General features: G+C 39.6%; 2 long non-coding RNA genes across 2 annotated transcripts; both read left to right on the top strand.

Annotated features, from left to right (window-relative positions):
* Positions 1-27,478: 27,478 nt before the first annotated feature.
* LOC144365911 (uncharacterized) lies at positions 27,479-103,866 on the top strand. The gene is made up of 3 exons (XR_013424634.1): positions 27,479-27,780; positions 29,206-29,261; positions 103,572-103,866. It is a non-coding gene; the product is annotated as an uncharacterized LOC144365911 (long non-coding RNA).
* Positions 38,350-41,074, top strand: LOC144366349 (uncharacterized). Its single transcript, XR_013425412.1, has 2 exons — positions 38,350-38,547; positions 40,669-41,074. It is a non-coding gene; the product is annotated as an uncharacterized LOC144366349 (long non-coding RNA).
* Positions 103,867-144,179: the final 40,313 nt, after the last annotated feature.

Raw genomic sequence — 144,179 nt, forward strand, 5'->3', positions numbered from 1 at the left:
TGTATTTTTAGAATCAGTATGTGCCAAATATTGCATGGGCTATACTAATACTCAAAGGTTATTCATTGTTCACTTGAAATTCGGATTTAACTGAATGGCCTCAGTTTTTATTCTCTAAACCTGAAACCTACTTGGAAATCATAGCAAAGTATCAGAAAACTGTGGGACTTCAACAACAGAAATTTCTCTTACAGATCTGGAGGCTGGAAGCCTGACATTACGGTCTCGGCAAAGTTGGTTCCTACTCATAGTTTTGCTCATTCACCTGGATTCCAGATTCTTCCTGGTGTCTACTGGAGCTGGCAAAAACAGAGAAGTAGGAATACTTTTATGAGACTTCTGTCTCAGTGAGGTTCCTTTCTGGCTGTATCTGAGGTTAAGCTAGTTCTGCAGCCAACTAGCTATAAGACGTTGAGCAAATGATCTGACATATCTGGGCCTCAGTCTTTTCATTTGTTAAATGAAAGTGCAGAAATACATGCTTTCAAAGGTTCCTTGCAGCTCTTTATGTCCATCATCCGAGGGAATGTTTCTCAAAAGAACATTTTAAAAAGCCTTGCTTATCAAAGCATCAGAAAGTACTTAGCTATTTTTTTTTTTTTATGGTTCGGATCAAGAATATAAGCTATCACTTCTCAGAAAGCTTTATTACTTCGACTTCCGAGCAAAGGCTGAAGTTTAATGTCTTTATGGTACCCCTTAATGAGGATTCCCTAATTTAGGAGTGTGCTCATGATGATGATCACTTAGATCGCTGACTTGAGAAATGGTTCAAGCCTTAGTGGGTGTCGAGAATGAAGGCTGAGTGATGACTTCTTCCCTGGGCTGGTGGCACTGATGTTTGCTCTGCTAATTGTACTTAATTTACTGTGAAGTCGCCCCTCCCCTCCCCCCCCCCAACTCCTGAGTGATGGTGCTACTGGGAAATCATTGAACTTGGGGAATTGATGAGTCAGACGCCACATGAGACTTCAGAGGGAAGGGGTCCTGAGATCATTTTTAGGTAACTTATCAGAGGGAATGCACAGGAATCCACTAGGTAGGGCCACATCCTCCATCCACATGGCTTCTTGGACATGTAAATAAGTTTACCCACCCCTGTGTGAGAATCAAGGAGTTGGTCACAGTGCCAGGGGTTCTGAAGAGCAAAGCCAGACCTCTACGCCTCTGGATGGTTCTAGAGTTTTCTTTTGAGAGCTTCTCGTGCTGAGAGTCAGTGGGAAGTTGGGATGGGTGGAAAGGTACGGGTCAGGAACTGAAGAGAAAGGAAAGAAAATCATGCTTATGAGAAAGCTGGGAGGCCCCTTGCTGTGGATGAGAGGTTGGTAGAGATCTTGTGCCTCCAGGGCTTAGGCACAGGCCCAGGGAAGAGGACCAGCCTTGTTCTTTATTTGTAGTCTCTCCCCCGCACCCCCCAGAACTTGGGATCAAAGCCGGGGTCTCACTTGGGAGTAAGGATCACGAGGAGGCTGGTGGCATGATTCTGAGTTAAAGATCTTCTTTCAAAACCAGACTCACACCTGGAGTCACTCACAAACCCAGTCAATTCAAATTCTTGCCATACCATATCAAGATATTTATGAGGTTATATTTACACCCGTGAGTCCCGTTGTCTTATTTCATCTATGAACTTTATAAGGAAGTTCCCATATCCCCAAATGAAAAGTATTAGAAGCCCTTGTTAGTTACTTATCTAATATCAATTTCCCCCCTTCTTTCTGGCTAATGGGGCCCTGGTTTTGTTTGGATTGGCAATAAGTCCAATTTCAGGGGATAGATGGTGATTGGCTCAAGCAATTATAATCATCTTCCTTTCTAAATTTCAAGTTTCCTTTGCATTTATGTAAAGGAATTTGGCCGTGGGTCCTAATTATGGCCAATAAGACAACAGGAAGTCTATGGTAAGTAAGAAGAAGACATGGGGGCAGACACCACCTGTGGGGGTTAATTTTATGTGTCTACTTGACTGGTTCGTGGTGCACTCATACTAAACATTTCTGGGTGTGTCCGTGAGAGTGTTTCTGGCTGAGGTTAGCATTTGAATTGGTGAACTCATTCAAGTTGACTGTCCTCCCCAGTGTGGGTGGGCATCACCTAATTCGTGGAGGGCCTGAACAGAACAAAAGATGGCTAAAGCTACAACTTGCCCCTTTTTTCCTTCCCCAGGGCTCATCTTAGATCCAAATGAATAACATGGACTCTCCTAGTTCTGGGTTCTTTGTGATGCTTTTAAGGGATGCCATCTTGTAGACAGCAGGCAGAACCTGGGACTTCTCAGCACCCATTATCATGTGAGCCAGGAGGAAGGAAATGCCAACGCGTGTTTTGCACACGCAGTATGCATCGCCATATACAAGTCCCTCTAGGGATCTGTCGTTGTGTCTCTGGAGAGCCCCCACTAGTACACCACGCCTTCCTGTTCTGCCCTTCCCTTCTCCCTGGGAGATTATGTCCAAAACGGCATGAGGTTACACGTCAGCAGGATGACAGGGAGGAAAGATAGGCGTCTGTCTTGATCCTTCCCCATCATTGACCTACAAATTATGGTGTGAACATCCAACTTCTGAACATGGTGTTATATCAGGTCCTCCTTAGTTTTTGACTTTGAGCTGCATCATCAAAGGGACTATGTCTTCTCCCCCAGTTAATCCCATTATTGAAGCAGAAAAGGGGCTGACTTACATACACAGAGAAAGGCACGTCACCTGTGGGAACACACCAGCGCTGTCTGGTGTTGCCTTGATTTGCAGTGTTTCTCAATCAGTCAGTCATGTCTGTGCCCCGAGGGCTTTATTTTCTGTTTAATTTCTACCCATCACATAAGGGTATATAAAGAATCAGGCAGAGTAAGTTCTATCAAATATAATGAAAACTATGGGAGCGATTCCACCTAGGCATTCTGTTCACATTAACAATCACTTACCACTTTACCTCCTAAGACCACAACCGCCTTCGTTTCACTGAGAAAAGCTACACCACAATTCAGCATTTGGACTCATAATTTAAGTTGTACTTTTCCTCCAAAGATGGAATGAGGATTGAGAAACAGGACGATTCATTTAACTAAACCTAGGCAAGTCATGGAGATCTGAAAGCCAGGTGTTTCTGGCTCTTCTGCTAAGATTGATTGCCCTGGGTGGGAGCCAGCCCAGGCTGAGCATTCCTGAGTAATTAGGATTCACTTCATTGGCAGACGAGTTTTGACCTCACCTTGCAAAGTCGTCTCAAGCATCTGAGCGGAGAATCTAGCCCTCCCCAGCTCAGCTTTGTAGCAATATCTCCGGCAGACACTTCATGACACGTTGCCGTGACACGAAGCTCGCATGAACTGCATTACACTGCCCTGAGCCCCAGGCTACTGGGGAAAATGGTAAGTGTTCGAAGTTTAAGCTAAATAATATGCTTTTAATGAGATCTGGCACATTGCAGATCAAAAGCATCACCAAAAGGTAAAAAGTTCAAAAAGCCCTTTACATGCACCGTGAGTTTGACCAAAGTGGCTTTCATGATCGTTCCGATAGAATTTTAAAAAGCATTTGCAAGTTTTTGATCCTAAATGTTACACTTCAGCAGGTTTTCCCGTGCCTTTCATCACACAGAAGAAACAGGAGCCATTGGTGGTAGGGTGGATTTATTAGTGGGAAATAACAATGCCTTGTGATCCATGGGCCGAACACGTGGGGTCTGGAAGCACTCAGGGCTGTTCTCCACATGGAGGGCCATCTGACAGGCGATTGTCCCCTTAAGATGTTGGGGGAACCCACAAAACCTTGGCTTAGCAGAATGCAAACTCTGCTCTGTTCTGCACCTATACTTCCCGGGACTTGTCTAGAAATCTCAGACTTAATGGGAGGGACGGAAAAAGAAATCAAGGTAGCTGAGGACCTATTAAATAATAATGGGAACTTTGTTTTCATTTCACCTTCAAAATCTCCCTGTGAGGTAACTACGGGGAGTGAACTGTGCTTTACTCAACTTGATTTTAATCCTGATCATCCTCACAGGGAAGTTACTTTTCTAAACATCTGTCTTCACCTTTTGGATCTGGGAGGTAAGAGCAGATGCTGTCCCCTTTATGGATCACTCCTTTAATCTTGTAAACACTCGGAGAGTTTGGCATTGTTCTGTGCCTATTAAAGATGATGAAATTGCCCAAGAGAAAGGATAGTTTGCTTAAAATCAGCCAGGCAGTAAGTGGCAAAGCTGAATTCGAACTCAGGTTGATGAGTCTTAAGTCCACGTTTCATTTCCCTCTTTATGGTATGATGCTCCTGATCTTCATGTTGCCCCCGATAATGAGCATTGCTGCGTTAGTGCCGCTGGACGTTTGCCTTGTGAGTGATCCTTCCAGGCTCTGATCAACACACTTTGCCAGCACGGTTTCAGCTTGCTCCTCACTCCCTGACATGCTAAGTGGGGCTCACATTGCCTGGGAACCTGGTAAAATAAAAGCATTGCATGCATGTATGCTTTTGTCAAAATGAACCCAACTATTATGCATAGCTATCATGCTCTAATAAAAGCCCCCAAACTATTTGATAGATCTATATTCAATGTAACGAACATAAACAAATGACCGATTTAAAAAATAAAAACATAAAACAGGAAGCATCAAGAAAAAAAAATTTTAAATGATACATTTCTGGAGTCCCCCCAAATTACCTCCTGCAGACTTGCTGAACTGGGGAGAGACCCAGATTTTTTTTTTAAATTTATGAATTTTTCCAGGTGATTTTTATGCATGCTTGAATTCAGAAAGCAATGGTCTTCCTGTGTCCAGTCATGAATCATTCACTCTCCCCTTCATAGAACTGCTGGTGATTTTTAAAAACACGTTAGGCACTGTGGTTATCTGGTGTATACTCTTTAGTGAGGCACTGGACCCTCTGCATGCACCTATTCAGGCACCTGTGACATTTTATTGGGGGGGTCTGCTTCAAAGGCTGTTACTTCCATTGACCACGAGAACTCTGAAGGGTTGGTCTTATTTGTCTGCAAAGGCCTTGTGTCTAGCACTGTGCAATTGTTTATTGAACAAATTAAGTGAACTGCTAAGTCACACTTCATTTTCTTGTGGCAAGAGGGGACTGTAAAATCTATTAATCAATCTGACATGTTTAGAAGGATGAATCTAATTCCCTTTTCTCAGTTTCTTGATGATTTTTTTTTCTCCAATTAAAAAATATATGTAGAACTAGTTGGGGGACAGTGACCAAAGTCGAGCCCATGGTTAAAAGTAGTGAGTCATAATAACCTCCACTTTAGTGAAAGAAGCTATGAAATGGTTTATGAGGATTGCCTAAGCAGCCAACACTTTGCAAGGAAGCAATTTTGCGAGCAAAGTGCTCCTTCTGCTACTAAGAAAGATTAAGATGGTTTGTCCTCTTGCCCCTGACATTTTATCAAGTGTTCCCAATTTGAATTTTTTTCATCATCAGGTATAGTGTCTTTCCTTCTTTCTCCTTAGAGAGTTCAGAATGAAGGGTTGCCTTCAAGGTGGGCACTCGACAGATGCAATTTTAGATGAAGATTCCATTTTAGAGATGAACAAACTGAGGCTTAAAGGGTTTCAGCAACTTATCTGGAGTTCCACTGTTGGTAAGTAGTGGGTAGGGAGGGACTGGGGTCTGCCTGGTGTAAGAGACAGCACCATCTCTGCACACTGGCATCCTGTGGAGGGCTCCCCAAGGCTGCAGTCTCAGGAACTTAGAAACACACCAGATCCCACCGTAGTCCTCATAAATCAGAATCTTAGCGGTAAAGACAGATAAATTGTATTTTAAAAGCATATTTGGAAACCTGTTAGTTTATTTTTAAAGTTCTAATGCTCAGACCCATTTGGAAATAAAGAAACAGGCAAACCATCTTATCTAGAATGATCTGAACCTGCTTCAGGCAACCTAGGGGGCACCTGCCACTAATACAGTGGTTCTTTCAAAGTGTGTTCGCCACACAGTAGCAGCTACATCGCTTGGGCATTTATTTTTAAAAATGCAAATAGGAGCCAGGTGCAATGGCGCCCTCCTGTAAACTTAGTTAACTAGGAGGATCACAGAGTCAAAGCCAGCCTTAGCAATTTAGCGAGGCCCTGAGCAACTTAGTGAGAGCCTGTTGCAAAATAAAAAATAAAGAGTGCTGAGATGTGGCTCAGTGGTAAAGTGCCCTTAAGTTTAATTTCTGGTACCAAAAAAAAAAAAAAAAAGCAAATAGGAGAGCTTCATTCAGAGTGGAAGTTTTGATCAATGTACACAATACTAGCCATTTCATACCATCTCATCACTCTTCCCCTACCCTGTCCCCAAAGTCACCAAGTCACCATGATATTGCCTCCTACAAACAAATACTCTGCCTCACTCAAACTTCCTTCACTGTTGAACAGGAACTACCTTAAGAAAATCTCAGCAATCTGGGTTCTGATAGTCTTCCAGATAAAATTTGAGAAACGTCTAATCTAGTCGATTATTGTAAAAACGTACAAGAGGAACAAATTTCTAAACTATTGTAGCTGAAGTGCATGCCCTGTGCTGGCAGGTGGGGTGAGAGAGTGGCAGAGAGTTCCAGAGAGAGGTGAAAGGGGACCTGTGGACCAGGGCAGTGAAGCAGGTAACCAACAATTTCCCTGGCCCCCCAATATTGCCTCAGGCTAGTCCTGCCTACTTTAGCTCCTGCCTTTCTTCCAAGAAGTAAATGTCAAAAGTGGTTTTCTTTGAAGGTGACATAGGTATTTAACACCTCAAACACCTAGAATCTTACTAGACAGTTTTATGATGTGATAATTTACCTCTTACAGGTAAGTACACTTTGCCCAGGTAGAAACTGACTAGTTAAATTTAGGTTTCAGCAAGGAATTCCACTGAAACAGCATCTTCCTTTTTGAAGGCAAATCTGATTAACTTTTTTTTTCTTCTAACTGGAAAATTATGTTCCTCTGGGGTCATTGCATTGCTAAAATAATGGACCAGTGGTTGGTCAAACTCCAGAATATCAGGGATTCCTGTGATTTAAAAAACATTAAATGAAGGTTTTAAGTCTTACTTTTCTTAGTGTAACATAAACATGTTTTTTTTTCCTTTATTTAAAAATGTTTGCATAAAATATCCCTTTGCTTGTCTTTTAGAAAGTCAAAACATGCAGGTGCTATTCACTGTGTATTAATGATGTACTAGCACTACATTAGGTGTTGGGGACACAGGGAGGAGTAAGACAGAAATTTCTCCCCAACCAGCCCAGTGAGACGCTTGCAGTCATTATTAACATGCACATATTCCACAGCAGAAATAATTTTGACCAGTCTAGGTCTGGTAATCGTTATGTCATAATTGCCCATACAATTAGCCCATACCATAAGCATATCAAGCACATACCTTCAGGGAATAATGATCACACTGGGAATTTCCAACAGAGGGAATTTAAGATAGGGGATTGGTGACATAGGTGATTGAAGAACTGACATGATAGGACAGTAAGACACTGAGAGATTAGCAACCTGAGGACGAGCAAGAGGGACATAGGGAAAGATGGTGTTATCAGACCCCCATCGCTGGCTTCTTGGATGATTCTAGAACCACAATGGGTGCCATTTGGTAGAAGCTGCATCCTGGACAGATGTGGTTGCTACTAGTGATGCCCATCAAAGTAGAGTGAGAAGGAGCAAAGCTTTGGTTCCCCATCCTCTCGTGCTCCCATCTCTTGCCACAGTCTCCCTGTTGGAGTGGGGAATTGAGGAAGACAGGAGGGCTGGGCTCTTCTGGAAACCACCATTCATTCCTGTGGTCCAGAGTCACGCAGGGAAGGGTGGAGAACACATCTGAGACAGAGTCCAGCTGTCCTCCCAAGGAATTTCTGGTCAACTGCATCAGCATAAGAAAGCTTTTTTGAGATTAGGACCTGTCCCTCTGAGGATCTCTGGGAGATGCGATGTCACAGAAGGCAGCTGGGGTACGTTGGTCAAAGCTACGTGGCAGGCACAAGATCCTTTCAGAACCAAGATTTGTGGATTTCCCCATCAAGCCCCACGCTCAATTCAATTTTTAAGAAACTTGTTCCTCTTGTGATGCTCGGCATCTTCTTTCTTTCTCAGAGAAAAGAAGTCAAACAGTGAATCCACATTGGTATCCATATGCCTGCATTGATAGGTCTCTCAGAGACTCCGGGACAGATTGTCCAAGTCCAAGAAATAATTTGCAAGCATCGTGGCACTTAAGGCAAACATATTTGGGGCAGAAAGTCCCCATTGGGATTCCTCCTTTGTATAGAAGTTTGATCTGTCACAGTTTTGCATGTCCACTAACAGATATCATGATGTAAACTTGGGACGGTCTTTCTCAAGGCTAAAAGTGTTAAAACCATCCCAATTCATTGTGGACCCATATTTCTGTCAAATCTATTGAGAAAAAGAATTACTATAACATTTCAATAGAAAAAGACATGTAAAATACAGGTCCAAGTTTCCTTTCCTTCCTTCCTTCCTTCTTCCTTCCTTCCTTCCTTCCTTCCTTCCTTCCTTCCTTCCTTCCTTCCTTCCTTCCTCCCTCCCTCCCTCCCTCCCTCCCTCCCTCCCTCCCTCTCTCTCTCTCTCTCTCTCTCTCTCTCTCTCTTTCTTTCTTTCTTTCTTTCTTTCTTATTAGATTCAACAGGCATACAGTGATTCCTTTCTATTGCAGTGGAAGCTTCTAAGTTCTTATTTTCTCTTCTGCTTGTATCTCCTTGGAGACCAGCCAGACAGTCTCTGCACAGAGAACAGACCACTGTCCAGGGTCCTCAGGACTACAGGAGACTACTCTGTTGAAAGGTGACTTTCCCCATTCCTGTCCCCTGTGACCTGTGAGTTTCAGGAAGTCATGCTCAAGATTTAACAAAGGGTAGCATCTGCGGATTTTAAAGAACCGGGTGCACAGGGCTCGGAGGGGGACACTTGGCATAGACGGAGAAGGTTCTCGCTCAGGCTTTCTCAGGCTCCTGAGTGCCTGTGGCTTAGTGCAGCGGGGTCTGCGTCTCTTCCAACCGCCTCATTTTTATGTTCTTTCGAGGCTGACAACTTGGAAAAGGCAGCAGACATATCTAAAAATGACAGTTATCTTCAGGGAAAGGAAAATGGCAAATATTAGACAAAAAAAGTATGAAGTAAATTTTTCACCCTGAAGGGCCAAAGAAATCATTAGAGTTATCTGACAGCCTCAGTCTCCAGGCACATGACTCGCCCCCTGGCTATCTCATTGCTATTTATATGAGCCGGGATGTCTATCTAGTGGCCAGGGCTGAAATCACGTGGGATCTATAAGAACTTAGATGTGGCCCAGAGTGAAAGAAACTGGGAAGCCCTCCTATCCATCTCTTTAAAGTCTGGATTCCAAATTATCCATCTGTAGTTTATAATTAGTTATTCTTCTCCCAACACACACACACACACACACACACACACACACACACACATTTTTATTCTTCTTCCCTCCAAAACATCACATCAAACAAATTGCAAATTAAAACATTAGGAGTTAAATACTATGTCTCTTCACCCCAATATTATTATCGTTATGCCCTGAGTATTGAAATCACCGTGGCTGCTCTTTTACCAGGGCAAAAATATTCAAATAAATCATGGGATAGGAAATCCAAAAGCCTTCTCTTGCCTATTCTTTATTTAAATCTACCAAATTTTATGTTTAAAAAAAGTGGCCTTGAATGACAAGCTATTACGGTTATAGAACGGAAGTTTAATACATTCCTATGGAGCTTATTGTCAAATGCAATCACATAGGGTGCGGGATCTCTTTCTGGTTGAGAAATTGGTTCTCTCTAATGCCCTTTATTAAAGTTTAAAGGAAGTGTTGGCTTCGAGATGGAGGAAGGGTAGTGAATGAGCTTTCTCACAGCTGACCTTTAGGGGCCCTGGTGCTTGTCTGCAGCACTGTCTGTCTGTGAAAGAATGTTAAAAAGTATCCCCAATACCTCATCTCCACACAATCCCCCAAATCCATCTCCCAAGTTCACTCTGTGTTTTGACACATCTGTGTGCATGCGTTCTGAAAGAGAGTTTGATCATCCTTCCACCGGCAGCTACAATCCTAAGCCATATGTCAGTGCGTTTATCAAAGAAAAGCTCCACTGTGTTTTCTTCACATTGTTTCAGCAATGGATTCTAATCACCAGAACTTAAGAATCTGTTCCCACAATCTTTTGACAAAAGTGAAGCCTTCAGCATGATTAAAAAAAACAAAAACAAAAACAAAAAAAACCTCTGTATGTATTGCAATTCTTACTGCAGCAGAGAGTATCTGCTTTCTCTCTGAAGATCACATCTTCTTTTTGACTAGGTTGTGCATTTAAGACCTGGAAACGGTGACCCCCGTTGCCTAGCAACCGAGAAACTCAGGCCTCAGCCCTGGTGGGCGAGATGGAAAAAGGTCAATTAATGTGGCAGGCCTGTCCTTATCAATATGCTACTGTGGCAGCTACTTTTATTTCTGTATAGTAATATATCATAATAAGTTTTGTAGGTCTTTACACTGCGGTTCTCCCTTTTGAATAAAAGCATAACTAAGACTTGAGGGGATGTCTGATATAACAGAAAATGTAACCATAAAAAAAAAACCTAGAATAGAAATCATCTGACTGCTGAGTACCCTGCCGGGCTGCCTGAGGCAGATACACATTTCCATTGAGTTATTTTATGATCAGGCCAGTATGTTATTGAAATATTATCTCTTTAGCCTTTCTCATTCTGATAAGAAATGACAGGCTCTCAGAGCAGTAATACATACAGTACAAAATGTGGTGCTGCGAACAAAATTCACCCAGGTAAAGAACCTTGGCTTTGGAGAACTTCCATTAAAACGGATTGTCCCTGGGTTGTATTTTCAAAGAAGGCACAGTTCACATCCTAATGGCCGCTTTAATTGTGGTGAGAATTTGCAGCTTCTGTTGAGGATTACACTTAGACCCATTATTGATAAACATTCAAGAAAAAGTCTTCAGTGATTTTACATCCTCATTTGTAAGTTGCGATTTCTTCAGCAAGGGATGAAATGCTTTGGTGTTTTAGATGCACAGATAAGAGTTACAGTGAAGAAAGATAGAAAAGAAGAGGAAAGCCAAACAATCATGAATCCCATAAGTTCACAGAGACTGGGTTGAACAGAGGAAAATGCTCACTTCAAGAAGGTCAATTTCTAGTGACTAGGGAGGCTGAGGCAGGAGGATCACAAGTTCAAGGTCAGCCTGGGCAACTTAGCAAGTCTCTCAGCAGCTTTGGCAAGATGCTTTCTCAAAATAAAAATCAAAAGGGTTGGGGAAGCAGTTCAGTGTTCAGTGGTAAAGCACCCCTAGGTACAATCCCCAGTACCAAAAGAAAGGAGAGAGAGAGAGAAAGAGAGAGAGAGAGAGAGAGAGAGAGAGAGAGAGAGAGAGAGAGAGAGAGAGAGAGTTATAGTCAGGATTCAAAGGGTCATTCTTAAAATGAAGAGGAGACAAAATTGAGAATATAAAATTTCAAGTTAAATATTTGGAAGGTGGTCTGATTGGGAACTATTCTGGAAACAATATATACAATATAGACAGCTTTGTTTTTTTAGCTTATAAACTTTCCACAGGAGGATTTTGACCTTACCACTGTGCATTTATTGATTCTTATTGTCATTTAATATGTAAGCCATTTCATAGTGACAAAATCGATACCTGTGTTTTTAGATAGGTGCAAGATAGGCTCATGGTCACTCTATGTGGATGTTGGGAGATCTGGGTTTTATTCTCTGACCTGCTGCTGATTAGCAGTGTGACCTTGGGCAAGCTGGACCATCTCCAGATCTCAGCATTGCCTTCTACACCAAAGAAGGTGAGCTACATCATTTCCAGTGTTCTCCTGTGATTGTTCCTCACTTTCTCTTCTGCTCTCTTTCCTGTCATCTCGATTCACATAATCACATTTTTCATTATGCAAAACATGATATCTGTATGACTTTGTATAATCAACCACTTTGTGTATTTTAAGACATTTTCACCTTTTGACATATGACATTCATGGGGACGTAAATTTAGGCATCCCCAATAACCAGCATGATTTGAGGGTTGTGGAAATTGATCTTCTTGAAGTGAGCATTTTCCTCTGTTCAACCCAGTCTCTGTGAACTTACGGGATTCATGATTGTTTTGATTTTCTCTTCTATCTTTCTTTCCTCTCTCTCTCTCTCTCTTTTTTATAGCACTAATGTAGAAGCAGATGTTGTCTCTCTCCTCACAAATGCTTCACAGTGAATCATCTTAGCCTCTCTGTAAAATTTTAACTTAATGGAGTCCTGGCATTTCTGATGAGACGAGGAACTTAATTTTATAGAACAACCTATTGAACAAGCTGTTCTCGGACATTCCCATCTCAACTAAATGTTAAAAGTATTAAAATTCACATTAGCACCAGAGGAAATTTTGCATGGGTAATCCTTTAATACAGTGTTTTATGGCTCTATTAGCTGCACAGCAGCTGGTGACATGATGAATTTAATCCATTAAAAAATTCAGTAAGAGGTTTAAAAGTCAGCTTTTTAAAACATTATCTTGCTGCAAGGAAAGAGAACTTTTCCTCGGGGCCAGAAGTGGAGTGGCTTCACACTGCGGCAGGTATAGGGAACAAGCCTGCATGACGGACTTCCTCACGCTCAGAGATTCACACCTGGAGATGGGTGAGAACCATGCTGCATGAGAACATCCCTCACTCCATTTTTCTCTTCTTCCTTGCTTTCTGAGAAGGTGTATAATAATGACTTTTTTTTTTTTTTTTTTTGGTACAGGGATTGAACCTGGGATGCTTAACCACTGAGCCACATTCCCAGCTTTTTAAATTTTTTTTTTTTTATTTTGAGACAGGGTCTCTCTAAGTTGCTTAGGGCCTTGCTAAGTTGCTGAGTCTGGTTTTGAACTTGCCATCCTCCTGCCTCAACCTCCTGAGCAGCTGGGATTACAGGCATGTGCCATTGCACCCAGGTGATTGCACTTTTGAAACTGTTTAACATTTCCATTTGTGTTGGTGTATGTATTTGTATAAAGTCAGAATTGCTCTGAGCTTTTATTTAGTGATGTAGTTATCTCATAAGGACTTCAGGAAAAAAAACAGCATTTCTCATTTTTAATATAAATAAGTTTCCATGCAGTAACCCGAGAAAGCTTTGGCTTGAGAGACTGAAGATCTAACCTTGCAGAAACACCCCTAGTTTGTCCTAGGGGGCATTGGGATGGATTAGGGACACAGGGCAGGGAAGTCACATCTTGAAGTGAGGAGCTTCCCAGGACTGCCTCATGGTTTTAACCACTAGATTCTGAGTCCTTCACTAATCTTTCCAAATGGTGAGTTATTTTCTCAGAAACAACAACAAAACTACATTGTCTATCCTCAACTGATTTCACAAGCTACTAGATAAAATTATCGTCCTCAAAGTCAGCAGTTTGTTAAAAGGAGAATTCATTTGTAACAAATATGTCTCTCTGAGCAAAAAGCAGTACCAGGTCACCTTGTATCAAATTGCCCAGCATCTGCAAATGCGTTTGCTGTGTTCAACCCTTGTGAATTCAAAAATAGGTAGCTTAACTTAGCAGCGGTTTTCACCTCAACAACTCATTTATACAATTCCCTTGTTCGTGTAAAGTCACTCATGTTATATCCTCACTTAGCATAACTCCATGTAGAAGGGTATTGCCATTTCTCGTGGTGCAGCTATTATGGATCATAAGAGCAAAAAATGTAATCCAGTTCCTGTGCCTGGCAGGAGATCTCTAATGGTCCCTAAAGTGTAAACAAACCACCAGGTTGAAAAGGAAACAGCTATTGTATTCTCGAGCACTAAAAATTGGTTTATTTTTCTTCCAACATGAAAGGCTCCATCTTTCTCCGAGTGCACGGGGCACCTGGATGGCAAAGCTCCTTCCTTCCGTCTGATGGGAACACTCTGAGATGGTCGTTTTCCATACAAAAAAAGAATGCTGCCGATCATCGGCCTTTTAATGGAAAGTTCAGTATATTTTAGAAAATAGCTGAATATGTGGGTTGATGGCGAGTTGAACTAAATCTGTTTTGATAATATCTGATCCTGTGTTTGAAGCTGATTGATCTAGATGGAGCCCCCTCTGCCCCCCCTGTGCCTCCACAAAGGAGCCTTTTACGGGTGTGCAGTAGCCTGTTTCTTTTTCTAATCTACATGGTTCCTTGTCACTGAGCTCGTGGTAAGAAGGGTTATGCAGTTTGAGCATTCGACTAATGACACTGCCCCAAAGCGTGCGCGTGCACACACACACACACACACACACACACACACACACACACACACACTCCACTAAAATGACTTTCTTGTTGGAAAAAAAAAAAAGCATAACTGAAATCCGGTCCACAGTGTCACAGTGTCATCTGAGTCACACACATGAACCACTTTCAGGTACTACATGATTTTCATGTGCAGAGAGATTTGGGTCGACATTTCAGATTTTATAGTGGAGGATAAAGCCAAAGTAAATGAATCTTATGTCTTTGACGAGCCTAGTGACTTTTCCATAGAATCGAGCCTGGTACTTCCATTCCTAAGGACATTTTATTTGTGTACTTTTTGGGGTGGTCCTGGGCTTGGAACCCACAGGAAAGTGTTTTACCACTGAGCTTCAGCCCCTGAAGAAGTTTTAAATGAGATCAGTCTGTGTTTCTGGGTGGGTTGATAGATTTGGGGGATTTGTGAGTTGCTGCTACAGGATAGCACAAATTAGGCCCACGTGGGTGACTCCATGGGATATGACTATTCCTAGTGTCTGAGAAAAAACCTCTCCATCTCCTTCACCTCTCCTGATTCTTCCGCCCTCAGGGGCATGTTCTGCAGTTTCACATCCCCGCCCTGCACCAGGCCTTATATAAATGAGCTCTTGCTGGCCTCTGTGTTTAGGGCTCTACATTGTTTATTTTTTGACTGTGGGTTGAGACCCTTTTGCTCAAAAGCCCACCAGTGCCAAATTCAAATTTTTACGCATCAATTATTTTTTTTTTAAAAAAAGTTCAAACAAAATTCTAAGTCATTTGGAGACTACTTGCATCACATACCCCAGAGAACCTCCCCAGAGCTGTCACTCATCTCTAAGGCAGGGTCATAGGGTACCAGCTGGTGCTGTTCCCCAGAGGGGCCCTTCTGAGCTGCACCCCCCTGCAGGGGGCACACCGTGATGCAAGAGCCTTCCCTTCAGCTGGGGGTTCCTTTGCCCTTCTCCCCTTCTGGGCAGTGGCTTCCGCTCTGCAGCCTCTGAACAGACTTCCACTGGAGGAAACCCAACCCTCCCTCCTCTTCTTTTCTTCCTTTCCTTAATTTCATTTATTTATTTATTGGTACCAGGGATTGAAACCAGGGTCACTCAATCACGGAGCCACATCTCCAGGTCATTTTATATTTTATTTAGAGATGGGGTCTTGCTAAGTTGCTCAGGGTCTTGCTAAGTCGCTCATCTGGCTTTGAACTTGCAATGCTCCTGCCTCAGCCTCCTGAGCTGCTGGGATTACAGGCGTGTGTCACTGTGCCCGGCTTTCTCCTTTTCTTTCTTGTGAGTGAAGCAACCTTGACTTCTTTGGGCCCAGAAGAGGTGAAAGATGGGTTTGGAGCTGTGGAAAAGGTCACCAGAATATACACAGCCTTGACTCTGTGGATGAACAGATGGATCACTGTTCCCTTGCAGAGCGGCTACCTGGAGAACCCCCTCCTGAGTGAGCCACTGGCCTCATGCTCTGGGGCTGTGGCCTCTCTGAGGGACAGAGAAGATGCACCTGGAGAGAGCACAGATGCTTTTCCCTGGGACCTGTGCTCCCATAACTCACAAGCTAGTTTCCTCCTCTGCTCCCTGGCTATGGTCTTCATTCGTCTATCCTTTCATTCTGTGGCTTTGACCGAGTCCCTCCCATCCTCCTGGCACAGGGATCATTGTGGGCACAGGGATACAATAGAGAAGGAAGCAACGTATCAATGAGATGATGATGTAGAGGAAATTCCAACCAGATAGGAAAGAGCGAAGAGAAATGTCGGCTTCTCCAAGGCCCAGAAGATTGTGGGGAGGGGCAGAAGAGGGAGTGAGAACAACATGAGGGTGGGGGAGGAGGTTTCATTTTGCTCATCTCAGGCCTGGGATCTGAGGTGGGAAATTGGTAGAACCCTGAGGTTCTCTTGGGAGATTGTTGAACATGCGGGGCATGGAGGGGGAAGGCTGTGTCTCCCTAAGATCATTCCTACCTCCTGGGTCCCAAACTGAATTCCCAGTAAACCCAGGGAAGTGCTCAGGGTGTGGACAGGACACCCTGACAAACGTGTTTGGAGAATGCCCTTCTCCCCTCTGAGCAGAGGCCTTTCTTCTGCAGCCTCAGAACAGACTTCATCCTACAAGTTCTTTAAGACCATGTGTCTCCAGGGTGATGCTCATGTGGATTATCCAGGGGGTGATGATGGTGGTCTACTGGGTCCACGTGGAGCCTTCCAGTCTGTGTTTCTGACCAGCATCCAAATGATGTGATGCGGCTGGTCCATAAACCACATTTTGAATAACCAGGCTTTCTAGGTTCTTTCTGTCCTGGAGTCTATTAAAGGCATTGAAAAATCTATTGAGAAATCTTCTACTAAGTAATGTGGTTTTATTTGTTGGACAGTCTTCTAAAAGCTAACTACGGCACTACTTTGGAAATTTGGGGGGATTATTGCGATGTTAGCCTCAGGGTGTTTCACTGCATTATCAACTAATGATCAAATATCATTATCAACCATTATCAAGAGTGGGGGAGTGTGTCTGGACTGGAGTGTGTCCCAGAAGTCCAGGGGGTGGATGGTGCGTGGTAACAATATCTCCCACAGTTGTCCATATCAAAGAGGAAACGTATGGAGTCCTCATGGAGAGGTGGGGTCTCTTTCCTCCCCTTGAACCTGTGCTGATGTGGCAGTCTGGACTAGCAGAGCCCAGAGGAAGTGTGATTTGTGAGGTGAGGTCCTAGAGGTGATGGGTTTCTAACTGCTCTTTCTCCAAACAATGGCTCTCGGCTCTCACCCACCATGTGAGAAGTCAGGAGAGAAAGTGTGTGTGGACAGGAGAAAGAGAGAGGGAGAAAAAAGAGGAGGAGGAGGAGGAAGAGGAGGAAGAGGAGGAGGAGGAGGAGGAGAGGGAGGCATCCAGTAAAATCCAGCTGGGGTTCTGGTCTTTCTGGTCTTTTCAGACCCATGCTAAAAAGAGGAAAAAAGTTTCCAATACAGCTGCAACTGTGTTAAAGAAAAACCCCCAAAGAGAACCGCAGAGCTGAGGCTAGTGAGCTCCCAGATTTGTAAGCAAAATAAATGACCGTTGCTATTTTAAACCACCATTTTGAGGTGGTTTTTAGGTAGCAATTGGTGTCCAGGAGACACCAATCCCAACAGTAAGAATTATTCAAATTGTTGACTTGCTTTTTTAATTTTCATTTAGGGTCAAAGAAAGACTTGGTGTGTCTTTGTTTGAGTGGACATAAACAATAATAGGTTGCTCTTAGAATTTTCTAATGGGTGGAGTTCTCATTGTCTGTAGTTTCCAAAGTGTAGACTGACTCTCTCTCTCTCTCCTTGTCTCTCTTCTTCCCTCCCTCTCTCTCTTCATGCCTTTCCAAGGACAAGGCTGTGTTCCATAAAGCCAGATGACACAATTTGATAAACAAGCAGACAGCCATTAAAATGAGTGACTGTCAAAAATTTTCCGTGCTTATTTGTTATTAACGACTCAGAATCCGAAGGTGCAATTCAAATTGTTTATTATTGTTATAGGTTTGTAGCAATATATTACAGTTTACGCCTTGGCTTGGAAGTTGATTACAAGTTTTATGAGACTGAGTGCCTGTTATTGGCAATCTTGATGTTTTCTTTTTCCCTGTAACATGTCACAGACAATTGATTTATATGTAGTCAGTGATTTTTTTTTATATCATATCATTTCAGTTAAAAAAAGTAAAGAAGAAAGTGTAGATTATGGAATAGAAAGAGGATAATGAAAGCTACGTGAGTCACATGGAGGGACTTTAAAGGATATTATTAATTCACACATATTCCCTAGAATCCATCCGGAGAACATTTTATATTCTTTGTGAGACACAGAACAACAAGTCATCAGAGACTTTTTATAAACACAGGTGGTGCTTATTAACTGAGAAATAAAAATTTTACACTCCTGATGATTAGCCTAGGCAAGTTTTCATGTGCTTCTGCACTTTTGGGAAATGGTTTTTATTTTCTTTCCTATTTTTTTTCCCCTCTCTCAATTCTGATTACTTTCATTCTATATGAACAGCTTGAGTTAGTGGTGCAGTGATACCTAAAATATCTCTGACAGATTTTGGGGGAGAAAGATATCAGCAGTCTATTTTACAACAATCATTGTAATAAAATATGACACTCTACAAATTTTAACAGACGTGGCCATGCAGGCTCAATGCAAATAAAGACTTTATATGTGAACCGAGAATAAAGATTTCTATCCACAAATAATTGGCTAAAACAGGGAAAATTCAATTTGCCTGTTTTATCTGTGTTTGCTGTACATTGCTTATATGATTTTTCTTTATAATTACCAGAGTTGCCTAGTTATTTTATAACAGTTTTGGTATGGGTAAGAAATAGTACCAAAACAGTAGCAGAAACCAACCAACCATCAATAACAACAAAAAGAAAGAAGGAAAGAAGGAGAATCAGGAGGATACTGTGCATTGAGGAGAAGAAAGTACAGAAACAAGGAAGTCATTCCTGTGCACGGTGGTGTACGCCTGTAATCCCAGCAGTTTGGGAGATTGAAGCAAGAAGATCATGAGTTCAAAGCCAGCCTCAGCAAAATCGAGGTGCTAAGCAACTCAGTGAGGCCCTATCTCTAAATAAAATACAAAATAGGGCTGGGGATGTGGCTCTGTGATTGAGTGCTCCTGAGTTCAATCCCTGGTACATTTCATTTGAGGGTAAACACGGAGGTGGTTTAATTATAGTATATGTATTCTGAAGGAGAAAGAGATTGCAGAGAAAATGTTTGAAAGAGGAGACCTTAGAAATCTTTGAAATCTTTGAAAGAGAAGGTTTATAGCGTGAGGAGTTGTGAATTTAAACCTGGAGGGTAGGAGAGTTGAGATGTCCATATGGATGTTTAGAGTAGGTTTGGAGACACCAGAGGACATCAGCAAGCTTTGGATCAGAGGCTGAACAGAGGATTTCGAATCCAAGGCATGCTGTAGAGATGGTTTATAGGACCATTTGCAGATGTGGGAGCCCTTTTTCTATGAACCAGAATAACTTTTCACAACCTTCTATCATTTCAATTTCTATTCAGTGTACTCTATACAGAAATATTTTAGATATACACAAATCCATGTGTATGATAATTAGCAAGGGCAAATCTCTGTAGGTGAATATACATATATCTGTGCATCTATTTAAAATATTTCTCCAGTTGAATATTTGTGCATTTATTTATTATCTATTATCATCCTATCACTTCAGTATCTGTCTATCCATCCCTCTGTCTTCCTGCCAGCTGTAATTCATTAAAAATTTACTTAAGATAATGGCAGGAAAGATGGTACTCTAAAACCATTCAGTATTCAGAAATGGGAAAGTATCTAGAGAAAATGCATTATATGGATTATAAAGGAAGTAAAATGTACACAACAAAGCAGGGGACCCAGAAAGCAGATAATCAAGAGGCAGGGGGCTGGATTGTTGGTCCTGGCTGTAATATATATATATTATAGATAGAAGTTTTTCTATAAGTGTCCCCTTCATATTTTTGATACCCTTAGGTAGTTTACAAGGTGTCCACAGGCAAAAGGAGTGATACAAGGGAAAAGCAATGAAAATATTTTACTCATGAATATTACTCAAATGTGAAAAATTTTGACCAACACAGAAATCATATGATGTTTTATAACTGCTACAGTATTGAAGTCAGCATGTGCTCTACTGGGGCTATGCTCTTTGGTTGTCTTGGCTAATATTCATGTAAAAGAAAGCTGTTTTTATTCAGGGTATATATTTTCATGATACTTGGGTTTCTTTTTTTTAACTTTATAAAATTTTTATTTGTTTTGTTATACATGACAGTAGAATGCACTTATGTACTCTGATATATCATACATAAATGGGTTATAATTTCTCATTTGATAATACTTGGGTTTTTGTCTTCAGTTTGTAAAATGCTCACTTTCATGGTGACCATTGGGTTGTATCGTGTCCTCAATTTACAAAAACCGCAATGACTATAACCTTGGAACCAAATATTTAAAAACAAAAATCAACTACTTGAATCACTGAAGAACAGGCAAACACTAAAGGGGCGTTGGAAACCAGACCAAGGGAGTGGAACTGAGGTTCATGTTTCTTAAGACTTTCAGCTTGGAGGAAAATACCAGTCGGTACCCATGTGGGACTGTAAGACGTGGATTGAAACTTAAGAAACGACAGTCAAAGATGAGTGGAAACTCCAAATCTGAGTAACAGCTTTGTCCAAATCTCTGAGTAACTCCTGAACACATTTGAAGGACAGAATCAAGCAGCCTAACCGAAGCCAAAAGAAGTAAACTGAGGTTTCACGTTGGCACTTGAGTTTAACCAGTTAACTGCTTGCTTACAAAAATACATTTGAGAGAAATGAATAGAATTCATAGTTTCTGCAAGATAGTTTTCCTAATGTTCAGAATACAACCGACAACTTGAAGACACATGAAGAAAAATGAAAATGTGATTCATATTCGAGAAAGAAAGAAATCAATGGAGATTGGTCTCAAAATGACCCAGATGTTGGTATTAGCAAACAAGGCTTTTAAAGCACCTATTATAATTATTGCTTCCCGGAAAAAATATGCCTAAAATGAATGAAGATATAGGAAATATCTGCAGAGAATTATAAACTATTACAAAACAAAGAGAATTATATGATTGAAATATATAATATCTAAAATGTATGTATGTGACAGCATACTGGATATGATAGAAGAAAGAGTAATTGACTTAAAATTTTGCAGTCTATAGGATAAAGAGTCAAAAATATCTACATCAACAAAAAACTCATAAATCCCCACAAAACCATGGAAAATATCAAAGTGTTGGGTATAGGTATAATTTGAGACTCAGAAACCAAAAACATAAGAATGGGAAGAAAAGGTATTTGAAGTAGACCCCATATGAGAATAAAATATGTTAACCAGGGAAAGACATTTTACATACATGGGAACAACGTTTCAAATAATCACTGATTTCTCATCAGAAAGCCTGGAAAACTGGAAAGGAATGGAATAGTTTCCTTAAAGTTCTGAAGGAAAAACAAAAACTATCAACCCCCAATTGTAGGTTCATGGAAAATATCCCTTAAAAATGAAGGCAAAGGAAAAGCATTTTCAAATTAAAAGCAATCAAAAGAATCTGTCAACAGGCGACCAGTTTGAGAAACACAAAGTTCTTCTGACTGAAGGTAAATAATACCAGATGGAAATTTATATTTTCAGGAAGAAATGAAAACCATCAGAGATGGTAAACATCCAGGTAAATATAAAATAAGTTTTTCCTCTTTTGTTTTCTTTTAGAAAATATAATTCTATTTAAAGCAATAATTATACACTTTCATTTTTGGGTGGTGTGTATTACATGTAGATGTAATACATATGTCAACTATAGCATAGGAGATAGGAAAAAGTACAGTTTTGATTAAAAAATTCTGAAATATTAAGGGTAAATATTGTACTCCTTATAAAATCCATTTAAAATATGCAAAGCAGTGATGATGTTCAACAGCCAATAGATAATTAAAATGGAACTTAAGAAATATTCCATACAAACAGAGATATGAAAACTGTGGCATATACATGTAATAAGAATTGTAATGCATTCTGCTGTTATTTCTTTTTAAATCAATAAAAAATATTCAAAGAATCTAAAATAAGAGGAAAAGAGGAACTGGGGTTCAAAAATAAAGAAGGACCAATATCAAAAAACAGTAAAATATTGTGTTGTTCTAATTCTAATTGCATTGTCCGTACACTAAATATTAGTAGACAAAATATGTCAATCAAAAGGCAGAAATAATCTGATTGGATGAAAAGTAAAACCTAACCATGCATTATCTACAAAACTTGTTTTAAATACAAAGACATAGATGGGACAAAAATAAATAGATAGAAAACGAAAAATAGTAAACACAAGATGAGTAGAGTGGATTTAATATTAGAAACAGCAGACTTTAAGACAGAGAGGATTAGTAAAGAAAGGACATTTCATGATGAAAAAAAAATAGTTTGTCAGGAAGTGATAATAATCATACACGTGTTTAAGTGTGATGACAAGGTTTCTAAATTAAATGGAGAACTAGTCAATAGCATAAAAACTTGAAGGTATAACATGCCTCTCTTAGCACTCAATCAATAGAACATTTATACAAAAAATTAATTAAGTCATAGGGTATCAGAACAACTTTGTTATATCAACCATGTTGACTAATTGATATTTACAGAATACTATGCCCAACCAATCCAGAATTCATATAATTTCAAATTTATATGATATGATCAACAATGTCATAAAAGTTAGCACATGCTATGTGGTATAAATTTCCATAAATTTAAAAATTATTTGAAATCATACAATTCTCTAGCGAAATTACACTAAGAATAATTATAAAACTCTACATATTTGGAAATCAATCAATGTTCTCCTAAGTAATCACAAGGTCAAAAAGAAATCATAGGGACATTAGAAAATATTTTTAATTGCACATAATGAACATACAATATATTGAAATTTGTTAGATACAGCTTAGAAGGAAATTTAATATCTATTTGATAGATTGTTGATCCTTTGCTTTTTTCTAGCAGTTACAGTGTTTCTGGTCTAATCCCTAGGTCTTTGATCCACTTTGAGTTGATTTTAGGTTGAGAGACAGAGATCTAGTTTCATTCTTCCAAATATGGATATTCAGTTTTCCCAGCACCATTTGTTAAAAAAAGCTGTCCTTTCTCAGCATATGTTTTTGGCACCATCATCAAGGATCAAATGACTGTATCTATGTGGATTTTACTCCATGTATTTTTTTCCCTACTTAATCAGTCTTTATGTCTGTTTTTATGCCAGTATTATGCAGTTTTTGTTACTGTAACTCTGTTGTATAATTTGAGATCAGGATTACTCAGGATTTCTTTGGCTATTCCGGGTCTTTTATTCTTCCTTACAAATTTTAGGACTGTTTTTTCCCTAGTTCCGTGAAGAATGTCATTGGGTCCAAGTCAGGCACTGACTTCCTGAAATAAAACCAAGCACTGATAAATAGGATGGCATAAAAATGAAAAGGCTTCTGTACAGCAAAGGAAACAACAGAGCTTTCAGAATGAGAGAAAAATCTTTGCCAGCCAATCTTCCAAAAAATGGGGTTAATATCCAGAATATGTAAAAAAAACTCAAAGAACTAAACACCAGTAAATAAATAAATAAATAAATAAATAAATAAATAACTCAATCAAGAAGTGGAAAAAAGATCTAAACAGATATTTGTCAAAAGAAGAAAAACAAATGACCAATAAATATATGAAAATGTGCTCCACATCCTTAACAATCAGAGAAATGCAACATAACTACATTGAGATTTTATCTCACTCCATGGAGAATGGAATCATCAAGAATACAAATAACAATAATTGCTAGAGAGGACGTGGGAAGAAAGGTACACTTATACATTGTTGGGACTGCAAATTGGAACAACCACTTGGGAACAAAGTATGAAGTTTGCTCAAAAGACTAGGAGTGAGCTAGCATAGGACCCAACTTTTCCACTCCTTGGCATTTATCCAAAAGAACTCACATCAGCACACCATAATGATTATATGCATACCAATATTTGCTGCACCCCAATAGCCAAGTCATGGAACCAGTCCAGGTGCCTGTCAGCAAACAATCCAGTAAAGACAATGCAGTATATATACACACTGAAGTTTTATTCAGTCATAAAAAAGAATGAAATTAAGTCATTTGCTGGTAAATGGATGGGAATGGACAACATTGTGCTAAGTGAAGTAAGCCAGATCCAGAATGTCAAAGGGCTGAATGTTTTCTCTTATGTTGAAGCTAGAAGGAAAAAAAATTTTTTTTAAAGTTCTCATGAAAATAGAAGGAGAGCAAAAAAGTAGAGGAAGGGGATCCAGAGGGAGGGAGGCGGGTGGGTCTAGAGATATACTGGGGAATGAAATCTACCAAATTATGCTATATCCACTTAGGAACATACCATGATGAAGGCTGATTTGGTATAGAATTATAATGCCATAATCAACACATTGATAACAATAGAAGGGAGGTCCATAGAGAAGAACTCATGGATCAGGGGAAGAAGGAGGGAAGGAAAGGGAAGATACTGGGGAAGGAGACTGATCAAATTATGTTATGTGCATGTATAAAGACGGCACAATGAGTTGCACTATGATGTATAATTATAATGCATCGATGAAACTTTTACATATCAAAGAAAATAAAAGGAAAAGACAATTTTTAAAAAAGAATAGCAAACTTGAATGACTTATAATTTCTGGCCTTCAGACTTAACATGTAGCTCTGATTATCAAGACAGCATGCTGAACACCAAAGGATAGACAGATAGGTCAAGGGAAAAGAAGAGAGAAAAAGACCCATGTTCATTCCAGGTGAAGTTTGTTGAGTAGTTCTCTCTCTTATTCTTCCAGTTTTTCTGTAAGAGTGAGATTATGTCAAAATAAAAAAAATTAAGAAGGGATTATAAAAATATTAAATGATCTGATCAATAACACCAGGGTAGATTCTAATTCAATGCTAATTAAATTGGCAGAAGAAATTCATCAATCACTTGTACTAAAACAACATCATCATCAACAACCACCACCACAACAACAAAACAAACTACGCTTATTATTCTGAAATGTACAACTTCCTAAAGGTTATTCTACTTTCTTCCATTTACAACTTTTATATTACAGCTCTGTGCATATTTTAAGGTGTTATGAATGATTCTATTAAAATGTAAAAGCATATACATTTCAAAAATTAAGGCTTAGCAAGCTACTTGGGGACATTTTATTTATAAAAATGAAAGCGAATCTCTGACTACACCTTGAAGCCATGCTTGGCTGCCCATCCTAGCCCCTCAGCCTTGTCCAAGTTCACTTGTCACTGAGATGAACAGCATCCATGGGTGGTGATGGTTTTCTGCCTCAAACCACTATGGCTTCATGTTTTCTCCGTTTTCAGGATTCCCCAGAGTGCACAGCTCACAGGCATGGCTGCCTGGAATTGCTGAGGGGTAAGCACCCTGGGGAGTTTTACAGATACATATCCCTGCTTCCCCTTTCCTCAATGGGACATTTCCAGGACATGTTCCAAACAATTTCTCAGATGGAATCCAGTTGCCTGTAGTATCAAACCACTTGATAGCTCACTCCTGGTTGGTTTTCCCCCTGCCCAGTACCATAACCCATCTGCTTACTTATACTGCCCAGGTCACATCACAGATAACTTTCTACACCCTAATCCATGCTCAATGTTTGCTTTCAGGGAAACTCAAACTACAACACACCATTATCTTAAAATAAAGAAGGGCATATGCCTGTAGTCCCAGCAACTCAGGAAGTTGCAGGAGATTCCAAGTTCGAGGCCCAGCTCAGCAACTTGATGAGGCTCTAAGGACTTAGTGAGACCCTGTCTCAAAATTACAAAAAACAAAAACAAGCATAAAAAGTGGACTGGTGGGTTGGGGTTGTGGCTCAGTGGCAGAGCGCTTGCCTGGCATGTGTGAGGCACTGGGTTCGAGCCTCAGCACCACATACAAATATAAAAATAAATATATTGTGTCCATCCACAATTACAAAAGAATAAACTGGGGATGTGGCTCTTGGTTAAGTGACCCTGAGTTCACCACCGATGCCGAACACAAAACAAAACAAAACCAAAAATAGAAACTTATAGGATGTGAATAATATAGTCTGAAGCAAATCTGTAGCATTAAAAGTTTTCATTATTAAGAAACAAAGAACGTGGATGTGTAACCGATGTGATTCTGCAATCTGTATACGGGGAAAAATGGGAGTTCATAATCCACTTGAATCAAATGTATGAAATATAATATATCAAGAGCTTTGTAATGTTTTGAACAACTAATAAAAAAAAAAGAAAAAAAACAAAGAAAAATGTAAGCATTAATCTATTCATTAAAAATTTAGAAACAAATATACCCAATAAAAGTAGAAGAAAAGTATACAGATAAGCACACACAAAATAAATATTAGAAAACAAAAATAAAATATATTATTAAATCCAAAAGCATGCCCTTTGAAAAAAAATTAAGAATCTACCAATTTCTGAAAATTCTGATATACAACAGCAAAATGAAAACAAGTGAAGATAAAGAAACAAAATATGTGGTACTTTGATCAAAAGTGAGAAAAATCAAATAATTTAAAAATAATGTGACATATCATATAGTCTCTAATGACTTGAATGCTTTGGCAAAATGAATGAAGAGAATATGAATTATCACAAGTAATCCAAGAAATAGATATAACTGAATATAATCATGGATGAGGTTTAAAAAGCTTTTGAAATGTTATTTAAAGATTCTCTAAAAGAATAAATAAAGTACTAAAATGCTAGATTCTTTTAACAAAACTTCTGTCATATTTTCAAATCATAGTTCGTTCCCAGGCTTCACAGTCTCTAAGCATAGATGAAAAGCTTTCAGGTTCCTTTCACAAAAGTTAATAACCTTGATACTGAAGTTTGAAAAAGATAAGTCAAAAACAGGAAAAACCACTGAATAATTTTTCTGAATATGCTTACGGTGGATAAAAAATATCTATAACCAAAAGCAATGGTATATGAGGCAGTTAAAAGAGGTTTTGCCATTTATAATTAAGAATAAAACATGAATGTTTTTGCCATTTTCAGTTTGTATTGTCCTGAAAGTCCCAACTATTAAAGGAAGGAAAACAAAGACACTAAGAGGTAGTATGTTTGTTATTGTGGGGAAAAAAATTTATTGATAGTCCAAAAATTGCAAGAGATCAATTTAAGTGCTGTTAAAACTAATTAGATTAGTTGATTAATTGACTGATTAATGATTTTTTTTTACAAGGGGACCCTGAATATAATAGATAAATAAAATAGAAATTTATTTTTATTTCTCACAACAGTCCAGAGGTTAGTGGTTAAGAATTCTAGAACTGCTCTGCTCTATATGGGGAAACAAAGACACTTTGTTTCAGCTTTCTGTCCAATAGTTCTTCAGAACAGACATAAACAGAGTTGATGTCATGGTTCAGAAAGTAAATATGTAAATATTTTAGGCTTTCCAATGCACAGTCTGTGCAATATTTTCTTTCATATTTTCTCCCTCCCTCTCTTCCTTCTTTCTTCCTTCTCCTCTCTTTGATTCTTTCTATCTTTTCACAACCAATTAAAAGAATAAAACCATTTTTAGTGCAAGGGACATACAAAAAAAAAAAAAATCAAGCTACAGGTCAGATTTGGCCCATGGGCCATTTTTGCTAACTCTTGCTTGAGACTGTTTATTTCTTTCTCTGTGGATAAAGGGGATTCCTCTGAAGTCTGCGTTTCAGGAGAAAAACACAAACATTTTGAAGATGTCTCAGAAGTTGCATATACCAAGTCTATTTCATGTCCCATCAGCAGAATGGTGTTACCTGCCTAGACATCCCTGCAAAGTGGGCTGGGCTGGTGTTGGACAGGCTGAAGATGGCTGGATATAGCTCCCTCTCCAAGGACTCTGGTGAGCTCTTTTTTTTTTTTTTTAAGTATATAGTCAAAGTCATGTATGTACTCAAGGTCATAAAACATTTGCTTGTGAGCTTAGGTTCACCTATGTAACCTGTTGGCCTTTCTTGTCTGGCCTGCATATGAAAAAGGCCTATTGAAGTATGCAGAGGGAAAAGGGGCCTGAATGCTGGGGGCCATAGGCTGTTGCTGCCTCCAAATAAAGTAGATCTACTCTCCCCATTGTGCCTCCCATCTTCTTCTACCTGACAGGCTCCTGAATATGTTTCCCAGGGTCTGAACCTCAGCCCCAAAGCTGGGAAATCTGGGTAGTCATGTGACCAAGAAAAGGGGAAGAATATACTGGATGGGACAACTATAAATTTGGCTTTCAGGTTAAAACTTTTTAAAGAAATTAGCATTGATACTTTCCTGAGTATTGGTAGTTATCAGTTAGAAAATCTAATGGAAAATGAAAACTTTACAATAGTAAAGTATCTCCAGTAACTTCCTAGAAAATTTTGAACCAGAAATGTTCAGGCTCTACCTAAAGAAAATTTAAAAACATATAATAAGGTAAGTAAAGTTGACAAAAGAAAGAAAAAGTTGTTGGGTGGTAACTGAGAGCTTAGGATACCTATGTTAAATTTTCTTTAATTTATAGGCTTAATACAATTTTAATTTAAAAATGCAAGTTTACTCTGTGGATTTGACAACAAAACTTTGAAATGTGTCTGAAAAACGAGGAGGGAGAGAAGTCTCAGAAGGACATTTAGAGAGAAGTGAAATGAGAGGGAACTTGTATGAAACTGTAGATGCCATCAGTCAAAAGGGGCTTAGAAGAGCACAATAGGGAGAAGAAAAAGCCCATTGACCCTTCTAACAAGATTTTGACAAACAGAAGGTCCTAGTTAACCATTTTTCTGTGTGACCTTAGGCAAGTTATTTGATCAATTCAATCATACATCTAAACCAGTAATACAAACTTAAAAAAAAAATTTAAGGATTATCATTTTTTTTTTACCATCTCTCTATCCTTCTGTAATCTCTAGGAATGAAAAGTGTCATCTAACTAAAATAATATTAAATCCCATGTTCCTAGTGTATTCACATCACCTGGGATTGCAATTCATGCCTGTGATTATGGATGATAATGATGTTGAAGAGGAGGAGGAGGAGGAAAAGAACTGATAAATAAATAAGACCTCCTCTTGATATGCTACGGAATTTTTTACAACTATTTATCAAAGAAGCAGTCATTGGTTTGGATAAAGAATTCTTTCCTGAATTTAAGTTCTATTCTAGCCACATATTATTGGGAATATTAACTTATCTGTGGCTCTATTTTCTCATTGGTAAAATTCAAATGGTAACTCGTTCATAGACGGGGATGTTAACACAGCAGCAACGCACCATTTATTGATGACTTACTCTGTTTCAGGCATAAGATGCTGATAATGGATCAAGCCATTTACTTCTTCACACAAATCCAAAGAGGTAGGTATTACCACCACCATTATCATCATCATCATTGTGGGTATTATTTGCATTTGGCAGATGAAGAAACAGAGATAAGGAGTTTTCTATAATGAACCAAAAGTCACACAGCTATTTATTGCTGATATGAAGACCAGAACTGGTACAGCTCTTTGCAATTAGCATACTAATTGTGTAAACGCCCATCAATGGGTTCTTAATGGGAAAAGATAATAAATGACAGCACAGGTGATAGATAATAAATAAATAACTGTTGCATCTGGATTAGAATAGATGGGGAGGAATCTGGGGCCCCTATTACACGGGCAGTCAATAGAAGCTGCATATTGTGTTCTAGCTGGTCTCTCCTGTTGCCTAATCTTTATTCTAAGAAAGGGCAATTTAAAGGCTCAGTGAGATTTTGTGGCTAGGGACTGGTTTGCTTGCAAAACACTGAGGACAGGGCTTGTCATGTGATAAGCATTCAATAAATGGGGCTATCAATGTTATGGTTGACCTTGTGACCAAAAGGTCTAGCCAAGTCCCTACCTTGTCATAAGCCGCTCAGTAGTGTTTATGGATCGAATGAATGCTTTCGTATATTTCTGAATCTCACATTTATGATATTTCTAAATTTTCCTGGAGTCATGATTTTAAGGTACTCTGCTGTATCAAGAAAGTATCTTAATATAATCTGCTGTGGAAAGTCTCATAGTCTTAAATCAAATTTTGTTCACAACACCATCTTTCCTGTTCAAGTTTGGATTAGAACTCCTGAATTTGTCAGGAAAAGATAATAGCCTGCAATAAAGAAGATAACAATAATTCACATTGAATCAACAAATGTTGCTTAAATAGTTAGGAGAAGTAACTGATTACTTCCCAGAATTCTGGTTGACACACTTTGTCATAGACAGGCATTGTAATCCAGTTTCACAAAATCCAGTGAAATAAATTCCAGAAAAATTGATAGATTTCAAAAGAAACATATACTTGCAGCATTCCCAATATGATTGGTTTCAATTGTAAATTAAATATTTAAATTGAGACAATGAAGAGAGCGAACTGTTTTACGTGAGTTTTATGGGTTCACTAATGTTCATTTATTTCAATCCTCTTTATATATTTTGGCTAGAAATCTCTTTATGATAGTGCTGCTTAACAAGTAAAAATGTCCCAGAAAAACATTATTTTATTGGGGGTGGGATTTTGCTGGGGAAAAATAAAACCACCGGAGACAACAGGTAAGTGTAAGAATCGTGCCTTATTTGGAATTTCACTTGCTAGCGCAGATGGTGCCTGTATTCAGAAAATTGGGGTTTTGATTTGAAGAACTTTCTTGTGCTATTTTAGACTTCTTTATCTACAGCCTGTAATCTAGTTTACACATCATTTGCAATTGGGGCATCCACGAAAGAGGAGAGAGAGACCCTATTTTGTGAACTCTCGGAGAGAGGAATTCTTAAAAATATGAGAGTGGAGAGGGAGAGGAGGGCTGAAAAAAATAATCCTTCCCTTTCTGTATTAGTTTCCGATAACATTTCCAAATAGCTGTTGAGACCTCAATTTATTGAGCCTAACGGAGACAGATGAAATGGCTGATAATGATTAGAATGCGCAGCTTCACAGAGACCATGTGGGCGTGGCCAATTCCTTTCTGAAGGGATGGAGGAGAGGTGAGCGCAGGCAATTCAGCCTCTGGGCTTTCCCGCTAACTGGGAACTGTTGGTAAAGAAGGTCCCTGCTTCCATCAAGGGCATTTCTTCCATTTAGTGAGCACGCAGGAAGCAGACATTGCCCAAGTACAAGGGTTCAGTTTGCAGCAAGCCACAAATCACATTTCATTTATCAGGCCCTACAGATGACAGGATATCATGGAATCCCCGGAGAGCCATATTCATTAAAAAGAAATCTTAAGTAATTACAACAATTAATTGACTTGAAACGGTTTCTGGTGGATAAGGTTTACATAATTCATTTGCCAGACAAAACAAGCTGATCAAATCTGGGAACATGTTATTTAGGAGCATCCTTCCATCAGACATTTACCTTCATGGAAATTTGTTCAGCCACCAGAGCCTATTTTTCCCCTTAAAAGAAGACAGTCATTTATAAAGTGAGAAATGAGGACCTGAAAAGGTCGGTTACCGACTCTCTTTTGAGTCTATAAAATGGTGCTGCAGCCCCTCTGTATTTACCATTTACTAAGGTTGATGGATGAAAATGAAAATGGATTGCTAATTGAGAACCCTCTCAAATTGGGTTTGTGGTTTTGATCAGGTATAGGTGGGTCCAAGAGCTAAACAATTGTTTAGCACAAGATCAAGGTCCAGTCCAAAGACTCCAGTATCCCTCAAATAATGCATGCATGTTCAAATTAATATTTTACCAGCATTTAAAAAATTAGTTATAGACGAACACAACACTTTTATTTTTTTAAAATTTATTTTTATGTGCTGCTGAAGATCCAACCTAGTGTCTCATACGTGGTAGGCAAGCATTCTACCACTGACTATAGACTATAGCTGCAGTCCCAATATTTTGCATGCATTTTTAGCTGTTAGTCGTGAACATTCTAAGTTGTTAAAATATGGGGCTTATGATTAAATTTGGAGAGAAATATCACCGAAGAGTATAGGAAATAATAATTTCAATGTGCTACGAAATATGTTTTACTAGTCACCTTGTTCAACGTAATATAGCCATATTATTAGGCTTCTGCTATTTCAGAACCTATTATTTTAAAGAAATGATTTGGAGAAGTCCACAGCACAGGTAACTGTCCTCTGATGTGCCTTACAAAAAAGCATATGCTATATAAGTTTTGAGATTGCCATATCTTTTTTGGTTCATATATTTAACACATTTATTGATTGGTTTTCCCTCATTAGGCCTTTCTTTGCTCCCCTTTCCTTTTTGAAAAATTTAAATTCATTTTTTTTAGCTGATACATAAAAACTATCCATGTCCACGGGGTAATGTGATGTTTGGAGACATGGATACATAATGCAATATTTCAGTCAGATTAAACACATCTCAAAGGTCTATCATTTTTTTTAGTAGGAAAACTTTCAAAGTCTTTAATTCCAGCTTTTGAGGTATAGAGTACAGTGTTGTGATGACCCCAGTGAGGGTCACTAATGCATCTTGCTTTTAGAACTCAAAGGGGTGGCTTTGTTCAAAGGACCAAAGATGAGACTCCCATCCACAAATGATGGAATTCTCCAGTTTGGTTCTCCCACCTCAAGCCACAGAATGGCTTCCTCCATTTCCCTGCGGACACTTGCTGAACACATGAGCTCAGGGCCCAAGGGAGACACACCAAACCAGAACCAGCGGGTGTGGGCTTGGTCTCTGCGGTTGTGACAGGTATCTCACCCAAACCATGATGACCATCGGTGAGGTTCAGAATCCTTGAAAAATGTGTAGAGAGAATTTCTGTTCATTGGTGCTTTAGAAGTTACTCCATTTCTACTGTAAAGGTTTCCCTTATCTTCATGTATACCACTCGTTGGAGTGTTGTACAATATTGGAATCTAGAATTCCAGAGAAAAGTTGAAGTATTTGGGTTCTATTCATCTAGAAAGCTTGGTTGGGCACTGGAAGCTGGAGCTACAAAATGCATCATGAAAAATGAAAATGGAGGGGGGCATTTTTTCTTGGATATCTGGCAGCTAGATAGATGTTAGTGTTCATTCTATTTTTAGGGTCTATAATTTCCATTTGGTTTGACAAAAGTAACTTCCATCTCTTTGCTGAGATTTTCTGATTCTTTGTTTTAAGAGAATCTGTAAAATCTATCACTGAAGTGATTTTATGACAGTTGCTTTAAAATCCTTTCAAATGATACCAACATTGAATTCATTGGATGTTGTTGTGAGTCGAGCATTTTGGCTTTTATCTTAAGGGGCTCAAAGGTCTCATTTAATTCTTCTTCTTCTTCTTTTTATACTGTGGATTGAACACAGGGGCACTTAATTCCTGAGCCACAACCGCAGCCCTTTTTAGTTTGTATTTTGAGACAGGGTCTTGCTTAGTTGCTTAGCACCTTGCTAAGTTGTTGAGGCTGGCCTTGAACTTGATCTCCTCCTGCCTCAGCTTCCTGAGCCACTAGGATTATAGGTGTGCACCATGACACCCAGCCTGATTGAAATTTTTTACTTCTGTAGGTCATCACCCAGTATAGGTTAGTTCCTAGCACCTTGTCTAATTTGATTGCAGTGGTCATCTAATTTTCTGAGTCTTTACTGAGTTAATATCTACTTGGTTACATGCTGCCAGCAAGACCCTTACTGGTGCCTGCTGGGGCCAGCCCCAGAGCTGAGCAACTTCCCCAGGTGAGCCTCCTCCATGATAGACCTTGGGAGGAATGGGAGTTTCCAGTGTGGGGTGGAGAGGGAGCTTCTGTGGGCAGGGACTTGTTGTAGGGCAGCTGTGGTATCTCTCTATGGAGAAGATGAGACTAAGGCCATGCAGAACAGAAGAGCATCCCTCCTGGTGGCTTATCATTAGTGGGTCTCTGGGATCCAATCCCTTTGTGGTGGTGGTGGATGGTGGCTATCACTCCAGTTGTTGGAGTGACTTCTGCTCATCCTTGTGGGGGAGTGGGGCTGTGCTAGCTGCCTTCTGTTGCTAGGCTGGAGTTGGGACCCAGCCTGGGTCTGGATTGCCTTCTTGTATCTGATGGGACTTCAGATGTCCTGCCCCTGAGATGTTCCTCCAGTTCTGGGCCCCAAACCATATGACTTTCATCTTTCCATTTTTTCATAATTCTTTCTTGGTTGTCTCTTGTGCTATTTCTAGAATTTATAGTTATCTTCGATGAGGAAAAGCAGCAAGAAATGGTTCTTATACTAGGGACAGATTTCAAAAGAGAATTTCCCCATCGAAAATCCCAAAGGTGGATTTTTAACAATAACTTCAAAGCAATGTTTTTTTTTTTTGTTGAGATGTAAGAACATCTAGCCCCAAATGTTTTTAAAATGACTTTTTTTTCCTGTGATGCTACTTAAATGAGATAAGATGTGTTACTAAATTGTTTGCCTACTTATGTTTCTGTTTGAAATTACACATTAAAAATACCATGAGGCTTGAGAAACTCTATAATCTGGGGCAATGAACCAAAAAAGAAATATTCTGATTTCATTTTCTGGTTATATATCAAAGAAAATTTCTGTTCTCATTTGGCATTTCCTCCCCCCCCCCCCCCCCCGTCATCTTTGAATGGATAATTGATTATTTGAGATAGAGGGAGTTTCTGGAATTCAACGCCAAAAGTTTTTCCTAAACTTTGGGCTAGTGGTGCATCAAAGCTGCTTGATTGACAGAACTGCCAAGACAACTTTAAAAAGTCCCAACCTCTCGGGTCTCACCCTCTAAAAATTCCTTGACCAATTATAAGGATTGGCCACATCCTGGTAACTATATTTAACCAAGAAGTAGGGACATCTCCCAAATGTGATAGACCTGGAAAGAAAAGGCCCTTCACCCGGAGTGACTGCAAGAAACTCAAAAGGATCACTGAAATATGACCCTGGCAAAGATTTTTAAAAGGCTAGCACATTTTAAAAGGGTAAATGAAGAACCCAAAGCTGCTGAGGAGCACGACAAGAAAAACACAAAGGCCTTTAGCCTGCAAGAAAAACGATTGAAATCCTCCATCTCAGACTTAGTGAGAATAAGCCTTGTGTGTGTGGGGGGGTGGAGCTGGTCACTGTCTGTTCCAGGAGGAATTGGCCTTTGAATGGAGAGAATTCAATAGGAAGCCAACCAGTGTGGAAAAGGAAGGAAGGAAAGAAGGAAGGAAGGGAGGAGGGGAAGAGGTGCAGGATGCTCTGGGTGTAGAGTGGTGGCGCCAATTAAATGCCAGTTACGTGATTTACTGTAATGCATGCAGCTCAGCAGTCTGGGAACCAGGCTGAGAGAGCAGAATTACATCAGAACCAGAGAAGTGAAGCGAGTGCAAGGTCAAGGGATAGAGGGAATTTGGAGTTTTGATAGGAGAGGCTAAATGCAGACTGTTGGATCAAGTGGGAAAGCAGGTGACCTCAGGAGAGGCCAGCTGCTCTGCAGTGAGTGAGGCCAATGGACCAGAGCTGACCACAAGGTGAGGGAAGGATTCAGAAAGAGGAGGATGTGGAGAGGAGTCCTGATCTGGAGTGGTCCTCACTTTTCCTGGTCTGTGCGATGAGGAGCAAGCAGTGTGGGTTGCAGGAGCCACGGGCAATGTTTTGCCCAGGACAGTGTTTCTCGGACACCAGTGTCATCAAGAATCACCTGGAGGGTCTGGACCCCACCCCAGAAGTTCTGATTCAGTAAATCCACCCAAGGGTTCACATTTCTGACCAGCTTTCAGGTGATTCAAATGCTGATGTGCTGGGATCACACTTTGAGAAGCAGGGACCTAAGAGAATTTTGGCTTCCATTAGACTGACCCATTTGGAAAGGATGAGGATGAAAGAAACCTGTCCATGGTGGAAGGTTCCAGAAAGCCGTGTAAATGTGGAGAAATAATTGGGAACCTGGGGTTCAGGATGTGCTGCACCAGAGTAGGAGTTCAGCCTTCTCACGGTCTGGGATGAGCAGGCTGATTCCCACATGCTCTCAAATAGCTACGAAGTGTGTAACCGCAGTTCATGCGGATCCAAAACTGGCTCCCTTCCACGCATTTTAACTCTGCTGATACCAAAAAGAGGAGAAGCTTGCTTCACTGTGTCTGAAAAAGGGCCCTGGTTCGGAGACAAGTGTGGAGTAGAGTTGGCAACCTCTCAAAAATGGACAGCTTGGCTGCAGAGTCCTTTAGCAAAACCTAATCGTTATGTGGAATTTATTTTCTTTCTTAAAGCCTTTCAATGACTTCCCATCGCTTCTGTGATACAGATGACTGACTGGGTTTTGCATTCTCAGATACATCCAGCCATAAATAAAAATATATTTTTTAAGGTGGGCACAGTGGTGCGGGTCTGTGGTCCCAGTGACTGAGGAGGCTGAGGCAGGAGAATAGCAAGTTCAAAGCCAGCCTCAGCGACTTAGTAAGGTCCTAAGCAACTTAGTGAGACCCACTCTCAAAATATAAGAAAAGGGAGAGGGTGTAGTTCAGTGGTAAAGTGCTCTTGGGTTCAATCCCTAGTACAAAAAACAAACAAACAAACAAAATACCATTTTTTTAAATGTTCAATATGCTCAGACTTTTTTTCCTTGTGATTATTCTCTAAACAATACAGTAAAACAGCTAGTACAGCACTTGTATTAGACATTATATTTGTACTATATATTGTACTAGCTATTTTAAGTAATCTAGAGATGATCTAAAGTATACAAGAGGATGTGGGTAGGTTATATGCAAATACTGTGCCATTTTATATAAGGGATTTGAGCATCCACAGATTTGTGGAGGCCCTGGAACCAATGCCCTGTGGCTATCAAGGAACAACAGTACTATGTACAAAGTCCTTCACATTCTGGCCTGAGGCAATATCTTTCTTCTTTTCGGACTCTAGTTGTTAAGGACCGAATCATGTTTTCTTTCTAGTATCAAAGCTTTCACATGCTCATGGCTTTTCTTAGAACACTTTTTTTTCCTTGTGCATTATTATCTGGATTTTACTGATTATTTTAATATTGACCTGGGTGTCTCTTTTGGGGAAAACTTTCTTTAACTATTCCAAGTGGAGCAGCTTTCTCCTGTTTTCGAAGCATGACTCACAGCTGTGAATCCATGTTTTTAATTCATTTTCCACTTGCTACCAATAATGCTGGAATGGTAGAGGGGTGACCCACTTGTCCCAGTTTGCCTGGATTTCCCAGGTTTTACAGTTCTGTTTTAATCAGTTTTTTTCCCCTTCGCTGTGTGACTAAAGGACCTGACTAGAACAACTGTAGAGGAGGAAATTTTTATTTAGGGATTCATGGTTGACCTCTCCATCCATAGTAGGCTCCATTCCCTAAGGCTCCAGGTGAGGCAGAAGCACATGGCAGAGGGAAGCAGCTCTCATGATGATCAGAAAGCAGAGAGAGTCTCTACCCTCCAGATACAAAATATATACCCCATAGTCATGCCCCCAACCAACCACTTCCTCCAGCCACACCCCACCTGCTTCCAGTTACCACTCAGTTAATCCCATTAGGGTTTAATTCACTGATTAGGTTAAGGCTATGACCCAATCATTTCTCCTCCAAACCTTCTTGCATTGTCTCACACGTGAGCTTTTGGGGCACACTGCATCTAAACAATTAACAAACTCCAAGTCCAGTGTCCTGGGAAACCTCAGCCCCAGGATGATGGGCACTATACCCACAAATCAAGCTCTGAGGTTGGCACAGGTGGCCTGCTCCAAATATTTGCATGAGGCAGAATTGAGGAGTTTTTAAAGTAGATAGATAGGGAGTTCTCTCTTAGCCCTCAGTATCCCTCTGACCTCATTAGGCTTTACCTGAGGAGGGAAAAAATGTGACTAAGACCCACTCTTCAAAATGATTTCTGCGGTTTGCTTCCAACCTTTCATTTTGAAATTCAGTACATGGGTTTAAACCTATGGGCACATTGCAAATCAATATGGGAGTCTGGCTTGCTGAGTGTGGGGGTCTCTCTCCATTTGTTCCTTCAACAGATAGTATTCTTTTATGCCCATCTTCAAAATACCCCCTCCTGTCCACAAGTACACTAGTAAATAATATTCACTTTCTTCAGATTTCAAATATCATCTAAGTAAATGCAAATGCAAACACTCTGGTAGGAGATTGCCTTAAACTCTTATCAGCTGCCAATCTGAAGGCGGATTGAGGATTAGCGAGGGCTCCAGGGGACAGGGCTATAGGTAGTAGGATTCTTAGGGTGTCCAGGGTTAGTCTGCGATGACTGACATCCAACTTCCACTCCAACGTCCCTTTTACCTGTGCACTCATGGGGACATGACGTCTCTCTAAGTAAATGTATGATCTGTGCCAATGAAGAAATGAGGTGCATCACTGGGAACAAGATGTCCTGAGTCCAGCTCCAATAAACAAACTTGGTCATTCATCTGGAAAGTCCTTTGTAATTTTTAACAGACTCTTGAGTGGTTTAAAGTGTTTAGGAGTGTTTATTAACACAGCATGTCTCCGAGTCCGCATCAAGGATTTCGGTCTTCCAAACAAGAAAATTAGAAAGCATGCCTTGTTCCCACAGCGATACGGGGAGGGCAAAGGCTATTAGGACAGCTCATCGTCTACGATATTAAAAACACCCTGACAGGCTCCTGCAGGCCCAAAGAGGGACCCGCTGGAGCTGGGGGTGGGAAGATCTGCTGTGGTGGCAGCTGTCCGGCAGGTATGTCATCAACTTGTTCCGGCTTGTGACTTGAGAATGAAGTAAGGAAGGAAGGGAAACTAAATGGCTTCTCCTCGGACCTACGCCCCTACTTCAGACATGGAGGGAAAGAGTGAAGAAAAGTAGAGGTGGAGAGCAAATGGGAAAGAGGCCGAGGGCTGGTTTTCAACTGCTTAGAACCCACCCCATTCACAAAGTAGAAGCACCAGACCCCTTTGTGGTCCCATCTCACGCAGGGGTCCTGGAGGAGTGCAGAACAATCCTCCCAGTGTTCTTGGCCCTGATGGCCATCTCAGAGAGGTGCTTCTATCACGGGATGAACCGGGGCAGAGAGAGTGGAAAAGATCAACCCAGACAGATCCACGGGTGCTTGTTCCAGTTGGCTGCATTACAAATAATCCAACACTTTTTGCTTACGACAACCAAGATTTTTTATTATATCTCGTGACTTTGTGGGTCAAGAGTCTGGGCTGGTCTTGGTTGGATGGTTCTTTTGTCCTGCATGGCACCTACTGGTTACTTGGTGGTGGTGGATTCAGTTGGCAGGTGGGCTAATTGGGATGATCCATGACAACTTCATTCAAGGGTCTGGTACCTTGGAGAGTATGGTGAGTTGAATAATGGCCCCCAAAGATATCTACATCCTAAGGAACTCCTGAGTGTTAGCTTATATTGCAAAAGCAATTTTGCAGATGTGACTAAGGATCATCAGCTGGAGAAATGATCTGAAGTTATCTAGGTGGGCCCTGAAGGTCATCAGTAATGACCTTGGGAGGGCAGAGAAAGAGGGAGATTTAACTACAGCAAAGAAGGCAGCCACGTGAGGACTGACACAGATGTTCCTTTGGGGGCTTTGAAGATGGTGGAAGAGGGCAAGAAACAAGCAAACCCTAGAACACAGCTCTCGTTGCTTGGAAAAGGTCAGAAACAGATCTCCTCTAGAATCCTGGAGGGGGCAAGGCTTTGCTGACACCTTGGTCCTGCCTAGTGAAACTGACTTTGAATTTCTGACCTCCAGAAGTATCAGAAAACAAGGATGTCTTGCTGTAAGAACCAAGATGGTGGCAATTTGTATAAGGAGCCATAAGAAGCTAGTACAGCAAAGGCAATTGAAGACAAAATCGATCTCAGACTATTGTCAAGAGAGATGCCATGGTCTCTACAGTCTGGCCTAGGACTTCTTTTATGGGATTTCAAGGCTGTCAGAAAAAGTGTTCCAAGAGACGAAATGGAAGCTTCCAGTTTTACAAGGCTTGGGCAAAACAATCATAGAGCCTGCCCAGATTCAAAGGAGGAGACACAAACCCCACTTCTTCATGGAAAAAGTCTCAGGGACTTTGTGTCCATCTTTACATTTCAGGATAGAATGCTTTGAACACTCATGTCCTTATGACTGTGGATCAGCAGGATGTTTTTAAGCTGATTCAATCTGCTGACTACCAAAATCCTGGTTCTGTGATGGGTAAAAGCATTTATCAGCTTGACATAAGACACAGAGTGATATAGAATCTTTTGTATTCCTTACGGAATCCAAAGTCACATTGCCTTAATTCACTCTGAAAGAGATCAAGAAAACATACGGGTTTTCCATTGACCATTCAGTCCTTTATAGTATTTCTGCCAAACCTATTAGAAGACTGACATTGTATCAGTAACCATGACCAGCAATATACTAGGCACCGTGGCAAAACCAACAAATCTTCATTGAAAAACTGGTTTCAAAATAGGGGAGCTTGGTTTTCTGTCTTCTTCAGGCTGAGCCTAATAACTGCTATGAACTGGACAGATTAGATGGTAGCTTCTCAGAAAACTTGATTCTCCCCTCCACTGTCGGAGGGGTGGATGTTGGAAGTCAGTTAGGCCCTTTCTCACACATTGTTTCTTTTGATTCTCATAAGATCCTGTCACTCAGCTTATTATTATGATTATACTTATTATTATTAACAGGAAAGGGAACCTGAGAAAAGTCACTGTGCTAAGTAAATGATTGAGCTCAGACTGTGGGTTGGCCTTCCCTCTCTTCCCAGCTGAGAGAAGGTTCATGGGGATAGACACAAAATGCAAGGACATAAAGAAGTAGTCCCCACCCCCATTTCTCTTGCCTTTCTCTCATTTTTGCAGAAGCATGCTGATCTCACACCATGGGCTGACTCGACAGGTGTCCCAGCATTTAAGCATCTGGACTTGAGATGGAGCTGAGATGGGGGTCACTGCATTAGCCCCACACACTGTACCCTGGCGGATATCTTGAAGCTCTTCAAATGATACTTTTTTTTTTTTTTAATTTGCTGCTACAGTGGGGAATAGTGCAGTCAGGATAATAGGGACTTGCTCTTTGGTCACAAAAACAAACAGGCTGGACTCACCAGGTTGAGAGGCTCAATTGCTTCTTACCTACTCCAAAGTATGTGGGTATGCACAGCAGCCCCTGGAAAGTGCAATGCTTTGACCCTCTCTGAGCCATCACCAGACCTTTAAGAAATCATAACAACATAAGAGCAATAATAAAGGTGAAGCTTTTATTCCACTTCTGGAAATTGTTGGGGTAAGGGATTCTTTTCTGGTCAGAAACTTGCGGAACCCCTTTTCTTCTGTGACAACACTGACTGCACATCTGGCAGTTCTAGCAGAGTTCAAGCTCTCTAGCTGGTGGAAAAGGCTTAGGGTCCTGGTTGAATTATGCTATTACCATACACCTGCACTTTTCTGTGAGAGTTGACTACAGGCCAGGCATTTTACCAGACCCTTTATTTACATTATTATGATTTGCTCAAATTATGTATTTCCTTTAATACCCCTTCCAAGGAAAGCATCTAAAAATTCCCATGTCTAGTGACCCTCCCCCCCCATAAAGAGAGCTACTCAGCTCAGATGACAACATAATGAGAGTTTTGTAAACAGGGTAAAGTTAGAGTTATTCTCATAATGTTTTATGATGTTTTTATGACTATAACTCAAGATTCAAAAGTTATCACAGCTGGGCACAGTGGCACACGCCTGTAATCCCTGCAGCTTGGGAGGCTGAGGCAGGAGGATCAAGAGTTCAAAGCCAGCCTCAGCAACTTAGCAAGGTCCTAAGCAACTTAGTGAGACCCTGTCTCAAAAAAAAGGAGTGGGGGGTTGGGGAGGGTGGCACTGGGAATATGGCTCAGGGGTTAAATGCCCCTGGGTTCATTCTTTGGTACCCCCCCAAAAGTGATTACAATGTTAGTGAAATTCACACATCAAAATTAGACAGACTCTATAAAGACTCATGGTAAATGATAAATGGATATCAGTAGGAAGAATGGTATTTTGTTCTTGTCACTAACCAAAAACATGGAAAAAGTCAAATACATTGAGAACATCTCAATTTAGGAAATTCTACCCCTAGAAGGGAACTGGAAATGGCCATGTAACTAATAAGATTTTATTCAATTGCATGTCACAGAAAACCCCAAATAGTGTCTTATTCCAGATTGTCTCCGCCCCCACCCCCTCCATAAAAGGACCCGAGGGTTAGATCATACACTGTGGCCTGGTAGCTCTAGATCATCAGGGGTCCAATGCACAAGCTCTCTTCTCTCCCCGTGCCATTGATCCACTCCGCACGTTCTGGTGGCCCAAGGTGTAGGAGACTTTCTGAACTCCAGCCAATGCAACTGTGTTTCAGCCACCAGGAAGGAGAAGGGAGGTGGTCGAAGCAATAGTGGACATGAATCAGCTCCCTTCTAAGGGGCTACCTAGAAGCTGCTTCGCATGTCACTGCTTTTCCAGCAAAAAACCATAATGTGGTGGGAAAATATAAATATTTTGGCTTAATTCACTCTGAAAGAGGTCAAGAAAACATACGGGTTTTCCATTGACCATTCAGTCATTTAGAGTATTTGTGTACGTATGTATGTATATATAATATATAGATTATATGATATATTTAGGTATATATATCCAAAAATCAGAATTTGCATTACTGTGAAAAAAGAACAAACTAATGTGGACAGAACAAACATGAGAATTAGGAAAAGACCTGATATGTGTCTCTGACACATGATTGGATTTCATTCAGTACATGGTACAAAGCTGTCAATATTAACGTATCAACCGTAAAGGAGTCTTGCCTCTCCTCTCCAAAACATCATTAGATTAAATTTCCTAGCTGTATCATGAAACTCTTCTTTCTCTTAAAATCTTTTCTAGTTAAATTAGGACATATCTTAGTTTCATTCTTGTGTTATATTTCAGTGAAGATGATAAACAACTTATTGAGTATACTCCCTCAAACCTACGAAGCAGGCAATCTTATCTTCGCAGTTCAGAAGGTTTAGGAAGCTTGTTCAAACTTAGCCAGGCGTGAAATCCTGATGGATCTAGTTTCAAAATATGTAACACTTTCTGAATATTGTGCCAACCTGTTTGGATTTCAGTAGAGAAAGTAAGCTTGGTGTGTGTGTGTGTGTGTGTGTGTGTGTGTGTGTGTGTGTTAGCGTTTCATTGTAGCAACCAAAATGCTCCACATGAGCCACTTAAAGATTTCAGTTCATGGTCAGATGGCTCCTTTGTTGGGACCTGCATTAAGGCAAAAAAAATCATGAAAGAAAGGCATACCATACCCCACCTGCCTACAGTTTCTGTCACCGCCAATCATCCGTTCAGCTACCAATGGGCTAATCCACTGTTGAGGTCAGGGTCCTCATGTTGCAATCACTTCCCCAAAGCTCCACCTCTGAACATTGCTGCATTGACGACCTTTAAAAACCTTCAACCCGTGAGTCTTCAGAGACTCTTCATATCTGAACTGTAACAATGTGAGAGGCTTTTCTCCATTTTCTCCTAAGTTAGAACATTGCCTGGTAGAGAGAAGTAATTCAAAGCACAAGATGTTGGTGGTTCTACAACGTAAAGGAAAATTGAAACAGAATACTGGCCCTTCTGTCCTGGCCATAGAAGGCTGTGCTTCTCAGGGGGTAGTAACTTTGGCTCCTGGGTCCTGTGAGTGACATTTTTGTTGCCTCTACAGTGGATACAGAGTAGTTTGCATCTGAATCTGTGTTACAGCCCTGTGGGCAGCTGCTGTAAACAATCCAAACTGAATTTCCTTGCATCCAAATACTATGGCAGACCCCTGAATGCAGAGCAGATGTTAAAAATAAACTCTTGGGCCATTTCTATCAGTTGTAAATGGAAAGGGAAAAGAAATCATGAAGTAGAAAATAGCTTGGTTTGGTATTAGAAGAATGTATTTTTTAACGATGAACTTGAAGAACCTTAAATAAGAAAACAGTAATGGGTAAAGGCGATTAAATACAGTGTTGGAGTCCAAATGTTTCCCAGAAGACAGGTGCTATGTCCTTCAGTAGCATTAGGTTTTAATGAGGTGTTCAAATGTTTAAGTCTGAAATTCAGGGAATATCTGATAGTGCATTTTGCTCCAGATTTCATCTCAAGCATCAATTTTAATAGTGTGTGTGTGTGTGTGTGTGTGTGTGTGTGTGTGTGTGTGTGTTGTTTCCAAGGCCAGAGATTTTCCTGCAGGTCTTTCCTTGTATGACTCAGCAATATGGAAGAAATTTCGAATGAAGCACATCTATTTGACTTTGATACAATTTGATGGACCATCTGTTTCCAGACACCTTGGTTCTCTGGAGTTGTCTTTAGATATGCTGCTCTCTGGTCCACAGCCTGCTCTGTTTGCATGGTCAGAGGCTTGGGAAAAAATTTATGATCTGGGCTGAGAAGAGTGAAGTGGTCTAAAATATCAAAGGTCTCAGATTTTACCATTAGAGTCCAAGTGTAGTGAAAGTCAATGTTACCTTCTAACCACCCTGGGGGAGAAGAAAATCAATGGGATTTGGTGTGTTGTTGGAAAACTGGCAAACCATCCACAGTTTCACCAAACTTCTGAATCCCATTAAATCCGAAAGATCTGGCTCCAAAACCAATGGCTTTTATGCTGTGGGATTTATTGTTAGGAATAATCTCAGATGATATAAAATATATCTGCAAATCATGGTGTTTGCCTTTAAAATAGGCGAATTGAGCTCTTTCCTGAAGGTTTCCTTGTATTGGAGAATATGAAATCCCATTGAAATCCCAGGTTCTGAACTGGAATCTCTAAATATTGCTGCAGACTCTCAGTTCCTTGAGCTATTACGGGGCTGCAGATGCCTCCCCTGTGAGGAAGGGTCTTGAGGAGATAAGGACATTTCTTAACCACAGACTCAGGAAGTATCCCTTTTCACTCAACTGTGTGTGAGCTTCAGGGCTGAGAAGCATACACTTCCACGGGAAAGTTCTTCCCGGATACACACGAGTGTGGAGGAATCAAGTTTTTCCATTAAAAGAGTGTCAGCTGCATTCATCCCTTGGTGTGTTTCTTGGGCCATTCACTCTTTTTTTTCTTGCTTCTCTTGGATGCTGGGATCTGGCTCAGCATCCCTCATGCATGCTCAGCATGCCCTTCACCATTGGTGGTGCACCCCTGGCCCTCGGTCAGCACATACCTGGTGTTTTCTATGGAAACCACTCAGAGTGTCAGAATTGCGAGGAGAAAGAAAATATACAGACACCACTGCTTACAGTGGACACTGGAGAGAGACACTAATCCAAGGCTCCCAGGAACACAGTGCGGCTGCCGTGACATTGCACTTTGTAGAGAAGTTCACGATCACATGAGAGTTGATGATAAGGTGTGAGACGGAGGGTGGCTGGCCTAGGTTTCTTTGAAGAAGGTATTTTGAGCTGAGAGCTGGAGGAAGAGAGGGAAGAAGGGAGAAGAAATGGAGAGTAAAATAGCTATCTAATCCATAGTTTCATCTTCCACAGGTTCGGTTACCTGGGATCAACTGTGGTATGAAAATGCTACACGGAAAATTCCAGAAACAAACAACTTACAAGTTTTAAAGAACTTTTATTATAGTGTAGGGTTGTAATTGCTCTATTTCATTATAAGTGATTCTTGTTAGTCTCTTATACCTAATTTATAAATCTATCATGTTTGTTCAGAAAAAAAAAAAAAAACAAAACAGAGGGTTGGTTTCAGGCAACTACTGGAAGTCTTGGAAAATAACCTCCATGAAAAAGTACGTTGAAGAGACGGAATGGTGGGTGCAAAAGCTCCGTGACATGGATTATATAGTGGGAGGAGGTCCCAGTGAGAAGGCAGCTGTGGAGAGAGGGATGCTGTTGGGACAGTGTTATGGTTTAGACACTTAATGTCCCCAAAAGCCTGTGGCAGTTTGGGAGGTGGTGGAACCTTTAGGGGGTGGAGCTCAGTGGGAGGAGTTAGGTCAATGGGAGTGTGCCCTTGAAGGGGATATTGGGACCTCAGTCCTTTCTTCTCTCTGCTTTTGGCTGCCATGAGGTGAACAGGCTTCCTCCATCCACCATGTGCTTCTGCCATGATGTATCCTGTGGTCACGGGCCCAAAGTAATGGGACCAAATGACCATAGATGGAAACCTTTAAACTATGAACTGAGATAAACCTTTCTTCTTTTTAACATGTTCATCTTGGTCATCTGTCACAGCAACAGAAAGCTGACTAACATAGTAGGGTGCAGAGATGGAGGGAGCAGAGAAATATTCTAATATCCTTTCCCCTTACAGCTCCCACATCCAAGCCATCTTCAAGTTCAGAGATAAATCAAGTGAAAAGGAGAAAGCTGGGATTTCATATATTGGGATTTCATTTTTCACTTTTAACTACATTTTCACCTTTTTGTGTGCTCATATTGTTTTAAAGAGTTTGTGAATACTACAAGGCTTATAATTCTATCCAGTATTCAGGATAGGGATATCCTTACTCCAACTTGAAACTTGACCTACCTGTCTCCCTCATTCCTGAGCATATAATTACATTTATTTCTTCAAGCTATTTCTTTCCTTTTTATTCCCACATTTCTAAATAAATTGTTATTCATTCATCTACCACTATTAAGCTCTCTGGCCCTGCTTTTGTGAGATGAGGACTTAGCTTCCTTACATTGTCCCACCTCACTCTCCTTATCACTGACATGGTTCTCATTGCTATTGTCACATCTTCATAGAGTGGATGAATGTCACCCACTGCTGAGCCAACTGTAAACTGTGATTTTGTGTTTTTTTTTTTCCTTGCAGTTTTTGGCTTTCCTTGAATTACTATATGGCCCCATTTCTTTCTTTGCTTCTCTCTCTCTCTCTCTCTCTCTCTCTCTCTCTCTCTCTCTCTCTCTCTCTCTCTCTTCTTCTATTAATCCTGGGGGAAAGAAATCTGCCTTAAGAGCACATGCCCAGCACCAGCATTTTTTAAAATAATTTTTTAGTTGTAGATGGACATCAAGCCTTTATTTTATTTATTTTTATGTGGTGCTGAGGATTGAACCCAGGGCCTCAACATATGCAAGGCAAGTGCTCTGCCGCTGAGCTACAGCCCCAGCCCTTCCTCCACCAGCATTTTGGGAACAGAGTGTGGAGAGGGACTGACTGTTTTATTGTCCACTTGCAAACAATGATAGCTCTCCAGAACTGTGACAGGAATCAGAGAAAAATCAGTATAAAATGAGAAAAGATTTATTTCCACTTTGGTTTCCATCCAGGGTTGGTTGAGGCAGAACTTTGTGGGGAGAGTGCTCACCTCATGGTGGCCAGAAAACAGAGAGTCAGGAAGGGGCTGGGGTCCCAATATCCTCTTCAAGGCCACACCCCCAATGACCTAACTTCCTCCCACCAGGCCCCACCTTTTAAAGGTTCCATCACCTCTCTGTGGCACCACAGCCTGGGAACCAAGCTTCAGCACATGGACCTTTGGGGACATTGTATATTCAAGCTATAGCACTTACCTTCCTGCTTTGAGGATGGTATCACCCACCTTCTGTGCTTGACATCTGCAGCCCTCCAGGTGAATTTACTCAGAGACGAAATCTATGCCATCTGCTTGGGAGGCCTGCATCCCAGGGAGGCATTTTGAATATTCTAGCTGCAGAGTAGTTTCTTCTGTTCTGCTTTGTCTGTGATTAGGCTTCTCCTCTCTTACTCGTTGCCTTAAATTGGTTTAGCCCACCCCGGCATCTGCTGATGCACCCTCTCTTTCTCTTGGTCCCTGTGGGCCTTTTCTCCCCACCCCCATCTCCAATTTCATTTTCTTTATTTTCATGGCATTTCAGGAGAGGACAGGATTGACACCTGGGGCCAGGCTGTCATGTCACCTCTGTCCCCTAGGTTTTCAGATTCAACTGTTTTCTCTGCCCAGTGGCCATGCCCTGAGACATGTCTGAATCTAGAGGGGACCTCACAAGACCTGGCAGGGGTGACTTCTGTGCTGACCACTGGTTCCCTGGGACTTGCTCTGCACATGCTTTCTGCTGTGCACTGGTGTGCCACACACCAAAGTCTGCAGGCATATAGTGGGAGCTCACTGAAGATAAAAACATGTTCTCACTGCTCTTAAGCAGAACCTCTTGGGATAATAAGCCCCCTCACCTTGCCTCTCTTTCTGTGTATTTGGAATAATTTCATCGGATCTGGGCGTCTGGATTGTAGGTGTGTCCTGAAAACCTCAGAATAACAGGGTGCCTCCTCCTGTCTCTGAGCAGGTCCCCCATGAACCCTATAGTTTATCCTGCCTGATCATAGCCCCTCATTGCTTTCTGGACAAAGATCTGCTGGTGGTGGGATTCGGTCCTGGAAACAGATGGGCTTTTGCCTTCCAAAATGAATGAGAATGAAAACAAAAACATTTTGGACGTACGAGGGAAGATCCGTGAGGGAGGGATGAAACTAAAATATAAAGGACAGCTCGCCTGCCCTCTTCACAGGTAGGAACCAGCCTCGCGGACACAGGGACATTCACAGCCTCCCTCCTTACTGCAAAGATGGTGAATAATACAAAGGAATCACATCCCTCTATCCAGAGGCTGTGCTCTGGGGTGAGGGTCAGCCCTGCCTCATAGCAGCTGGAAGTAGAGCCTGCAGCTGTTGAAAATAGGGATTTGTGATGGAAAGGTTGGCAGACCCTTAACTGTGGTGGTGCTGGCGAGAGCTCCGATGATATAGTAAATAAGGTGAATGGGCTCGGCTTATCTCATTTCACAGCTGAGCTGTGTATTGCCAGATAAATCAAATCAGGGTAAACGGCTTCATCTAATAAACTGGGTCAACATATAATGTATTTGTTCAGGTTCGCGCTTTCATTGATTCTCATTTGATTTAAGGAGAGATATTTCAGGTCATGTTTGAACGTTTTTTTAGTACTCATGCCTCCTCCTGGTCAGGAGAGGCTGAGAGGTGGGACACACAGCTGGGATTTTTTTTTTTCCCCTTTTAAATAAATTAAGTTTTCTGATTCTTGTAAGTTCTTCTGCTTTCCATCTCTAGGCATGGAAGGGGGGGGGGAGTGGGAGGGTGGTGGTGGGACCACTGGGGAGACAGCCCAGAAGTAGCAGGGAAAAGCACTGGGTCCCTGCATCTGCATCTCCCAACGATGTTTTAGTGATGTTTGCTAATGTATCATTCATTAACCATCAGCCACTATAAAAAACATAATCTATCTCGCAAAGTGGACATTATTATCGCATTAAATCATTTCACAATATACCTGAACGGTTCCGCATGAGAGGCCTGGCCTGGCCAAGCTCAGATGCCTGCAGGGCAGCTCGTCAGTAGTAATGAGATACGTGGTCTGTCTGTGATGAATACGATATTACTCGTGTCAGTGGTTGTGAACTGCACCCAGAATATTTCTTCTTACAGCGTTTTTTTTTTTCTTTCTTTTCTTTTCTTTTTTTTTTTTTTTTCTCCATGGCAAAGGAACTCAGGCAAAGCACTATTAACCCAGCAAATGAAGCTCTAAAGAGCACAGAGTGTGTCCATTAGGAGACAAGACGGTGACTAATCCAATTTTTCTTGCAGGGAGGGATGATGGTGCTTTGAAACATCTGGGGACGCCAGGCCCTGCATTACAGATGAGGCCTGTCCTCTCCCTGACTCTCCTTCCTATCTCGTCCTCCTCTGCCTTTGTCTAAGAACAATTATGGCATTGTCCCCTCCTCTTCTCTCAGCCCCTCTCACTGAAAACCTCCTTGAAGGTGATTAAAATAATGCCCATGGCGGGCAGAAAAAAAAAAATGGAAAGGGAAATGGATGGGGGAAGGGAGAAAGCGTCCCCATTTAAACATTTATAGGACTGCTTGGTAGACTTAGGGTCTGTGGGGTAGCCTGGCTGGAATCTGCAAATGGGTGATCAAGATAGACATGTCAGGACCATTTGCTTCTTTAAAAAAATCACACAAAACACTCTTGCTTCTTGGGAAACAATCCGTAATATTTTTTTTTTTCTCACACCAAGGTATTGACTTGTTTCTTTTATTCCTTGGGAAACTGAAGACAGACATTTATTTAGAATGTGGATGGATAAACAGAAGATTCCAGATGCCCCTTAGCCCAGACAGCCAGGGGACAGCTATAGAGTGAGTATATTGAGAAGCAAAATAAAAATGTAAACAAAGTGGTGATTCTTTCCCCAACGTCACATTCAATCGCCCTCCCCTTCTTTTTCTTTAATGAGTATCTGTTATGTGTGCACTTTATGTTGTGCCTGGTGAAGGACACTTAATGGATCATGGTGACATTGCTGTAGCCAACAAATTCAAAGCCAATAAACAAAAGGCCGCATGCCTCCACCTATAGCCACAAAGGAACTGATAGATGCCCCAATGAAAATAGGTGTTCATCAGCAACCATGGCATAGGAAACTAAATGCAATGTTTAATTTTTGTAATGACAACCCTCATCGCAGCTTCCCAAGAGGACATTGAAAATATATTCCCTCGAAGAACAGCCTAGAGAGTCAGGAAATATATCCTCTTCCCCCACAGATTTCTTTTCTGCGGTTGATCAATTCGAAAGGATTGGCTTAATTTTCCACACCGAAAAAAAATGCAGGTTGAGACACCCCCCCAACTTTGAAAGTCAAATTTATAATCTTTCCCGTAGTGCTGGCATCTGAGCTCAGGTGATGTGGAAAATGTAATTTTGAAAACACTTTGACTTACTGGTGGTCTTTAGAAAAGGCCGTGTTGATGGACCCTTGATTTCTCTTCTCATGCTGAAAATTACGGATTATATTAGTTTCAGTAAAACGTACACAAAATCAACCAATCAGTCTCTCCCTGATGCCATTGGTCCCTCCTGTTTCTCCCTCTTTTCTTTTTCTTGTCACAGAAAGACTAATATGAGTTGATGAGGTATTTTATTCATGACAATCATAATCATACCATGATAAGAAAATAGGTACTATCATATAATTTTTCAGAAAGCACATCTAAGGTCTTTGTATTTATTAAATTTAAGTTAATTAACATTTATTTAATCATTGTGTTAATTGAAGGTTCACTTTGAGTTTTTTTTAAATTAAATAATCTGGACAATATAATAAAATCTAGAAAGCCAGAGAAGTCTAATATGATTTTGAATTATTATTATTATTATTAGGCTTGGTACTGGGGATTGAACTCAGAGCTGCTCTTCAGCACTGAGCTATATTCCCAGCCTTTTAAAATTTTCATTTTGGAACAAAGTATTGCTGAGTTGCTGAGGCTGTATTTTGGCTAGTTTTTTTGGGGGGGTGGGGAGACAGGGGGTGGGAATACTGGGGATTGAACTCAGGGGCACTCAACCACTGAGCTACATCCCTAGCCCTATTTCGTATTTTATTTAGGGACAGGGTCTCATTGAATTGCTTAGCACCTTGCTTTTGCTGAGACTGACTTTTTTGTTCTATTTACATACGACAGCAGAATGCATTAAAATTCATATTACAATTTTTCATGTCTCAGGTTGTATACAAAGTATATTCACACTAATTCATGTCTTCACATATGTACTTTGGATAATGATGTCCATCTCATTCCACCATCATTTCTAACCCCATGCCCTCTCCCTTCCCCTCTCACCCTTCTGCCCTGTCTAGAGTTCATCTATTCCTACCTTGTTCCCCCTCCCTACCCCACTATGAATCAGCCTCTTTATATCAGAAAGAACATTCGGCATTTTTTTTGGGGGGGATTGGCTAATTTCACTTATTGTTATCCTCTCCAATTTCATCCATTTACCTGCAAATGCCATGATTTTATTCTCTTTTATTGCTGAGTAATATTACGTTGTATATATATATATATATGCCACATTTTTTTTAATCCATTCCTCTACTAAAGGGCATCTAGGTTGGTTCCTCAGTTTAGCTATTGTGAATTGTGTTGCTACAAACATTGATGTGGCTGTGTCCCTGTAGTATGCTGTTTTTAAGTCCTTTGGGTATAGACCAAGGAGAGGGATGGGTTTATATCCATCAATAGATTGTTGGGAAAACTAGAAATCCATAGGTAGCAAACTGAAATTAAACCCCTGTCTCTCACCATGCACAAAACTCAACTCAAAGTGGATCAAGGACCTAGGAATCAAACCAGAGACCCTGCACCTAAAAGAAGAATAAGTAGTCCCTAATCTCCATCCTGTCAGATTAGGCCCTAACTTCCTTAATCAGACTCCTATCGTGCAAGAATTAAAATCAAGAATCCATAAATGAGAGGGATTCAAATTAAAAAGTTTTTTTCTCAGCAAAAGAAACAATCTGTGAGGTAAATAGAGAGCCTACTTCTTGGGAGCAAATTTTTGCCCCTCACACATCAGATAGAGCACTAATCTCTAGGGTATATAAAGAACTCAAAAAGCTGAGGCTGGTTTTGAACTCATGATCCTCCTGTCTTAGCCTCCTCAGCCACTGGGATGGCAGGCATATGCTATATTGTTTGGCTTGGTACTGGAGATTGAACTCAGATGGTTATTTCATTTCATCATACAGACGGTTTCCGCCCTACCCTGGTGTGATTCAAGATTGCTTAACTTCACGATGGTGGGAAAGAAACGGGCATCGGTAGAAACCATACTTTGAATTTTGATTTAGACCTTTTCCCAGGACAGCAAAATGCAGTCTGATACTCTCTCCTGATGGTGGGCAGTGGCCGCAACCATATCTCTGGTCTGTCCTTTGATCAGGAGGGGGAGCCACCAACTCTCTGTGGTGTGCAGTGGAGCTGAGCTGGGATGTCTCATGGGGCAGGTGCATGAAATGCATTTGCCACTTACAGTGTCTTCTGCATACGTGGGAGTAAACTGGGACATAATTTCACTGTAAACGGAGGAACATCCGTATGTTGTTTTAACTGTTGAGGAACAGTATTGCCCACACCGCCAGCTCCAATTAGTTTTCAAATAGTTTGAAAAAAATAAACAGTGCCTTGACTCTCTAAACTTGGACTCCCAAGCAGCTGTTTCTCCTGCACTAACCTCGCTTTTGTTGCCTGAATATATTTGTTATTCATCAAATTCATTTTTACCTACTTATTTGCCCAGAAAATGATCATTGGTACTGATCAGCCCATTCCTGGCTTTTGTTTCCTGAAGCTCCCCACAAAGCGCTTGGCTCTCAGTGACTCCGGGAAAATGTGCCAGTGTCACCAGCTGTAATTGTCTCTAGTTGGTTTTGGAGGTACTAGCATTCAGGAACCTTCTCAGCAGAGCAGCTAGAGGCACTTCTATTTAAATTCTCCAGATTGCCGTTCATGGTTTTCTGTGATCTGCCCAGAAGGTGGACTGTGAGTGTTACACATCCAAATAATACTGTCACTCTGTATCCTGCTGCCTGTTCCTTGTCACCTCCTCCCTGCTGAGGCTGGGAGACCCAGATTCACTCCTGTTCACATACTATCCACTTATTCAAGGCCCTAGGTAAGACCTTGCCTAGGTCTTCCAGAACCCTCTCTCCTTGCTGCAGTCTACATTAACTTTTTTTTTAAAAAAATATTTGCCTATATTTATATATATGTAAATAAATGTAAATTTATGTATGAATTTACTTATATAAATAAATACAATTATATATGTATGTAAATAAACAAAGGCAAGTGTACTGTGTTTATGGTAGTGGGGACTGAGCCAGGGGCACTCTACCACTGAGCTACATCCTCAGCTCTTTTTATTTTTCATTTAGAGAGAGGGTCTTGCTAAGTTGCCCAGGTGAGGCTCAAACTTGTGATCTTCCTTCCTCAGCCTCCCGAGGAGCAGGGATTACTGGTGTGTGAGGGGGAATATTTCTTTATATTCTTGTGGGAGGAACACTCACATGAGATGTAATATCTTGGCGAATTGCGAAGTGTGTAATATAGTTAACTATAAGCATGATGCTGCCCAGCAGATCTTCAGAGCTTATTTATCTTGTTTTGACTAAGAATTTTTGACCTTTGATTGACAGCTCCTCATTTCCTTCTCTACTGACCTCTGGAAACCACCATCACACTCTTCCATCCTATGGATTTGACTGTTTTCGAACCCTCTGACAAGTAGAGGCTTGTGGTATTTGTCTTTCTGTGACTGGTTTTTCTTTACTTAGCATAAAGTCCAACCCAAACCAAAACCACAATGAGATATCTTCTCATACCTGCCAGGGTGTCTTTAAAAGAAAAAAAAAAAGAATGAGATTAGTTTTGTCCAGATTATGGAAAAATTAAAATTCTTATATACAGGAAAATGTTTATCAAAAACTAAATGGAAAGTCCTCAAAAAATTAAAAATAAGATAACCATGCGATCCAGCAATCCCACTTCTGAATATTTACCCAAATGAATTAAAATCAGTATGACAAAGTTACCTGTGCTGTTCATTATAGCACTGTTCACAATAGCCAAGAGGTGGGAAAAACCTAAATGTCTGTCTATAGATGAATGAATGAAAAAAATGTGGTAGATACATACAGTGGGATGCCGTTCCCTTAAAAGAGAAGGAAATTCTTAAATGTGTGTCGACAGGGATGAATCTTAAGGACATTACGTGAAATGAGGTAAGCATTACTCATGCTTCTTCCATAGAAGCAAGCAAAGCTCAGAGGTGTCATGTGATCTTCCAGAGGTTTTGGAGCCTATACTGGGGAAATGGAGAAGTTGGAATTCAAACCCAGGTTGACTAATTTGTTTTTAAAATTTTAGTTACAAATGGACACAATACCTGTATTTTATTTATTTATGAGGTGCTGAGGATGGAACCCAGTGCCTCACTCATGCAAAGCAAGCACTCTACCACTGAGCCACAATCCCAGCCCAGGTTGACTAATTTTGAACATTTCATGTTTCAATTTGCTTTACTGAGGCATGCTACAAATACCCAAATACCTAAGGGACAACTGTTTAACAGGGGTCAGTTCGAGGAAGGTATTTGGGTATTTATAACATGCCTCAGTAAGGGACAACTGTTTAACAGGGGTCAGTTTGAGAAAGGTATTTGGGTATTTGTAGCATGCCTCAGTAAAGCAAATTGAAACATTAAAATTAGCTGGAAACTTTCTAAAATACCCGAGGTCCGGACCCCTCCGCTAGAGACTTAACTTTACACATGCGTTGGGATTGGGGCAATTTTATTTTTAATCATCTAGTGATTGGAATGTTCATCGAGGGTTGAGAAAAAAAAAAAAAACACAAAGGCTAAACAGTGACCTTGTGTGCTTTTCAACTAGTTTCATTTCCACCAGGATGTGCTATTAAGTCTTCATTTCTGGTCTCCGGGGAGGGATTGTCAGATGCTCTGCTGAATTCAAGATAAATGTCTATGAAATAAATGTCCTCTGGTTCCCAGTCCATCAACTCACTCAAAAGAATCTAATGGGATTATTTGACATGCCTTTATCTTAGGGAACTGATATTTTTTATTGTGATAAAATATGCATAATGAAATTTTAACCATATTTAAGTGCACAGTTCTGAGGTACTAAGTACATCCACATGGTGGGCCTCCCTCACTGCCCTCCACCTCCAGAACTCTTCCATCTTCCCAAACTGAAACTCTGCACTAATTCCCTCCTCTTCCTCCTCCCAGGCTTGCCAACCACCATTCTAATTTTTTTTCTCTATGAATTTGTCAGTATTACTGTTCTAGAAGAATCCCGTGTGAGCCATCATTAAAATTTGTCCTTTTGTGTCTGGCTTACCTGACGGATCATGATATCTTCAATGTTTGTCAAGCCTTCAATGCTTGTAGCTCATTCTTTTTTTTTTTTTTTTTTACTAACATGTTTATTTTCATAGGTGGTCATGAGCTTCAGAGACTTAGAATCTCTATAGGGTGGTGCCCCCAAAATCACTTATTGAATTTAATTAAATGGCATTAAATAATAAAATGAGAAGCCTGTTATTTTCTGAAATTTGTCTTTGCCTTTGATTGAAAAATGCTTATTTTTGTTGATCTCTGGGTCATTGGGTATTTGTACCAAATATGAACATTGCCTACAAATTATCAATGGAAGTTTTGAAAACTCATTCATCAGTTTCCTTCTGTGCTATTTGAAGTTGTTTGCTATCTTGGAGGTCTTTTGTTTCCTCCAACTCTGGTCCTTATACTTCTCCATCCACAATGGATTTGGATGGGTTGGCCTTACTTTCCCCATTTCCTGGCTTGTGGGACTTACAGTTTTAGAACTGGACAGACCTAGGCAAAGTGGGTCACTCTACAGTACTATCATCGAACTACTCTGCTGATCTCTCCCTAAGTGTCAAAGTAAGAGAAGTTCGGAATTTCTTGAGATATTTTAATGATGAAGATCTTTTACAAAAAGTGGAATCTAGGAAAACGTTATAAACCATTCTTTAAAAAGAGAAATTTGATGAAAGATATATTTTTATCTAACTCTTTTACATACATTTTATAAGGTTGATGAAACCTTATATAATGTATGTAAAAGAGTTAGATAAAAATCAAAGATTGATGAAACCTTATAAAATGTATGTAAAAGAGTTTGAAATATATCTGCTGTCAAATTCATAGAGAAAACAAAGAAGGCCTTTGTAGTAAGAGATTCTAGTAAAGCACTGGAGAATGTACTAATATTTGATGTGAAAATGTATTACTTAATGTCTAGAATGCAAGTCTAAAGGAAGCCTAAAGATTCATGTTGAATATAACAGGAATCTAAAGAATCATGTTCTTTATCATAGTTGGAGATAATAAATGAATCAATAAATTGTAAATTAAAATTTTCACACCAAAATTCACAAATGGTACAAAGTTCAGAAAGTAAATTCTTATGTGCACATCAAAAGTAAAAAAAAATATATATTTTTTTTGATTCTTGGGATTGAACCCAGGGGTATTTAACCACTAAGCTACATCTCAGCCCATTTTATTTTTTTATTTTGAGACAGGGTCTCGCTAATTGCTTACAGCCTTGCTAAATTGCCGAGGCTGTCCTTGAACTTGCAATCCTCCTGCCTCAGTCTCACAAGCTGGTAGGATTACAGGCATGTGCCACCATGCCCAGCTAAATATATATATACACATATATATATGTATATATATATATATATTTAAATTACTTGCATTGGTATTTTTTAAAAAATAACTGAAGTATTTATATTTACTGAGACTTTATATGTGTGTGTGTGTATATATATATATATATATATATATATATATATATAAATAAATAGACAAAGAACACTTTGTCTATTTGTGTATATATATACAAATAGACAAAGAACACTTTGTCTATTTTAGAGAACAGCCCTTTCTCAGATATGTCTTTTGCAAATATTTTCTCCGAGTTTGTGGCTGGTCTGCTCATTCTCTTGACAGTGTCTTTTGCAGAACACAACTTTTAGTTGAAATGATGTTGGGTTTATTTGTTCTTTCTTTCATCTTTCATGGACGATGCCTTGAGTTGTATCTAAAGTGTCATTGTTACGCATTTGGTCATCCAGGTTTATGTCAATTCTTTGGAATTTTATACATGAACAAGCATGTCATCAGGGGACAAGGAAAGTTTTATTTTTTCCTTTCTAATCAACATAGTTCTTATTCCATGTTCTGGTTTTATTGCTTTCTTGACTCACATACCTGACTTGGTGTGGTCTTCTAGTTTCTCACCATTAAATATGACGTTAGTTTGTAGGTGTTCTGTACATCTTTACATTAAGCCTCTGTTCCTAGTTGGCTGAGAATTTTTATTATCCTTGGGTGCTGGATTTTGTCAAATGCTTCTCCATACTTACTGATATGATACTGTGGTTTTTTTTCTTCGTTTGTTGCTGTGATGAATTAACTGATTTTTGAATGTTGTGTGAGCCTTGCAACACCTGGGATGAATCCCATTTGTCATAGCAATTCATTCTCTTTTTAGTCTTTTCTCCTCTACTTAGAGTAGAAATCTTACAGTTAAAATATGCATGCACGTGTGTTTACACATGAATGCTTGTGGATACATGTTTGTGTGCAAGGGAGTTTGGGGCACACTTAACATGGTGATGGCTTTCCATACCCGTGAACTTGGGTTCTCAGCCTCATCACTAATCTCAATGACAACTGAGAACATTATTTTTTCTCTGGAGTCCTTCTGAGGACTGATAGGGGTTTTATGGGGTTGTTGTTTTTGGATGTGACATCTGGCACTGTGACTTAGGACAAAGCAAGCTTAGACAAATATATCAGAGCAGAGAGATTGGAAGTGCAGAATTTTGCCAACCTGAAAGCTAATTTTACAAATTAGAAACCTGGGGATAACTGCATTGTCTGCTAAGCACCTGGGTTTATCTTGAGGAATTTCTTTCCAGTATGGTTCACGAGCCACCTGTATCGGAATCTTTCACTCTTCTCATTTAAAAAGAGTTTCTTAGTTCTTCTATATTATGGGATGGGAGATCTGTGGCTGGGGCCTAGGAATCACCATTTTTATTTTTAATTGGTCAATAACAGTTGTATATATCTATAGGGTGCAATTCGATGTTTTGATACATGTTACATGTGGAATGATCAAATTGGGATAATTAGGATATTTATTATCTCAAATGTTTATCATTTATGTTGGGAACATTTAAAATCCTCTCTTGTAGCCTTTTTGAGATATATAATTCATGATTATTAATTATAGTCACCTTGTTGTGCAATAGAGCTCCGGAACTTGTCCCTGCTGAGTATAACGATGTACTCATAGAACCACATCCCTCTTTCCTTGACCCACCACCGGACCCCATCTCTGGTGACCACTGTTCCCCTCTCTCTGCTCTAAGTTTAACTTTCACCTATAAAGTCAGGTCATATGTATTTGTCTCTTCAAGCCTCGATTATCTCACATAACATAATGCCCTCTAGGTTCATCCACGCTGCTGAAGATGATAGAAATTCCTGTTTACATCAGGCTGAGTAGCACTCTGTTGTGTATCACCGTGTTATTAAAATCTGTTCATCTATTGATGGATACTTGGGTTGTTCCTATATCTTGGCTCCATGCACATGGAGTGTAGACATCTCGGTCATACTTATTTCAATTCCTCTGGGCACATACCCAATAGCAGGGTTTCTGGATCATATGGTAACTCTAATTTTAGTTTTTTGAGGAACCTCCATACTGTTTTCCAAAATGCCTGGGCTAATTTGCAACACTGCCAAAACTGTACAAGGGTTTCCTTTCCTCCACATCTTGACAACACTTGTCATCCTTCATCTTTTTGATAATAATCCATCCAACTGGTGTGAACAGATACCTGATTGTGGTTTTATTTTGCACTTCTTTGATAATTAAAGATGTTGAACATTTGTCTCACGTTTGTATTTCTTCTTTTTAGAAATGTTTACTCAGGACCTCTGCCTATTTTTTTAGTAAGGGGATTTGGCTTTTTGTTATTGAGTAGTTTGAGTTCCATGTGTATTTTGGATATTATTCATTCCTTCTCTCATGCGTGATCCGCAAACATTTTCCCTCGGTTGTTCTCTTCACTGTTGTTTTCTTGGCTGTGCAGAAACATTTTAGTTTGATAAAATCCCATCGGTTTATTTTTAGTGCATTTAGGGCTGTTTCCAAGAAATCTGCAACAGGACCAATGTCATGGATATTGCCCTTAGTTTTTTTTTTCTATCATTTCAGATCATGTGTTTAAATGTTTAATCTATTTTGAGTTGACTCTTGCCTAAGGAGTGAGATAAAGGTCCATTTTCATTCTTCTTTTTGTGAATATCCAGTTTTCTCAGCACCACATGTTGATGAGACTGTCCTTTCCTCTGTGGGTGCTCTTGATACCTTTGTCCCAGATCAGTTGACTATAGATACGTGGATTTACTTGTGGGCTCTCTATCCTGGAATCACCATTTAAAAAAAAAATTCCACTATTTATCCTTACCTTCCTTCAGAATCTACATTTTCAGGAAAAAAAAAGTCTTCCACAGAGGACTCAATTCATCACCCACATAGAGAGCAACTTGCAGCGTGTTATGTTTCCCTGTGTTTACCCTTCGCTCTTAAAGAGCTTCTCAGAATCTGAAGCTAATCCCACCCCAATGAGACATGAGCCCAAAGTCCAGAAATATGAAAATCAGAGGCAAGAAGATCAGAAATATTTATTAGGATAATTAGAAGAAGAAGAAATGCTTCCGTTTAACAGGATAAAAACATTTCTCTGGGCAAATGGGTTTCCTTAAGTATGTCTTCAGTAGGCAGATGGTAAAGTGGAAAGTTGGCCCGTTAAGAAATAATTCTAGCAGGTTATTGGAGACTGGGGAAAAGGAAGTAAAAGACTTATTAAGTAGTTTGCACTCATTTATGCAGAAAGGTGGCCGATCGTGTATATATGTTCATGTGAGCATACGTTGGTGAGAGCCAGCCGGCCGTGGGAAAAGGCAGAGGGGTTTAAAGACTGCCTGGGAATTCCCAAAAGTATCAGACAGTCCTCATAGCACCCGAGTGAAGCCTCTGCTATGATCATCTCATAGGTCACCAAGTAGATTTTGACTTCTGTGTTACTAAATGACAATTGTAAAAACCTCTGTAATGGAATCAAAGTTAAAATGCTACCCCACTCTAGAGTAAACCCCTTACACACCTTTACTTCTTTTCCCCAAGCCTTCAATAACTCCTATTTACTGAAGCCATAAATGCCCGTATTTTACAAAATAACACCCTTGAGGTCTGCACAGTGGCCTCACTTACTACCTGGGAAAGACCAAGTCCTGGGTTAGAATAGTAATCAGATGACATTTAGTTTGCCACTCCTTCCTATAGCCCCAGACCTGCTGTTTCCATGCACCTTGGAGCTGGGTCTTTTCTCTCCAAGGTCAAAGGCTCCAGAGTCTGTTGTTAGTAAGGTTTGGAAAGACATTTCTTGAAATTTCCCTCAGGAACCACTGACCACCTTTCCTGCTCTCATATTTTCATCTCCACCAACCACGACCTCCTCTCCTCACTTGTTGAAATACAAATTCTATGCATTTGTTAAATTGAGTGGCTCAGGATTGGGTTCATTCTCAATTTCCAGAACTGCCCTTATCCTATGTTGGAATTGACCTCTCTTTTCAGTTTTTCTTTTAAAATAGACTTTATTTTATTTTTTTCCAATAATTTTAGGTTCATAACAAAATAGAGTGGAAGGTACAGAGACTCCATGGACCATGCCTGTTCTCCCCACCCCAGCCTCCACCGTTGTCAACGTCATATACCAGAGTGGGCCTTTTGTTACAACTGATGGACTTTAGTGACATGTCATCACACCAAGTGTTGTGCATTATGGGTTTTGAGAAACCTATAAAGACATCCACCACTACAGTATCCTGGAGAACTGTTTCGCTGCCCTTAACATCTTCTGTCTCTGCCTAGTCATCCCTCTCTCTCTCAATCCTTGGCAACCACTAATCTTTTTACAGAGAGGGAGAGAAGAAGGGGACAGGGTCCCAATGCACCTCTTCAGGGTATGCCCGCAGTGATCTAACTTCATACAATGAGGTCCCCAACTCTTTCCACTACCTCCCAATAGCACCATCAGCTGTGGAACAAGTCTTCAACACTCAAGCTTTTGGGGAGATTTAAGAACCAAACCATAGTCAATTCTTTCATTTAATACTATGCATTTAATTTTCCTCCATTTTTTTTTCATGACTCAAGAGCTCATTTTGTTTTAGTGTTGAATAATATTCCATTGCCTGGCTATACCAGAATTTGTCTGTTTGCCTGCTGAAGGACATCTGGTTTGCTTTCAGCTTTTAGTAATTACCAGGTGCTATAAACGTGAGTGTATAGGTTTTTGTGTTGACAGAAGTTTTCAACTTATTTTGGTAAATATTGGTAAGTATGCTTGCTGGATTGTTTGTGAAGAGGATATTTAATTTTGTAAGAAATTGAGTGTGTTCCCAAATGGCTGTACCAGTTTGTATCCCCAACATATTGCTAAATGTCCTCACCAGCATTTGGTGTTATCAGTGTTCTATATTTTGGCCGTTCTGATAGGTGTATCTTAACGTGCAGCTCTCTGGTGACATGATGCTGAGCATGTTTTCCTATGCTTTTTTTTGTCATCTATCTTCTTTAGTGTCACTAAATCAGCTGATGTTTTAGATCTCCTCTCCTTTGACCTCTGAACCATACGCAGTAGAGGTGATCTTGGCCTGCTCCTTCTGGGTCCTTGGCAGCATGACTGTCAGGGCTGGGCATGGGATGCTGTAGTCCTCTGAGCTCAGTTCTGGACTTCCTGATGCTCCTGCTCTGCCCTCTCCTCAGAGATTCTGGTCAAGCTTCAGTCACCTCCTGGTATCCTACTCCTGACCAGCAGAGATCCTTATCTCCTGATTGCCCAGGTGAATTCCTTTCTAGCAGTGACCACAGTTTAAGATCATAGGCTTGGTCATTTATTTATCTTCCTTCCTAGAACGTTAGCAATATGAGACCCAGGGCTGGGTCTATCTTTGCTCCACGGTCTCCCTGGAGCTTAGCAATCAGCGGAAACATGTTAGCAACTCTTGGAACATTGTTGAACGGAGGAGTGGCGAGAACAAACTTGGCCGTGATGTCTGTCCGTGCGTGCTTCTGAAGTGTCTCTAGTTAGAGCACTCATTCGGATCATAATTACCTCGTCTTCTGGTGGCCATCGAGACTACGTTGGCTGAGTTGATCAACAGCTTGTTCTTGTCAAGTCCCTAAGATTTAAGTGGCCTCAATATATTCTCTCCTTGATGAATGGCTGTCTCTTTGGGAACTTCTCTTGTTTCTTTGTTGATTTGTTTCCTCCCTCGAATAACTCAAGGAAGAATTCACAATGACTTGGTGTTTCCCTCTAAACACAACCCAATGAATTTCAGTGACACTACACACTGGAGTCACCGATGACCTGATGTACACGGACGAGAAGATTCCCTTTCTGACGTGAGTTTCTGTTCTCTGCAGTGACTTTCTGGTTTCTTGCATAGACTCGAAACTGTGTTTTGAGCTCAGTGTAAATACTAATATAATAAATGACACGCATATCCATGAAAATACACAAATAAAACAAAATATGTCCCCCATGTGGATTCATTATTCCTTCTAGTAAGTGCATAGTGAGAGCTCATTGTAGCCTTAATTTGTATTTCCCTAAATTAGACATCTTTTCATGCCCTCATTTGCTAGGTACATATTTTCTTTGATGAAGTATCTGTTTAGATCTTTTGCCCATTTTTTTGACTGGGTTGTTTTCTTCTTGTTGAGTTTTGAGAGTTCTTTCTATATTCTGCATATGACTCTTTTATCAGACATGCTTTGCAATGATTTTTCACCTAGTCTGTGGTTTACCTTTTTATTCTTTTGGTTAGGCTGACATTTTAAATTCTGATTAAGTCCAATTTGTCAATTTATTCTTTTTTGAGTTGTGAATTTAGTGTCTTGTCTAAGACATTTTTGCTTAGCCTAAGGTCAAAATTTTTTCTTACGTTTTCTTCCTCCTCACTCCTTTCTTCTCCCCACCCCCCTGCTCCTCCCTCCTCTTCCCCTTCTACTGGGAATTGAAAAGGGGTGCTTAATCACTGAGCCACAAACACAGATGATGATGATGATGATGATGATGATGATGATGATGATGATGATGATTTGGTACTAGGGATTGAACTCAAGGGCTCTTGACTACTGAGCCACATCTCTACTGCTATTTTGTATTTTATTTAGAGACAGGGTCTCACTGAGTTGCTTAGTGCCTTGCTTTTGCTGAGGCTGGCTTTAAACTCAGGATCCTCCTGCCTCAGACTCCTGAGCCACTGGGATTAAAGGCATGAGCCAAGGTGCCTGACCTTTTCTTATGTTTCCTTTCAGAAGTTTTATACTTTTGGGCTTTACATTTATATTTATAATCTTTTCTGAGTTAAATTTTTGTATATGGTACAAAGTGATTGATTTAGTGGGGGTGGGTAAGGGCTTTCTTCTTGTCTTATAGCCTCTCATTTATACTTTAGAATTGACACTTGGAACCTATCCTTGATGACCATTTTCAGTCCCTAACTGACCCACCCTGGTTGTAGCTGCTCCAGCCAGTACTTTACTGAGTAGAGCTTAGCCTTGGGGTTACATTGCCTGATGATGGTTAGGGCCAGCCTTTGGCTTGGTTAACTTCAGGCTCCCCAGAATCCACATGGAGCCCTTTCTTTGAATCTAATTGATCATTTCTTTGCTATGTATACTCCCATACTCCCACCCCCCCATTAACTGATCATATCACATCCCTGGATTCATTACAGCAGGGAAATAGCATCATTCGTTCCTCTCTTCCACTTATCTAGTGTACAGCTCATGTACAGCCATCTCTATAGCGGTTCTCAGATTCTCATCTTAAATACCGAATCTTGTTCAGTAGGTCTTTTGTTTTCCCAGTGTTTGTTAAACTTTACCAGGTTCTATGCAAACTGCAACCAACAAGGCTAATGCCATCCTGCAATCACAGACTCCATAGCCTAGGGGTGGGGACAGAAAGAGAAGTAGAGTTCAGTGAGTGGTTAAAAGCTGGAGATGGCAAGAGCCTCCAAAAGAGTTCCCTCTTTTTCGTTGTTGCCACTTCCAAACAACTGGGTTGCTTGTTCCAAACACCGTGGTTGCTTATTCTAAAGAAGCACATCTGCTCCTGGTTTCTCCCTTTGTCCAATCATCCAATGCATCGGGGCACTTTAGAGGAGCAGCTTCTCTTTTGCACTCATGAAATCTTTGTAAGAAGTGAAAAACACAGCTCTGAATTAGCTTATTATTATTTTTTTTCTTCCTTTGGATGGTGGGCAAGCAGCCTCATCCATGAAGTGAAACTTGTATAATCCCAGTAGGAACTCCTGTTTCTTCTTCTGAATGCTTTTTCAGTGACCCACATATGAAAGTACACCTACCTTAACTTTGTAAACTCAAGTCCTTGCTCTGTCATTTGCTGTATGACTCACAGCTGTTCCTATTGTAACCAGCCGACATGTATGAATGGAGAGTTCTGAATTCTGATTCTAAGGTCTTAGTCTGATTTGTTTTCAAAATTACTTAAAATTTACCTCTTTAATTCAGAATGCCAACACCATCTCTCCTTTGTTTTTGGTCACTCCTAAAACCAATCATCACCTTCTATGACTAACATAGATGACCATGTGCCTGTGTGCAATATGTTTTCTTCAGACATTTTGATGTTTGAATGAACAAGTTGTTCTGGATTCTAAGATTGCCAAAATAGGAAAGCAGTGTTTTTGATTTTGAGTTGATGTCTCTCCATGACTTTGTTTATAGTGTACATTGTGCTGATCAAGGGATTTTATTCCCATGGTTTCAGATATAGATAGAAATCCTCAGGAGTCCATCGGGTTCAGGGACTTCACATAGACAAGCCCCGGTTTTGGGCCATGTCGTTGTTTTTCCCTTAGACGTGGAGATCGAAGGCCTGGACTGAGTCTGTTTTTCCCTCGGTTTTGCCTGTGCAGAAACAGCCTCACCTCTGTGCTCCTCCTTGGCTAATTCCCGTGAAGTTGAAGTCCCACTGGGAGCGTGACAAGGAGAGGGAAGCGATGCCAGCAGACTGGAGAGACTTAATGCTGTCGGTGACTGCGCCATTACCCAGAAAATGCAGGTTAATGTGGAGGAAGGGAAGGAACTGTGGGAGGCGGCGAGCAAGCCCGAGACACCTATTAGAACTGTCACGCAGCGTGCAGATCAGGGAGAAGGGGTAAGGGTCAAAAAGGCAGAGGAACTCCCCCACTCTTCATCCAGGAAAACGTGTTAGGGACAGGGATTAAAGAAACAGCAAAGCACCAAAGCTGAATTAGTGCACACACACTTGGTTGTCGCACTGTGCCTACACCTAGAGTCACCTAGTGAGTCTCTCAATCCTTGCGGGGCAAATAACCCACATTGGTGGGAAGGATGTGATTAGGGACAGAATATAGGAAAATATATATTTCACTGATTTTTAGTAAGTTTTCAGGTAGTTGTAGTAAACTATTAACTTGAAGATGTAAACTATCATAAAGTGGAATATTAAGTGGATTCAGAGAAACATGAAACAAATTGTGTGATAATACAGGGAATGAGAGATTCCATTTCTATTCAAGTGTGTGTGTTGCATATGTGATGAACCCAGAAAGGTTATATGAGGCCCTGAGATTTGAGGTCAGTCTTGTGGAGCTGGGAAGATTTCCTTTGTCAATATTGTGGAGATAAGACAGAAACAGTCGAAGAAAATGGAAGAACAGTTAGGAAATGAGATGATGCTTGGATACTATTAATAGCCCAGTTTGGCTGGGCTGGGTGGCACACGCCTATAATCCCAGTGACTCTGGAGGCTGAGACAGGAGGATCGAGAGTTCAAAGCCAGCCTCATAAACGGAGAGGTGCTAAGCAACTCAGTGAGACCCTGTCTCTAAATAAAATACAAAATAGGGCTGGAGATGTGGCTCAGTGGTTGAGTGTCCCTGGGTTCAATCCCTGGTACCGGGAAAAAAAAAAATATATATATATATAGTTTGGCTAATATTGAATGAGAAGATATACGAAGGTAAAAGAAATAAAGATGTGATGGTATGTTGGGGGCAATCCACGACACCCTAGATAGTACTGGTGGCTATTTCTCCATTTGTCCCTACTTTCTCAAAGGTATTCCATTATTGGCCTCTATCTGGGGTCTCAAACCAGGGCCAGTCTGGTGGGAATATGTAAAAGTCTTCCTCATCCATTTGGGTTTGGGTTTATATCACGTTCCCAATGGTTAAAGTCCATAGGTCCATCCCACTGGACTCCAGAATTCTGTAGCTCTCCAGCCCTAAGTCTCCTCTGCCGCCATATGAGCAGAGCCTGCCTGCACCACTACTCGCCAACCAGCCCTGGGCCTTGGAACTTCTTACATCCTGAGTGTTCACCAAGTTGAGCTTCTACTTGCTCCCCTTTCCATTCTCTGCCACACCACATGTATACAGCATTTCGGAGATGAATCCCAGCCTATCTAAGCTGGATCCTGGAATCCTGCAGAGTTTTTAATAGGTGCTTACCCCCACAAACCATGTCTTCGATCTGTATACCAAGTGCTCCCACATCTGTGAAGCTTCTTGTCTGTATGTGCACCTGCCTTGTGCTTATTTTCATTCTCTACATACATATTGTACATATTCTCTATATACATATTAAAAAAATCAGCTTCCCAGGTGTTTTTAGAACTTATACTTCTGGATAGTGGACATAGTATCCTGGAATTTGAATAAATGAAGATCAGCTGAAGAAGACATACTTTTTTTTAAAAAAGTTCTTCATTGTAAATAACTGCACAATGTCAGGCCACTTGCTAGGCACCCATTTCAAGAGGGGATGTGTGACTTCTCTTCTTTTTCCCTACTCCCTTCTCTGCCTTGTTCTCCTTTCCCAGAGCAATTCACAAATGCATGACTTTTTTTTCTGTAGTATTCCAACTCCCAGTCCAAGAAAGGAGTCATAAGGAAGGATTTAAACCTGAAGTCAGATAAAGAAAACTGACCTTGAATGAAGAATCTGGGTTATTGCTGAGGCTCTGCCCTGGCATGCTCTGTGACTAGGCAGAGCCCACTCTCCATGAGAGTCTGTGACAGAGTGGGAGCACATTAGTAATAGATGAGCACTGAAACTGAGGCCAGCAGCTGAAGAAATACATTTCTCACTAGTAATCCATGCCGTTTTTTCCTTTTTTAAAAAATATAACATGCATTAGAATATTTCCAACTGTATTTTTTTCAACTGGAAATACAGTAATAAGAGATGAATTTTACTTAAAAAAACAGATAAGAAATGAAGCGAATGGTTGCAGGGCAGCTTTAAATTCTGTCTCCATTGAGCACTTCAGCTCCTGCTAGAAAAAGAAAAATCGGGAAAGGAAGGTGGAATGTGTGAAAATTTAAAAAACGGCAGAAAATAAAAATTTATGAGTTTGGTTTCTAGGGTGCTCTCTTACACATACATATACACACCCACATTCAAAAAATAAATACTGATAAGTGCTAGTGTCACCTCGTGGACACATAGACCTGAAAGAAATGTGTATAATTTTGACCTCAGTAACTTCAGAAGCTCAGTCCTTTAGTGTTTAATATCATTTCAGAGTTTGTGCTGTTAAATCAAAAGGTTATCTATAATACATCTGCTGCTATTAATGGGAAAGATCAGGGGTATTCAAAAGACATTTATCCATTATTAATATAGATAATAAAGGATCATTTATGAGGCTTCAGATGAGATTTTTATCATCGAAAGCTTAAAAAGGGAAATTTATTTTTGCTTCGGGACAGACAGGAAAGTGTCTAGGATGGGAAATGGGAGCATCAACACAAACCTGTCAGAGTCACTCTGTTTCTGAAGATGGCTGATACTTTATAGCAACAGATTAAAAAGAAAATAAAATTTTGTGCTTTAAATTTCTCTTGGCAGCCACTTCGTGATTTATTCTCAGTTTGTCCTTTAGCGAGGTAGCTTGTTGTTGGTGTTCTCTGCTTCTCTCTTTTACATGTGGGGACTTTGATGGCTTAGGTAAATTAAATGGGAAGGAATTCATCAGACTGAAAAATATCGGAGGCCTTTGGTAACTAAACAAGGATGACTCCAGAATCTTTCCATCCTTGTGAGATCCACAAGTCCAGATTTGACTGAACCAGAGGTAATGAGAGCAAGTGACTTGAAGATATCCTATTTTGGAGAAGTGATATAACCCTGGAGATCTGGACACGCTCTAAGGTTCTGAACACGGTATTATTAGAGTTACTGTTAGTGTATGCTGTTGGAACTGAGCAAAGTGAAGTTAAATATATTTTTTAAGTAGGAGAAGAATTTGCAGAATCTCTCTGACTTACATTTGGCAAATAAGCACCAACTAACCGATTCTCCAGCCAAAGTTATGGCTGGAAACATATTGGATTTTGAGTTTAGAACCCACACAAGTGAGTGTAGGAAACGAAGAATGCTTCGCACAGCGTAAGCTACATACCAGGTGCTCAGGAAATGTTTGATGAATAAATTACCACTTCCTGTTAGGGCCAGGTAGGTACCACAGCTGAAGTTGTCTTGTACCCAGATAGGGGGCATATTCCCAATGCATTTGTGCATTACTAATACACCAAGTTTAAAGCCAGATGTGGGGGATTTCAGATGAATTATCTCCATTAAAAAATAAAAAGGGAAGATCTAGGAGCAAATGGATCTGGATTATCCTGGTTTCAATTTTTCCTAATTACTTCAAGACTAGACATTGAGTACAAGGCAGTAAAATCACACACTGTAACATCCCTGCTTCATTAAGGTAAAAGGACAATTGGAAGTCATTAAGTCCAATGTCCCACTCAATAAATGTACAACCCAAACAGAACGCATGGCCTGCTGCTAGCCCTGTTTTAGAGTATTTATGCATGGGAAAAAAAACCCCTGAGTCCAGCTGTTGAACTTCAAAGAGAGAGGCAGATCATCTCAATGTATACTCACTATGTGGGACGCGGCTCAAGGAGCCTTGGCGTTGGTGTGGGATTGGCTCTCAACATCCACCCATCCTTCTGGAGTTCCCTGTGAGCTGGAGACAGGTGAAAACATATTTCCTAGCGGTCCCTGTACTCGTGTTTGTTCCAAATGCAATTTAGGTTCTGACGATTAGGTGCACTTGGGCTCTGAACACTCAAGGCTGCTGTGTTTTCTTTATGGCAAACGCTGTCACGGTGGCAGTGTGGTTTCTCTGCATGTAGCAGAGGTCCCAGCTCTCAGTCACTAGCATAGTTGGTTCAGCGTCAAGGAGCCAGCCTGTCTTTGGGGAGAACAGATTTTATAGCAGGCAAGGCCAGGTACTAGAGGTGAAGGCGGGTTCTGGAATGGGCTAGTCAATCTTAAAAGGGGCAGCACCTCCCTTGCAAGGCAGAAATTATTCCGCAAGATTCATCATATTTAATCTGTTGTTTTTTTTTTGAGTCTTCCCATAACTTCGGAAGCCACTTAATATGGTATAATAAATTCATTTTTCTTTGTATTGGTAAAGACACCCTTTCTCAATCATGTGCCTTTAAAACGCCTTAAAATAACTTCAGAGCTCAGAAATCCCCCCATGGAGTCATCACCAAGATTGGAAAGTTCCAGTTTCTGATCAAACCACTAAATAATAATTGTCCATCTCTTGAGTAAAGTGTTCCCCCCAACCCCCCAGCACCATGGATCCCTTCATATTGGCTGAGGTATTACTCTACACTTTCATGTGGTTCCTTTCCCCATACAGGGAGGGTATTAACTCTCTTATGAATCAATACAGGTGGAGGAAACCTCAGGTATGCCTGAAAAAGAAATTATTTTTGATTGCATTATACAGAATGCCAATAAGGTATGACATATGATATAAGGTACTTCTTTCTTCCTATTTAAATAAAAAATATAATTTTCCCCAATATTTATTGGGCAAGAGATAATTAATCTTTTTTTTTTCGTATCAGCAATGTAAATTTCTTCTAAATAACTGGATATTAATTTCTTCAACTGCAGGCTTGGAAAATTTAATGTAAATAAATTTTGTTAGCTTATTTTTACTAATGTTATTTCCAACACGCGAACTTATTGAAACTGTCAAATAGTAAAGCTCAAACGTCAGAAGGCCAAGAAATGTGGATAAAAATATGCCTTCAGATATCATTTCATATTATAATTTCAAAAACTTTTTTAAAATGAGTGTGGTGAGCAGGCTCAAATATAGGTCCAGACATTACAAGACAATTTTGTGCATGTATTCATCTCATTTAGAGAGACATATGCGTAAATCATTTTATTTATACAACTGAAAATACAGAATAAAATTTACACCTCTTTTGTAAAACCTGTTTGGTTTTTGTTGTGCAAATACTGAATTCTGAGTTGAACTTCAGATAAACACACATGATTTTCATTTTAAGTTGAAGTGAGATGATTTCTGTCCTTATTCTTGATATTGATGAAGTAATAAAAATCTTGTTCACCCATGTAATAAGTTGAAAACTATAGCAAATTATTTCTCCTGACTGACAGCTTATTCTCCTTTTGTAGAAATAGGCAAGTTGGGGGACAAGGTTGCTTAATTTTTTCTTGAATATATGCAGTTTTGCCCCATACAAGTTCTTCCTCTTTGTTCAAAGTCAAGTTCTCAGTTGAGCAAAAGATTTGGAGAGGCATGTCTCATTCAGTTATGTACTTGTATTGGAAGGGAAGGCGAAGGTTGTTCAGTTTTGTTCTGTAGTTCTTTGAGTTGGTTTCATAAGAATTGAGACTTGATGATTTCCTCCCTCATTTTGAAGCCAAAATAGCAATAGAAACACTTTAAGATTTCTCTTTGCAATATGTTTTATTTTTCCTCTCCCAAGGGCTTTGTTTCCTTTAAAATGCAATGCTTGAAGTCAAAATATTATTCCTGGAGCTTTGCAGGGATTTTTCCCTACTAGTTCTTGTGATAGAAAACACCTGCTTGTTAACAAGGTAGTTTCCCCACTCAGTCTTCATCTTCAATACCCCCAGCAAGGTGAGAATGTGGAGAGAAGGGAATGCTTGCACACGGCTGGTGGGAATGTAAATTAGTCCAGCCACTATGGAAAACATAAGAAAAAAAGCTGGAAGTATTTTGAAAGTATTCACTATACAGAAATGATAAGTGTTTGAGGTATTAGATATGCATAGCCTTGACATATTCCTGACCTTCCTGTTTTAACTTAAACATTAGTGGAGAACTTTTTCTCCATGACCCACCTCACTTCATTATATCTGGGTCAGCAAGCAGTTTTTAAGACATATTTAAATGAGTGAACCTTCATTTGGTAGTTAAACTTTGTAGCATCTACCTGTCTTCATTTCCAGAAGTAGAATACCCAGGGCTTTTCCAACACCATCCTGCATCTGTGAGGAAGACTATGTGTTGTGATAACGTTGGGGTTTTCTTTCTCAAGAGAGATGAAAACTTTCTGGGAATTAACTGCTGATGGGCACCAAGCATATTGCCAACATCATTACTGTAAGTCGAACCTTTTGGTTCCAAATTGGAAGACCAAACACTGAATGTATTTTGACCATTGCTTGATCAGAAACCTCTTTGCAGCAAAAAAAGTTGTCTTGATTTTCACTGCCATTTACAAATCTTACAAATAGTGCCTCATGGCATTTATTGGTGAAATGTGCTCATGCATTGACCCACATAGAGCTATTAGTTTTTAGTTTTTTTTCCATGGTTCTTCTTTAGCTTCATGAAATCTGTCACTAATATATCAACTTGACATGTTTTTTAAGAGTAGAATTTTTTTCTTTTTTATCACCAATTTGTTTTCACCAGCTTTGTGGGTTTTTCATTGTTAGGCAGTGAGTTTTGATGTTAAATAACTGGCTTCTGTAGATTTTCACTGAATGCAATTTTTTAAATTTATTTCATTTTAGTTTTCTTTCTTTTTTTTTTTCTGGTACCAGGATTTGAACCTTTTTTTATGTTTTATTTTGAGACAGGGTGAGACAGGTTCTCTCTAAGTTGCTTAGGGCCTCACTTAAATTGCTCAGGCTGGCTTTGAACTTGTGATCTTCCTGCCTCAGCCTCCTGAGCCACTGAGATTATAGGCATGTGCCATTGTGCTGGGCTGAATGCAATTTTTTTTTTTTAAACACAAGCTCTACTTTTTCTTTTGAGGTCCCTGTGGCGGTATTAGACATAATTGGCACCTTTGCTTGTCACATGACTAGGCCTTATGGTGAAGTGCCTCCAATTCTGCTGGTGCAAGTGCTGCATTTCTTTTGTAAACTTGTTTGCCATGAACAATGTGGGATGGAAGAGGAGGGTTCGGATTACCAGCCCACACAAAACCATCGACACGTGGATTTCATTGTAGAGGCAACTTCTTCAGTGTCTCTTGCCTTCATACAATGGAATGACTCAGAATATTGTACTGCCATACTATTAGCCTTGTTTGAACTGCTCATACACCTAGACCTGAAATCCTTTTCTGTCTTTCCTTTTATCTTCAAATACTGCCACATTAGGCAATTAGACATGCATGTAAGACATAAAATGGTAATAAATATAAAAGAATATAATAATCTTAAAATTGCAAATAATACAAAACCTTTACAATGCAATTCACTTCTTAGCGTATTCACATTACTGTACAGTGTTTGCAAAGAAAGCTAAATTGCAGAAGAGGAGGAAGATGCTTGGTGGCTCCTAAAATTTCTCTTTTTCTGAGAAAAATTTCAGTTTATTTTAATGGCATGAGCAGGGCTTGTATGTTACCACTTGTCTGTAGGCACTTAAGGGAGTTTGGGTTGGTGATTTGAAAGAGAAACACTGATGCCATCAGCTCCACAGCCTATTACTGTGTTCTCCACGGAGCACCATGCTTGTCGAGGATCAATGGCCCGCACCCCCACACTTTGGTCAACAACTGAGAATGGACTCAGCTTAAACAAGGTCCTACCATGACTAGCTGTAGGATCCTGAAAGATCACTGCCTGTCATTCCAAGTGTCAGTCACATGTCATTTCAAGTTTAAATATGGTGTTTATTTTGTTCAGTAACATTCTAACAAATCCCTGGAAACACTTTGCAGATAGCTGGAATTCCATGGAAATCTGTTGAAAACATGGCGTCACAGTAGATTCTATCTTCTGCCAATGAGCTGTGATCAATACAGCATGCATGAGGGGCCTCATTCAGTCTGGGGGTCAGGGAAAACATCTTGGACAATTTGACATTGGGCATGAAATCTGAAAAGAATAAAATGGAGAAATGAGAGAGGGAAGAATAAAGCCAGGTTTAGAGAAATTCTGTGCCTTTTTAATGTCTTTGGTATTTTAGTATACTTTTTTTTTGGTGCTGTGTATTGAACACAGGGGCACTTAACCACCAAAGTACATCTCAAGTCCTTTTATTTTTATTTAGAGACAAGGTATTAATAAGTTGTTTAGGGTCTCGCTAAGTTGCTGAGGCTGGCTTTGAACTCTCCATCCTCCTGCCTCAGCCTCCCAAGCCGCTGGGATTTCAGGAAGGGCCACCTCTCCTCACAATATTACATATTTTCATACAGTTCTTGGTAACATATCCATTTTCCCCATATTTGTTTATATCTTTCCATATTCTTAAGTGGGAAATACAATGTGTAGGTGTGGTTCAAATAGAACAAATGGGTACATAATTATAAATATAATTCCTGCTAACCCTGGATACTTAGTCCTTAAGTATATTTGCTATTTTATGCAGGATGACTCGCTTTTTTTATTGATTCTTTTTAATATACATGACAGAAGAATCCACTTGATGTAATTATACAAGTATGGAATATATCTTATTCTAGTTAGAGTCCCATCCTTATGGATGCATATGGTGATGGAATTCTCTGTGTTGTTTTCATATATGTACATGGGAAAATTATGTCAGATTCATTCCACTGTTGTTACTTTGCTTATCTCTCACCCTTCACTCCATTCCCCACTCTCTAATCTTATACTCTTCCTCTCACCTCCCCACCTATTGTGGGTTAGCTTCCACCTATCAAAGAAAATATTCGACCTTTGTTTTTAGGGGACTGGCTTACTTCACATAGCATGAGAGTCTCAGATCCTTGCATTTGCTGGCAAATGTGAGAAAGTCATTCTTTATGGCTGAGTAATCCTCCACTACGTATATACACCAGAGTTTCTTTATCCATTCATATATTGAGAGACACCTAGGTTGGTTCCATAGCTTAGTTATTGTGAATTGAGCTTCTATAAACATTGATATGGCTGCATCTCTGAAATATGATGATTTTAACTTTTTTTGGATATATATCAAAGATTGGGATAACTGGGTCAAATGATGCCTTGTTCTTGACTGTTTTGGTGCCAATATCATGCTGTTTTTGTTATTATAGCTCTACAGTATAATTTTACTTTTGGTATTGTGATGCTTCCTACTTTGCTTTTTTCTCTAAGGATTGCTTTGGTCATTATGGGCCTCTTGTTTTTCCAGATGAATTTTATAAGTGCTTTTTCTATTTCCATGAAGGATGTCATTGGAATTTTGATGGGTGTGGAATTGAATCTGTATAGCAACTTTGGTAGTATGGCCATTTTGACCATCTTAATTCTGCCTATCCAAGAATATGGGAGGTCTTTTCACTTTCTAAGGTCTTCCTTGATTTCTTTCTTTAGTGTTCTGTATTTTTAATTGTTGAAATATTTCACCTTTTTTGGAGATTGATTCACAAGGAGTTTTTTTTTTTTTAAGCTACTGTGAATAGGATGGATTTCCTAATTTCTCTTTCAGCTGATTCATCACTGGTGTATAGAAAAGCAATTGATTTATGAGTGTTAATTTTGTATCCTGCTACTTTGCTGAATTCATTTATGAGTTATAGAAGTTTTCTGGTAGAATTTTTGAGGTCTTCTAAATATAGGAACATATCATTGGCAAACAGAGCTAGTTTTAGCTCTTCTTTTTCCTATTTTATCCCTTTATTTCATTCTTTTGCCTAATTGCTCTGGCTAGAGATTTAAGGACTATGTTGAATGGAAGTGGTAAAAGTGGACATCCCTGTCTTGTTCCTCTTTTTAGAGGGGATGATGTCAGTTTCTCTCCATTTAGAATGATGTTGGGCTTGGGTTTGTCATATATAGATTTTACAATGTTGAGGTATGATCCTTTTATTCCTATTTTTTCCTAGTGTTTAGACTTTCTCTATCCATTATTGCATTCACCCAAAGACCACACTGCCCAGGGTCTGCTCCTGGTCAGTGACTAAATCTGATTTATTTTGGAGAGAGGCTACCTTAGCTTGATAGCTTTTCTATAATTTTTTTTAGAACTTCACTGCAGTCTAAGATGCTTCTATCCAATCTTCTCTACTTTCTCCTTCACCTGGGGTTACTCTTGCATTGTGGTCTGACAGCTCTCTTGGATTTCTTTGACTTACTTTTTATTTTCTTTCATAGTTGTTGGTACTTCTAAGTCTCTAGCAAAATTAGTATATTTAAAGCTTCAAAAGGCCCTAGACAAATATATCAGTATTATCTTGGCAATATTTCTATATTAGTGCATAACCTTCTATTCCATTTTCTTTAAAAAAGTTACAGTATTGTATTTTCTAATGCAGATAAACCAGAAATTATTTAGTAAGGTTTCCATTAATATAAATTTTGATTTTTAATATTTTTTCCAGTTTTGCTCTAATGGAGTGTTATCATAAATAGTTGGGTACATATGCCTTATAAACATGCGTAAATATTTATTTGGACTCGATTTTCTGGAAATGAAGTTTTTGAATATCACTGCACATATGTACACTAAAAATTATATATGTATTTTCAAATTGCTTTCCATAAAGTGTATTCCAATGTATATGTCTGCCAAAAGTTTAATGAATATGCCAGATGTCCCCATATTCTGGCCCATTTACACTTTGAATGTTTGGAGATAGTTGGTAGTGGTGTTATTTCCCTTCATACAAAAATGTAGAAAGTTTTCTAAACAGAAAGAAAACAACCTTTTTTTTTTCTTTCAAAAAAGGAATCTTAGAAACACCAAAAAAGAAAGAATAACAGAAAGAGAAAAATATGGGCAAAAACCCCCATATTATATTTCTTCTTGAATTTTCTAAATTATGCTTGACAATTGAATCAAAGATTATGTCTGAAGTGGCCCAAATGTAGGGTGAGGAATGTTGGAGAAAGATGTTTTGGGAGAGGGCATGGAACATGAAGGGAACTGAGGTCTTTCTACCTCACTTGAATTGGTAAAATGTTGACACCTAGGAAATCAGCAAAACGATAGGCAAAAAGGTACACTCAAAACACAAGGTAAATCCCAAGGGCATTCTAAAACAAAATTCAAATAACCCACAGTAGACACAAAATTAAAAAAAAATGAAAGAGAGAGAGAGAGAGAAAGAGAGAGAGAGAGAGAGAGAGAGAGAGAGAGAGAGAGAGAGAGAGAGAGAGAGAGAATGAGAATAAATAGAAAGTCAAATGATAAAATGAACAAACTTGAGTCCTAAACTATTAACAATTACTTTGAATGGAAATGGTGCAAATATACCAATTAAAGACAGTTTAGAAAGATGTAATAAAGGAAGGAACATGATCTAACTTTTTGTTGAGTACAGGAAACTCATTTCAAAATGAATAATCTAGGTTGTTTAAAAGTTAAAGGATAAAAAAGATTAGATTTGTCATGCAAGCATCAGTTTTAAAAAGCAGGAGTGGGGGGTGGGGAGGGAAGGAGGGAGTGCTAGGGAGTGATGTTGGCCAAATTATATTGCTATATTGTGTGCATATATGAATATGTAACAACAAACCCATCGTTATGCACAGCTATAATGCACCAATAAAAATGTGAAAAAGAAAAGCAGGAGTAGCTTTGTTAATATAAGTTAGACTTGAGAACGAAGAAAATTACCAAATACAGAGAGAGATATTATAAAATGATAAAAGAGTCAAACCACCAAGATATGTGTCAATCCTAAATGTGCATGAACTTAACTGCAGAGCTGTAAAAGAGAAACAGACTAATCTATAATTATCTTTCAACATCCTTCCCTCAGTAATTGATGAAATAATTGGATAGAAATCAGCAAGACTATCAAAGAACTCAATATAACCATAAATCACCAGAATTGAGTTAATATTTGTAAAATACTCCACTCAGCAAAAGAATACATATTCATTTGAGACAGTTATGGAGCATATTTTAAGACAGAACATGGATGATAAGACAAGTTTTAATAAGTTTAAAGAATTGAAAAGATACAGAATTATCCTCTTTATCCACAATGAAATCCAACTAGAATTCAACAACAGAAAGATAACGTGAAAATCTCTGAACTTGGAAAATAAACACATTTCTGGATAATCCACGGAAAAAGTGTCCATCTCGGGAGAAATGAAGAATACATTTAACTTGATGAAAATGAAAATTGAACATATCAAAATTCGTGGGATGCACAGAATATAAAATCAACATACGAAAATCAATAGTTCTCCTCTACATCAATAGGTGAGAAGGAAATCAGGAAAACAATCCCATTCACACCAGCCTAAAAAAAAATACCTAAAAATTAATCTAACCAAGGAGATGAAATAAAATTGAAGCTCACACCAGAAGGTGGAAAGATCTCCAATGTATATGGATAGAGAAAATATTATTAATGTGGACATATTATCAAAAGCAATATACAAATGCAATGCAACCCCCAGCAAAATATGGATGACATTCTCCACATTACTAGAAAAAATAGCCCTAAAATTCATTTGGAAGAATAAAAGACCCAGAATTGCCAAAGCAATGAATGATTTTGGAAGCATCGCAATGCCTGATTTTAAATTATGCTACAGAGTAATAATAACAAAAACTGCATAAAAACTGACCCATAAACCAATGGTACTGAATCCAGAGTTGGAGATGAACTAGATTCTCTGCTTCTGCTGGTGGGTGGGATCTATGGAAGCTACAGCCCTCTGCAGTTAAGAGCCTGTTTTGGTGTTCACAGCTAATTAAGGCTGTTGTGTGGAGAGGGGGTCAGAAGTAGCCTGGCTGGGCTACCATGGTGTGACAGGTTGGGGCACCCTGGCTCACCTGGGTCCTGGCTCACCATGCCCCAGGCCACGCAGGCATGGTGGGCTTCCTCCTGCAGTGGCCAGTGCTCATACCCACACTCCAGCCAACCTGGGCCACTGCTTTGCTGCTGCTTTTCCCCACACAAGGGCTTCCATTCAGCTCAGAATAGAACAGAAAGACAGAGACACAAACCCACATACATACGGTCACCTAATCTTTGGCAAAGGGGCCAAAACATGCATTGTAGAAAAGACAGCCTTTTAAACCATTGGTGCTGGGAAAATGGGATATCTGTAGGTCTAAGAATGAAACTAGATCTTTGTCTTTCACCTTGCACAAAAACCAATTCCAAATGTATCAAAGAACCAGGAATTAGACCAGAAACTATGTGACTCCTAGAAGAAAATATTGGGTCAACACGCCAACATGTAAAAATAGGCAAAGACTTTCTCCATAGAGCTCTTTAGGCTCAGGAAATAATACCAAGAATTAACAAATGGGATGAAATCAAACTTAAAATATTTCTGCCCAGTAAAGGAAACAATTAAGAATGTGAAGAAAGAATTTACAAAACTCGAGAAAACCTTTGCTAGCTACTCTTTTGACAGATAACTCATATATGGAATATAAAAGACTAAAAAACACCAAAGAAATAAATAGCTCAACTAATAAATGGGCAAAGGAACTAAGCAGACACTTTAAAAAAAGAAATACAAATGACCAGCGAACATATAAAATAAAAGTTCAACATTTTTACTGAAATCTCGTCTCATTTAAGTAAGAATGGCAGTCATCAAGAATACAAACAATAATAAATAATAAATCCTGGAGATGATGTGGGGAAAAAGGAATACTTACCCTGTTGGTAGGATTCTAAATCAGTACGGCCACTGTGGAAATTAGTACGGAGATTCCTCAAAAGACTAAGAACGGAATTACCTATGACTGAGCTATTCGATTCCTTGGTATTTATTCTAAATAATTAAAGTCATCATACTATAAAAATATGTGCATGTCAATGTTTATAGCAGCACAATTCACAATACCCAAATTACAGAACCAGACTAAATGTTTGAGTCCAACTTTAAGAGTCCCAAACCATATTAATCATAAGTGGCTATTGCTAAGATTCAAAATCATAAACAAACATTATGAGATCTAAAATCAAGAGATGAATGGATAAAGAAAATGTGATATATATATATATATAATGTAGTTTTATTCAGCCATAAACAAAAATGAAATGATGTCATTCATAGGAAAACTGATGAAATTGAGAGACTTGTGTTAAGAAAAAAAGGGAAACTCACGTCAAGGTTTGTATGTTCTCTCTAATATGTGGAAGCTAGAGAGGAAGGATGAAAAGATAGATGTGTTTTGGGAGAATATCATAAAAATCAAAGGGAGACCAGTAGAGTAGTGGGAAGGAGCTGGGGGGAGGAGAAGAGAAAATACGGGGAACAATACTGACAAAAATATATTATTATATCATGTGATGTATGAATATGTAACAATGAATTTCACTATTGTGTATAATGATAATGGACCAATAAAACATATGGCAAAACCCACAACATTTGTGGGATGTAGGTAAAGTGGTACTAACAGGGAAATTTATAATACCATATGCTTAGATTAAAAAGTGGAAAAGTCTCAAATCAATAATTTGAGCTTCTACCTCAAGAACCTAGAAAAGGAAGATTAAAATAATCCAAAAACAAATAGAAGGAAATAAGTAATGAAGAAAAGTTCAGAAATAGGTGAAATTCTAAACAGGAAAAAATATAGAGATGATCAAAGAAACAAAAAGCTGGTTCTCTAGAAAGATCCAGATAATTGACAAGCCTGTAAAAAAAAAAAAAATTGAAGAGACGGGGAAAGATGGGGTGGGGACTCAATTACCAATATCTAGAAAAAAGAAGAGGATGCTATTAGCAATCTAGAAGATATAAAAGAGAAAATAAGGGGGAAATATGAACAAGTTATTACATAAATGTGACAACTTAGATAAAATGGACAAATCCCTTGAAAAGCTTAAACAATCACAATTCCTCCAAAGTTTAAGTAGATAATTTAAATAGCACTGCAACTGTTAAGGAAACTGTGCTTATAATTAAAAAATTTCCCTGGACTAGATGGTTTCACTGGAGATTTCTACCAAATGTTTAAAGAATTAATATCAAGTCGACACAATCATTTCAAGAAAGTAGAACAGGAAAGAACACTTTCCAATTCATTTAATCAAGCAGGATTCCTCTGATATCAAACCTAGAAAAGGGCACTATATTAAACTATAGACCAATAATATCCTTTATAAATAGAGAAATAAGCATCCTTAACATTATATTAGCATATAAAATTTAAAAGTTTACAAAAAGGATACCAGGATCAAATGGAGTTGTTTCTGGAATGCACTACTGCTTCAATATTTGAAAGTCATTGTGATTTATCATATTTATAGGCTGAAGAAAAAAATCACATGCTCATATGAATTGATGCAGAAAAAAAGCATTTGACAGAATTCAACTTTAGTCATGAGAAAAGTATTACAAAACTGGGAATAGAGAGTTTTTCAGCTTGATAAAGAGCATGTGCAGTAGTCGACAGATAACACTATGTTTAATGGTGAAAGACTGCTTTCTCCCTAAGAACAGGAATAAGACAAAAATATTTTATCTCATCACTCTTATTCAATACAGTTTTAAGTTCTAGCCAATGCAATAAGTCAACTAAAGGAAACAAAATGTATTAATATTATAGAAAGCAAAATAAAAATGTCTTTATTTTCAGATTGCATAATTATATAAAACCTCAAGAAATTTTCATAAAAACACCCATAAATGCTAATTTGGTTCAGTTGTAGCATACAAGATACATGAAAATCAATTGGATTTCTGTATGCTAGCAATAATTATGTAGATACCAAATTAAAAAATACAGCATCATTTACAATCACAAGCAAAAATAGAGAATTCTTAGGTGTAAGTAACAAAACATAAAAAGGATATGTACACTGAAAAGTACAAAATATGGATGAAATAAATCCAAAAGACCCAAATAAATGAAGAGAAATACCATGTTTATGGATTTGAATGCTCAGTGTAATAAAGATGTTTGTTCTCTACAATTAATATATGTTTACTGTATATTTGTATTTTTCTCAAATTACTATATATTTACTGAGACTTCTATTAAAATTACAATAATATTGCTAGATAGAGACTGGATTATTCTAAAATTCATGTTGAAATGTGAAGGAGCTAGAATATCTACAGTAATTTTTTAAAGATGTTTTATTGCTTTGCTACTAGAGATACACAGGGGACTCCTATCCCAGAAGCTGTGATTCTGCCAGTCAAGGGGAACAAGAGGAATTTTTTTTTAAGATGTTGATGGACCTCTATTTTATTCATTTACATTTATTTATATATGGTGCTGAGAATCGAACCCAGTGCCTTACACATGCGAGCAAGTGCTGTACCCCTGAGCCACAACTCCAGCCCCTCTACAATATTTTTTAAAATTTGAGTAGAGTGGGAAAAATCAGACTAAACAATTTCAAGACTTACTACAATAGTCAGGACTGTGTGTCATGGGCAGAGGGACAATCAGTGGAACAGAACAGAGAACTCAGAAACAGATCACCAAAATGTTCCCAACTGATTTTTGACAGTTTTTAAACTAACTTAATGCAGAAAGGCTGGGGCCTCTTAACAAACAGCGCTGGAACAATTGAACAGCCATAGTCAAAACCCCAAAAATCCTTGACCTCAGCCTCCTAATTTATATAAAAATTAATTAAAAAAATAAACCATGGATTTCAATGTAAAATATAAAATTGCAAAACTTTGGGGAAAAATAATAGGACAATCTGTGGGATATTAGGGCTAGGTTTTTTCTAGAACCTGAAAACAAAAACTAATCCATTAAGGGAAGAATAGTAAACTTGACTTCATCAAAATTTAAGATTCATCACTTTAGGATTTTAATAGACACCATTATCATAATACAATCTCCAGATTTCTTAGTTCTGCCCAATTTTCTTCCCCAAATCTAGCTCCTCTGTATAGTTATGGTTTCTTAAAATATTTCATCCTAAAAGAAGTCTGAAAGAAAACCAGGTAAACATTATTATTACATCAAAGACTTTTCTGCAAAAGTCTCTCTTAAGCTGATCAACTACTGTGTATAACTATAAGGCTCTAATAAGAAAATAAATAAAATCTAAAAACCCAAAAGAAAAAAAAATAACAAAAGACAAGCTTCAGACTGGGAGAAAATACTTTGAAGCCACAACAAAGGATTAGTACTTGGAATACATAAAGAAATCTCAAACCTCAACAGTAACAATTCACTTAGGAAACGGGTAAAAGACATGTAGAAATATTCACCTAAGAGAATATATACTGATGGTGAATAAGTACATGAAACTCTGTTCAACATCGCTAGCAATTTTGGAAGCATAATTAAAACCATGATGTTTTAAAACTACAACGGTCAAAATAAAACATAGTGATGATGAAGGTACAGAGAAATGGAATCTCCCATACATTGCTGGTGGGAATATAAAGTACTGTTATGGCAAGATTGTAACAGATCACTGAGTTGATCTTAAAGTTGATCTTAAACTTTTAATCACCATCGGGCAATCCAGATCCACCAGCTGGCGGGCTATGGGGCAGATTGTAGTCTGCACCCTTTGCCCCCTCCTGAGGTTTGAGTCCAATTTTAATAGTCCAAAACCATATTAATCACAAGTGGCTATTGCTAAGATTCAAAACCATAAACAAACATTATGAGATCTAAAATCATAAGCAGAAGGGAAAGTAGGTCAAAATTACCTTAGTTGAGTACACGTTAAAGAATGGTTACTAATGTCTAGACAATCAAACTCTGACAGGGTACATTGTTCAAGAAAAATGGGAACCAAAGAGAGAACAATTTTACATAATATAAGAATTGCCATTTTGTGTTGCCAAACATGCTCTGCTAAGCACCTGTGTATGGGTACAGAGGTGGGGCTTTCCTTGGGAGAAGCATTTCTTACATGCAAGGAATCTCAGGGTAAAATGGATTCTGTTTGTTCATTGCTCATATGGCCTGGCCCATAACAGTACAGCCGCTCTGGTGATATTTGTCAGTTTCTTAAATCCTAAGCATGCAACTACCATATGACTGAGTGATTATATTTATCCCAGGGAAATGAAAAAATACTGTCACAAAAAAAATTCTGAATTAAGTTATTTATAGCACCTTTATTCTTAATACCCCAAACTGTAAACAATTCATATATCCTTCAATGGGGTGATTGGTTAGAAAATCTGTCACATTCAGACCACGGAATACTACTCAGCAAGAAAAACAATTATAAAAAGGATACAAAGCAAACTATTAATATGCACACACATGGAATGAAACTCCAGAGAATTAAAATGACTAAAAACAGTCAATCTGAAAAGTTTACTACTATATTAACCCATTTATATAATATTTTTGAAATGACAAAATTATAGAGCTAAAGAAAAGATCAGTATTTGTAGGAGTTACAAGGGTGGGGAAGAGTAGAGAACAAGATGTGACTTAAAGGGCAAGATAAGGGATCATTGTGGGGAAGAAATATCTTGACAGTATCAAATTTCCTTCCATGAAGATTATTCTAGTCTACATGTCAGCCACGGTTATAATAAATATGCCAGATATTGCCATATAGTTTACTTCACTTTTGGGCTGTGACCAATCAGATAATTGATAGTGGTATTGTTTTCATGTGGATTAGAAATTATGCATCAGGTTGAACATTTTTGCCTTGCGTTTAAAGGTCATATGTGTGTCTTTTTTCTGAGCTGCTCACAAATCTTTTTTAGATTTATGCTTGAGGGGAAGATCCCAGTGATAATACTGGTTTCCCTAAATGGTCTTGCACTGCCTCCCTACCCACCAGCTATCTGTGGGTATTTCTCTCTCTTCCTAAAAATCATTCTTGGTTTCATAATGAAATTCCATCTCGGATACCTCTTGGAATCTCTAAGCATGTGGTGTCATCTCCTACCCAAGAGTGGATTCTTAAGAATAAACGGTCCTACCCCGTTCATTTTTCTATGTCACACCTATTGAATTTTAGAGTATCATGGTCCCACAGGGATGGCCAGAATGTATTTCTTTGGCTCTTCCCCCGACCCCATTTATATTTTGTGGCTAATTTAATTTACATCCCTCCCTTGGGGCCGTGACGCTCTCTGAGGTTGGGAATCCTGGGACTCACTGCCTCCCCCGCTGTACCTGTGACTGGTGCCCTCCGTTGGTATCAATCCACAGTGACTTTCCTGTGACACGTTCTTGGGAGGATGGGTTATGGAGCAATACGTAAGGAGTCACGAGAGTATTTTATAGTCTGTGCAAAATTGAAAGAAGTTTTGTGATAGTGGAATTTTTGTCACTTTCAATACTTTCTTTTTTCAGGGGCTGGGATTTTTTTTTCTTTATATATGACAGTGGAATGCATTACAACTCTTATTCCATATCTAGAGCTCAACTTTTCCTATCTCTGGTTGTATGCATAGTACACTCACACCAATTCGTGTCCTCATACGTGTACTTTGGATAATGATGATCATCACATTCAACCATCATTGATTACCCCATGTCCCCTCCCATTCCTTCCCACCCCTCTGCCCTATCAAGAGTTCATCTATTCCTCTCATACTCCCCCTCCCCATCCCACTATGAATCAGCCTCCTTATAGCAAAGAAAACATTCAGTATTTGGATTTTGGGGATTGGCTAATTTCACTTGGCATTATCTTCTCTAGCTCCATCCATTTACCTGCCAATGCCATGATTTTATTCTCTTTTATTGCTGAGTAATATTCCATTGTGTATATAGGCCACATTTTTTTTTTTATCCATTCATCTATTGAAGGTCATCTAGGTTGGTCCCACAATTTAGCTATCGTGAATTGTGCTGCTATAAACATTGATGTGGCTGTGTCCCTGTAGTATTCTGTTTTGAAGTCCTTTAGGTATAGACCAAAGAGAGGGATAGCTGGGTCAAATGGTGGTTCCATTCCCAATTTTCTAAGTAATCTCCATACTGCTTTCTTTCAATAATTTCCTCCTAGTCTTCTTAGATGGCTGTCCAGTTTTCCCAGATTGTTTCCTCCCTCTTATAAACTTGCTCTTAGCAAACAATTTGATAAGCTCATTTATACTAAGGAGCAACTGACAGATAAGAGCATAGCTCTGGCTCTCCTGGAAGAGTGAGCACTTTACTTTGCTCAACACCCAAATCTGACCAAAAAGCGGAGTTCTGACCTTGTGTGATGCAGACAGCCAACTGGAGAGTTAGATATCAGCCAAGGTCAACATTTTACATTTGATAAATCAGAACATGGAGGGGGCACATGTTCTTTCCACTTCTCCACGGGTACCAGGTCTGTGTTAGGGGCCCGGAAAAGGTGAGCTTCTAAGTAAGGTAAGCGTAGACTGATGGAAGATCAAGAAGTGGTACCCAGGGTCCTGTCTATATACTCTGTCCAATTCACAAATAAATGCATGAAAGGAAGTGGGGATGGGTCCTTTTAAAAATTGCCCTTTTTAGTTATACCGATGAGTGTAGCTGATGGCGTTTCTCTTGCTTGGCACAGCAGCATCCATTCAGTATTCACCTACTAAGATTCCTGTATTTTTAGAAAACCAATTTTAGGAACATTCTATTATAACTAAGAGAGGCTCAAGCAAAATGCAAACCTTTATTGCTTCATGATAAAAATAAATTTTGTTGCGAACATGAATGGATTGTCTTAGTCCACTGGACCATACGACGCCCCAGACCAGGTGGCTTATAAACAATAGGAATTTATTTCTCACAATTCGGGAGGCTTCTGAGAAGTCCAAGAGTTGGCAATGTGCTCTGGTCCTGCTACATCGGATGATGAGAAGCTGGCTCTTTCTGGTGCTGTCCTCACGTGGTGGAGGTGCAAGAGAGCTCAGGTGTCTCTGTTAGAAAGACATTAGTCCACTCGTGAGGCTTGGTTCTCCTGATGGAATCACCTCCTAATACTAGCAGTTTGGGGGTTGGCATTTCAGTATATGAATTATCAGGCCACAAACATTCAGGGGAGCTCAAATATTAAGTCCATTCATGGGATGTCACTTTTCTCCTCCTTTTTGTATTTCCGTGTCTATTTCTGCTACTGACATCTCTTAACTTTATTGATTTTCTTGAATGCGTTTTCCTGTTTTGGTTCTTCTTCCATTGCTCCATGTTCCAGATGTGGTCCTGTTTTTTATTTGCTCACAGCTCTTTTTAAAAAGCTGTTTATAAAAATCACATCAATTGTTTCTTGCTCTTTGCCTCCTCCAGAGAAACTGTAATTTGCAAAGGCTTAATTAGGATCTTTCAGGATTCTCTGCACTTTAGGATTTTAATAGGTACCATTAGCATAATACAGTCCCCAGATTTCTTAATTCTTCCCAATTTTCTTCCCCAAATCTAGCTCCTCTGTAGAGTTATGGTTTCTTAAAATATTTCATCCTAAAAGAAGTCTGAAAGAAAACCAGATAAACATTATTATTACATCAAAGTTGTAAGCTCTTCCCACACCACCATTTAGCATTGTGGTTAGTTTAAGTTTTTAAAAAGCAAATGCTGAAACTCATTTGGATGCTGTTTTCATAATAAGCCATTTTAATGAGCACATATGTTGTTGTTTTAAAGGCCCATTTTATAATTGAAAGAATGCACTCTGGACTATCTTGGGGATTTGATTCATGCAATTCCTTCCTCGTTATGTACTAAGCTGTTTATTAATCAGCCTGACTACACGGTCTGTTTTTGTTCACTTTGATTTCTTTTGTGTTTAAAGTTCAGGGCTTAAATTTTTAGTACTAAAAATGAAGATGGCTGCTTTTAGTTGTTTGTTTGTTTATTACTTCAGCTAGATTTCTAAATATTTCCAGGCAGCAAAGGGAAGGAAGAAAAGAAAAAGATGAGAGCCATATCCTGTCAACACATTTGCTTATTATATGTGGAGCCCTCGGAAGGAGCATATTAAGCAAAAGTTCTGTTTGAGATTGCTCTGCAGAGACATTTCTTTGGCAGTATGGAGTTATTTATTTATTTACTTATTTTAAGTAGGGAAAGAACAGGACCTCTTATGTGTTGTGATTCATAGGGGTTTCTACCTACTGTTTTTCTCCAATTGCACACGTTCTCCTGTTGCAATTAAAAGATTGGTAGTCATTAGGAATCTCCTATTATGTTCCCGATAGGGTGGCAGATACACTTTCTAATTCAAAATTCAGACGAAAAACTTCCCAGCTTTTATTTTTTAAATGCAATTTATCAATTTTTAATTTATCTTGCTGAACTGATAAATTCATTCATGGGGCTTCCCTGCACTGTGTAACAATTTAGGAGGGAGCGCTTATGCATTGCTGAACATGTTTTGGGGTGAGTCCTGTGTTCCTTTGTCGAACAGATCACCTGAGAGGGGAAATATGCTCACATTAGGAGGAAAAGAAAATCACAACTTAAAAGCTCAGTGAATGAGCTGATGGGGCTCATGTTTAGTGGCCTTGGGCGTGGAACACAGAGAAGCAGAGAATCTAAACTGAGATGGGGGAAAGTAGAGGGTCTTTCTGTCAATTACCAAGGGTAGCGGGTTGGAGGCCAACCTGGGTGTCTGAAGCAAGAGAAGTTGTCTGATGGAGTCTAAGGGGAGAGCAGATGACAGTCTGATGGTACCTTCCCTTTACCTGCCATCCAGGTCTGCCTTTAGTACCAGTATCTGTGCACAATTCCACATGGATGTGTAATAAATTCTATGTCCTTTATTTCTCAGTGACCTGGCCTTCCTTATCAGCACTTGGTGACGATGGAGATAAAAGTCAACATGTTTGAAACCATTCAATTTAACCCTTAGTCTGATACTATCATTATAATTATTTTTTTTGAAGGTTGGACTTTGGCCTTTAGTACCATTTCTCAGTCTTTGAGGTGCCATTCTGCTCTTTTCCAAGATGGCGCACAGGAAATAAGGTTTGGATGAGAGAAGGGAGAAGCTCCTGTGATCACTCGGCCTTGGAGGACGTGGCCATTGGTTCTTGTGCTGGTTCTTGGTGCCTTCTGGTTGACATTGGGATAGGTTTGGTGTGCCCCTATACCTGGCTATTTTGGGGATGGTATCCAGCAGTAACATCTCTGGTTGATAATCTCATGGTCTATTGTTTCTCAAACTTGGACAGGGCCTGGTCAGCTTGGTCTTAGCATTTGTAGGGCCTGTGGCAAGACTACCATGTGTATGAATATTTACAAGTTATAAATCAAGAGCCACATGCTATGGTGCATGCCTGTAATCCCAATGTTTGGGAGACTGACGAAGGAAGATAGCAAGTTTGTGGTCAGCCTCAACAACTGAGTGAAGCCCTAAGCAACTTAGTGAGAAAATGTCTCAAAATTTAAAAAAAATACATAAATTAATTAAGAGAGCCGGGGATATAGCTCAATGGTAAAGAGCCCTCATATCCCCCGCCCCAAAAAAGTTATAAATCAAGCTAACACACTTTTAAATATGTTTTTATTCTTTTACATTGGCACATATACCTTAATAATGATAAAATTAAAAATATGATTTTTATACATCTGAAGAGTGGTAAAATATCATACAAATTTCTTTATATTGTACATATCTGAGTGTTCTGTAGATGGATTGAGGGTTGATGATATTTGGTAACTAATAATATCAATACATAACTTAATACATTATTGAATTAATTTATTTTTCTTGATTTCATTTTAGAAAAATCATAAACTAAAATTATGATCAAAATCACGGTCAAGATTTTCACAATTTAGTTCCATTGACATTACTATCAAATAAGATAACTTTTCATAAATTATTATAATTTTTGTATATTTTCCCTTCATTTCAGTTTGGAAAAATCTTGCTTTGCTAAAGGAGTAGCAACAAAAATTGTCAATAAAAATTTTAAAGCATATATTAAATTTGGAACTAACCCATGATTTTTTTACACATTTAAGCATTGTAATGGGGAAGTGTGCATAATAATTGTTGCTGAAGAAATGATTATAAATTAATCAGTTTCATCATGTGAATATTATTTTATATATAATTCATAGTCATCATCAGCTCTTCTCTTCCATACTGTTTAAGATTTTTTTCTTTCAAAATTTCAATTCTTAGAAATGGTATATTTGTTTGGAGGGGGACAGGTACCAGAAAATGAACTCAGGGGTACTTAACCACTGAGCCACATCCCAGCCCTTTTTTGTATTTTATTTAGAGACAGGTCTCTCTGAGTTGCCTCGTGCCTTGCTGTTACTGAGGCTGGCTTTGAACTTGTGATCTTCCTGCCTCAGCCTCCTGAGCCATTGGGAGTACATTGGGATTACATACTCCACTGCGCCGGGCTAGAAGTGGTATTTTTAAAAGTGACCATAACTATGTCTGGTTCAATAGGTTCAGACCTCTTATTGCAGGAGACTAGACCTTGATCTATAATGGCCAAAAAAAAAGCATTCTATATAGAAATAGTTTGGAGATTATTTCTAGATAAATCTTCACAAGCAAGTGAATAATTTTGTTTCCTTATTTCAATATTTTTTTTGAAGTGTCACAGTTTTGGTATATTACATATGTAGTTTCTTTCAATTTAGGGAAACTATATTTTTCTAAAATTAAAAAAAAAAACTTTAAACTCATGTTGGGCATGGTAGCAAATGCCTGAAATCCCAGAGACTGGGGAGGCTGAGGCAAGAGGAATGCAAGTTGGAGACCAACTACAGCAACCTCGCAAGGTCCTAAAGACTTAGAGAGACCCTTTCTCAAAATAAAACATATAAAAAGGACTGGAGTTGTGGCTCAGCATTTAAGTGCCTCTGGGTTCAATCTCCGGTACCAAAAAATAAAATGAAATGAAATAAAATAAAAGCACTCAAGTTAGTAGTTAGGTTTTCATTTTATTAATCATTATAGCAAACAATAAAATTACAAACTATGCCTTGAAAATGAATTTCACTCTCCTGCAAGAACACAGTTCACCCTTCATCTGGACATTTTCTCTAGCTGTGTTTTCGTTTACTTAACAGTGTGCTCACTAAAGTGGTTGTAAGATCAAATTAACACGTTTTATGGAGAGCCGCCTCCCTTGGCCCATTCAAAAAATATTGCCTAGAACCTGTGATTGTTCCAAAGACTCTCATTGCTCTGACACAGTGGAAGCCCTGCCTCCTGCACATGACAAGCATCTGCTGAGAGTAATTAATGAGCTTGTTCTTGAGCAGCCCTGGGATCCTGAATCAGAATATGAAGAAGAAAATGGACTCAGTATTTCCAGGAAAATTCTATTGTATTCTTGCTGAAAGGAAGGATTTCATACACTGAGTGTACCCTGTGCCTAGTCTCCCTGCTGTGAAGTGATGTCCATCTCTAAAGTCAGCAGTCCTGGGGAGCTGCAGTACTTTTGGGGACCACAGGACAAAGCATGTGCAGTGCTTCCCTGGCATCTGAATGGTGTATGTCACAAGAGCGGTCACTGAGGTTGGAGGTATGCTTCAGGCCTGAACTCTGGATCCCATGGGATGGGCAAACTCTTGTTTTCTTATCTTGCAGGACTGTGCATATAGGCACTCGGCCTATTTTTGAAATGTGTCGTTGGAAGAATGAGTTGTGTTTTTTCGTTCCTATATTCCATATAATTACATATGCTTGGTTGTGCATGTTATTAACAATGATTTTACGAGAGTTCATTCTGAATATTTTATTATTTACTTAACTGATGTATCTTCCTTCCTGGGTGTTTAGGACAGGATGTGCCCACCAAACTATGGGGTGTAGGCCAGGTCTCTCTTGTCCTGGTGTGAAGTCAGGACCTGGGACCTTTCCTATGGATTCAACCTGCACACGGCCTTAGCAATGCTGCAGATCCTTCTAAGTGACTGCCGTGTCCTAGACTAGCCACCATGTCTCATTTTGGGGGGTCATCTTGTTCTTTGCCCCTACAGGCCCATGGAGAGCCTTTTGGCCCTCAATCCAGTATCATAAGCCCCATAGGATGCCGTTTGGAAACCAGAAGCAGCTCAGGAGGGCAGACGTAGGCCCTCTGTCTTCCTGGACACCACATTCTACCCTCCTAACTGGTGGGGTCACTCCAGTTGGCAAGCACAGCCCTGAAAGTGGGAGCACTTGGCTCCCAGCATTGAAATGGCTTCTACGGCTGGGTGTGGTGCCACAGGCCTATAAGCCCAGTGGCTTGGGAGGATGAGGAAGGAGGATTACAGGTTCAAATCCAGCCTCACCAACTTAGGGAGACCCTATCTCAAAATAGAAAACACAGGGGGCTGGGGCTGGGGATGTGGCTTGGTGGTAAAGCACGCTCCTGGGTTCAATTGTTCAGTACCAAAAAAAAAAAAAAAAGGCTTCTACAGGATGGTGAGACCCAGGTGCACATCTGCATATCACTTCTCTTTTCTTTCTTTTTCTATTGTCTTTCTGGGTGATAAGGAGGGGGATTTTATATTACTCTCCAAATTAAAAATAAATCTATGACCTACACACTTGGCCAGCATCCTTCTGTCGAATAAGAGCTAAGGAGATATAGACAGTCCTTTGTCCTCATGATGCGCGCCTTCGAGGCCTCTTATCCTAGTCCCCAGCTTTAGAGCTGAGGACAGAAATGAAACAGTCTCAGTTTACTCCTCTCTTGGAGTCTTTCGACAGCAGGTATTCTCAAACTTGGGAACACGAGATTACCTGGAGGTCTCCTGAAAACAGAGGTCTGGGCTGCCCCCTGAGAGTTTCTGATTCAATCGGGTTGGGGTGTGGGCTAAGGATTTCCGTCTCCGACAGGTTCCAGCAATGATGGGGCTTCTGCTCCTGGGCCACAGTTCATGGCAATTCTAATCACGCCCATTATGTGCCCCAGCCTCTGCAGATGGCTTCCTTGGGTTGACCAGAGAGGTGGTTTCTGTATATGGGGTAAAAGAGGAAAGCACAGGAGTTTCTTTTTCCCAACTTTTGACCAATCTCTCTTAACAAACTCACTGAAAAGTACTAGATAAGAATAGAGTCAGCCTTTGGTATGTTTGGGGGCAATCCCAGGATATACACAAGTCTCTTCTATAAAAATGACATGTATAAAATTTGTACGTCATCTTTGACATTTTAAATCATCTCCAGATCACTTGTGATATCTCTTAAGTGTAAATGCTGTGTAAATAATTGTATGTTCCATTGTTTAGCACATAATGACAAGAGAAATGTCAATATATTTGACTACAGAGGTAACATTTTTCTGAATATTTTTGATACATGTTTTGTGGGAACTACAGACCCAAAGAGCTGACCAAACCAGTTTAAGTTGAGTATCATATAAAAGATGAACGTAAAAGAAAGGGACATTTCTGCTTTGCATTGGGCTCTACCCAGCTATGCCAGGAGACACACACTCCTCTTGCTTAGTTGATTTGACATATTCTTTCTCCACAATATTTACCGAATGCAATATTTTTAAAAACCTGAGCTTTTGCTAGGTTTCATTTTATTGGAATATGCTTATCTGTAATTTAGCAAAAGTACATTTTTCTGTTCTGGAAGGTTTTCTCCCACTTTTTCAGGTAGCAATAAAGTGACAACATTGATCACTTAATTATGAGTCTCGGTGGGGGCAAATGGTAATGAAAATACTTGGGAGCACTTAGAAGGATTGTTTTCCCCCAGATTCAAATGCAAAGTCACAATATGGCCAGTGTGTTCTTTTTAAAAAAATAATAATCGTAATAACAATAATTATTATTATTATTAATAAATAAAAAGGAAGACAAAATCTTCCTTTTGGTGCTTCTATTCTTAAGGGCTTAATAAAGCAGGAAAGACACTTAGTTCACCTCACATGAACCTTGCCCTATTGTTTTCCTAAAAATGCACAATTACAGATCTACAGACTTTATAAATCAAATAAAACCATAAATAGCACTAAATTACTTGGTTTCCCAAATGATATTGTTAAATTTATTTATTTATTTATCGCCCTCATCTAATGAGGGGCTTCTCTTCTCCATTTGGTCAAAGCGGCCGGCACCGACCATCCAATCCTTCTGACACTGAATGTGCTTGCGTCTTCAACGTGTGACTGGACCAGTCAATAACTGTGGACATGATTTGAGACCCATTTCTGTCTCCCACCACTCTGTTTTCTTTCCTCCCTTTGTCCCTGCAAGCAATATGCTAATGTATCTCATAAGTGCACGCTCTCAGCTGCAGAGCATCCTCCCACTGAAAAGGCAGCGAGCTAATTAACACAGTCACCTCCACAGCATCTGCAGCAGTCACCCCTGGATGCTTGTTAGGACATCTTTGAATATGGGACGATGATCTACAGAAAGCACAGAGATGATGATGATAATAATAATAATATTGAAGGAAACAGTAAAAAGAGTTACAGTACCCTGAGCTGCACGTTGGCCAAAAGATTAGACACTAGGGCAGCTCTGGCATGGCCAGTGCTCACCATGGCTGTCTTCTTAAGTTTGCATAAAGAGAGAGAGACTGATGTAGGAGGCAGGGAGAGAAATTGAGAGAGAAGCTGCAAATGCCTGCCCACGCCATTAATACCGGCAGACAGCCCAGCTAACTGGCTTATTGCCTATGTGGAATAACAGACTACTATGGGACATTCTGAAAACATTTTGGCTGTTTAGAACCATGCCAGGGAATTTGGAGGTCCAAGTCTAAAGTAATTTTCGTGTCTTTATAAAGGTTTTCAAATTTGCAGAAGTATGTAATCCTTATGCAAAAAACACAAAGTAGTTGCTTTTCTTTTTCTTTTTTTTTTTTTTTAAGATAGGATGCAGGAATTTTTACCTTCTCAGGGAAGGTTTGACACTAGATAGAAGTGTGATAATTTTCAATTTTTTAAAAATCAGGATTACATGTTATACCATCCTTTTCAATTACCTGTAGAAGGTGAAAAATCTATCTCATGCTTCCTTTGGAAAGATCTGTTTGTGACTTCAATTGACCAGTTATTTCTTTCTGTACATTTTGGTCATTTTACTTTATGACTTCGAGCACAATCTTATTCTTGAAAAGTCCCATCAATATCAGTCACAAAATGGTCCTCATTTGCCCCAAATCTCCAATCATAGAACTGTCATCGTTATAAAAATGTACAGGGTTTCGTTAAAAAAAAAATCTAGTTATTGTAGGCGCAGAATCGACAGTATTTAACTTTCAACCGAAGGTGTAGGATTGTAGGTTCTGCTTTAATTTTTGTGGAAAACTTTTGTTAATATTGAACTAGGTCCCAAATACTCAAAAGAGGGAGGTAAGGAAATTCAAGGGGGGAGATAGTGACTCCTAGGTCTCCCAGCCCTGCTCCACAGCATGGGGACCCAGCAGGGTGGCCACATCTACTGCCTTCCAGTTCTGCTCTGGAGAGATGGATTTGATCTTTCCTAAATTGACAAAACCTTTCACTACCATTTGGAGTGTTAAAAATTAGGGACATTTATCCCACGAGATAATGTTAAATAAAGGTATAAAATTTAGTGTCTCGAGTTAAAAAAAAAAAAGAGCAAAATGCTGCAAATCTACTGAATTAAAGTCAAAGTCAAAGATTCAGCATTTTTTTTCCTAGTGCAAAAAAAAAAAAAGAAAAAGATACTAAGAGTTAAGATAATAATAAAGTCAGGATACAGAACAGAGGGCCTTAGTTTCTGTCCAGAGGGACCACCATCTTTTAATATAGTCACTTAAAAATACATGCATTGCTACATTTTTCATTAGCCTTGATTTTTTCATCAATCATGTTAATTTATACAGAGGGCACTTAATAATAGCTAATTAACACTTATGACTTTTGAAATTAAAAGACCTTTGGAGAGATTACTGCTGATTGGGGAAAGGATTTTTTTTTCCCTGTTCCTCTCTTTTTTAGAAAAGAGAGAGGAATAGCAAGAAAGTATGGGGTCTTGGCATGTTGAGGAGAGATTCTTCTTCCTCTTCACAGACCTTCAGCAGATGACCAGGACCGTAGCTGGACACCCCCCCTGGACAGGCACAGTGATGCACTTTGATACCCCTCTAGGAAAAACGAGCATTATCTGTCTTGAATTAAATGGAAACAAACAAATGAAAATTCAGAGTAAGCTTTAAATAGATGGAGACCAAAAGGGAATTTACAAATGACCCAGAACAATGCCAGCAATAAACAATGAAAATACTGATCCAGTGCTGTTACCCTGTTGGAGTAAAATAAATCGCATTAAAAAGCAGAATTTACAAAGTCGAAATTTTTATGGGAAACAGACTGCATCATTACTTGATCCTTCAGCAGAGGCTTCTGAGTTTATTCTCTCTGTGTCACATTAACCAACTGGGCTTGCCTATATCATTCCTCTGTATCTTACTGCTTCAGGTCATGGTATCTATATTAAGAAAGTACAATTTAACTGTGTCTTTTTATGTATCTACAAAATGTCTTTGTTTGAGTACTTTATGCGATTAGAGTCATATAGATATCATATATATAAATCTTCTATATTATTCATTTTGTCCACCAGTAGATGTCTCCCTTCCCTGACTGAAGGTTCGAATATACAGGAATGCTTGCCGTCGTCTCTAAATCTGGTTTTCTCATGAATGGAGAAATCATGGTTTTCCAAAATGGAAAAGTCGGATAGGACACATCTTTCACCCAAATCAATATTTTAAATGCATCTTGTGTATGCTTAATTCTTCTATGGAAAAAAAATGTTGCATTAGGACTTTACAACTTTAAGAGGATCATGCAACAGATTCTGATATCTCTCAGATCCTTTGAGTACTTTCATTTTGACTGAAGGTCTATCTGGGGCCTAGAATGTGTTCATAATCTTCTCAAATTCCCTAAAGCAGTTTTAGGGCATGTATGAATCTAAAAGCTCTAAAGTCAGATGAGGGAATGCAATGTATTTCTGAATTTAATCGTCTGCTTGAAAATCGTACAAATTTAGCTATATTGCAAGAAGAAAAATGTCAGGTCATTTTTAGAGATTTTTTTTTTGTTTACTATTAAAAGAGATGCGAGACATTTTCAAAGATGCCTGGCTTGTGTTCATGGTAAAGCATTTAGTGCAAACTGTACTTGGGGGAATAGATGCACATGTTGAAAAGTGAAATATTCCTGTAGAAAAGAGCTCAGAGATAAGGCAAAATTTCTGAGTCTTTTTTTTTTTTTTGATGATGCCTCTGAGATCTTCTTCTCCCTTCCACTCATCTGTGTCTTCCACTTTGCTTGAATTAGTTGTAGGGTCTTGGTCTCATCTACTGTTTCTTCTCTTCCAGCCAGGGAAATCTTTGCTAGGAATTACGAAAACCCTCTGTGGTCTGCTCATTGTTGGATTTTTCAGGGAGTGGGAAGGAAAGTTTATTCTTGAATCCTCTTGTAGGTCTTTGAACATACCTGGGTGAACATATTGGTCTATGAATCACATTGGTTTAATTTTCTCGGCGATGGTGTCATGGTGTTCTACGCTTTAAAACTGGCCTGACTTTATTCTGAAACCATCTAAGGTGCTTATGGGCTACAGCTACTTCACAGTGAAGCCTCACGTGAATGATTCCAAAGCACTTTTCCCCTGAGGATCTCCCCCCAGGTAGCTAGACTTTCTCGTGGGTAAGATGGGCTGTAGATGAAACTCAGTTCCAAACTACTGGATGGTGTTTTGACTTTTTCATACAACCGATTGAAAGATACTAGTGTGTCTGAGAACCTTTTGTTTTTTCTTTTCAGTTTAACCAATTTTCAAACCAGTGGCTTCACTTTTTTATAGCAATTTTTTTTTGCAGTATGATATACATAACATAAAAGTTACCATTTGAAAGTGTACATGATGGTGACATTTAGTAGATTCATGATGCTGTATAAACCTCATCACCGTCCAGTTCCAGGACATTTCTGTCATCCAGAATGAAACTCTGCACAGCCACTTCTCAGAATCTCCTTCCTTCGGCCCCAGCCACACGGGTCTGCTTCCTGTCTGAGTGGGTGTGATTATTGTGGACAACTCATATAAATGGAATCGAACAGTGTGTAGCCTTTGTGTCTAGCTTCTTTACTTAGCACAATGTTCCCATGGTTCATCCAGGTTGTAGCTTGGCCACACTTCATACCTTCATAGCGTTGAATGATGTCCCACTGTATGAATAACTTGCAATCTATCTATCCACCTTTGGGCTACTATGAATAGTGATGGTATGAACATTCTTGTACAAGTTTTTGATAGAATATCTGTTCTTAATTATTTTAAGAGGAAATGCTGGGTCGTACGATTGTTCTCTGATTAACTTATTGAGGAACTGCCAAACTGGGGAGCCACTTTGAACATGCGGACGTTTCTTCAGAGGACGGAGAGTATAATGAACATGATAGGCTGCCTGCTCAACAGAAACCAGCCTGGGGCACCTCAGGACCTACTGTAATCATCACCGTGATTATTGCTACTAGTTTATACTCTGACTCATTTTATAAATGAGTCAGCTGAAGCCCAGAGAGGTTAGCTGTCTCATAAATGCTGAGGTCAGGAACAGAATCCAAGTCTACCACTTCAATGACATTTACACGATGCTCTAGCATGTGCTAATTTGTTTTTTGGGTTCTCACCATATTGGCGATTTTAGATCTGAGCAATCCATTTTGGTGGCTTATGACAAAGTCTTTAGTACTGAGGTGATAGATTAGGGTTTGTAACTTGTAGTCTCTCCAACCATTTGAGCAATCAGCGATGATGTTACTGACTGTATTAGTACATTTTTTTTGTGTGTGTATTGCTATAACAAAATACCAGCACCTGGAAACTTTATATATAAAGTAGAGGGGTTTATTTGGCTCATGATTTATTTGGCCAGAAGGTTCAAATAGAACAGCACCAGTGTCCTGCTGAGGGTCCCCTTAACTATATCACAATATGGTGGGGAAATGGAAAAAGAAATAGCTATGAGCAGAAGAGACCAGGCATACAGAGTGGTCTTTCTTTATAATAACATGCTCTTGTGAGAATTAACTTACTCCTGCTTGGCCCCATCTACTCTATAAGACCAGAACTAATCTATTTATGACCTAATTACCTTCCGCTAGGACCCACCTCTTAAAGATTGGCTGCCTTAACTCCACCAAACCTGGGACTATTTTTCCAGTGCATGAATTTTGGGGGGCTAACCACATCCCAACCATAGAACCCACTATCATTTGACAATTGCTCCCCTCCTCTGAACACTGGTTAATTGGGTGTGCTTTAAAAAAAATGCTCCTTTCACATTCAAGTTAAAAAAGGATGACACTAATGAATTAATGGGCACTGATTTATATTTTCATATCTGCTGTTAGGAATCTGCGGTGGGAGGGAAGGGCCTGGGGAAGTACTGGGGAAAGTAATCCACCAAATGACGCTGTGTCTGTGGGTAAATATGCCACAATGAATCCTGCTTGTATATAATAATTCAGTAATGAAAAGAATAATTATTAATAATACTAGAAAAGAGATCAGTAGAGTAGAACAAGAAGAGGATCAGGGTAGAGAGAAGGAGAGGAAAAGGGGAGTGAAATTGGTCAGTTATGTGCAGGTACGAATACAGCATAATCAGTCCCACCATCATGTATAATTATAATGCACAAATAAAAGGTAAATTTGAAAAAAAAAACTATGGTAGTCATGATTTCTCACTTTGGCACCTTATTAAATCCCAACCTTGCTTTTGTCTTTATCTGCAGTAAAATAAGAATGGAATCTCTCTCTCTCTCTCCAACACACACACACACACACACACACACACACACACACACACACACACACACAGTCTTACTTAACTAGTTAATACCTTGACTTGCTGAAAAACAGAAGTCCTTTTCTCCCTGGAATTCCTACGTAGTTTTTATTACTATGCAGAGCCAAGATGGGTGACCAATGGGGAAGCTGGGTGACCAATGGGTGACCAATAGAAGGACAACTTTCAGTGACATTAGTAAGTTTTGCTTTGAGTCATAGCTTTTCTTCAGTTAAATCACTTAACCAATTAGGACTAGCTTAGACACACACGAGCTAGGGTACATAGTATCTATTTCTAACAAGTTTCCAAGCCCCTCTCCCACCCAGCCAGCTTCTTCTAACTCTCTTTGGAGCTACTTTTGGTTATAACAGAAAATGAAGCTAATTTTTTCAGAAGCACTTTTGTTTTTTGGAGATGAAACCCCATCTCTGCAAGACAGCTACCACAGTAGTAGCCAACACAGCTTTCATTCACTCTGTGTCCATTTGGTAAAACATTTGGGCAGCTAACATGAAATCTGTTTCATAGTCCCACTAATAACCACACACAGCACATGGTATAGGATTATTTGAAATTAATTTAGGTTTGAAATTTTTTGAGAATTTCCTAATTGTGCAGAGCTGCACTCTCCAATATAGCCTCCAGCTATATGTGACTCTTTACATTTAAATTAATTATAATGAAATAAAATTGAAATCATAGTTCATCCATTGCCCTGGCCACATTTCAAGTACCCGAGAGCTGCATGTGGCTATGGGTTACTAGATTTGACAGCACAGATATAGAACATTTCCATTTTCATGGAAAATTCTACCGGAAAATGTGGCTTTCGGTGATTTGGGGCAAGCCATTTGGAGTTCCAAAGACACAATTCTGCATCACAGAAGAATGGTCATTTGACTCATAGATGAGAGCACCTGAAAGTGGTCCAGTGGTACTTCAAGAAGACTTGGAAAACGTCTGAGATTAGTTATCTGTCCACAGACCTAGGGTGCCAATGGACTGGGGTAGGCTCATCACGTCCCATAAATAGTTCCTGACATATGTGTGTGTGTGTGTGTGTGTGTGTGTGTGTATTTTTAATAATTTTTATAATGTCTTTCTTCAAGAAGGAGGCTTATGAAAGTGTTTTAAATGTCAGTGCAAGGTTAAAACAGAACTTAGTTGCTCATCATCTTTTTTTCATCACCAACCTCCTCGAAAGTCCCTATTTGTGCCTCTGTGTCCTGACTTCCAAAGCTATCCATGTCATCTTTTTTTTCTAACCAGTTGATGTATGGAATGATATTTTTCAGAGTATACATAAGAGTATCAGAAATATCAATAATATCTTAATCACTAAATCCAGAAGCTTTTTCTTCTTTTGTAATCTTCCTTTTTTTTTAATCTTTACTCCTTAATCTTTGAATATGAAGAATATCCTCTTTTTAGTCTCTTTCCATCTGCCTTTTCTTCTGCTCCTCTCTCTGCTCCTCCTTGCTCCATCTTTTCAGTTCCCCTTCCTTTCCTTGTTGTTGAAATGAAGGCCCTCAAGCACCCAGTGCTCTCCTTATTCCTGTTTTCTTTAAAGCTTCTTCCTGGACAAATTGAACTAATAGAGCTTCCCTGAAAATACCATGCAGGTGTCTCTGCCCGCCTGTACCTCTAACTCTGACCTGTCTGCTGTGAGCTGGGGTCCCAACACCTGCTTGTCCTGCAGGAGCCTCAAACGTAACACACTTGCAGTCCTAACTGGGGGTATCTTTGTCCTCTAGTCTTCCTTTTTCTTGTACCTCCTATTGTTGTTAAAGTCACAGTCATTCTGCAAAGCTACCTAGAACTGAAATCTTACCACCTCACTTCCTCCTAGGATGACAAGTCATCCTGGTTTGTCTGAGATTGACAGGTTTCCCAGAAGCAGGACTAATCCCCACAAGTGTCCCTGATACACCAGATCAGCTTTTTTGCCCAGTTCACTATTCTTTCCTGATCTCATATGCAATTATGTGCTCATTTTTTAAAAATTTCCAGTTCCATAATATTTGTGAAATTGTTGTCTCAACCTCCTTATTTAGCCTACATTGTTTCTTACCAGGTCTCTTGTAATGGCCTCCTGATCCAGCTTTCTGTTGCAGGTCACCTATCTTGGTCACTTCAGATCCACCGTGGTAGTCGCCCCTCTTCTTGTTTTCCCTTTCTGTAGTTTCACTTACCCATGGTCAACTCTGGCCCAAAAACATTAAAAAGAAAATCCCATAAGTAAACAATTCATAAGCTTCCAATTACCATTCTGAGTTGTGTGATAATATATCATGCCACCCGCTCCACTCTCCCTGGGGTGTGAACGGTGAATCATGACTCTGTCCAGTGAATCCACACTCTCTCTACTACCTGCCCCAAGACAGTTGAGGTGGGGGGACATTTACATAATTTTTACTACACTCTATTGTTATGAGTGTTCCATTTTATTAATGTTGCTAATCTTACTGTGGCTACAACTAAACTTGATCTCAGATCACAGGCATGTTCAGGAAAATAGGGCTTAGCACTTTCTGCGATTTCAGGCGCACACGAAGGGTCTTTCTATGGGTAAGGGGGCTACTGTCCTAGTAATTTTTCCATCACTCAGTTTAACCATATCATTTCCTTACCCAAAAATACTCCCTGAGTTTTTGAGAAAGGAGTAGGGGAACTGGAAACAAAACAGTAAAGCCAAGCAAATGTCCCAGAGAGGACCCTTCTCTTCTGGGTCCAGAGGCCACAGGCACCCAAATGGTCAGATCTGGAAATGACTCAGACCTGCAGTGGTTGGTCTGGGGATTTAGCAAGTGAAGTTCTTGATGTGCCCCCTGCCACCAGCTCTTGCTACATTGCTGTGTCCCTAGGGTCCTTCCTTCCTTCCTCCCACCTCCAAGAAGCTTCATTCCCAGACATTGCCTTGCCTGAGGATCTATTTTTCTCTCTCCATATCAAGCAGGAGCAACAGAGAAAAGCAAAACACAGATCCAGCCACAGCAATCACAATCACAACCACAGTCATAACGGCAACGAAATCCAGTCCCCTTCCAAAGAACACCTCTCCCCTTCTGCTTCCCACCCGCACATTTCCCCGCTTGGGATTTAACCAGACTCTGAACAAGTTTGGTGCCTCTGTCCCTCTGCTCCCCTTCAGGCCATCGCAGCTGCAGCCACTGTGAGCTGCTCCTCCCTCCTGTGACCTTGCTCTGCCTTCTGCCCTCAGGTGCTCACCCGGGACGACACTCAGGTTTCTTCCTGCTCTTATTTCTGCTGGACCAGTTTACCCATGGTTCAAATCTCAGCTCCTGTGCCACCTTCTCTGTCATGTCCATGACATGGATAATAGGAACCACCCTCTTCTTCCACAGGGGTCATTGCCTTTTGAATTTTAAGACAAGATAAGGGCATATTGTGTTCTTCACCCAACAGAGGTGACAAAGGCCCATTCCAAGCCCAATGCAGAGAGATACCTTTTAACAAAGAGAGTCTAACTTTCCCAGTTACCTGTCTACACGAGTGGACCCCCCAAAATCATGTCCCTCAAAGAGTTTGGAGAGATTTCTGATCCTTTGTTATCCAGAAGCATTGTCTCATCTTCTGGATTCCCAGGATTTCCAATGCTACCAATATGTTCAATAAAAGCAACTTATTACAACTTATATTTCAGTGAAACCATTTGCTAGAAAAGAGTAAAGAAGAGCTGAAAAGAGTCGTTATATTCTAAAACAGTTTGTTTATAGCGAATCCATGATGGACATACTTTCTCTCCTTTAAATTTCCATACTACTTGATATGTCCCTTTGATGGGGTTCCCCTGTATCTTGTGTATTAAGCCACATGTTTTGGGGTGCTCTTTCTCAATCTCTTCTTCATGTCTCTCCTCCTTTACTCAGTACCTGAAGATGGGCTTTCCAGTGCTCAGCTCTGAGCCCCTGTTTGATATTCCACTCTTCATCTTGCCCATAACTTCGAATAACGTGTATGTGACAACATTCAAATTTATATCTTCATCCAGACTCCTTTATGCTCAGACCTACCTATCTTACTGCTTGCCTGACATCTCTACTTGAATATCATGTAGCCTCTTAAATTTAACAAGCTCAACACTTCACCATCCATTCTAGGTTTAATTTATGGCTACCCCAGTGACTGCATCTCAGTGAATGGCATGAGCATCTACCTGGTTTCTCACATGAGAAAACTGAGAATCACCCTGTTGTGATCAACTTGTATGAAGTCCTACAGGTTCTACTCCCTAAAATGTATCCTGAATCCATGTTTTTAAATTCCACCACCCCTATCATAATTTCTCACTTATTAAGAAAATCCTTCTTGATGACTCCACATGAAGTAGATTTTCCACTCATATATTTCACAAGAACTTTACCTTTTTTCATAGAATTGATCCTCCTCGAGAGCCAAGTACTCCCGTGTGTATTGAAGAGTGTGTTTTCTCCTCATCCTTGGACTGTAAGTATTCCTCACCTTTGTTTCCCCATCTCAAGCTCAGAGTTTGCAATAAGCCTTTGTTGAATGAATGAGCCTTAAAGGAACTCATTCTTCTTAGTATTTGTCTCTGGCTGAACAAACTGTGCCTCACAACTTTTGTGCCACAGACAATAACCAATAAAAGTCTAATTGTCAAATTCAGAGGAAAAAAAACCCAATAATGTATTTATGAGATTAATTGTGCATGACCGTCTCTGCTTAAAACCTGTATGGGGTGGCTTTGAGCTTTAGACTCTCTTATCCGTAGTTAAATAACATTGAATAAAATTATTTATTAGTCAGAAAAAGTTAGTATTTGTTGTCTATGCTTCATCACATTTTTATTCTCATAAATTGGGAGGTGGTAATTAAAAAACACAGTTGGAGTCCAAAAAAAAAATTCACAAAACCAGAGCATCGTATAATGATGAGTTGTTTCCTATTTAGATTTCCTGGGGTATACAGGTTCCTTGTCACTGCCTGTTGGTTTTCCTAATATTTGGCTCCGAAGGGGCTGCCAATCACGATCCCTTGCTCCTGGGTGGGAGAAAAAGCCAGGGGAAGTCAAACAGATTCCGTTTTGTAGGGAAAAACATTCTTGATATAATATTTGTTCTGGGCAAGAAGTTAGAGGCTTGGTCCTTCAATGACAATGCCCTCAGGAGATGGTCCAAATAACCAGGCCACTGAGAGTTCTGCTCTGAGTTTTCCTTTCTTCCTTCAGTTTATAAATGTTTTAGTCAGCTTTTTTGCTGATGTGACCAAAAGAGCAATATTAAGAGGAGGAAAAGTTTATTTGAGGGCTTATGGTTTTAGAAGTCTCAATCCATAGACAGCAGAGGCTCTATTCTTCAAGGATCCAGGTGAGGCAGGACATCATGGTGGAAGAGTGTGACAGAGGGAAGCAGCTCACATGAAGATGGGGCAGCAAAGAGAGAGAGACTCCACTCACCAAATAAAAAATATATACCCCAAAGGCATGGCCCCAATGCCCACCTCCTCCAGCCACACCCCACCTGCCTCCTGTTACCACTCAATTAATCCCATCAGGTGAGCGATCCACTGATTAGGTCAAGGCTGTCATAACCTGATCATTTTTTCTCTGAACCTTCTCGCATTGTTTCACACATGAGCTTTTTGGGGACACCTCACATCCAAACCATAACAATAAACCATAAGTAATCATTGCGATATATCTCGTTTTCTTACTAAAGTTAATTTCTGTTGCTAACGCTCAAAGAAAGTAGATGGTACAACCAAGAAAACATTACTGATCATCTTTTTCTAAATTGCTAACTATAATTGCAGCTAACATTGATTAAGTAACTGTGCACCAGGCACTGTTTTAAGTTCTTTATATACATATTATGTAAAATCTGTGCTCACATGAGTATGCAGATATTTTTTGGTTGTATTGACACTGGAGGATATTAAAAAATACAAATCTCATCAATGAAGCACTACTAAATGCAGAGTTAGTGACTGATTATTTACAGTGTATTTGTTTTCTGTTTCGGTTTTGTTTTTTAAAAAAGTAACTTTGATAAAAAATACACTGGGAAAGATTATGGACAAAACAGCTAACACAACTAAGGAAAACAACCTATTTCTAATTCCCTTCATAGTCTCTATGTGCATAAAAGGACACAGATTTCATATTCACTTTCATTTCTAGGGAGTATTGTGTGCTTGGAGTATTGTGAAGATACATCAAAGAATACTTCCACCTTCAAGGAGGTTGCATCTAGTGTACTAGATGCTTCCCCAAACACAAGCAATTGTAAGAAGAACAAGAAAGGTCATTAAGTAAAACATTAGGAAAATATTAAGTAAAAATATTCAATACTGAAGTGTTCACAACACATTTATTTCTTCTTCATCTTATGCATGAAGATTATGAGGCTCAGAGAGACAAAGTAATTTTTCTAAGATCACAAAGTTAATCAATGATTGAGCCAATATTCAAGTTTTGACCTAGGTTTTGTCCATATAACAATGAGTACAAACACCAAGTGAAATGGGTTGGGGTTAGGGGACTACAGGTAAAAGAAGAGATATCTTTTAACCACAGCAATGTAAGTCAGATTTAGAAGGAGGTGGGGACCAACCTTTGAACTTGGGAAGATTTTAAATTCCAGATATAGAGAGGAAGCCCCCTCTAGGCCATGGGAGGAACATGGGTTCATAGGGGCTTAAACAAGAATCTGTGAATAGGTGTTGTTGAGACTGATGGGTGTCTTAAGAGAAATATAGAGAAACAGTGTAAGAAAAGTAGTTTAGGGTCAGATCTTGCAGGACCTCAAAAGTTGGGATAAAGAAGTAACTCTTCTTTATAGCAAACCCTTGCAAAACTTGGTCATCCATTAAATTTGTTAAATTTTAAGCTACTTCATACATTATACTACTGTATTTCAAAATACTTCATTAATTTAGACTAGTTATGAGTTTATGCTGTCACCTGTGCCTCCACATTTGGTTCAATTAAAATTCAAAATTGGCTTGCTCATTTTTTCTCATTTATTCATTCCTTAAACATGAACAGTGCTATAGAGCTGATATTGAAATTGGTCCCATAAATATAATCCTAAGAGACTCTATCCTGCACTAGTTGAGGAGAAGAGCTGTAAAAGAATGCAATTAATGCTGAAATAGGGCTGTGGCACAGGATATTACAGGGACACGGATGACAAGCTTACACAGTCTCCTAATTATCTAATCCAGATGGCCAGATAGCTCAATTGAGGGATCAAAAGTCAGTTCTAAATATGACATTGACTCATCCTTTTTGATGGGATCTCAACTGTTGGTGGTCTCCAGCATTTTGGATACAGCCTGGCAAAGACCAGAATAGCAGTATTCAGTGAGTGCGGGAGGCAATGTTGAGGCCAGGTTGAGCAAGCTCTTGGAAAACGTGCCTACGTGGTGCATGTGTAAACTGTTGTTCTGTTACCACATAAATGTGCAGTTAATTTATAGTTGTATTGGCACTGAAGGGCTCCATCATTAGAAGTTCAACCAGGAGCTCTTGTTAGAAAAGACACAAGATGGCCCTATTACTTAGCACATCCTGTTGTCTTGATTTCAGCTGCTGTTTTCTAGCACAGGTTCTTTCTGATAGACGTAGTATTATGATTTGGATCTGTAATGTCCCCCATAAAGCATGGTCCCCAACCTAGCAAGGTTCAGAGGTTGGGCTTTTAGACAATAATTGAATCATGAGAGCTCTGACCTCATCAGTGGATTAACCCATTGGATATATGAATAATTTGGATGAATTCACTATGAAGTGGTGAAAACTATGGGGGAGCACGGCTGTAGGCAGTCGGTCACTAGGGATACAACATAGGAGAACTATATCTGTCCTTGGTCCCTTCCCCTCCTCTCTGTATGTTTCCCAGTTGCCATGAGCTGAGTAGAAATTCCTCTGCTATGCCCGTCTGCCATGCCCGTCTGCCATGCCCATCTGCCATGATGTTTCTGTCTTGGAGCTTGCTGACCATAGGCTGAGTCTCTGAAGCTGTGAGCCAAAATAAACCTTTCTTCCTCTAAGTTGTTCTTTTCAGGCATTTAGGTTACAGCAATCAAAAGCTGACTAATAAACGTATATTAAATTACAATTTATTTGAATTCAAGGAGTTTTGATTTTTAACATCCTTCAGGTACTGAGAACTTTCATGGTTTACTTTATTTCTCCTGTTATTAATAGCTAAGGATATAATTTATGTTTCCTATGCCTCAGTTTCCTTTTCTCAAAAATGGAAGTAATTATTCTAAAATGGAAATAATTAGTCTCATGGAGTTGTTATTGAAATATTGCCTTAAAAGTATTTAGTTCCAACTCTCACGTATAATAATAATTAATAATAATAACAGAACTACAGACTCCCATTGGAAAAAAAGACTCCTCCAAATACCTGGTCTCTAATTTCAACTAAGCTTACAACATGACTTGCATATATGGTATGAGATAGAATCTCCCATTCTCCCCAGAATATCTTCCAAGTGTTCCCCATTCCTCTCGAGACCTCTCCCAACCCACAACAGGCAAACTTGGTACCTCATGCTATGGGCTGTTACCCAGCTTCTGTTCATCCTCAGTGACAGATTATACCTGGGTCCACCTAAGCCACTTCTTTGAACCATGTTCCACGGAGGAGGATCTTTTCTATTTGAAGCCAGTTTCTCTGCTTAATCTATCCAGTCCACTACTTCCTGATTTCTCTGGGGGCTTAAACTCCCAATTATTTACATTTCTCCTTAACTTCCTTTTATACTTTCAGCCTTTAAACATATCAGGCTCTCTCCAACTATGTACCTATAACTTTTTTCTCAATCTGTCTGTAAGGAAAGGTGCCCTCTATATGGCACACACTCAAACACACACACACACATACACACACACACACATTGAGAGAGAGAGAGAGAGAGGAGAGAGAGAGAGAGATGAGATAGATGCATAAGATGGGTAGACAGATAAAACAGAGAAATGAGTGGATGAGTGAGTGGACGGATATATGAATGGATGGATGGATAGATAAATATGTAGATGAGTGGATGGGTGTATGGATAGGTAGATATGTGAGTGAATGACTAGACAGACAGACAGACAGACATATTTACTTATCTAAACTGATTCTCTTCTTTGAACCTCCTATAGCACACTCTAGTTCGGAATTCTCTCTCTTCTTCATCTCGCTCTAGCCTGTGAAAGCTCTGTAACTCCTCTGAAAATAACTCTAGCATTAGATGATTCCTAATTGACAAATTCCTAAGAAATGTTTCAGTTCTCATTTTAATTAACTGTATCTACTGTTTAAAAGCAATGTTAATAATGAAAGTCTTTGTCAGGTGAGGGTTCCTAAGTTACACCACACAGTGAAATGGAAGGGTTAAGCACATAGATTTTGGCCCTGGGTTTAAATACCAGCTCTGCCACTTGAGAGCTGTGGGATACAAAGAGCCACTAGCCATCTCCGTCATAGCTTTCTCATCTGTATAAGTGAAATGATGGTAGCACCTCCCTCAAAGAGTTATTGCATACATTAAATGTGTTACTACAAATAATAGTGTCTAGCACACAGTTAAGTGCTCAGTAAAATCAGTTATCATTGTTCACCTCTCTTTCACCTCTTTCACCATCTAGTTAATAGAGATATAATCAAAATAAAGAATTCTAGTATGGAAAAGTGCATATGCACATACCTATATTTACACTTGTCTATATGAACATGCCTATATTTACACATGTGTATATTTACAAATATGTGTATGAAAACTGAATAATAATACTAGAAAACACAATTATTCTCAACACATTTATAAAGCTTAATTTAAGTATAAAAATAATTCCTGAAATAGAAGTTATGTAATTAACACATGAAAAATTATCTATGTCTAAAATTCCAGGTTATAATAATAAAAAACTGGAAGTTCATGAAGTGGAGGGATAAGGTGTACAAAACAAATTTTTAAGTTCTCATCTCACATTTTGGACAGATAATTAGAAATTAAAAAGTCTAAATGTGGGTTTTAGATAAATTAGGTATACTTCTAATTTATAATAAGAAATATATATATATATATATATATATATATTCCCCAAATACCTTCCCTAAATCAGAGAATATTCCTTTCACCAATGAAAGAATTCAATATAACTCCTTTTCTTGTACAGATTTTACCCAGATATTTAATAGTATACTGTCATATTTTTGGTCTTTGTTTTCTTCTATAATGCTCCCTTCCAACCTTAGTGGTATGTAAGCCTGAACTGAATAGACCATGTAGTATTTACTCAGGAGAGTTCAAGGCAAGAGAGTGGGTTTACATCACACAGAAAACCACTTAATAATCCCAGGTTAATACACATCCTGGGAGCTTTGCTCATTTTGACCTTCCTCTTCTGCCCCTTCCTTCTTCCATAGCACAGTGCTTGAGGCTTTCTTGTATCCATCAATAAGTGTTATGGTTTGGATGTAAGGTGTCTCCAAAAGCTCATGGGTGAGACCATGGAAGAAGGTGTAGAGGAGAGATGATTGGGTTCTGAGATCCTTAACCCATTCAATGAATTAATCATTGAATGGGTTAACTTAGTGGTAACTGTAGGCAGGTAGGGTGTGGCTGGGGGAGGTGGTTCTCTGGGGGCATGCCTTTGGGGTAGATGTTTGGGGTTTGATGAATGGAGTCTCTCTCTGCTTCCTGATCTTCTTGTGAGCTGCTTCCTTCTGCCATACTCTTCCGCCATGATATTCAGCCTCACCTTGAGCCCTGAGGAATGGAGCCTACTGTCTATGGACTGAGACCTCTGAAAGTGGGAGCCTTCGAATAAACTTTCCCTCCCCTCAAATTGTTCTGGTCAAATCTTTTAGTCACAGTGTGTGTGTGTGTGTGTGTGTGTGTGTGTGTGTGTGTGTGTGTATGATACATATGTGTAGATGATAAAAGATTGTTAGGAAAAATAATTTCCAAAACACATTTGCATTATATATGAACCTACACTTTGTGTGTGTGTGTGTGTGTGTGTGTGTGTGTGTGTGTGTGTGTGTGTACTCATATATATGAAAGACAGGAGGAACAACAAATGTTAATGCTGGTTGTCTCTGAGGAGTGAGATTGCACATCATTATTTTCTTTCTTATAATTTCCCTAGTTTCCAAATTTCATGTGAATCACATATTGTTACTCCTAAAAAGACATTCAGATTCAATACATGCTCCAACTGCATCTGCCACATCCTGTCCTCACTCATGTAAGTCTGTCCATGCTTTCCTGTGGCTGCAAGTTGATGTTTGAGACCTGCTCCTTGTATTACTTCCCTCCCCTCTGACCTGGACCACAAGCCTTCATAGTAACCAGCAGGGGGCTCCTGTGCACGTCCATGTCTCTGTGCTCACGTGGTCTTCCTCCCCCTGGCTACCTGCCGTCCTTCTTCCACTCCAGAGCAGACACCAGCTCCCCAAGGAAGCCCAGGGTGTAGACTTCCCTGGGACCCAGCTGTATTTTATAGTAGGAAATGAGGTGATTTGTGCTTGTGTCTAGCTTCTCTTCTAGACAGTAAACTCCCCAAGGAGTCACTCTTAACTCATCCTCATTTTAATAGCTTCTAGAACATTCCTCCAACATAACACAAACTTCAAAAACTGGATTAAACTCCAGTTGCACTGGTGAAAGACTTTAGCCATCAGTGACTGTATAAGGTGGGACATTCCTTAGCATGAGCTTTCTTTCCCTTCTATACATGTTCAAGAAACTACTTCAGCTAAATATTGAAATAGTTGGAGCACCAAGTACCAAGACCCAAACATGTCTGTTTTCTCAGAGACAAACCAGATAATACTCATTGAAAATAACAAGAGTTCCTGTCATTAGCTCTGTTATGACCAGCCTGGGGAAAGTTGGGAAGGATGTAATAAGTGAATGAATGGAATTTTAAACTTCTCTTCCTAGTGTGCTTAGGAGAATATTCTTAGCCAAAACTGCTGAGTACAGATAAAATACTTTGCTGCTCTTTAAATCACCCTAATCTTGAAAGCAATTAACCGTGCTTTGATAATTGAATTGATTTTTCCTTCCTCATTGAGGAGCACTGACATCGGCTAGGGAACCGAAGAAAAATCTCTTGAATATCATTAAAAATTAACTTTATTGAACAGCTTAGCATGTATTTCAAGTAATTTTTTTAAAAAGTGAATTTATAAAATTATGTAAAAATTAGAAAAAAATTAAACTCAACCAAGTGTGCTACTGCCTTATAATGCCATAGTTAAAAAGAAATGAATGATTCCAGACTTTCTTTCTTTCTTTCTTTTTTTTTTTTTTTTGGTACTGGAGATTGAACTCAGGGACACTCTACCACGGAGCTACATCCCCAGCCCTATTGTGTATTTTATTTAGAGACAGGGTCTCACTGAGTTGCTTAGTACCTCACTTTTTGCTGAAGTTGGCTTTAAGCTTGCAATCCTCCTGCCTCAGCCTCCTGAGCACCTGGGATTACAGGTGTGTGCCACCATGCCTGGCAAATTTCTGTTTTAATAAAGGGAAAAGGTAGGGTTTTTTTTCCCCAACATTCATATATGTAACTCAAAAATAGTTCGACTATTCAGGTTCAAACTTTCCAGCACAATTGGCTTTGGAGTGAGACAAAGATGGACAAGTTTCAACAGAATGACATTGCTGGATGGATCTGGATGGTTAAGGTGGATGCTGATTATGGGCCTAGCATTACTATTAGAAATGCTTAAGTATGTACATAGAGTTGCCACAGAAGTTTTTGCTATTTTTGTGATGTTATGGATACTACAGAGAATATGACTTGACACATTCCCACACTTTGAATTGCCAAGTGAGCTCCTGGTAGACATGTGGGATGATGTGTGGTACCCTTTCAATGTATCTCCAACCTGCAATGGTTTCTTGTCTTTTTTTCCTAACAAAACTTTCTTTGACATCAGTGCAGAATTCCATGGATTCATAATTCAGAAATCCAGGGGCTAGGGAGGTATCTCAGTGATTCAGCTCTGGTTTAGCATGCACAAGATCCAGCACTGAAAGAAACAAAAATCAGAAAACCAGGAAATTTCTGAAAATAGACTTTTTGTTCATAGACACTCATGATAATAATTTGTTTCTAGAACCTCACCGATATTAAAGCACCACCTGAAGGTGAGGTTTGAAGCTAAGGATAGTTTTTAAATTATTTTAAAATTATTTTCTTCATGGTCTGAAATTTTCATTCATATTATTGAACTGGCCAGATTCCCCGATGCCCAATTATTGTGAACAAATATTTGCTGTATAAGTACTAACAATTGGCTCTCTAAAATATCAAATTGCATGGCTGTTGAATATAAAAAAATACTTTAAGGAACGTAACTTAAATTACTAAAATTAAGTGATTATTTCCTCAATTTAATTTTATAAAAGGAAGATTAAAAATTAGGGCAAACTCTTTAATTACAGGATGTATTTCAAGGACTGGGTGAAAAACATTTGAATATTTATATTCAAGTTTTAAAATAAACTCTTCAGTGAGAAAAATTCATTTAGCAGACATTTATTGGGCATTTACTCTATGCACCACATGCTCATGAATACCTAGGAAGGAGAGATAAAGAGAGCAATAAAAGACATTTATTGCATCCTAGTGTGTGTCAGAGAGGTTGTGGGGTCAGCAACCATGGACATCAGCTTCACCATTTGCCATTTAGATGACCTTGGGCACATTATTTCACCCGCTTAGTCTCAGAAGCAGCATCCACAAGATGAATAACAATACTTTACCTTATAGGACTGCAGGTAGATTAAAATGGAATGATGTGTCTAATGTATTTCACATAATACCTAGCACCTGGAACTTAACCAGTGAAGGTGAACAGTACCCCATTGAATATAATCACTATAACCATTGACACTCCCTTCTCTCCCCCAGTGCCATCCATTCCCCGTGCATTTATTCTCAGCTGTGTCACTATTTAAGCATTCAATACTTCTCCCATTTGAAAGGAAATTTTTCATTGATCCCACTTTTCCCCTGCAGCTACTATCCCATTTCTCCTTTCAAATAAAGCCTTCAAAAGAGGAGCAGTCAGGCTGCAGGAGTAAGCTGCCATTGGGTTAAGAAAAGAAGCAGAACATGGAAGAAAGAAATCGAAGAAGACCTCAGAAGGTGGAAGGATCTCCCACGTTTTTGAATAGGCAGAATTAACATCGTCAAAACGGCCATACTAGCCAAGCAATATAAGATTCATTGCAATTCCCATCAAAATACCAATGACATTCTTCATAGAGCTAGAAAAAAAAACAGCCATTAAATTCATTTAGAAGAATTAAAAAACCAGGATCGCAAAAACAATTCTGAATAAGAAAAGTAATACACAGGAGGCCTGATCTCAAATTATACTACAGAGTTATTGTAATAAAAACAGCACTATGTTGGCATCAAAATAGACATAAAGACCAATGGACTAGAATAGAAGACACAGAAACAAACTCACATACTTATAGACATCTAAAACTTGACAAAGGTGCCAAAAATATCCTTGAAAAAGACAGAATTTAAACAAATGATGGATATCTTTATGTGGAAGAATGAAATTAGATCCTCATCTTTCACCCTGCACAAAACTCAAATTAAAATGGGCCAAAAGACTTAGGAATTAGATCAGAAACTTTACAACTGTTAGAAGAAAACATAGGGTCAAAACGCCATCATATTGGTGCTAGTACTGACTTCCTGAACAAGACTCCCAAGGCACCAGAAATAAAAACAAGAAGCCATCACACTAAAAAGCTTCTGCACAGCAAAGGAAATCATTAAAAGCATGAAGTGGGAGCCTATAGAATGGTAAAAAAATCTTGTCCAGCAACTTCTTGAATAAGGATTAATATTTAATATCCAGAATATACAAAGATCTCAAAAAGCTTAACACCAAAACAACAAAGAAACAAACCAAACCAAACCCAAATAACACAATCAATAAATGGGCAAAGAACTAAATGGAAACACGTGAAAAGAAGAAATACAAATGGCCAACAAATGCATGAAAAAATGTTCAACATCTCTAGTGATCCGGGAAATGCAAATTGAAGCTACATTAAGATTTCAGGGCTGGGGTTATGGCTCAGTGGTAGAGTGCTCGCCTCACACATGCAAGGCCCTGGGTTTGATCCTCAGCACCACATATAAATAAATAAAATAAAGTTATTGTGCCCAACTACAACTACAAAGATAAATATTAAAAAAAAAAAACAAGATTTCATCTTGGCTGGGGCTATAGCTCAGTTGGTAGAGTGCTTGCCCCACAGGCACAGGCCCTGGGTTCAATCTCCAGCATCACCAGGGGGGGAGAAAAAAGATTTCATCTTACTCCAGTCAGAATAGCAATTATCAAGAATATGAACAATAATAAATGCTGGTGGGGATGGGGGGAGTATACTGATACGTTGTTGGTGAGACTGAAAATGAATACAACCATTTTGGAAAGCAGTGTGGAGACTCCTCAAAAAACAAGGAATGGAACCACCCTAAGACCCAGTATAAAATCAAAATATAAAATATCAAAGTATAAAAACTAAAATCAGCATACAATAGCAATACAGTCACTGCAGTGTTTACAGCAGCACAATTCACAGTAGCCAAATTATGGAATCAACCCAGATTAAATAAAGGAGTGGAAGGAAGATCAGTAGAATAGAGGAGGGAGAATTGGGGGAGAGAGGAGGGAGGAGAAGGGAGGGGAATGAGGATTGAAATCAAATTCCTAATGTGTATAATTTTGTCAAAAGGAACCCATTTACTTTACCATAAGGATCTCTCCCTTAGGTAGCTAGATTTTGAAGGCTTAACCTTCTTCAAACATTGGCTTAAATATTGATTTCCTGTTCTTTGTTTTCTTTCCTTATGTTCTCTCTAGATATTTGTATTTATTTAGTTTTGCATAGTTCCTGTTACCTAACCTACTCAGTGACTTACTCTTTTATTTGGTTCATTTCTGAATGCCCCCAAGAGCATGCTAACTTCATAGGGGCAGGGATTGTTTTCTGTTTGGTTTATTCCTCTGTCCTTGGTATCAAAGAGGGTCACTGGCATATATTAGATATTCATCAAAACTTGTGGAAAAAAATGAATGAAATAAGTAATAATAATAATAATAAGGCCATTTTAGTATTTTTAAAGATGAAAAAGATGTAACTTTGGTAAGTCATGTGTCTGTGTCACGGGTTTGTAAAACATGAACCTAAGTTTTCCTTGACTCTGATGTTCATTTAATTAAAACACGTCGAAATGTTTGTGTTGTTTTTATTAAAAATGTAAATGAATATTTTTTTCCATATGAAGACTGTAAGAAATATGATGAATAACACCTCACAGAGCAGTGACTTTGTCATTGCTGGAGATAGCAGATGCACAAGTGGAACAGCTACTTACTGATGACAATGCAGAGGAGATCAACGTAGTAAGAGGCTTAACCAGGTCACCTACCCATGTCCCTCCTTCTTCTTTCTTGTTTTTAATATTTTTTAGTTGTCAATGGGCCTTTATTTTACTTATTCATATGTGGTGCTGAGAATTGAACCCAATGCCTCACACATGCTAGGCAAGTGCTCTACCACTGAACCCCAACCTCAACCCCACCATGTCCCTTCTTATGTCGACCTAATGACCCAGCTAATCAACAAGGAGCCAGCACACAGACATTACCTTTCTAGCTCTGCCGAGGAAAGGATGAACCGAAGAAGAGTCGTAAGTTCCATCCTCATTGATAATCATAGATGGGAAATTTTTTTGATTGTGGTGTCCTGGCTGAAGTTGAGCTTGGCCTTTGGCATTTTAAACCCTGGGAACATCCTCATAGATATACCTCCAGGTATGATGAGTCAACCCTCTTTCTTCCTCTAGGACTGGAGAGAGAATAGAAGAAAGATCTAGAAGGATCTCATTTCAGCACCATTTAACACAAACACCACCAATGTAAACAAAATTTCACTGATCACATTTAAACTGATCTGGACATTGCCTATATGGAATAACCTATTGGGCCTCTGTTTTCTGAATAGGACATGGAGATAAGGAGCAGAAGCCTTGACCAGGTCATTTCATTCTAAAGTGTGTGTTTATTTAACCAAGGCAGACTGTGGTTGAGGTAGTAGGACAAGAATGATTCCCAGCATGGATCAGAGAGTCAAGGTGACCCAGAGGGCAGTGGGCAACAGAGCTCAGGACTCGAGCGTGTGCAGACAGGGAAGGCACATCATGGAATTTCTGTTACCTGATTTGAAAATAAAATGAAATCCATCTCCCTTCCCCATGCACCTTATTACAGAATTCTGCTTGATTCCTTCTGCTTTATATAACAATGGGAGGTGTCAAAGTGAATGATGTCGAAGTGGTTATTGGAAAAGTGCCATGTAGTACATTTGTGAGGTATTGTTAAAATGTAAATCAAGTTGACTTCATTAGAATGCTTAGTAGTTTCAAAATCAGGCAAGAGTCCTTTCCTAGGCTCTGTTCCCAGATGGAAGAGTGGTTTCCCCTGAACAGCTGTCCGTTACTAACTCTTTGAGGCAGAGATGGCATTTGAATAGAGATTTGAATATATTGAGCAACTGACAACTATTCTCGGGACACATTTTATGTCAGTTTTTCACATTAGGAAAATACATTTTGTTCCTTCAACTGACCTTGGTAAAATATAAACTCTTGCAGTGTGGGGTGTTATGGAAACATGAGATGCTGTACTGTTTTCACCAATTATGATTGTATAGCTGGGGCCTTGGTTTTCAATTAGGCAGAGCAGCGTGTCCTGGGTCAGGCAGCCTTAGGTTCCATACTAATAAAGGGAGGCAGAGTTTTCTTCCCTACCTTTTTCAGGAGCGGTGCAGCTTGAGAGCAGTGTATCTGTGGAGCTGTTGGGGCCAGAATTGTCAGGCTTTGCAACTTGTTAAAAAAAAATTGTATCTCCAGCTTGATTGACAACACAGTCATAGAAGCAACTTGGTCCAACTCCTGGGACGTACACATGCACACATGCACACACACAATACAGGGGCTGATAAATGAGATAGGGAAGGCATTGGTTAGATGTGGCACAGGATAAAGCTTGACTTTCATGTTATGAAAGTCAAGTTTAAGAGGGAAAGGATGCTTATTGGCTCAAGGGTACAGAAGTTCAAGGGGTAGAAAACATTAAAAACAGGTCTTAGATTTGACATCATTGACTCTAAAACAGGCTAATGTAGCATGGCTGCTTCCTGCTTTCCAAATGATACACAAATGAAGAATTTTTTTTTTACATTTTTAAATATATAACATTTGACAGTGATAACAACTGCTGTCATAGTCGATCATTTTGCCTCTTGACCAGGAATCCTAAAACATTTGTCAGATGGCCTTTTACAAAATAAAAAAGTTCATTTCTTCCTGCTCTAAAAAGATAATAAAGAGGCATAAAGAGGGAATTTGGGGAATTTATAATTTATAATACTGGCATACAGAGGGAATATGAGGAATCTGGAATCTCCTTTTTAGCAAAGAAAAAACTAATCTGGCTTCCCTCACAACTCACTGATAAAATTCAGATTTCTGAACCATGGCTACACATAAGAATTTCTTGGGGAGTTTTTTACATATGCTGAGGCTTTGGTCCCAACCTCAAGATATTTCTGGTTTAATAACTGATGTGTGTGGAATGGAACCTTGGACTGAGGGTGGTTTTTTTTGTTTGTTTGTTTTTAAATCAAATAGGGTTGAGTGTCAGTGTGTTCTGCTCTTCTTAGAAAGCCAGCCTCAAGTCCTCTGGAGTTGAATGGAAGGAGTTTGCAGAAAACTTTACAGGATTCAGTAAAGATAGTTTTATTACTTCCTCCATCTACAGATAGTGGAAAGGTGGGAAGTCAGCTTGTCCGTCAACAACTAATTATTGGGTGCCCATAGTGTATGGGGCACAGCAGAAGAACAACAGGGTGAGAGATCTTGAGATCTATTTTCACCAATTATGATTGTATGGCTGGGGCCTTGGGTTTCAAGCTGGTGACGCTAAAGAGCCTAATGATCTGGCCCACACTGTAAGGGGAGGTTAGGATGGATGAATAAATGACGGGCTGGCTGATAGATGGATGAACGAAGTTCAGAAGGATTATAGGACTGGAGATGACTGAGAGGAGAAGAGAAGATTCAGTACACGTGAGAAAATAAGAGACCCACAGGATGTGTGATAACAGAAAGGACATTCATATTACACCTCACTATAAAGCAGATTTGGGTCACAATCTTCAATTGTGAGCCTTTAATCTAATTTAGGGAATACTTTTAAATTTTTTTTTCTGTTTTCTTTTAATTATTGGCACTACAAGTGATTTCCCCACCATTTTCCAGTCCATATTACTTCTCTATTTCATCTATAAGGGCTTGGTGGAAAATCTGTATTATTTTATGTTAATGATCCTACATTCAAGTATGTTCCATTCAGATCATAAATAACTGTTTGGAATAAATTTGTACTATATTTGCAAACGGAGACTTCCTTTAAATATGCAGAAACAAATAGATTTGCAAAGAATTTTCAGAAGATCCTCACAAACATTTAAAGAAATCTCCCAATAGCCAGAAAGCACAGCTCTTCATAGAGTCTTGCATAGCAATGAACTACCTGTCAGGGAGAGCAGCCACAAGCTGAAGGAGCACAGGGCTCACAACACAGGAAGAATTTTCCATTTCTATTAAAATTAAGTTTCTTTATTCATGGTCTGATTTCTTCTAGGCTTTGATGCCTCTGGGAATGATAGGCCACATGATTAAAACAGTTGTTCAATTTTTCTTTCTAAAGATGGTGTTCTGGGTAAATTTAGAAGGAACTGTACCCAGAAAGAAACTGCTCATAGCCACCCCTTGGTATAGAAGAGGGATCAGTCTCAGGGCCTCTAAAGATACCAAAATCTGCGGATGCTTGAGTCTCTTTATTAAAAAGGTACAGCATTTACAAATGATTGGTGCACATAGTTCTGAATACTTGAAATCTTCTCTAGACGACTTAATCCTAGAACACTGTAAATGCTATGTAAGTAGTTGTTACACAGGGTTGTTTAGGGAATAACTATGAGAAGAAAATAGAGTCTGTACATGTGAATTACAGATAGTTACCTCCTATTTCCAGCTGGATATTGGTTAAATCTGAGGATTCAGAATCTGCAAACACAGAGGGCTGACTGTACTTCTTTATCTGATAATTACTTTTTTTTAGCTTACTTTTTATTACAAGAATAATATGCGCTAATTATAATAAGCCAAACAGTGACAAAAGGCCTGTGCATACAAATTCAGTTGCCAGAGCTGTGGGTGTGGGTCAGTGGTAGAGCATTTGCCTAGCATGTGCAAGGCCCAGAGTTCAATTCTCAGCACTAGAAACAACAACAACAAAACATCCTTCTGCTGCTGAATGACTCCCCAAAGCAGCCAACATTGACAACCAGCTGGTCTATTTCCATGCTCCCTTGAGTGAGACTTAGGTCGTCTACACTCACTTCCTTTAAAGCTGCCAGGAACAAGGGATGACCAATCTCAGGTTCCACAAGAAAGAACTCAGCCCCTACTAGTGAGGATCTAGTAAAACAGTCTGCAGTCGGGAGCCCACCGTCTGTATTCACAACCCAGCGTCATGACTTACTGCAGAACTTGGGCAAATGATACAGCTTTTCTTTGATTCAGTTGACTGGTGAGAGTGAGGATGTAAAAATATCACAATCACACAAGGAATATTACACTGATTAAATCATTAATGCTTAGTTAATGCTTATGTAGCAGGCATAGCACTTAGAAAGGAACCAATAAATGGAAGTGATTATTATTATTGCTCTGATGGAAAGTACAGAGGGGAAAAGACTAATGCTTTATAACTGGGGATCTGAATATATGCAGATAGTACCAATGATAGTTATTATTACAAAAAAAAAAGTTGTGTAGGCCTAGGGTCACATGGTGACAAAGCACTTCACATTCACTGACTCTCTTAAAATAGACAGAATTCAATATGGCTTCCTTTTTGTTTTTTGTAGTAATGATAAAGAACATCAATAACATTATGGGCATAATTCTTAAATCAACTTTATCAAAGCATATTTCATATAATAAAGTTTACTCATTTTACACAACCAATTAAATGAGTTTTACATATCCAATTAAATTTACTGAGTTATGGAACTCTTAAGAAGCCCCCTCTGCCTATAATCCTCAGATCCTACCCAAGGCTCAGATAACTTTAACCTACTTTCTACCTCTGTGGCTGCTTTTTCTGAATGTTTCATATAATATGTGAACTTTTGAATCTGACTTCTTTCAGTAAATGCTTTTGATATTCACCCACATTATACAGGAGTCAATATTTGTTCCTTTGTATTGATGAACACACTCCATTGCATGGACATACCACATTGTTTTCTCCTTTCAAGAATGATGGGCATTTAAGTTATATATACCTTTTACATCTATGAATAATCTCACTATGAATGTTCAAGTACATAGTAGTATTGTTTGTTGTTTACTTTGTGGGTGAAATACACACACACACATATTTTTGGGTGGGCAAATGTTTTCATTGGAAAGTGTTGTTCATATGATAAATTTGCTTTAAAAAATTTGAAATTTTACTTAATTCTTTTGGCTGTCACATAATAAATGTACATACTTATGAGGTACAATGTGATATTTAAATTCCCATATACATTGGGTAATAATCAAATCAGGGTAATTAGCATGTCCATCACCTTAAAACTTTTTATCATTTAGTTATGATAAATCTATTCAAATCCTCTTTTCTAGCTATTTTGGACTATACTATGCATTATTGATAATTATCTTCACCCTATGGGCCATATAACACCAGGATTTATTCCAGGAGAGATTGGGCAATGTTGTAATATCCCTGTTATATTTATGCTTTTAAATAAACTGCTCAACTTTTTTCCAAAGTGACTGCCTCATTTTTACACTCCCACCAACAATGTTTGAAGGTTCTACAGACATAATTTTAAAAGGTCAAAAGAGAAAAAGTATTTAAAAAATACAAATTCAAGTGTCAAATTTTCATTCTTGGCATTAATTATCTTCTATGACTCACCTTTAATGAGGGACAGGGGTAGAATCCTTTTTGCCTTCCTAGGATTCTCATTTTCCACATTTAGCTCTTTGGTAAAATTGAGGTGCTGTCACACCTCGTCCACTCCTGCTATTTCAAAGAAAGTAACCCCATGCTCCCCAAGTCCTAGCTACCCCAAGAGACCATCTGAAGTTAAAAGACCATTTCACACGTGAAAATTCACTTCTGGGGTGTGGTGAGAGAAGAGTTAATGCAGTTTGTAACAATTATTGACTACAAGATCTGCAAATGATTGCATAAAATTTCTAAAATATGCCTGCAAGCTTCTATTATTGATGTGATACCCCTCGGGGTGCACATATGGGTTTAAGTGTCTAAACTGTTTTATTAATTAAATTGCTATGATTTACCTCTCCCAAGTTAGCATTTACAGTTTATGAAACAGCCTTGTAGTTAGAAAATGACGTACTAGTGTTGCTTGTTTACTTTGTGGGTGAAATATTACACACACACACACACACACACATACTCACACACATTTTCCTGACCAACTCTCACAGGCTACTTTATTTCTATTCCAATTAATAGGCAACCTCCAGTGGTGCATTAAATTGCTTTTAAGGGGGAGGGGTGATGACTGAGAAGTTCGTTGTTCCTGCTGAGGTATGTGATAACATCCATGTTTGTTTGTTTTCCCTCTACAGAAATAAAATATTAAAATCACAAGATTTTATTGTGAAAGCAAATCTGTCTAGAACTGTCCTGAGATATCCACCAAGTCCTTAAACTGTATATCTATGGTTTTTTATATAGTATTTTATAAAGTTCATTCTAGCTATGCTGGTACCTTCTTCATTTGAAGGTACCAGCATAGCTAGAAATATATAATACGAATTATATATTTCTAGAAATATATAAGCTTGATAGAAAATGCTTCCATAGAGCTGTTGTTGAAGCACTTTTTGATTGCCTTTATTTGTACCTATTTGTTCATCCTACCAGTGTATGGTAGATTCAAACCATATACTGGATCCAGTGTTGGAGAGGTTTTTTATCAAGTTTCTCAACTATGGACAATATCCAACCCTTAAATATGTCAGATTATGACAAGTTTGAATTAAGCATATCAAATAATTATTGAACGTTGGTTGGGAAGAATTTGGGGGTTATGTATTCTCACCTTCCATATTTATGTAATATTCTGTGTTTTTATTAATCAATCATCTTTGCCATTTGAAGGGTCTTTACCTAGAGGTACTGGATGCAGTGTACCCCCTTACCTGTGAGGGAAGCATTACAAGACCAGTGGGTGCCCCAACCATGAATAGTACCCATCGCTGTGTACACTCTGTTCCTATACAAACATATCTATATAAAGCCTAATATATGAAGTAGGCACTATAAGAGGTTCACGACAATAACTAATAATAAAACATAACAATAGACTGTAATAAAAGTTATTTAAAGCTTATGAATTTTTTATTTATGTAATTTTCCATTGAATATTTTTAGACTCTGGTTGATTGTGGGTAACTGAAACTGCAGACAGCAAACTATGGATAAGGGGGGACTACTATAATTTTCAAAGTCTTTATCAGACACCCCCAGGGTAAAATGCAATAATAATCTTTAAAATATTTTAAAACAGGGAAAAAGATTTTTTCTATGCCTACAAAATATTAATTTGGTCATGATCTAAAGGTGCATCAATTTTTGTAAAAAGGTTGCTCTGCCCCCATGGCTGAGTGATGTATTCTGATTGCAGAGAACTAGATCATATTTGGGGAGCAGAATAAAGCAAAAGAGTAGCAGATAATATAGGGGTGAGCACAGGACTGTTCATACAGGTGCTTTACACATTTTTATTCATCCAGTTAACAAATATTTGTCCAGAACCTAAGCTATATTTGGTAGTCTACTATGTACTTAAGCAAATGCACAGGTTTAGAAGCACAGTCTGGCCTTGGGAAACCCACAGTTAACTAAGGGGAATGCTCTGTTCACAAGTATTAAGCAGAGCCTATGAGATGTCCGAATGGTGGTTTGAAAAGAAAACAAGGATTTCATTAGAGAGAAGGAGCTCTTCTGGCTGGTGTGGTCAGGAAAGGCTCCTGGGAAAGGCTATGTTAGAATTGAGTTCTGATCTTTGGGGAGAACTTAAATAGATGGGAACCTTCAAAGATAAGCAATTCTAGTGGGAACATATGGCACCAAAATTGGGAAATCCACCATCTATGATGATTGCATATGAGGAATAAAATAAAAAGCTTTCCAATGTCCTCCTGCGTGGACCCCAAATGCAGAGAATATTCTTTGGATTGCAATTGTTCTTTAAAAGTCTTCTGAGACAAGCAAGCTTCCAGGGTGTACAGGGTCAGTTCCCTGTCTTGACATTTCTGATTTCATACTGAAAGGAAGTTATGAATGGCACTGGCAGCTGAAGCACTCATCTTACAATGGCACGAGGTGGGTAATGAAGGTGAAGGAGAGCAAATGTCTCACAGCAAACTAGTCAGCAATCCTGGCAGACAGGTGCAGGGAGAGGAAAAGAGTGGACATTCACCATGTTTATAGTCAATAACCTGGAAAGCAGAGCATGAAATTCTTACCATTTTAGTAAATTTAAAATGCAAGATTCCTAACTGTGTAATAATAAGCTGTCTTTTATGAATAAATGTGGGAATATACATTTCTTCCTATCTACTTGGTAGTTGTCCCTCATTATCCTTGGGTATTAGTTCCATGATCCCCACAGATACCAAGATCCGCAGATACTCGAGTCTCTTATATAAGTACAGTGTCTGCATCTATGATCCATGCACACCTTCAGTATCCTTTAAATCGTCTCTGTATGACTCATACTGTCTAGTCTTACTCACACTGTCCAGTACCAGGTAAATGCCGTGCAAATAGTCATTATCTTGTGTCACAACACACGACTAAACTGGCCAGGGTCACTCCAAGTGAATCTGGGCACTAAATAAAGACACAGACACAGAAAGTCCCTTTTCTTTGGGTTCAGTGACCACTCCTCAGCCGCAGCTCCCACCAGGGGGGCAAGGCAGGGGCAAGGCAGGCTAGAAAGAGAGCTAGGAGCACGTGCTGAACCCTTTGGTTGGGGAGAAGCCATTCGAAGGAGGCAAGGGGTCAGGTTTCAGGGGGTTGAGTCTAGTGTGATGTCTTGCTGTCAGCAGATTGACTGACATCTAGGAAGGCCACACCCATCTCATGCGCTGGGTGAGGATCATGGCAGAGCCACGAAAAGATGCTTATGTCCCTCACCCAGAGGGGCAACGTTGGTTCAGTCCTCTTTGTGTGCTCAGTGCTCACAGCCATGGCTGCTTGCCACATCTCCACATTCTCATTGCTCAAAGCCAGGGGGCGCTCTGTTCCTATGTGACAGCTCCCGACAGTATTATATTTATTTTTTATTTTTTTTGAAAAATGACAAGAAAAAAAGAGCTTGTAAATATTCAGGAAAACCATGTGTTTTCCTGAATATTTTTGATGCTCAGTTGACTGAATCCTCAAAAGTGGAAAGTATGGATATGGAGGGTCAACTGTATATGCAAAAATGAACTTGAAAGAAAAACACAAAACTAGTATTATAGGGGTGCATGTGTGTGTGTGTGTGTGTGTGTGTGTGTGTGTGTGTGTGTGTGTGTGTGTAGGGGCAAGCATCTTTAAAAGGGACAAGCATGGGGAAGGTGCCTTTCCACTGAACACAGAATTGTATGTCACATGAATCCCTTGAGCATGTCATGCACATGCAGATTTTGACCCCAGCACATCTGGAGCAGAGCCTGAGATTCTGCACCTATCTGGCAAGTTCCAGGTGGTGGCCAGGCTCCGGATCTCTGAACCACACCTGAATAGAAAGACTACACCATTCAGGAAGCTGGCGGATGCCCTGGGTATTACACAATATGGAGGGATGACTGTCCCTGTTCAAGGAAGATGAAAAGACAGGAGGTTTGGGATCTCTTAAAAATGCTCCAGTAACAACAAGTAGAACAAATAGCAGCATGATAGGTTAAACAAGTCCAGCAAAATATCGATAAATACTGAATCTGTGTTCTGGGTCTATTTGGGTTCATTCTATTATTTTGTTTCACTTTTGGTTGAAACTTTTTATAGTAAAATTTTCCAAGTTGTTTGTGATATCTGCTTCTAACCCACAAAAAAAAAAAAAAAAAAAAAAAAAAAGAGGCTTGCTTGGGGTCTCCATGATCGCCATTCACAGCTCCAGCTTAGGATTCTGGTCTTCATCTTGACTTTCGAGCAGCTTTTGACACGTTGGACACTCCCACTGTCTTGAAAGACACTTTGCTTGTTTTGTGGTCACTACTTCTCTACATCGTCCCCTGTCACCTGATCCTTCTCAGCTCTGCGGCTGCTCATCCTCTAACTGAACTTCAAATATTGGGGACTTGGGCTCCACTTGTGGCCCAGTTGTCCTCCCACCCTGCCCCTTTCTCCGTGTCACACTGAGCTCAATGACCCCTAACCTCTAATGGCTCCTAGGTGTGTCTTCAGCGCAGACTTCTCGAGCGAGTTCTAGACTCACAGACCCAGCTTTCTCATCAACATCCCCACCCACAGACTCTTAAAGCCTTACATGTCCAAAATGGTGCTGGCGATATTTCTACTGAGCCTAATCTTTCAGCATCTCTAATTTTCAAATGCACACCATCTTTTTTTTTTTTTTTTTTCCTGTTGCTAGAAACACAATACCACAGACTGGCTAAATTATTTTGGTTCACAGTTCTGGCCTAAGCCTGGGCGCCAGATCTGGTAGGGACTTTCTTGCTGGTAGAATCCCAAGGTGGTGAAAGGCATCACATGGCAAGAGGTGAGGAGCGTGTGTGTGTGTGTGTGTGTGTGTATGTGTGTGTGTGTGTGTGTGTGAGTGTGTGTGTGTGTGTGTGTGTGTGAGTGTGTTTGTGTGTGTGTGTGTGTGTGTGTGTGTCTTCTGGTATCTCTCCCTCTTCTTATAGAGCCACCAAGTTTCAATTGTGGGGGTTCCACCTTGGTGATCTTTTTAAATTCTAATTACCCCCAAAGGCCCCTTCCCTAAGCATCAAGGTCACTTTCAGTTTCCTCCCTCTTAATTCCTCCCAACCGGGATGACATTTCAACATGAGTTTTGGAAGGAACAGCCCATAGCAGCCATCCACTCACCTGCTCTTTCCAGGTTCAAGGTCTCCTTCCCTGAATTCTTCTTCATCTCCGCCCCCAGCCACCAAATTTTTCCATTCTACTTGCAGAATACTTTCCAAACCCCAAACCTGTCCACTTTCATTTTGGCTAATAAGAAAGCACTGATGAATCGCCATGGATTTCATGAACACGGCCCCCCTCCACTTGGTAACTAGAATGATCTTATAGAAATATGTAAAGATTAAATACCCCTTTCCTTTAAACTTCCCTCTTTTATCCAATGTCCAAAGTCCTTGCTATGGCCCAGAAGATCCCATGTGACCTACCTGCATCATCGAATACCGTTATATCTCCTTGTATATACCCTTGTCCCTGCTTATTTACCAGTCACTATCCTAAATCCTACTCCTGTGAGTTTCAGTTTCAATGACTTTAAGTTTAAATGAGTTTCAGTCTTATCAAACCTACAAGGAAATGAATCTCCATTTTGCAAATTTTGATTGTCTTCTGTAGGTTTCCTTCATAATATTAAACACAAATGCAATTTAATCATTATTTATGTAATTATGAGTTTATTGTCAATCTCCTTCATTAGACTGAAGGCTCCAGGGGCTTCATTAGACTGAAGGCTTCAGGCCCTTTTCCTGAATATAGTATATAGTATCCATCCCATGGATAATCTGTCCCATAAAGACAGAGACTATAACTGTCAGAACACGGCACTTAGTAGGTGCTCAATAAATTGTTAAAACTATTTTTGAACATTGATGTTCAAATTAAGTATTGGAAACTGAAGGTGAATTCCAACATTGGGAACATGATATTGCCTTCTAGAAAAGCAAACAGCAATAGTGAGCTGCTAGGTATTTATTTTGATAATTTCCTCCCACGAATGCACCATCTCCCAGGACCTATCCCCTTTCCCATAGGAGTTCATATTCATGTAGCCTCCATTGCTGATGTGCCCCCCCATTGGAAGTGAGTTGGAGGGATTTCTAAAGTTTTAAAGTTTTTTGTTTTCCCGAGTAAAGGCCATGCATTCGAAGCCAGATGTCAGTTCTTCTATATAACGAAGTTTTGAGAGTCCTTCAATAATAAGTAACCTTCCTCCCACTAAACCTGGCCCATTGAAGAACATAGTTAGTTATTCCTCACAGGTCCACAGTTAGGGCATCTCTATCTTAGCAGAGAGGGGACTGAATCATTGTGTTTTTAAGTGACCAGCACACAGGCTCCTGTCTAGTTTCCCGCATCACTATCAGGTTGGCCGGATGTCAGGTTTCCAGTACTAGTTTGTCAAACTCAAAGCAAGAGGAAAGTTTACTCACTTAAGTTCCAAGATGGTAAAAATGTGGGGGGAAATATACTTTTGGTTAGGTGGATGAATAGGGATTGCTGAAAGAGGAAGTTGTCACTCCTTAAACATGGCCACCGCTGCCCTGGCCTGGAGTCATAGCTCCACCGGCATGGGGGTCAGCTGTCCCAACTGTGGGGGTTTGCCTGCAGAACTCTCTGGTCCAATGGCACAGAGTTCAATCAATACTGTTTAACACAGCTTTTTTTTTTTTTTTTTTTTTTACTGCTGCAACCAAGAGATCAAACAAGAACAGATACAGGAGAAAAAGTGAATCTGGGGCTCATGGTTTCAGAGGTCTTAGTCCATAGACAGCCAATTCCATTCTTTGGGGCCCAAGGTCAGGCAGAACATCATGGCAGAGGAAAGTGGCTCAGGCCAGTACAACATGAAAGTGGAGAGAGAGCTCCACTCTTCAGGGACAAAACATATACTCCAAAGGTGCTGCCCAGGGACCCACCTCCTCCAGCCACCCCCTGCCTGCCTACAGTTACCACTCAGGTAATCCCTATCAGGGGATTAATTCACTGATGGGGTTATGGCTTTCCTCACCCAATCACTTCATCTCTAAATCTTCTCACATGGTCTCACACGTGAGCTTTTGGGGATACCTCACATCTAAATCATGTACAATTGATTGGGACTCTACTATCCTACAAGAAAGTCATGCCCTAGAGAGAAAGAAACTCCCAAGATCTCTTGGCTAGTGGGCCTTTAAAATGTATTTTTTCTTTCCTGGTTTCATCTGCAGATGGTGATAGTGGGTTGGTTAACGAAACATATTGCTTTCTGTGAAGCTGAGAATAACATAGGCAACCTAGTTCTACAAGATACTACAAGCTGGATTCTTGGCCCTGGGTCCTTACCATAGACATCAATCACGCCAGGTACTCTATTAAAACTAGTAGGTCAGAATAGTAACAGGAAAATCGCTCGGCTGCTTTCTGCGGGACATGGGAAGGTCTACCCAGGTGAATGCACTCATGCCAGGGCACTCATGCCACGTGTCTGGAATTATACATAAACTCCAACTGGGCTTGCCAGCCCACTCGAGGACGAAGCTGGGGGGAGAAGAACATAGCTCTTGTTCCTGTTACCTAGGCACGTGTTACGGCTGGTTTGGATATAAACACCTGGTTTCCTCCAAATTTACATCCTTACATGCATTCCACCTTTGTTTTTAACTGTTAAATACTCATGATCTGACCCATCACTGTGTCTGGTTTCTTCCTGTGCCCTTCCTGACCCCCCCCCACAACAGGATTTCTGCATCTCTAATTTGAAATGGGACTGAAGGCTTTAAGCCAAAGGAAAATCTGAATAAACTTTCTTGCTTCACTTGCTTCTGGTTACTTGCTTTTGGGTGATTTTTAAAAGCATGAATTCTGGAGGTCACACGATAAGCAGTGTATCATGAGTCGCCCAGGGGTTCTGCTGTTCAGGACACCTCCGACATGGGGGTCCTGATGGTAACAGTTGCTTAGGTTGCTTTTCAGGGACTCTAGGTGGTTTTAGTTGAAACCACTGACTCTTCACTGGAGACCTGTGCAAGTTCACTAGGTGACCTTTTACCTCTGGGGACCCCAAACTCTACTTCTGGTCACCTAATGCTGCTGTTTTCTGAACGTGTGTCCTACAGAGAACCAGGGAATTGATGATGCATGTGCAGAGCCCTGACTTTTTCACCTCCCATCACTCTTCCCCATGTTTGCAATTGCCCTGCTTCCAGAAACACTCCTAAGCTCTGATTCTCAGGGAGGCAGATTTGAGACTTGGGTCTCCTGCCTCCTCATGACTGGCAGCCTTCTGCATACAGTCTTTTTTGCAAGACGTGTTTCAGTGACTGGAACACTGTGTGGTGGGCAAAACAAGCCTGATTTGGTGACAAGCTTGCCACCAAACACAGTGGCCTCTTCTCTGTCTTTGTTTTCACTGACCTCTGGTGCTTGGTTCTGCAGGTGGTCAATTCTCTTAGCTAGCTGGCTAGAGAATGAATATTGGGGTCCATGCTGTTGAGACCTCATTCTCAAGGTGATGTATTAGTAGATGTGGACTTTGGTGGGTGATTAGATCAGGAGGCTGGCGTCCTCATCAATGAATTAGTGCCTTTCCAAAAGAGGCCCCAGGGAGCTGCCTTGACCAGTCGGCCCTGTAAGGACACAGCAACAAGGTAGCCTTCATCAGACATGAAATCGGACGGCTCCTTGATCTTAGACTTCTTAGTCACTTGAACTGTGCTGTTTATAAGCCACCCCGTCTGTGGTATTTTATTCTAGCACCTTGGATGGACTAAGACATCAATTTTTTTTGGTTTGCACAATATCCCATAGATCTGGTCTTGTTTCTATGTCTTCTTCAGTCTCTCAGCCTTTAGCCCTTTCTGCACCATGAATTTTTGCATGTTTCTTTAACCACTGCTTTGATAAGGTAGAAAGCTATCTTCTCTTTGCATGAAGATGTAGCTCTCACATTTAGTTCATAGTGCATTCCTTGCTCACTGTAATCCACTGGTCAAATTATTCTAGTCACAGTTGTGGTGTATTATGAGTCTCGGGTGTATTGTACACTGCACTAGGGATTCAGAAGCATTCCGCTAATGAATCCTCAAGCAAGTTTGAAAGGATGGTATTTTTACCCATTTGCAAATTGGGGGATTCTGGGAAAGTCTTTAAAATGGAGATAGGATAAGTTGTCGCTTCAGGATTCAGAGGAGTTTAGCAACTTACCCCCAATCCTACAGCAGCAGTGGAGCTGAGATTCAAGTTCAGATGTATCTGTTAGCAAGGTCTATGAGCTACAAACCAGAGGCACTGTGGCCCAGTGGTGAGTTTATGTCCTTTTGTGGATACACAGCCCTGGGTTCAAGAAGTAGCTCAACCATTTGTGACTCCTCCAATATACAGGGTTTTAGCTATGAAGTCGGGGATAACAATGGTACCTTACCTAACCCTACCTCGCAGGGCTGTGGTTATGAAAGAGCTTGGTATAATACTTGGCACATGGTTCTCAATCAAATTTGTTGTAAGTATTGCTGTTATTATGACTTTTATCATGCACTGTTCCTATTCCTAAGCCATATACCCTACTCCAAGTCACATTCCTGCCATGATTCTTCAAATGCCAATAGCTCCTGGCTAGAAACTTTTGTTGCCCTTACAGTATGCATTCCTCTTAAACTTGATTATTCTTTCATTTTGTGTTCAAGTTCTCCAACAGTTGTATGTTTGGTCTTCCCTGTGGGTTTTATGTTAATTTTTTCAGAGAATTATAAGCCTGAATGAAAGGCAACATGTTATGTTTGCAAGTTTCAGTTGTAGCTCTCTGTAACTTTAAATATATCCCTGTCATCCATCCATAAGCCAGAATCTAATTTATTTAACCTCCTTATTTCTACCTGCCCTCATTACTAGTCATTTCAGTCTACCAAAAGCAGTTTATTTCTTACACTTTCCTCTCTGTCTTTGGAGCATCAATAGTATGTATTAAAAACCTGTCATGTACCAAGCGCTAGGAGTTCAACAATGAGCAAAACTCATGGGGCTCAAACTCAAGTGGAGAATCCAGACAGTCAGAGATGAATTGCAAACTGTGTAGTAAGTGCTGGGATAGAGAAGCAGGGGTGCTCTGGAAGCCCTGGGAGGGCCCCTGACCACAATGGGAGAGTCAAGGATGCCTTCGTGGTCCAAGTGAGGTCTGTGCTGCTACCTGAGGGCTAAGTGGTATCTGGGAAGTCTGGAGGAAGGACATGGCAGGAAGTGGGTCCAAATGTTTTAGGCAGAGAGAATCGCTTATGTAGGCTCCCAAGAAAGAAAGAGCCTGTGCAGTGGAGGGACCCAACAAAGTTCCATAGGGCTGGTTCACAGGGTCACAGTGGTGGGGAAGCACTCTCCTGGTCACACAGGCCTCGTGACCATGTGAAAATATGAGGACTCTACACAAAATGTGTTTCCCTTCCCACTGTGGAAAATGAGCCTGAGATGGGACAGTCAGGAGTGGATTCAGAGAAATTCTTTGTGAGCAGCTTCCATAATCTGGGTGAAAATGAATGATGACCTTCAGGACTAGGAAAATGGATGGATTTGAAAATATCCAAGAAGTAGCATTTAAAAAAATGGATGATAGGTTTGGTGTTGCAGAAAGGGGAGGGGGTAGAGAGAGAGAGAATGACTATAAATTTATGGCTTGTGCAACGGGGTTGATGAACACCGGTTCCACTCATGGAGAAAGGTATAGGGGAGGAAAAATTGGTTTGGGGAAGGAAACTCAGCTCTGGTTAGGTTAATTTTGAGGCGTTGTGGCACTTCCAAATGGAGATGTCCGAAGGATAGTTAAATGTGCCGGTGGGTCTCAGGGGATAGACCTAGGCTGGACTTTGACATTATTATTTTCTGCGTGTGCTTACGATTTGCTGAGATACCCCTTTCTCCCCTGGTCAATCCGTGGAGTTCCAGCCGCTCTTTAAGGAGTGGAGCAGGTTTCACTTTTACTTTGGTGAGACATCCCCTCTCCCCTCTGGTGGCCCTGTCTTTGCTCTGACATCCTGGTGTACCACACGGGGCAGGGCACAGCACTTGGGAGATTGTTTTGTGGCTCTTCACCTTTTCTTACCTTGGGCTCTAGTCCTCATGAAGGTAAGGGCTCTGTACCAGGCATGATGCTCAGCAGACGTAGGTCTCATGTGGTTTTTTGATATATCATAAGCAAAAGGGTAGCCATGGTCAAAAGGACGAAAGGTAGTCGTGTTTGACTTGGATCTTGCCATTTTCCTCCGAGTCCCTCCTCCTTACATTCCCAACTGGACTTTCCAAACTTTTTGCCCCACTATCCAACACAACCGTCCTTTACAGCACTGAACAGTGCTGAGACGCTGTGTAAAGGGCCAGAAATGAACAGAAACACTCCCTTTGAGGAAGACACACTGGTAGAATGAAGAAGGGAGAATCATTGCAGGCGCAGAGAAGAGACTGCTCACGTCAGGACGCTCCCTCTAGGCTGTACCTTTCAAAGTCAACATTTCCACTTAAACACGCCATCCTCATGGTAGAAATTTCCAGTCCTATGGAAGGCAGGGGACATCCCTCCCAGCCCCTCACTTTACATGCTGGAGTTGGAGCCTGTCCCCAACTCACCAGGGTGACTCACCAGACCCCAAATGGTCAGTGGTCCCTCTACCCAGACCTACATACCATATAGATCTCCATTAGGAAAACTTTGCTAAACCTTGGGAGACAGAACATTAGGAGTCCATCCCAGAAACCAACTGGAAACTTTCACTCTTACAGAGGACAATTCAGAGAGCTTTCCTGAGTTTGTCAAAGGAAACAATTTTGAGCAGCCTCTACAGAGGCTGCATTGTATACCAACTACCCAATGATCCGGAATCAAAATGAGGGCAAAGATTTTATGAAGTAAAGTGCATTGTGCTATCTAAAGCAGTCCCTTCTTAGCTAGTGTCTCACTTTCTGCAGCTACAGTTGTCTATAATCAACCACAGTCTGAACGTGTTACTACAGGGCAAAGAGGAATTATGATAATTTCAGAGAGGCCACATTTACCTAAATGTTCATATAGGGTTATTCATAATTGTTCTTTTATCAGTAGTTATTGTTGTTGGTCTCTTACTGTAAGTTACAAATTAAAAGTGATCATAGGTTTGTAGGTATAGGAAAAACATAGCATATGTCAGGTTCTATACTCTCCTCAGTTTCAGGCATCTATTAGTGATGGAATGTATCCCCCATGGATGGAGGTACTATTTATGTATTTATTTTGGGGGATACCATGGATTGGACTCAGGGGCACTTAACACTGAGTCCAACCCTTTTTTTTGTATTTTATTTAGAGACAGGGTCTCACTGAGCTGCTTAGGGCCTCACTAAGTTGTTGAGGCTGGCTTGAACTCACGATCCTCCTGTCTTAGCCTCCAGAGCTGCTGGGATTACAGGTGTGCACCACCATGCCCCCGGTGGAGCTACTGTTTTTACAATGCAATAGGCAGATCATTTTAAAAATTTCTTCATTTAAAAAATCTTGCTGTTTTAAGGATCTTACAACACATTATTATTATTATTATTATTATTATTATTATTATTTTAGTTTCTAGCCAAGATAGACATACTCCCCAAAAAACTTTGTGATGGTATGGCTGAGTCTAAGTAAGCACGTGAAGGTCATGGGTTATGGTGACAGGCATTTTTTAGAATCTTCCTTCCTTGGTCTTACGGGAAGGCTGTCTCATGCCTCCTGATGTGCTGGCCCCACGTCTGTCAGTGGGAACAGAAGAGCAGACACTGGTCACAGGTCCTTCCAGGGACACTAGCAAGACCTGTCATAGCTTACAAAAAGAACCTTATAGAAGTGTCAGGACAGTTTGGAAAGGGTAGGCAGGCTACCTCTCAGACTGAGGCTTGTGACAAATAGATCGTAGGTCTTGGTTCGTGGACTGCCGGGGAAGCCAAGAAGTCTTTACAAAGATGTTTTCACTTTTGAAATTCAGAAAAGTAAATTTCTCAAAGACTGTAAAGAGACTTTTGTCTCCTATATTGAAAAATAAATGTCTTTTTGCATGATTGAAACAGCACCTGGTTAAGTGCAAGGGGCTCTCTGCCACTCGTACCCAAAGCACAGGCAGTGAGGTCTGTAGGCCTAGGGGGCTGGGGAGAGGCTTGGGAGAGGAAAAACAATAGAGAGAAAGAGACAGACAGATCCAGGGTGGGAGGAAGAGAAAAGAAGTGTTTAACATTCAGAATTTGTCCACAGCCGATAATTTATTGGAACTCATCTGTAACAAGGCCTGGCACTGATTTATAAGTTGATTTGAAAAATAAATAAAAGTGATAGAAACCTGCATTTGGTTTTAATGATAGACTGTTGCAGCGTGAAAAGTGAGGATATGAAACATTGCAAGGAAATTAGATATTATGCCCTGCAGACAATCGCGGCTACCAGCCCATTAATTGTTAGATATTTATTATTAAAAATTTCTTTTCATGAGTGACTGCAGAATATTTGTGCTACTCAAGCTGTTGAGTTCTGACATGAATGAAGTGTGGGGAGCTCATTTGTTTCTGTGTGGTGTGTGTGTGTGTGTGCACAAAACCCACAAGGCAGCTGACCAAAATAGGTGACAGAGCTCTTTACAGCAAAAAACACAAACACAGAGAGGCTGCCCCCTAAGCAACTCAAAGCAGAGAGAGTAATGCGGGAGCATTCCTGAAGCTGCCTCTGCCCCCACCACCACGATCATCGTCATCTTTAACCCAGGTGTTAAACAGAAGCACAAGTTCCATCTTCCTCCATCTGGAAACACAATTCTAAAGTCACTGGCCATCAGACCTGAGGAGAACCCAACTTGTGAATTAAAAAAGCAATTTTGTGATTTCACCAGCATTCAATCTATAACGTTTTGTTTTTGTCTGGGAAGATCCAGAGTCGCCATTCGAACACAATGGGTGTCTGCAACAGTAGGGGTAAATCCCTTCAGTTAGACTGTGTCCAAAATTGCTTTCTTAAAAAAAACTTAGGTAAATTTTATTTTTGTCTCATTGAAGAAAAAGAAACAACATTTCCAGTTAATTCAAAGACCCACTCTGTAAACAGAACTGGGAAATTCCTCATCATTCTAGGCTAATATTGTACATGCTTTTCATTTCATTTTTATTCATATCTAAAACTTTATATTTGTGGTTCCTTTATTTGCCAACTATTTTAAGGAAGAGGTTTTAATTGGACACATTACCATCTATTTTAAATATGTAATTAACTGGTCCATATTGCATAGTTTTCTTTCTTTTTTTTTTTTTTTAAATCAGAAAGCCTTTTATAAAGGAATCTCATGAATAAAGAGAGGAGATCTGCAGAGTAGCCGTGGAGGATCATGGTGGAGGGAGGGAAAGGGGAAGAACTGTGAACTGAAATTGGCCAAATTATACTAGGTTTGTGTATGAATAGGCCACAGAGTATTCCAATTGTATACATAATATAATTCATCAATTCAAAAACAAGTAAATAAGAAAAAAATGGAAGAACAACAGAGTAGAGAAAGAGAATTGGGGTGGGGGAGAATGGGGTTGGGACAGTGCTGGGGATTGAGATGCAAAAAACTCTGCCCTATGCATTTATCATATCAATATGTCAAAATGAACCCCACTATTATGTATAACCATGATTCATAATTAAATAAATACACAGATAAATAAAGGAATAAACCTTTTATAGTCAGCTCTAATTCATGATTTCTTCTTAGGGCTGTTTTCATAGCTTTTCTACTGTGCAACTGGGAAGCCCACACAGAGATAATTTACAGTGGAAAGGGTCAGCATAACAAACATAGGACTGTTTATGCCTATAGTTATTTTACAAAGAGTTGTGATGTGCTGCAATGTAAATAAATATCTTATTAAGTGCAATATAAAAATATAATCTGGGGCCAGGTGCAGTGTCTCATGCCTATAATGCCAGCGGCTCAGGAGGTGGAGGCAGGAGGATCGTAAGTTCAAAGCCAGCCTAAGCAATTTAGTGAGGCCTTAAGCAATTCAGTGAGACCCTGTCTTTAATAAAATATATAATAGAGCTAGGAATGTGGCTCAGTGGTTGAGTGCCCTTAGTTCAATCCCTGGCACGCCCCCCAATACAGACACAAACACACACACACACACACACACACACACACACACACACACATATATATATTTAAAATCTGGGTTGTCCATGTGCCACAACAACATAGCTTTGCTGCCAAGAAATTTTCAAATGTTATTCCTATGTCTTTGTCTTATGTATGGATTTTATCTCATGTGCTGAATTCTGTGGTAAGTCCCTAAAGATCTGAACAAATGCTTAGACTCAAATTTTCGGTGGGTTGTATGCTTCCTGAAGGTGAAGACTGTGTGTATTTCCATCTTGGTTGCTTTGGGGCCCAGCCCAGTACCTATAACTTTGTGCCTCCATTGTATATAATAATCTAAATCACCATATGTCAGGTGGCAACTCATTCTTCTTTCCAGGCCAAAATGAAACCTTATAAATTAAATATTGATTTAGTGTCTTTTAAGTTTGTGTGTGTGTGTGTGTGTGTGTGTATGTGTTTGTGTGCAGAAAGGTCTACCTTGTGCTTCTTCCTTTTATATTGGAGTTAAAAATGATGATGGTGATGGTGATGATGATGATGGTGGTGGTGATGATGATGATGATGGTGATGGTGATGATGATGATGGTGGTGGTGGTGGTGATGATGATGATGGTGGTGGTGGTGGTGATGATGATGATGGTGATGATGATGATGGTGGTGATGGTGGTGATGATGGTGGTGGTGATGGTGATGATGATGGTGGTGGTGATGGTGGTGGTGATGGTGATGATGATGATGGTGGTGGTGGTGGTGGTGATGATGATGGTGGTGGTGATGGTGATGATGATGATGGTGGTGGTGATGGTGATGATGATGATGGTGGTGGTGATGATGATGGTGGTGGTGATGGCGGCTTCAGAAATGACAGGGGCTTCAGCATTCCTTGCTCTGTTCTGGCATGATGACTGATTAGTTTGTTTACTCTGAAGCCAACCTTTTTAAGAGTCTGTGACATCAGTCCACAAGCATCTACCACGTCCCTTCTCATCTTCTCAGAGGTCGGTGCCACATGGTGGCCCGTTGGTTGATCACCAGCTTGCGTTTCCTCTCCATCCACCTTGAGCTTTAAGCTTCACGTTGGGTCCTTCCTTCCCTACAAATCACCCATCTATCATTTCCTGGAAACCATGTGAACGTTCCTAATTTCTACCCTCTCCGGCTCGTTTTCTTTTTCCTTCCTTTCCTTTCTCCTCTTCTCCTGTCTCAGAGAAGATGCGTCTGTCTTCTGAAGCTCATTCGCCATTCATGTGGATTGTGCCCCCACTTTTCCCGTCATTCATCTCTTCTCTCTTCTTCAAGTCTTTCCATCAACGACTTTCCTAATTCTCTTCAGACTTCGAGTTGACCAAGGTAACCCCACAATCAAATAAATCACTATATATAAAGCCAGCTTCTCCGTCAAGCTGTCCCCACTATTTGGCCACTTGAAGAAACAGACCCTGCTGGTTGCCTCCCCCACTTCACCCTTCCTTAGATCCCTAGAAATCTGGCTCACAGCACAAAATCACCAAATCCTGGATCCCAATGCTTCTCTCTCACTAACACTGGCAGAGTCTCTCTTGTACCCCTTTACTTCTTTGTCTTCAACCACGTTCCTCAAGCATTGGTGTGACTCAAAGCTTTGCCCTCAGATCTGCAGTACTGACAATCACCTCTCTGGGTGGTTCCAAAATGCGAAGTGTACACTTCTGGCCCTCGAAGCTGTATCTGGTCATAACCCAGATCACTTGCTCCCTGAGTGAGTCATTCTTTTCACTTTGTCTTTGTTTATGGCATTGCCATATTTCCCCCAAACACCTGGACTAGAAATCTTTGAAGAGCAAAGTATCAGTGTTGTGTTGGTAAATGCCTCCCTTGTGTCTTACCCACCTTTCCACCACTATAACAAAATACCTGAGATAATTGAATTTTAAACAGATGAATGGATAAAGAAAAAATACACACACACATACACACAATGGAATATCACTCAGCCATAAAAAAATGACTTCATGACATTTGCCAGTAAATGGATGGATCTGGAGACTATCCTGATAAGTGAAATAAACCAATTCCAAAAATCAAAGGGCAAATGTTATCTCTGAGATGTGGATGCTAACACACAGCTAGGGTGAGGGGAGAATAGAAGTTTACTGAATTAGACAAAAGGGAATGAAGGGAAGGGAAGAAAGAAAGAAATAGGAAGGAATGAACATTCAACATTCAACATCTGAATTATCCCACACTCCAAAGCCCTGATTGGCCTGGTATGAATCAGGGGTTGATAAGTTTTTTTCTATAAAGAACCAGATAACCAACGTAGGCTCCCCAGGCCACAGAGGCTCTGATAAAACCACTGCTTCACTCTTGTTGTAGCAGAGATAAATGTGGCTGTGTCCCAGTAAAATTTTATCTATGGACCTGAAATTCAAATTTCATATAATTTTGTCATATGATGTGTCACAAAATATCTTCTAATTTTCTCAACTACTGAAAAATGTAAAAAATCATTCTTAGTTTGCAACCATACAAAAACAGGTGGATAGGACTTTGCCAATATCTATACAAAGTTCTATTGTGATTCATTTCAAGCTAGTAATGATATGGCTCAAGAAATTGGTGAACATTTAGGTATCAGTTCCGGACAGCTGGTAGAAGCTGTCTCTGGCAGAATGCTCATAAGTGTTAATTTGGTTTTTTTAAAATGTCCATTGTTAAACAAATTTGGAAAGACGGTCACAAATCAAAGATGTTCCTTTCCAAGTGGACATCTCAGAATTTTGAATGTCTTCCTGTGTGTCTTGATTCCCTCCAAAGCAGTCTAGGTCACATTGATTCCCACTGGGTTTCTCCCACAACCAGAACCGTGGTGTTTCTGAGGATCAGTTCTCAGGAACATGGGTGGAGGCTGCTGTTTCGGTGTCCTCTGACACTCCTTGCTTTTCCTTCCTCTTGTATATGATCTAGGACCTGCCACGTCTCTCCCTTCATACTGAGGGTTAGAAGATGTGGTCTAGAGTAGCCCTGGTTCAGATCACCTGATATCCACCTGGTAGGATCACTTCCTGTTCTTTACCTTCCCCAGGCTCTCTGCAAATAGAAAACCTGACTCATTTCTTCCCCCTAACCTAGAAGGACCAGTGCACATCTGTTTTCCTGGTGGAATTATCAATGGCAATCCCTTTAGCTCTCATAAGCATATAGGCTTTACTTGGTTATTTTACTCTCACCCACTTTAATTCCCAGGTGTTAAAATCTTCCCATGAAAATATTACCTGCTTCCCAAGACTCCTCGAATGTTTTGCCCTGACCTGTCCCTTTCCAAAAACACATCACCTTTCTTTCTTCTTTCTTTTCTTGATCTCCTAGTTATTGTCAGTCATCATTTTTTTCTTCTTAAAAATTTTAAACACAGCTTTATTTGATGCCATCGAGGTAGCTAGGTAGCTTGCACAGAGACTAATATTCAGTGATTAATATTCAATGATGAGCAACTGACTGACTTAAAGTTCAAAGCAACTGACTTAAAGTCTGTGTCAACAGCATAAAGACTTAGAGACCATAAGTGTGGGTGGCAAGTCAGCACGCCCTGAAGTTTCCTTTCTACATAAAATATTTTGGTTAATTTTTCTCCCAAGTCTTTAAGAGGAAGAATTAAATAAGATTTTACAACTTACAAGAAACAAAGCAGTTAGCTAGTTGCTTTAGAGCAGTGTATTCTAAGCTGTGTTCCTCAGAACACTAGTTGAGCATGATATTAATTAGCAAGAATAGAATTATGTGGTCAACTAAAGAAACATTCAAAGAGTTTTTGTGTATTTGTTAACAGTGGGATTCTCAGAATTCTTAACAAATGAATATTCATTGCAAATCTTTGAAGAGGGGGGACATAGTAGCTAATATTTTCCAAATTTAATAGATTTTGGATGCCTTTTCTGAATCTTCTACCTACTTTTTCTATGGAGTCTGTCTTGGGACAACGAGGGAAATGGGGATTTAGAACCCAATTTTATCATGACTTATAAGGATATTTCTAACATATTCATTTCCTAGGTTAATTCTAACCACGAGTTGTTAACACACCTTTAAAATATCTTGAAGCAACTTCTCCAGTATCTGTTTCTAAATACTCCTGCTTCCGGTAAACACCACCAAGAGGTACTTAATTCTTGTCTTTGATTCACAAAACCTGGAGTTGTTATTGGAGCTGCTTCAAAAAATGCTCTAAGTCCAAATTCAAGGCAAAGAGAGCTTTATTTACCTGGCCAAGGACTGCCACCCACCTGTACAGACTGAAGCTCTGAGGGAGAACAGCAATTTCCGGGCCTGGGTCTTGGGAATTTAAGGATGAAAACCACAACTCAGGGGCTTTTCTCAGATCATGCAAGCAAGCAAGTTACAGAAGCTAAAAAAAGCAGTTACCTTAACTGCATCTCGGGTTCGAACAAGTGTTAGACAACCGTATCCTGAGTTTCAGCTGAGCGGGGACGAGAATCTATTTTAAAGTCATGTAGACTCATAAATGTTCTCAAACCCAGGATGTAGCTCACCATGATCACCACCATATCCTGAGTTGGGTGCATTCTGTGGGGCACAAAGTACAGAAAAACAACTTTTTAAAGGAAAACAGCTTTCATTTCTGTTTCTCGGAAATGGGTCATGCAACAGTTTTTTTTTTTTTTTTTTTTTATAGAAGGCAGCAAAATGGGAGTCTTAGACCTGTCTATGACAGTTCTTGCTTTATAATTGTCTTGTCTCACTTATCAAAATTTTATATCTATAATTCATATTTTTCACTAATCCATAACCTATAACTTACACTCTGATTTTATTGATTAGTTTACACCACAACAGAGTATGAGCTCCGGCTAAATGCAGGCTTCCAGCCCGACAGTTCCGTCTCCACGCCTTGCTTGTCTTACCACTCTTGCTCAGAGCTTTGTGCCCTCACGCTGAATTCTTTTGCTCTCAGCCATCCTTTCCCTCCTGTCCACCTGCACGAGCTTCCATTTTCAGCATCCCCAGACACTGCTTTCCACAAGCCACATACTTTTCCATAAACCTTCCATAAACCTCTTCCTAGAGAGGTACTACCTGCTGATTCTCCTGGAAGTTGGCCTCAGGACCACTCTACAGCCATGATCGATTTAATTTCATCAAGCACACAAAGAATCACACAGGAAAAGTCTCCATTGCATCTAATAATAATTAAAAAAAATTAGACATGAGCACATCTCTTTCACAAAAAATGTTGTCAAACTAAGGACTGTTGCTTGTTTCTAGATCTTTATTTCTAGAAATTTCTTGCCACTGTATTTTCATTTTTATGAAATGTGAAATTTTTAAAGGATATCTTATGGGAGAAAAAACTTCATTGCGATGACCTCACTGAATTCATTCATCTGTTTTTCTGTCAGTTGGGAAAGTATCACTACTGCTTGATAACTCACTGGCCTTGATGATACCACAGGGCCAAGTCTGGTCTTGCAGCCTGTTCCTGTCACGTTCCTTTAAAACACAACCTTCCGCCACTCTGTTCTGCTGTCTCCTGTGTCTTTGCTACAGGATGCAGAGACCAGAAGCATCCAGTGCATGTAAAGATCTCACGAGGAATGATGGTGCTCAGGTCCTGCTCCAAACCTAGTAAACAAGAATCTGTATTTGAAAAAGGTCCCCAGGTGATGGAGAACTTTCAAGGACGCTGAGGTGAGGCCAGCTGCTCAAATCTCAGCTTGCTCATTTGTAAAGAATAAACTCTCATAGGACTGTAACAGGATGAAATAAAGCAATGTATTCTGAAAACCGTGGAGCATATTACTGATTTGGGCTATATGTGCTGGTTGACTGACTTACTGTTCCTGCTCTCACGTGCACCTTTCCATAGCTGAACTCTCTGTGCCCGCAACACCGTTTTTTTTTTTTTCCTGTAAGTATTTGAGTTACACCTCTTTGGGGCTCACTTGTGTCTCCTTGCAAATTCCTGTGTTGGAGTCCTAATTCCCAGTTCCTCAGAGTACGAATACATTTGGAGAGAGGGTCTGCAAAGAGATAATTGAGCTTAAAGAAGGTCTTGAGGGCACACCTTAAACCAATCTCATAGATGTTCTTGTAAAAAGAGGCGATTAGATGCATGTGTGAACACATACACACGAGACCATGTGAGGATACAGGAGGAAGATGCCCATCTGGAAGCCAAGGAGAGATGTCTCCAAAAGAAACCAACCCTACCTATGCCTTGATGTTGGTATTTTAACCTCCAGAACCATGAGGGAATACATTTCTGCTGTTGAAGCCCCCGAGTCGAGTCAGTGGTAGTTCGTTAGGGCATCTCCTGCAAAGGGATGCTCTGCTCTTCCTCACTTCAGGCCCCAGGGCTCTGCCCCCAGCTACCTGCTTTCCCCTGTTTGGTTCTGTACAATGCAGTTGAAGATTTTCTTTTTTTTTTTTTTCCTTTTTTTAGTTAACTTGACATATTTGCACGCCAAGCATCTTCAGATAGATTTGTGATTCTAGAGACCAAGAAAACTCTATTCAATGTCTACCTTACTTGCCTGTGAATGTCAATTCATATTTCTTTGTGAGTTGATTGTTTGAAAGCAGCGTACAATTCAGGACTTTGTAGTTCCAGTCAAGGCCCTCAACTCGCCCAAGGATAATTCTTCGGCCTCTAGACAAGCAAAGCAGACTTTACTTTTAGTCTGCAGTATTAAGCATATATTGAGGAGAATGTCATGATTTAATATAGGTGTTCTGTGTAAGTTAAATTTGGGGGAGCTTTGAAAATTCGTAACTGCTTATTTTATTTGAGTTCCCAGTCCTACTCCATCCACAACAAAGTGAAGTAAGCATAAAAGTTACCGTGGTTCCTGTTTTCAAGATGGAAAAATCCGATGTTAAGAATGGTCAAGAGGCTAACGTGGCCAGGTCTGGTGGCACATGCCTGTAATCTCAGCCATTCAGGAGGCTGAGGAAGGAGGATCACAAGTTCAAGATCACCCTCAGCAACTTAGAGAGGCCCTAAGCAACTTAGTGAGACCTTGTCTCAAAGTATATATATATATGAAAAAATGGGGTCTAGGAATGTGGCTCAGTAGTTAAGTGCCCTGGGATTTAATCTCTAGTACCTGCCCCCCCAAAAAATACTAACTTGTCACAATGTATTTTATACTTCAGAGTCAATCACAATGTGTTGTATACTTGAGAATTGTTAAAGGAGTAGATATGTCCTCTACCACAAAGAATGTGAGGTATTGTATGTATTCATTAGCTCAATTTAGACATTCCACATGTATACATATTTCAAAATATCATATTCTACAAGATAGATATACCACATATTATACCTTTAAGAGGCTTAGCCACATACCCTGGCTAACTTGTGGTCAAGCACAGCAAATAGGAGGCTTCTGGTACTTTAACAATGGACCTGGCCCGTGATGTTATGAATGAGTGGTCTTCCTACGAAAGAAAAGGAAGGGCTCTTTATACCCCCCTTCCCACATCTAAAAATAAAATTTAAAAAAAAGACCAGAGTTTGCATATGAACAAGTCAAAAAACTTATTTTTCAGTTCTCTGTGCTGCAACTTCTTAGATTTAATACTCCAAATTGAAAGCAATCTCCATAGAATTTCTCTGGGGACAAATGACCTACTTCAGCTTTCATTACTCCCTGTAGTTGTTCTGAGCCTTGGGAATTACCTTGTCCGTGTATTTTCATTGAGAATGAATGCTTTAATATATTTCTTTAATCATCTGTTGCATTAGAGAATATTGTTTCATGCATATTAAAGACTTGAGCATGTAATAGA

This window comes from Ictidomys tridecemlineatus, chromosome 8 (assembly GCF_052094955.1).
Source record: "Ictidomys tridecemlineatus isolate mIctTri1 chromosome 8, mIctTri1.hap1, whole genome shotgun sequence".
Lineage (NCBI taxonomy): Eukaryota > Metazoa > Chordata > Mammalia > Rodentia > Sciuridae > Ictidomys > Ictidomys tridecemlineatus.